Here is a 127226-nt window from a genome sequence, read left to right as displayed (position 1 = left end):
CGGTTAGAAAAATTAAGACTCTTTAATAACATACTATTTAGAAGTAATCAGCTATCACTTTTTTCATCATTTGGCTATTTGTTTAAGATGGAAAAAGCCTCTTATCACTTTAACATGTGGCCAGAGACACCATTATGTCAGCGATAGAGGGATCCAATATGATGTCACCTATTGGTTTGAGGACTGGCATTTTGATACTGTCATTTTAGGATTTTGGCTGCAAAGACTTTTTTGTTTAAGCCAGCTAATGCTTACACGCTTGGTTGTGAAACTCCATTGATTGTATTTTTACATTGCTAATTAGTAACAATTTAGTACAATTTCACTCTACAGTACAAAATTGGGGCACAAACCTGTGCGTATTAGTAGAAATATTAATGGTACTTGCCAAAGAAATGCAGAAAAATTTAGCTTTTATTGACATTTCAGAACATGCTAAGAATAGTTTCAGTGTCTCCCTTCCTATCTTTTTGTCTTCCTTTGCTTCCTCTTTCCCCTTCCTCCCTCTAGCCTTTCCATGCCTGTCAGCTAGCTTTACCACGTAAGTTAGCCAAAGCTATCAATGTTCCCTTTTCTTTTCGGCATTGTTCAAACTAAATGGAAACAAGGTAATTAGCTTGTTACAATTAAAGCGAGACGAGCGGATGAATTGTAATCACCCGCAATGGAGTTCCTGCTTTCTCCCCTGCAGCCTCCAACAGGCCAGCTGAGCTATCCTCATTTGCATAATTAAAATATACAAATGATAATGGATTTTGTAGTCAATGTCCAGAGGCTGCAGAGGCAGGGATGAGAAGAAAATATGAAATCACAATAACAACCACACTGGTGTTTGCCTAGAGGGGAGGAACGGGGGGTAGGAAAAGAAGGAGATGGGAAGAAATGGAGAATACGAGACTACTGGAAAAGATGGAAAGAGAAAGGAGGATGTGAAGATAATGGGGGACAAATGAGTGAGAGAAAAGTCAGCCTGAACGTCACAGAGAGCAGAATAAAGGTGAACCAATTACATTTGCAAATAGCACATGCCTGGCCCTGGCCTGCGATGCCCTCCCTCTGGGGAAGCCTTTCGCCTGATTACATGAAATTGGGATAGAATTAAACATCTAAGAGTTGTCCTAAGACAAACCAAAATGAAATTAGAACCCGACTTCTTTTTTACCTTGGAGCGCCACAGAGCCGCACGACAGGGAGGGAAAGAGAGACAGAGGGATTTTGCAATTAGGCGAGGGACAATGTCGGTGAAATTAGGCCTTAGAGCTGAGTTCTCTCTTTGCTTTTTTTCTCCCCCACCCCTTCCTGGCTTTTTATCTAGTTTTCTCTCTTTTCACCATCAGAAAGTTCAGAGGCAAAACAGCTGTGATCCCAAGATGCTGATGTGGCAGTAGACTTCACACATTGACAACGCCCAAGTACATTTACATACACTCGTGCTCTGGTTATTTGGCCTGTATAGCAGCTTGGTGCACGACATTAGAGTGTGCCGTAAGCGCTGGGCAAGGCCTCAAAACAAGTGAATAGCTCTCCAGCCACCAAGCAAACTTCTTTTTCCTCTACAGTAAATGTTTGAGGCAGGGGGTTGTTATGCAGAGAGGGCTCCTCTTTAAAACATGAGTGTTACTTTTATTGTCAAAAAAAAGGGGGGGGGGGGGGGGGGGGCAGCTTAGGATTTGACTAAATTCCTCTCTGCATCGCTCTCACTTTTCTTTTGTTTTTGCATTCTCTCTGCCGTCTCCACCTTGAATAAATGTAAAACAAAAATATATAAATAAAATAAAAGTCAGACCTTTTACTCAGGAGATCATCAAATTACAGCAAGACGCATTGTTATTATTATACAAATAATACAATAAAATGTGCACATATTGTCTCTTCTCTTCCACTCCATTTACCAACCAATTCTGCTTTCCCACAGGGATCAAATGTAGTTCATTTAAATTGTAATCTGATCAAATCTAATCTGATCTAAAATGAACATGCATGCGATGCACTTCTCCTTCTCATTTTATTACCAACAACCTCTCTAAACATAATGATAAAACACAGTGTTCTTCACTGCCTTCCAGTCCAAATGAGCAGCATCTGTTCCAGATGCCATTATTCTTTCAAAAACCCACATGAGCACTGAGGAAAAGAAAAATTAAGAAAAAAGATTTTTCTTAGGAGCTCATTTTGGACTTTAGAAATTGTAATCTGGCAAAAACTTCACTCACATATAGAGCGGCTCACGGAGCTCTTCTGTACAAATAATGCAGTTCTTTCTCTGGTGTCTTGTCTATGGTTAAGTGATGGGGGATTTTATGTGCCTAAGTTACAAACGTCATAGTTGGGAATTATTATTATCGGGAAACAGGATGGCAGTGCTAATCTATCAGATTCCCCGCTGCTGGTTTAGCAATCAGTTTCCCAGTGACTGCCAGCAACCACTTGCAACCAGACGAGGAATACTAATCTCTTCCTAGCGACCACTGGTTGCCAGCAGCATCTAGGCCTGTTTGACTAGGGCCTAACTGAGGAATGACTTTTCAGTTTTTAAGCAGAATGCTCTTTTTCAGATTATTTTTAGTTTTCAGTCACAGTTTTAACATGAAGGAACTTTGTTTTCCTCCTTTTTTGTTTGTTCTCTTGTCCTCGTTTTCCATCTTTTGCATTTCCCTGCATAATAACATCCTCTTCATTGTCTCTATTATGTTTTAACTGCCTCTTCCTGTGTTTGATGCTATTCTCCCAAAAAACTGCATTAGCAGTGTGTATGCAATGAAATTAAATGCTTATTACAGTGTTGAAGGCTCTCTTTGTCCATTTGTGTAACTCTGCATCATTTATTCTATTCTTTCATCCTTTTGTTTTTAGTCTCTCACCTTATTTTCATTGGCACGCATGTCTTTTGACTCTTTTCTCACCTTCTTTTTTCCTTCTCTGCAGCCTTTTTGTCTTTGTGCACATTGCCTTTCCTCTGAACTTTACTTTTCTCTCACTATGTCTCTTCACACCATGTCATTTAACTCTTCATTACTTTCTCTTTGTGCTTTCATTAAGTGCAGCTCCCTCAGTCTTTACATGTGTTTTCATATAATTCTGTCTGTGTGGTTCCCTGTTTACATCGCCGCCCCCCCCCTCGCCTCATCTTTCAGTATGTGTGTGAGAGCGAAAGCAATAACAGCGGCAGAGCTGTAAGTAAATAATGAGGAGTAATCAAAGTTAATGGAACCCAATGGGAGCCACAGCTTCTGTATGTGGCAATAATCTCATTTAGAGAGAGAGGCAGATTTAGTGGATAATTGGGGCCTAAGTACTCACCGAGTCCCTTGCTAACTAACTAACTAACTAACTGAGCTGCTGATGCTCGTTTTGTTCACGGCAACACAGATGGAGCACAAACAATGAAGAGACGTTTGATGTACTCTTTCATATTGGCCAGTCTTCTTCCATCTCTGCTTTCTTTTCCTTTTTTGTTTTTACGTTATCCTCTGTCCTATTGATTATCTTCCCCTATTTTCGTAATTTTTTCCATTTTTCTTTTTTCCTCCTTTCTTTTATTTGGTCTTAGCTCATCACTTTGTCTTACATCTTTCCATCATCTCCTTTCCTCCTTTCTTTCTTTCCATTATACATTTTCCCTTCTTTTCACCCTTTCCTTTCAACTACTTTATTTTCATTTCCTTATGTATTTTTCTCATTTTGGCTTTTCTCTGTCGCAGCTTCCTGCTTTCTCACTTTCTGTTCTTACTTTTCCATACTTCTTTGCTTCACCCCTTGTATCTGGTGTATTCATTTCAGTTTTTTCCTCTAATCCAATTTTTCTTGTTACCATTATTGCCTTCTTCCCTTCCCTCTCATCCTTATACAGTCCTCTTTTCTCTCAAATGAATTTCTTCTCCTCTAACATTTTTATCTTGGCCCGTCTACTAATTCTCCTTCTTTCTTCTCCTCACCCTTTCCCCTTCCTATAAATGCGTCTATGACATAAAGAAGGATGGGCATGTACAAAGTGTGTGATGGAGTTAATGAAGGATGCTGTCAGTTTCACAGCAGGGTTGTACTTGCTCTTGGGAAAGCTCAGCATGCTTTGATCCAGGTATGTGTGTGGTTCTGTGTGTCTGTGTTCATTTTTTTGTGTAAAGGTTTCTGAATCTGAATTGTCTAAATGTCATTACCGAACAGCAATCTGTGCGTGCTGCTTTCCTCTATGGCTACCAGTCTTTAACCCTCAATTTGATAAGCAACTCAAACCATTTACCCAGCATGATGACTGGACCACTGCCAAAATCGCCCTGTATCCTGTTTTTCTCCTCTGCATCTACCTAATTAATCTTTCTCTCTTTCTCATTGTTTTCTCTCAACTCATCACACTTCTTGAGTCCGTTCCATCCTTTATTGGCAGGAATCTCAAATGAACAGTATTAACCAAGGATCTAAATACAAAAGAAAATTAACGAGAGAAATAATTAACAAACAGATAAAACACAAACCATGTGATTTCCCCACCGTCTCTTTCATCTGTTTACCCATTTCTATAATTTTGTATTTGCTTCTTAACGTCTTATCTCCATTTTTTTTATTTAAAGACTGTGAGTAATTTACAACGATTGCTTCTAGTTTAGATGATTCAAAACAACAAACACTAAGCCTAAGAATTTTATGACGTGATCTTGAGCAATAGTTGAAGTCTAAGTCTACACTTAACACACAACCTGGAAAAGAAAAGGTTTCAGATGTATCTTTAGGCGTCAGTTGCAAATGTACATAGTTTGTTCCCATCACAGAATGACAAATATTACATAATACCAAAGCTACTATTAATCAAAAACTTGGCAAATCTCAGCATGCTTAAAAAATACTGAGGAAACTGGACAAAGTGAACAAAAGAAGAACTGGCAGGCTTAAACAAATGAATTTAAAATCAGTGGAAACAGTTCTTACAGAGTGAGAACTTAATAAGGAAGTTTTGGTATGTCAAGAGAGACGTACAACAGTGAGTTTGCTTGGGAGGCTCTGTAATAGTTTGGGGCTGAATGTCAGCCATCGGTGGTCAGGATCTTGACATAATAGACAGAATTATGAGTGCAAAGAAGTACTGTCATGATCCATCATGCAGTACCACCTGGAAAGCATTTGATTAGTAACAGCTTCATTTTGTATGACAAGAATCTCAAACAAACCACCAATGCAGTAAAAGTATACCTGGACAGAAAGAAAAAACACACAAACGCACAGTGGACCTCTATCACACATGGATTGAGCCCAGACCTCAATAATATTGAAAAAGCATGGATCCTCTTGACTGAGAAGGGAATTAAAGGCAGATAACATCCAAATTAGAGCTTTAAATGTCCTGTAAGAAGCCTGGAGAGCTATTCCCAAAGACAACTTTAGACGACTTGAGATATTAAAAAAGAAGCTTGCCTAAGAGAGTTCAGGCTGTACTGAAGAATAAACGTGATCAAAATTACCAAATTGACTTTCCAGATTGTACAAACTCTGTTTTTGGTTTTTATACAGTATTTCCATGTATGTTGGCAAATTTCAATAAATTGCTGGACCCATTTTAAATTTTCCTAGAAAAACATAAAAACGGGAGAGGTGACTCAAGGCTTTTGCACACTGTTCTGTATATTAAGTAAGAGTCAAACTCCTCATCTTGTGGGTAATTAAATCTGCAACTCTCAAAATAGTAGTCCTTTGCTTTTGGCCAAAACCACAGAGAGTCATTACTGTAACAGGTTCGCCCTGTTTTTAGTTTGATCATTTGATGCTGTCACATTCTCATCAAGCAGAGTAATTTTTTCAGGGTGCCAAAAGGACTGTCAGGTCAGGTCACATATTTAAAAGTGCAATTTATAAAGGCTTCTGACTACATTTAATATTTTTAAGTATGGTATTTCCACAGTGGTTATGGGGGGTATGCACTCGGTGTGTGTGAATTCATGGCCACGTTGGTGTGTATATGTGGACAGCTTAAAGCACCACAACAGGATAAAGCCAGACTGTAAAAGATGTATTTAATCTGAAGATATTTGACTCAGGTTATTTTTACTTACTATCACTCGGTATTAAAAAGCACAGTTACAGTTATTGTATGGTCAGCAGGGGTGGCGGGGGACCCAGGGAAGGCAGGAAGTAGATTACAACAGCTGTTTAATCTAGGAGTGCAGACACACACAGTCATATAGAGTGGTGACTGCAAAGTCACTTGTATGCCAGGTAGATACACATTGTACAGGTACACATTTAGATACCATTACACATGTTGTGCAAATGTACCCCTAGAAATGGGTCATCACTCAGAGGTATAGGCAGGATTGTTCGAATATATCTCAGGCCTCCAGAAGCAAACCCAGGGCTTTAGTCCACCATTATATAAATGAGCAGGATAAGACGCTTAGAAATTATTTACACACATGGCAAGAGAGGATTAGGATCAACCCCTGCCCACCCCTTATCCTTTTTGTTTCACCGTGCTTTGCTTCTTTCCTATACACCATTTTCTTCTCTTCTTCTAATTTTCAGCAAACCAAAACCATGACGTAACTGTAAAAACAAAACAATCAAAAAAACGTTTAGTTTAAAAAGGCAATTCATCTCATTTTTAAGAATAAAACAGTATCAATTTGATAAATGCAAGCCTCCAAACAGTGCAAACAGTATCACTCTGTGAGTCGGAGAGTAAATCGACCTCTGCGTCTGAGTACTAACTAGAGCAACAAGTCATGCTGTCAGAGGTCCTTATTGGCTCATTTAAATACCGCTCAGGTGTAATTGGCTGGCAAATTAAACTGTCATTATTGGACAGGCAAAGAGGGAAAAAAAAGCATGGAGGAGTGACAGGACAAAATGGCTGCCATTCTCCCATGGGAAAACATTGAGAAATAGGGGAGACAGACATACATACGCACACACAGTAACACACATAGACTTCACTCTCAACTGTGGCGCATGAATTCTGTCAGAAGTGCAAAGTGATAGTCATGGGAAAAGTTACAATTTTGACTATACGCTCATTTTATCTCGTTCTTTATTGAAGACTATGTACAATGCATGTGTTGCTCCAGAAATATTTTACATATGGTCCATGTGCGGGGGAAGCAAAGCTCAGTTCTCTCTTAAATGCAATAAATGCCCTTGGGGAGAAAATGAGAAACATGTTACTGTAATCACAATACAGTTTTCAGCAGCACAGTAATGTAACATGTTACTGCACTAAATTCAGTAATCACTAATTTGATATTTCTTCAGTGGTCTTCAGTTATCTGCATGCCGGGTGGATGGAAAGAAAAAGCAAATCAAACAGTCCTTTTTTCTTCCTGTGTAATTGTGCAACAGTCAGCTAATTACAGCTCATGTGTAGAAGAAAGGGAAATGCTTTATTGCACAAAAGGACATGAACATGCTGTAAAGTGCAACACACGTCCAATAATAAAGCTGAGTGAATGCTGAACCCGCCCAGCTGCCAGAACTGGAACTTTTACAAGTAACAAATGAGCAATCTTGAAGCCTCTGCTTCTTACTATTCAATCACTGTGGTGATTGCTTTGAAATCTCTTTAGGCTGGGTTTCATCTTTGCTTTGTGTTGTCAACTTTGTGTTCATATGTGTCCTCATTAGGTCGTTGGTGTGTGGGACTGAAGCCCAAGGTTTATACTGTTAACTGGTAATTATGTTTCAGAATATTTTACAGAGTAATGAGAAGAGTAGTGTAACAAATTCCAGTAATTAAGTAACGCAGAATAAGAATGATGTGTAATACATTACTTTTTTTGAGTAATGACCCAAACACTGACAGGCAGCAACTTCAGAGACTGAAAAATGAAGCTAACACAGAATTCTGAGGCTGCCTCCAAAAAGGAGTTAGTCCTCATGGATGATCTTTGATCAAATACTCAACTTCACAGAAGGAGAAAGCATGTTTACTGCCTTAAAAAACCACGAACAAATGAATGAACGAATAATTTATTGAATAAAAAAACAAATATAGCTGCTTTGGTGTTATGTGTTCAAACTGGACCTTTGTGTGGTTAATTGTACTAACAGAATGCCAAGATGTCTATGCAGGGAAATCCTAGTATTCTGTTAGTATAGTCAGTATAGTATAGTATGTACACACACCTTCCACTTCATTAGACCCATCTACTCAACTTCTCATCAACACCACTATCTAATCAACCAGTCACATACCAGCAACTCAGTAAAACATGGTCAAGAGGACCTGTAGACGTTGTATCATATAAACTGTGTATCAGTTTGAATTTTTACAGGCTCGCCAAAAATGGACAATAGAAGATGAAAAATGCTGTCTGGTGTGACGAATTTTGATTTCTACTGTGACAGTGGTAGGTTCAGAATTTGGCAAAAGAAAACATAATGAATAAATTCTGTGGTTCCAATAGTGGTGCTGCTACTGGTGGTGTAATTGTTGTGTGGAGTTTTTTTTTTTGGCACACTGAACTATGTCGCTGACCATTGTCCCGTTCTAACTACAGTGTACCCATCTTATGATGACTGCTTACAGCAGCAAACCACAGCATGTCACAAAGCTCAAATCATCTCAAACTGTTCTTTTGATCATGACAGTAACCTCACTGTCATGAACTGCCCTCCACAGTCACCAGATCTCAATCCAATAGAGCACCGTTTGGATGTGGCTGAATAGGAGGTTCACATCATGGATGTGCTGCTGATATTTCTGCAGCAACTGTTTGATGCTACCATGCCAATATTCACCAAAATCTCGGAGGAATGTACAGTAACTTTTACATATGTATGCCATGAAAGACTTCAGATAGCTCTTAAGGCTAAAGGGGGCCCAACCCTGTACTAGCAAAGTGTGCCTAAGAAAGAGTCTGGTGAATATAAATGTTAGCACACATTAGCAGGTATTTGTGCCTGTGTAATCCAACCATATAACTACAAATTCACCTTGTGATCCAAGCTAGCTAGTGTCAGATCACAGCTTAGTACTCCACTGTCCATTGGCCATTCAAGGTTCAAAAAACAAACAAACAAGATGCAAACAGTCACAGTGACCACACTTTTCATACAGTTATTTATACAATAGATCATTTTCACTAGCTGAGCTAGTGTGGGCTGTACCACTGAGAGAGAGAGAGAAACAAAACAATAAAATCAGTTCATACCCTGCATATCATTTTTTGTCTCTGTAATAAAACTGATGGATGGACAGTGACCAGAGCTTCTGCAGGTGAACCTTGACCTCAGGGAGTATATATGAATGTGTGTTTATGTGAGCATGTCTTTGTGACTCTGGCCCATCTGTGTGTCCTGTTAAGAGCCCCTTTCTGTTTTTGCCCTCTTATTCTGACCCACATCCTCAGCGGTCAACACAGAGAGCACTCAGGCCCTGGGGAGGAGCGTGTCTCTATTTCGTTGTGTGTGTGTGTTTATGAGTGTCAGTACATGAAGGAGTGAGTCTTAGGAGGGCAGCTACACACATACACACACACACAGACAAAAAACATACACAGTTTTTCATGATCTCATCAATGGATTGTGAATACAGTATTAACGATGGCTGGGCAGCCCCTGGCCACTACTTACTGAATCAGATATGTGACATCTGATATGGCTTCAATTTGAAATCCATTTGTAATGCAATATAGCGGTGTACTTGATGCGAGGGTCAGGACCCAAAGTTGGGTCACTGAAAGATCATAATAAGTGGATGGCCTCAAATAACGATTCACTCTTATTTTTTTTTCATTTGAAAGCACATACGTGAGTGCTATACTTCTAATTCTGCATTTGCCTAAATACTAAAGCTTGTTTGTTGAGGTTTCATTTGTTCTTTTTTTGTCAACCAACTCATTAATTGGTAACGCTTTGTCAGCTCTAAACTGCAAGCAATACTATTATAATATTGTTCTTTAATATCACCACTATCACAACATAATCGCAAATATAAGCTGGGTGCCCAACTTTTCCTGAGACGGTGTCCCAATCAACTCTTGCAGTCATAATTCATATATCACAGATTTAAAGTCATGATAACAATCGACTATGTTTTCTAAAAGTCTTAATTTTACTCATAAATTGTCTTCTCATGTAAAGTCCAGGCCATTGTTTTGCAGCATCAGGGATACGCTTCCAATGACTCTGGCACCCTCAGCTCACAGTGGAACAACTGTGGTGATCACTGCTCAAGGCAGCTCCTGTTCATGGTTACTGTTGTGGAAATTGACATAATTTCTTCTTCAATTTTCCCTAAAGAGATTTTCCCAGTCACAAATCTGACTAACGGCGCTCTAGGCTACAGTTCAATACAATGTCATTATTATTTGCAAACAAATACAAAATTGAAGGTTCATGTAGGGCGTTAAAAATGTGCCTGACTGTTGTGTAGTAATTACATGACTTGTAGTTTTGTGCCTGATGTGTCTGGATGACGCATGTAGAGGTGTCAGCAGGGAGCACAGAATGTTTTGCCTCACGCTATCTTACTATTAATGTAATATATGACATATTGCCAACTGTATTCTGCTAATGACATGGTCCGGTGAACCATCTGTCTGGGGAATGAAAGGACAACAGACATTAGAACGGCTGTCAGAGGTGATGCACACACTAATAGAGATAGTGTACATGTGCGCAGACACACATAAAATCAGACACAAGCACACAGGGTGCCATTAAATGCTATTTAGGATAGAAAGGGTAGGCTGGTGTGTGTTTTGGTGCGCAAAGCTCAAACAAATGGATTCAATCCCTTGACGAACTGTGTATTCGTGTGTGCGTGTGTCTCTGTGTGCGAGTTTCAAAGCCCCATGCCCCTGTTGTGACATCATCTATGAATGTCATAATTGAGGGTCGGTAAATTGCCGTTTTTCCCTGCTCAGCGTCGCCCCATGTGTCAATACCGAGGTTCAAGGTGACGGAGCGGATCAATACTCAGAGACAGGAGCCATCCGCTGAATTTACAGCCCAGTAACAAGAGAGCCATGAAACGACGCTGCTGTAGCCTTCAGCAAGCTGCTGGATGAGACTGCAGCGCTGCCAGCGAGCATTTGTCAAACATGCACACCAGTGATTCTCGGAGGACTTTTGTGTTCTTGTTGTTTTGGGAAATAATTTTAGTTTGAGTTTTGCATCAGTCATAGCTATGGGCAGTGTTCTGGTTGTGTTTGTTGTGAAAGTGTTTTCATCTGAATGAATAAAAGGCCATTTCAAAAGGAGATATTCTGATTTATCATAGAGGGAAGAGCACAGGTGAACTAATAACATTACGTATGGCTCTGTTCCATTTAGTTGTCTTAGTGAGTCATGTCTGTGAGCCAGCACAACACAACACAATAGCAGTATATATATGTATATATGTATATATACTTGTTGACACATATAAACACAAATATATGTATATGTACGTGTGTGTAGCCTAAATTAATAATAATCTCTTTAATGAAAAAGTTAAATATTGTACTATACTTCGACTATAGTGAAGCACATCATATTTTTTGATTTTGTTGGTAAATGACAGTTTTTACTGGCATTCCTTCCTGAACAGAAAAATGAGTTTGAGTGGTTTAATTTTTGTCCTCTCAAAGAGGTTTACTAAAAATGTGTCTACTGAATTCAGTGAATTCAGTAAGTTTTCAATTTAAACAAGTTTTAACAGGATTTTTAAAAAAAAATTGTTTTCTTGTTTTTATGACAGGTACTCTAATAAATCTGTACACTGTAATTAAGAGTTACTTTGAAGTTTACAATTTCCAGTAACCTTTAAAACTAAAATAAAGCTAAATTAAACCCAATCATATCCCTTCCTCAAAAGTTTTAATATATTAATTGCATGTAACATAAGGTTCAAAGATACTTACTTTTGCTATAATTTTCCTTAAAAGCAAGAGCTTAATGTTTGTTGTTAAAATTGCAAACTATTGCCAAAATAGTCTCTGAGGTTAAAAAGTCATAAAAGCCTATTTATCTGTCTACCCATTGATGCAATATTTACACATTAACTGCAGCATTTTCTCAAGAGACTATACGTTAAATAAGAGTTGTTTTGTGTGTGTCTGTGTGCATGTGTACCCACTACAAATTCAAGTTTATTATTTTCTTTAAGTTGCTTAAAATAAAAGCAACGGAAGCCACAGTATTTCTGTGAGCATCAACCAAAAAAGTCGGTATTGTTAACAGCACTTTCACAAATTCAGATGCATGTGTGGGTGTATATGCAGACACTTGTCTATTTATGAATTTATCACAGCAGCTACAGTGTCCAGCAGGCATGTCACAGTGATAGTAGGTGAGCTGTGAAGGTGACGAAGCCTGCTGTGTGTGTATGCGTTCCAAGTGATGGATTAGGTTCATTTCCAATGTAAGCCGTCTGTTGTGAAAGTGAGTGAAAGTGTGTATGCTTGAACATAAGCAGCAGGAGGGAGTGTGTAAGTGATGTGTGTGTCTCCTGGACAGAGAGAGCATGCGTTTCTGTTGCCTTGACTCTATTTATATGTGCCTTTACGTTCACGTGCATGTCTCTGACTGTGTGTTTCTGTGTGACAGTAGCTGAGGGATGGGTCCAGCATAGCGTGTAGTATAGCAGACAGACGCAGGGTTTCTCTGGCCAGGGGCAACAGCGAGGTGTGTATACAATCAAACATGTGTTGACAGGTACGATGGACATCACACTTTTATGATGACCTCAACGTGATTCAGTTGACACTGCACAACCAGGCAGCGCACACACAAACCGAACAAATGTCCCAGTTTTTAATTTACTATAGAAAAGCACAGAAAAATTCTACCTAAAGATTAGTGTGGTAACATAAAAGAGTGCCCAAAAAAGAGCAAATGTATACACCCTACACCTTCACCCTTTAAAAAAATACAATAAAATGTAGTAACAGCCAGGTTATTAAATACATACACTCTGGACCTTTTTGGAGATTTTGTGCATCACTGAATTCACTGAATTCAAAACTGAATTCATCAAATAAGTACTAAGATCTGTGCACAGTCCATCATCACTACAACTAAGCTTGAATGGGCAACAAACCAATTAGTCATTTTATTGCAGCACCACATTATTTTTAAGGCAGAACTGTACATTAGCATACAATATCTGAGATGTTGGTAATTGCCTAAACTAAAATTGAACCAGCGAGTTTTGCTATTTGCAAACTATGAAGAACTTTTCATGTCATGGGCAACGCTTGATGCAGTCAGCCCAAGAGCTCTTTACACATGTGACCTGGGAACAATATTTACTGGAGTGATTTGGTCACCATGTTTGAATGCAAATGAGCAGTTAACTTATAAAGTGGCTGATTTTTTAACAGTTTGGTTTGGGTAACAACTTGATTGTTACCCAGTATGTTTGCCCAACTTAGGCTTTGTTTTAAACAAACTTTTCCTTCTTGTGCCTTTAAGAACAACCAGTTCACTGAGTGCTCAAAACACAACTGCGAGCTGTAGAGTTGATGGGCTTTCATTTATGGTTGTGCTAGTTTATCTCCTCTCCCGTGTTCTCTGTTTCACCGCTCTGTTTCAAACATATGTCACTGTTTGTCATCTCTTTTCAAATAAAGATAGTATCGTTAAAGTAAATCTATCTGGAAGATGCAGTAAAATATATGCTATTTATGTAAACTGATTCAAAGGAGTCAAACGGACTCAAAAAAAAGAATTCCCATCATGTCTGTTTGTGTGCATATGTTGGTGTATGTGTGTGGACATGTTTATATGTGTTCTGTGTGCCTCTGCATGTTTTCTGCATCTTTTTTGTTGTCCCCTTGTGAGTCCAAAACAAGGTAAACATGTAATAATAACATCTTCAGAATATATCTCCCCGTCTTTCTCCCTTGAGCAAACCAACCCACACCATACACACCTACTCCACACCTCCTCCCTGCCTCCTCCCCGTGGCAGTGCAAGGAGCGTCCGGGTGTGAAATGTAAAAGGGAGAACGCTGTCGTTCAAACTGTCCCAACCACCAGTGTCTCCTGCTCTCGTCCTCCCTCACGCTCTTGCTTTCTCCTATGGCGACTCTGCCTCATGTTTGTTTCTTACTCTCTTTCTCTGTCGCCATCTATCTTTCTCCTCCCCTCTTTCCTCTCTCTCTCAGGTGGGCTTGCTGCTGTAGGTTGCAGGTGCGTGGGACCCCTCAGCCAATGAAAAATGAGTGCCTTTGCTCACTGTGACTTTGATGAACCTCACCGTACGTCAGCCTATCACTCTTCTCCATTTGGCTTCCCCCGAAAAAAACTGCCCTGCGACACACATATACGCAGTATGCACACACAAAAGTGGCGAACGCGCTTGACCAAATATTTGTCTTGTTGAAGGAAGAGGCTGTGCTCAGCTAAATGTGTGGTCAAGAGTGCCTTTTTGTCTGTGTGTGCACCTGTGTGTGTGTTTGTAGACAGATCTATTAAAGCATGATTTGACTTTGAAACTGAAAAGTCTACTGAAGGTAAGTAAAGTTATCTTCCACTGTGAAAAACAAAGTTTGGAATGATTCATTCCTTTGTTGAGCTTTGTAGTTCATAAAAACTGAATTGCATAGTTACAGCTATTATGGCATTTAACTCCCCCGACATTTCTAATTTTCAGCAAATCTGGATGGGTGACTATAGGCAGGACTTTCACTACTAATGCGAGCAAATGCACAAACGCCTGCATATGCCCCATTTTTCCTCCTGCAGAAACCAATTCTAGATTTGCACATCTTTTGTGGAGATCAGTCCTCACATTTGTGTATGCGAGTCACAGATGTGTCTGTGATAACTGTTATGTGAGCAGCTATTAGAGTCAGGGGGCTAATCCCTCCCAGTTGGTCTCTAATCCTGTTCTAATCCCTTTAAAACTGTCTATCAGCCTCTTAGGACCTCTTCTGAGTTAAATCTTGTCAAGTTACACAACTGGAAAACACACACACACACAAACACCTGTACTACAGGAGTTTTAACAAGCCACATTTTCTTTGTGAAACGATGAAATGAGATACCCTCCATTTGTTACATGAAATCATATCACTGTTTTCTCACAGCAGGTTATAGGTTTCATTTCTCCCTTATTTCTTCTTCTTTTCACTTGTCATTGTTGTTTGTATTTTCTATAAAATATAACTAGGTATGTTAACCCCCGTTTTTAAAGAGGTAGATATTTATACAATTAGATAACAAATGTCAAATATGTTGTGCTTCCAGAGGGATGTGGATAAATGCTTGAATGAATTAACTACGCACCAGACCAGAGGTCATCACTGTTGAACTGAGAGGTGATCTGAAAACCCATTAGCAGACTTCATCTAAGGAAAGAATGAAAAAGAGATTTGTGTGTGTCTCTGTGCGTGTGTGCATGTGCAAGTTTCTCTTTTGGGACGTCTTTAGTTCATTAAGCTCAGAAAAATGTGTTTAAATCATCCTGCATTTTTAAAAATTTGTCTCTATAAAGGGGATTGGTTTCACAAGTCAATCAAATGTCAGTGCATAAGAATTTTAAAGTCATGCGTAGCCATGGTGCACTACTATTTTTTTGTGCCACACATAGCACCACATTGTTGATTTTTGTACATTTTTTTTGCAAATAATTGTTATTATGCATAAAGAAAGTACCCACTTTCATTATTGAAACGTGCACACACGCGCACGCACACACACACACGCACACACACACACACACACACACAAACTCCCTTTAATCCTCTTGTTTCCCCACAGCCCTCTTGCACTGCTTCCCACACAAACACATTACACAAATGAAAAACAAGTGACAGGCTGGAAGAGATGCAGGGAGGGGGAGGAAGAGGGAGGGTGAGTGAGTGAGATTTTATTTAAGTGTTCTTGTAAGCCATCTAAGATATTAATGTTGCAAAGCTACTTATCAATATTTAAGAACATAAAAGGAGTGTGAGAGCGGGGTGTGGAGCTCTCTGTGTAGGGAGGGCAAATCAGCAGGGACCTGCACTATTGAGATGTGTGTGTGTGTGTTTGCTAGAACCACAGAACAACAATCAGAGACAGGATAAAGTCTATCCGATAGTCAGAGAAGAGGAATTGCTCAGTTTCTGGTTCACTAAAAGCTTTCACACACACACAGACACACAAAGTGACTTCTGTTAAGTGATGGTAAATACAACTGCTAATGCCCCATAACCACAGCAAACTTATTTTATGTTGTGGTTAAAATGCACTGATTTATCTTTATGTGTGGATTCATGCATTCATGAATATACATGTAAATGCATCTGCATGTTTTATGTCTATTCTGTCAGCACTTTTTAAAGTCAGGCATGTCTTTACTACATATGTGTGCACATCAATGTTTTTTTTTAATTTCCTTCACAAAATAGGAAAAGTTAAAAAATGAAACATTATTTATTTATGAAGAATCTCCATCTTATAATTGTATTTATTGTTGTCACGCATTTTCCTTATTGCAGTAGAATTTAAAGTTGCATTAATGAATAAAGGTTAACAAAAAAAGTCTGTAAAGCTAACTCTGTGGTTATACTGTCAATCCACAAAGCATATTTTGTTTCATTAAAGAAAAATCATTTTATACATCTTATATTTAAACAAGGATAATACTTCAAACACTAAAATCCTTGCCCTTATAACCAAAATAGTTATATTTCAGTACGGTTTCGCCATGTATTACTTCTTGAGGTGAAAGGTAAACAAAAATATTTTACTAGCTATATGTATCTATATACTAGCTATATAGATAGCACTCTGATGCTACTAGTTGATGGATAAGCATCTAAAAATTGAAAATACATCAGAATCTTACATCACAAGTCACTGCAAAAGATGAATAAGCTAATATTTACATAACTTTAAAGCCCATATGAAGCCTGGTTAGACTCACTGTTCTCTGCATTTCTTGTTATCTTTTTTGGCCAGTTCCCACAATAACTTAATCCAGGTAGCAAATGTCTAACCAGAGAAAACTGAAAGATGTTTGTGAGAGTATTATACAGTGACATTTAAAAATAGCATGATACAAAAAATTTCTCAAAAAATCTGGCATATGTGGTGCAAAGCAGGTAGAAAAAGGATATTTTAGTTCAGCTGCGTTTAAGAGGTTAGATAGTTTCAACCTGAAATGCCCAAAAAAATCTAACATTGAAAAAAATCAATGTGCTGTGGAACATGAAAAAAAACCCTTCTTAGGTTGCCACTCATCAAATAAAAATAAATACATAAATAGACAACAGCCTCATTTGTCTAAAAAAACTTAGTACTTTTTGACAAATACGTTAGGAAGTGAGCAGCACTCCGCAGGTGTTTGCTGCTTCTGTAGCTGGACTACATTAGAGTGATACACACACACTGACATACACACACATCCACAGTGACCTCTGGACAGTGTTCTGTCATTCTGTGTCTTTTCATGTCATCCCTTGTGTTACACATCCAAAACAGACTCTGAACACAAACCAGTAAATGATTGCTGCGGGGTGGAAGTGGAAGTGTGTGCGTTTCTAAGAGTGACACATAAAACGGAAAAGGGAAAAAGATGTTTGTGGGTGTGTGAATGAGGGAACAGTGTGTAAGTGCATGTGTGTATGATGACCCAAGGCAGAGCTAGATGGATGAGTGTTCTGACCTCCCTACAGGGGTGCAGGTACGCTTATTTACACAAAGCACCCTTAGGTGTGTAGATGTGTGTGTGTGTGGGTGGGTTTGTGAGATACAAACCTCTGAACTTAGTCTTACAAAGAGCAACAGCCTTAAATACTAAATGGCTTTTTTCTTCTTTTTTGTTTTTGTTTTTTTGTTTTTTCCCTGACTGATCTTTTTGGTGATTTTTTTTCAGTGACTTTAATAGCACCACATCAGTATTACAAACTGTATGGTCACACATTTGAATCAACAAGACCCTCTAAGACAGTTAAAAAATAATGAATGATGAAACCTCTATGAAGGTACAATAAGGTACAATAAGGCAGCTGTGAATTTTTAGTCACAGCCCCCCCTTTTCAGGGTCTCAGAAGTAACTGGAAATGAATTTAAAATCCTTCTCCTCACATACAAGAGCTTGAATAATCAGGCTTCATCTTATCTTAAAGACCCCATAGTACCGTATCCCCCAATAGAGCACTTCACTCTCAGACTGCGGGTTTATTTGAGGTTCCTCTGGTATTTAAAAGTGAAATGAGAGGCAGAGCCATCAGCTTTTCAGGACCCTCTGCTGTGGGCTTCCCATGAGTGTTTCTTCTTCATTCACCTCTTCACTCTCCATGTGTTTATACACCACTGTTACTCAACTGGTCGCAGCCAATGGCTGCACCTCCCCAAACCTAAGTTCTACCAGAGGTTTTTTCCAGTTAAAAGGCTTTTTCCTGTTGCCAGGTGCATGCTCATAAGGCACTTCTGATTGTTGGCATTTTGTCTGTATTATTGGTTCTTTTGAAGGCCTTAAACACAACCAAGAATCTCCACAAACTGAGATTCATAAAGAAATCTGGTGTGCAGCAATCCAGATCCTCCACCCTATCCTGTCACTGATTAGTTTTCTGTATTTGTGAAAACTCCCTTTTCCCTTTTAGCCTTTTTAGATTTAGCTTCAGTGTTATTGCAACACAACTTCTAAAAAACTTTTAGGAAACACTTTGACCTTCTGTGTGGTGACAGTGCTCACCACTGGGTGTGATAGATAGTGACTCTATTGCAGAGTTTTAAATAAAACTTCCAACAAAAATTGTTCTTAAAGCAGTCGATGCACTTATATTACATGAAAACGCCTCTGAAATGTGAGAACACTTTTCCTAAATGGAAACGCAAACCCACACAAGTAATATCTAAAATGACGGCCTTATGTTTTAAACATAGTAAATATGGAATTTTTGGTCTCATTAAGTCTAACTGAACGTTTCGTTACAGATTTATATTTACTTCCGCAGCGCTGTAAATAAATCTGCCGCACTGACAATATCTTTCACAATCCAGCAGCAGCTTTCCTCCAGTTTTAAAGTATGTTTGAATAACAATCCTGTCCAATTTTTATACTGCAGGTGAGAGAAATGTGTTCTGCAGTCATAGAATCACATTGATTTGCCTCTGAAAGGTGAATAAATTGCTCATGTATTTTATGGAAACAGAAAAATCCATGCCTCTGTTTACAATGCTTGCTGCTCCTGTAAATCAGAAGATGATCATATTGACTGATCCATTCCCTGGTTGTGAATATATACTACAGAATGTGTGTGTGTGTGTGTGTGTGTGTGTGTGTGTGTGTGTGTGTGTGTGTGTGTGTGCGTAGTGTGTAGTTGTGTATGGGAACATGTGTGCATTTGTAATATACTTGTTTGCATGTTTGCACAGCATTCTTCTTATTCTCTTGAGTTTGCGTGAACTTGTTCCTTCATTTTATGTTAAATGTGTTCATGCAGGTATGCTTTGCCCCTGTTTGTATTTGTGCACAAGTGTTTACGTGCGTGTGCCTTTTCCAGCCCTCAAGCGGGGTCATTTCTGTATTGACAACCTGCTTGTCCCTGTCATAGAGAGAACATGAGTAGAAAGGCCATTCTCATTTAGCCTGATAAAGCGCCCGTAACGTCATAATGACCTCTAGCCATTTATAAATCATACTTTAACATGAGGGAGATGGACCTCTAAGCGCTGACTGATTAAAGAATTGATCAGAATTACTCATTCATGAGTCAGAGAACCGGGTTTGCAGGATGCCAAGCACTTGCAAAACATTTTAAAGGTGAAGCATTCACATGGGAAATAAAACAGAGGTTATGATATGATAAATATTGTACTTTGGTTGTTCTTTTGCTTCATGTTGTTCTGACTTTATCTAGTGCATAACTTGTGTGCCTTTTTAGATCATTTTTTAAAATTCTTCTTTTCATCAATCTTTTATCCCTTCTTTCCTTTTATCACTGAGTCTAGCTCTCATTTTTCTTCCATCAGCCACCTCATATTAATCTGCATAGGAACAATCAGCAGCTCATGTTTACTGATTCGCTCAATCAGCTATCAGTTATCCCTTGAGGTTCACGGTCCCCATCGACATCCCAGAAATGTGTGTGTGCGTTAATGTGGACAAAGGAAGAAAATCCCAGGGAGAGCCAAGCTGAACGTGTTGATCGATCCTCAGCAATTACCAGCCAATCGAAATGTGATTTATTTCCCAAGGAATCATTTCAATATCAAGATTGCTAGCAAGCGGATGGGAGGGTGCGTATCTGTATCTGTGTGTGTGTGCCTGTGTGTGTTTGAAGGGAGATCCTTGTCAATAAACTACCACTTACTCCATTCTCCTTCCTGTATCCCTCTCTCAGCCCATCCATCTATTTAGTCTCCACACTCTTCCTTTGCTTTTTGCTCACTTCTTCTCACTCCCTCACTGCATCCCTCCTATCCATTCATACTTCCTTGCCTTCATCCTTAACTATGTCTGTCTTCTCCAGCTCCCCCTTTTATGCATCTTTCCACACTATTCTCATTCTGCTTTTCGCTCTCTTCCTACATGCAACCATTAACGGGCCACACTTTTCCCAGTGTTATCTTCCTGGTTCTCTCTAATATCGCTCCCGTTCTTTTAGCCTGTTCCCTTTCCCTCCATCCTTCTCCCTGAATGCAGCTGTCTCCAGTCCTCTTTCTCTCTGACTGCTCCCCTGTGAGGCTATCATTCTGAGGCCTTGTCAATACAATCAGTCAACCAAACAAAAAGACCAACTGACCAATTGAGGTATTTTGAGTCTTAATCCCCCACCTCACCCCTCCTTACTGCCTTCCTTCGGTCACTTTCACTATCGCCTCCACCCCTCTTCTCTTCTTTTCCCCTTTTTTGCACTTAATTAAGTCACCAAGTGGCTGTCAGGAATAATTTTTTTGCTGCAGCATGGGGCCGAGGGCCGCTGTAGTCTTGACATTTGATAATATTGCGTCTCCACGTTGATTGAAATTGATTTTGGGGGGAAGAGAGGCCCCCTGCTCGCCACTGCCGTGATCGTTTGACAACTCTCAGCCAATCAGCCCCAAGGACAGCCCATGGACCCCCCCCCTTATCTTGGCAACTCATATTCCAACGAATGATGGCTGAGAGCCGGCTTGTGTGTGAGCGAGAGTGTGTGCGTCGGGATACCAGGGGTCAGACATCGAGTACCGTCGCAGGGTCATGGAACTGGCAGTCACATTTCCCATAAATCAGCTGGGCAGCGCAGAGGGAAAAGTGTAGAAGTCCGTTCCCTTATATTAAGTTGGCAAAACTGTTTGGTGCAGGCAGCTACATTTGTGTATGTCCACAAATAACTCACACAGAAATTTAACTTCAGGTTTGTTTTTTTTCCAGCAACCTCTGCCCCCTTCAGCTACGTTTTTCCTTTGCAAGCTAATAGAGGGTATAATGTTAGATGCAAATGACTGTTTTAATTGTTGCCTTATTAGTGGGGAGTGAGGGTATTAACTAAAGAACATCATGATGAAATGCCACTCAAAAGCAAGCTGCAGTCAGAATCAATCAAGGTAATTAATTACAAACGTGAACACCACCATCAGTGTTTCTATAATGTTTACAATCCAACTTGCAGCGCTCTCGCTTCACTTCCCTCTCAGACTGCAGGCCCAGACCGGGAACAAGTGGTGGGTTTCCAACATGTTTTCTGCTATCTTTTTATGAGTTGTTGTCCCAGGGCAAAACATAATAATTATTTTTGTAGTTTTCAAAGATAAAGTATTTTGGAACACCCTGCCTAAGGAACATAGACCAGCAAAACAGCATTTTAAATTACTTGAAATGCTGATTTAATTAGTTTTGACCATTTTTTCCCCATTTCGCTCAATGTACTAGATACAATTTTTAGTTTTCAATTATAAATATATCTAAGAGTGTCTCTTTTACTGTTTATCTTACTGGCATTTATTGTAATTTTAACATGCTTTGTAGCTTTAATGAAAAATTCAAAACAGATAAAGCAGAGTCATTAAGTTCTTAATATGATTTTTCTATTGAATAAAAAGTTTGACTAGTGTAAAACAAGTATAAACATGATAAATATATAATATAATCCTTATTATTAAAAGTATTATTAAAAGTATGTTTAAACCAAAATAAATTTAAGACCTTAAAGCCAAAACTACAAATAGATTAGATTTCTGCTTTGGGAAATTTCATAGATGACAAGATAGTGGCAGCCCTTGAGCAAGGTACTTAACTACCACAGTTTTCCACACCAGGGCACTATTTTATACACCACGGTGAAGCAGGCTTTGAATCTTTAGTAACTTCTTTTGGCTTTGAGGACCCAACCTGCAAACACTGTGGATTTATTTGTAAGGTTTCTAGCCATTCTCCGTTCAGTTCTCATGTGCTCCTGTTAAACTGGGTTACGGGTATCATTTGGTGTGTCTCTGTCTCAGAGAGCCGTTCCATATTTCCATCTTTTAACCCCCTTTTTCAGGCGTCCTAATCGCCTCTCGCTGCTCCAGGCAAAAGGAAAACTGTACCAGATGAACACAGAGGGAAAACTGCTGTTGTTTTGGAGCAGACTTCTCCAAATTAATTGTGATTTTTTTTTTTTTTTGCCTTAACTTCTCCAGCAGTCAACTACAATGTTAACTCTGGCCTAGAAAAACTGCTTTCAACAACAGAATGGGAGGAGCACAAGTCCATTTGCAAATAAAGGTTTTAAAAGACCTTTTGAGTGTGGATTTTTGTGTATAGTGGAATCACTGCAAGTGTGTGATTCAGAAATTTAGAACTCCCAGTAGTTTTAATACTGGTTCCTCTCTTCTTTATAATCTTTCTTGATCATCCTTCTACTTTTCTCAGTCCTCTCTCGTCATGCCATCTACATAATATCCCCATTTTTATTCTTTTTTCTCCTGTCTTTTCGCTCCTTTTGATTTTAGTCCTCTAAACCTCCTGCTCTCGTCTGCTGTGCCGTCCTCTTCCTCCCTGTCCTGCTTATCCCCCCTGCGTTCTCAACCTTCTTGTCCGACAAGCTCGCTATTAACCTCTGGCCTTGTGTCTCTCCTCCCATCACAGCTGTGGTAATTAGGAGGTCAATCCAACCCTCTGTTATCATTTACACATGGACACACTTTACTGACATCTCTGATGGCAAAACTGTGACATATTCATTGGATTACACTGAAAAATAAATAAATAAAATTAGCAGCTTGACACATATTTTTATATTTTAAAAAATAAGCAACAAATTACCAGATGAGAACAAAATATATCAATAAATCATTGAATTTCCCCAATACAATAAACCTATAATAAACATTTGTGACTTTGCACAGGAGATTCATTTAACTGCTTTGCTCTGAGATGAATAAAAATGCTTCTTCCAAATTGGAAGTTTGAATATTAAAACGTATAAAATTTTAGTGTTCTCTAAAAACAAATCAGTCCAAAGGATTATAAAATCTGCAATATGTGTGCTCCGTGAAAATTACTGCGGGTTGCTGTAAAGATTCGATCCCGTCTTATCTCTTCTGACCCAATCTTTGAAAAACAAACAAACAAACAAATAAGTAAATAGATAAGAGTTCCACATTGTAATAATAGAGCCATAATTATCAAGACAAGCAATTCTGTCTTCACTGCCCTATTAGTAATTACATGTCATTTCACCAAATTGCAGGATTGTTAAATATTAATAAATGAATGAAAGCTTATACACAAACACACTCAATATGGTAATTTGATGCATAATTTCAGTGTGTATTGTGTATCGTATCTCTAATCAAGCATTTTAGAACATGTTCATCTCCATACTATAAGTACACACACATGCACACACACAGCAGGGTTGACAGCACTGGGCAATGAGCTGTCAGCGCAGTTTCTCTTCATCACACAGGTCATTGGCTGATCCCTGTCTGTCTTTCTCTCTGCCTGTCTCTTTCTCCATCCTCCTTTCCTCTCTTTCTCCCTCACCCCTCCTCCTCGCCTCTCTGCATCTCATTAACACAACGTACAATTAAAGCGTGTGTATGTGTATCGGCGTCGGACCCTTACTATTAGCACCGCAGTATAAACGGCACTTGGCAGAGAGCTGAATCAGAGCTTCCTCCTCCCATCCAAGCAATCAGAGGCTACAACGAGGTTGACATAGTAGAGAACAATACAGCTGCAGTCTTTGTATGTGGACTGACACCATTTAGCTCTTGTCACTTACGATGGTAGTTAAACAGTTTTTTTTCCATCACACTTTTACTTATTTTATGTATTTCTTAGGACATAAGATTAGGATAGATCTGGATTAGGTGATGAAGACTACCTTGATATACAATGTAATGACATTTGATGGTATGGAAGAAAATGAAATTATTATTATTGGTTAAAAAAGTATTTTAAGGATCATTCTCCTGAACATCCTTCGAAACCTGGTTGTGAGGGACAATTTTTCACTTTTATTATTTTGCACTACTACTGTTTCAAATTCTCATGAGCAGTGTTTAATCTATTTTTACTATCTGTAACTTAATTTAAAACGGATGTGTTTTTTTTCTGTTTGTTTTTTCTTAATGGAGAACCAAGGGATGCCGATCTAATTGTGTTGCTTCTCCTCGGAAGTACAATGATAATAAAGTCTTCTTGAATCTTGAATCACAGCAGGTTTGCACAGGCCATCACACACAGCGGCTTCAGGAGACTTTACTTGCTCAGTGATAGCAATGCTTGCTGTCCCTACATGCAACTAATTGTACTAAATGCACGCTCTCATTCAAAGGCACCAGGAGGACATGTTCCCTGTTCTTTTTCCAGAGATGCTTTTAGGGTGTTTTAATTGTTTTTGTACTTTGTTTCGTTTTGTTTTCAGTTGCCATTTGGTTCAGTTTATGAACTACATCTTTAGGTTTAAGAAAAAAAAGTTTCCTGGTTCATTATTTAGACCCATGGTTGCCCAAAATTGTACATCAGCTAAAAAGAGAAAAAAAAGTCTTGTAGACAGCCTGAGTTCAAAGACTCCCATCATGTAAAGAGCCCATCATCATTGCATCGTGTGATTATTTCATACCTGGGTTAAGTGGATCTATCCAATACTTGTGCTATAGCAGGTTTCAAAATTCTTTTTTTATTTTTTTAATTAGGTAAAAGAAATAAAGGCAACAATAAAATGTAAAATGTACTACAGACTTTGGCAATGATTTATCTTTAAGCACAACCGCAAAACCAATTTTACAAGCATGAACTGAACGGATGACAGTTTAACAGACACAATTCATGGCTGACTGCAGTAACTCTCACACACACAAACACACCGGTTTAAACGCATACACACGTACCACACCCTCTCTCACACTGCAGCAGTAAATATCTGAGATCTAAATCCTCTTCACAGCATTGCCTAATTACTCCAAACAACATGGTAGCTGATTAACTTGTAATTGCTGCTCTGAACGCAGCCTGTCCCTCTCTCCTCGTTAGGGTTATTACTGACTATAATTACCGCTAATGTGCAGAGAGCAACACACACATCCTCACACGTACACAAACATCCATGCAGGTGAATGGTAGTACCTAAGCACCTGAACACACATATCCTCACACAAACACATGGACACACCTCACCAGGAGGATACTTAGTTTCTTGGAAACTGTGACTGGAGCACAAAGCAATAACCGTGAAATTTAGGCAACTAAATTCATTTTCAGTATGTTACCTCATTTAACCATTGCAATTCACAGCAGCCAAACTCCTGTAATGGTATTCATATGTCACTTTGTGTCTCACTGGTGTCCTCTAAAGCTCATCACATCCCCACATCTAACATTTTGGCCCCTGGATCATGTGAGTGATGTCTATGGCATGTTTAAGACCTACTGCTGTTTCCCCTGAACATTTGTAATTCTGAAAGTACATTATTTTAATTTTACCTGATTGTGATGATACAAGCACACAAATGGAAGCTTTCCAACAAAAAGCACACAGAAAAAGGTGAAATACGCAAACCTAGGTCAGGTTTTTGAGGCCTTTCACAGCATAAAAAAAATCTAATTTCCAGAAATAATCATCTAAAACAGCAAACAGATAATTATAAAATTGTATTTTCCACATTTTAAAATGATGCTTTCAGTATATCCTGTCACCACACAGATCATATGCCAAATTGTTTTGATATCGTGCAGGAAATCAGATAAGTAGAAACATATGTTTAGCATTTCCATAAAAGCAACATTTGTAGAATTAACTATCTGCTTGTAAAACCCAAACAAGGAATTTAGCAATGTTAATCTGTTTAGAAACTTATGAATCCTCACTGTGCTCCTGTGAACTTCAAAAGGAGAAAATAAAGAATAAAAATACAATAAAATTCATATTATTATTTTTTTATAAAGTAATTTTTGCTCAGCGTGAAGCAAATTTCAGCGCTTGATTGTGATTTATGAAAATGAATCCTTTTTGAAATGATAAAAAAGAAGCTGTTTGTTTGTCTTTCTGCACTCTGCGGTACAGGGGGTTCTCTTCTCTCCTTCTGCCTCCTGTGTGTAAAAAGGCATTTGTGTGGATCTAAATCCGGCTTAATCGTAATTTTCCAACTAAACTTGCTGTGGAGAAAGCTATGAGCGCAAAGCTCCTTTTAAGTTCATAATCACTTTCTCCTTTAGCCAGGGATAATGGCACTACTTGTGGGAGATTTAGCCTACGTCTGTCTCTCTCTCCCCTCCCTGCCCTACCTCTCTGTCTTTTTCTGTTTCCCCCAAACACGCTATCTCTCTTTCTTCGGACCATTAGTGATATTGCCGGGCCGCAGACCTCTGTGTTAAGTCACTTAATCAAAAGCAATGGGTTGAAAATCTTGTTTGGCCTCTTATGTCTGATTCATTCCTGCAGACAAGAGCAGCGGAGAGACAGAGAGAGGGCCTGGGGGAAATAAATGGAGAGCGAGACAGATACGTAGAGGGCAAGGAGAGAAAGTGAGCAAGCCGGCGTTGATAGTAAAGTGAGATGGTAGAGAAAGTGTGAGAGAAAAGAGAAAGGACATTAGGTGGTGGTACTATGTGTTATCACCTAAGCAGCAGCAGAAAAGGCTATCATTGGCTTTTTCACCCTCTGGGCGATGAGGAGGCCACTGTTCCTCTAACCACTTCTGACTACCTCTCATCCACACAAGCACACACGCGCGTGCAGACACACAAATTCTCCTTTTTGCTACTTTGTCTCTACCGTGCTCCTCGCTGGGCTTCTTCATTGGTATAATTCATAGATTTCTACAAATACTTTTCGGATCCTAGCCTCTCACACAACACATAGAGGCTGAGTAAAATCTTCAAAATCAACAGAAAAATGTCATATTCCTCCTGAACTTCTAATGAAAACCTTTCTGTGATCTGAATCCTCTTCAGTTAAAAACGTTGTTAGCGGTACCTCTTGTCACTAGTGGTTTCTGATTTGACACCATTATCAGTAGATTTAGGCACAATTTTAATCATAGAAAAATCACTGCATTTTTTTCATGACTAAAATATGACTGCTTTGAATAGGTTGCTGAGATTACAACAAGATAACAACATTAACTTTTAATGGTTATAAGAAATGGGAACCTTTTAGAAACCAGTCCGTTTGCCTCGTATAAAAATCACTCTTGAAAAACTCATTTTGGTCTTCACTTTTTAAAAAATCAGAAAAAAGAAATGTTTCATACCTACAACTCAGTGCTGTTTACAAAAATAAATAAATAAAGATAACAGTTTACCCACTATACTAACTTACCTAACCAGATGTCACTGAACAGAAAACTTAGGATGGTGCCCCGTGGAAACATTTTTAAAAGGTAGGATGCTGTGAATGGCCCAAACATAATGCCATCTACGGTCCTCACAAGTATAGAAGCAGAAACATACAGGCATTGTGTGTGTAAAGGAGATGATGGGTGATGGAGGGGCTCTATGCTCCATAGGGGGGCAAATGGAACATACGGAGCGCCAGACCTCTCCCACTGTTGTACTACACACACAGAGCGAGAGGCATTTTATTTTCATTTATTAATTCAAAAGAAAGAAAAGAAAAGTTTTCTGCGACTGACAGGCTAAATAATCAACCGTCTGTCTTGTGGAGGATGTGCGACAGAAGAAGGAAGAAACACAAAAGGAAATAGTCCTTGTGTGAATGGATTAATCAATATAGAGCTATCAGGTTTTTAGTAACACATGCTGCTTATCTCACAGAATCAGAAAATGGCAATCTGTAAAAATTAATATACACAGTATGTCAAAACCTGTACTTTTGAGACCCAGAACCCTTTGCGTTTATGGTTTCCATTCATTTGTTCGTCGGGAAAAGGAGATGAACAACTGAATGGAAATGCATCACTTTGATTCCCCCGTGATCAACATTATACCATTAATGCACTCTCAAACATCTATAAAGCTTTTAACATTAATACACTCTAGGACTTTATCTTAGTTGTAGAAGTTAATACGAGCTTTTTTTTTTACTTCAAAAGTGGAAAACTGCACAAATCTGAAGATCGATAAGATGGTTTAAAAGTCGTAAGTGAATTGAATTTTCTTAATTATGGTAAAAGTCATAAAGTGGGGATTTTGTTGTGAATTACCCTATGATGCACATCGGGGTCAGAGAGTAATCTCTCACCTCTTAAGACGATCGCAGTTTTCATTTCCTAATTGAGAGAGAGAGATGGCTTGAGGGATAGATGGAAAGCAGAGATGGTGGAGGGAAATGGCGCAACTCTGTTATCCCTCGTCTTTCTGTTTTAATAGCCTTTTATTTCATGTTCTTTTCTTTGCCCATCATTCCTCCCTGGCCCATATGTATGATAGTCTCTTGGATTTGGGACATGCACAGTTAGCAGCACAACTTAGTGAAAGCTAAATAAAATCCCTATTACACCAAGGCACCTTTCTTTTGAAAATGCTCAGTTGAAGAAACTGGAGAGCAAGAAAAAAAAAGTAAGTGTAAGCTGGTTTTCTTCATATGTGAATCGAGTGAGAGATTAAAAAAAAGATAGAAAGCAGAGTGAAAATCCTAGATGTGCTTAGAAAATAGATGGTGACAATATCTTCAGCAATAAAACGCTGCACAATGTGTGATTGTTATTGCATGTTGGCAGTCAAATTGTTCAAATCACACCATTAACCAACGAAAAGAGAAACCTAGATAATCAAATGTTGAGTACCTTTAATTGAGAAAAAAAAAGTTCTAGAAATAATTCATAATTTCTCTAAAAACCTTCATTTTACCACTAGTTTTACTGTTGTTTGTCTCAGAAAACCAAATGAAAATGATCCTCTTTTCACCCCTTCTTCCCTCATGTGCGTGTGATAAAACATGTGTTGCTGAGGTTCAGCTACTTCACATCAAACGCACTCCCAGCACCTGTACACACAATCAGCCTCTTCGCGCTGTCACAGGTGTATGGTACGAACGCACTCTGTTATGCACACCTCTCAGACATTGAGAAGACGCAATTCAATTAACAGGCAGACACATGCACACATTTATATGCACTCAGACCCATCCATCCAACCACCAACCAATCACCTAATACAAAAATTATGGCACAGACACACACACATGCACACTTAAAGTTGATATTCAGCCCTGTTGCGGACGCTTCTCAATTCAATTAAGATACACTGGAATATATCTTTTGATCTCAGTATTGGCTATCAGGAACACACACCTGATGCTAGCAGCAATAGTGGCCTCATTGTCTGCCACACAATGCTGCTAAAAGCTCACATCATCTGGCTAGCGGTAACAACAGTTTTCAGGCAATAGTGCCATTTTCAAAAGTACAACAGGAGAGCATACCGCGAATTCAATTATGTTGCATTGTGTTTCATGTTTGTGTGCTTCGATGAAGTTATGTTGAGCCGCATTTTTACATTTACACATTAAGCGTCCGTGGTGCCTCAATGCAGACAAATGCCATTTCCATTTGATAATGAGCTTTCTCCATATTTCAGGATCAGAAACCAAATTGTAATGATGTGCCTAACGTAACATAAACTTGTGTTTCATTTGAGTAATTAGGTGATCGAATTAGGTGATGGGAAACTGCAAAACAATTTCTTTAAAGAAATAAAAAAATAACCTAACCAGACTATGTCTGTGTGTACATGGCCATGCTGCACAGCACCTTCCTGATAAAAAAACAAAAAACAAAAAACAAAAAAATTGTGGTATGGTCATTCAGCACAGAAACAGACGGCTGTTACGAGATTGAATTAGAAAGTAATGAATGTAGCTTCTGGTTTTCTTTTGAAATTTTAGATCACAGAAGAGGGGAATAATTATAATACAGTCACCAGCCACTGTTCAACTGGTCATTAATGCAAATATGTATTCAGCCAAAAAGTTCAAACTGTTCAAGTTCAAACTGAGTATCAGAATGGGGAAGAGAGGTGATTTCAGTGACAAACTGCTGATCTACTGCCCAGTGTACCCTTCTTCTGGTGGCAGGATAACACATCATGTCAAAAACCACAAATCGTCTCAAAATGGTTTCTTGAACATGAAAATGAGTTTACAGTACTGAAATAGAACACCTTTGGGATGCGGTGTAATAGGACATCAAATCATGGATGTGCAGCCGACAAATCTGCAGGTATCACGCCAACAATCTATTAATCTCTGCCATGAAGTATTAAGGCATGGGGCTTCAGTTAAAACCATTATGACATTTGTAGATTCTCAACTTTGGGATCAGAACCCCTCTAGATATTTAGGTAATATGTCCAAGGAACTGAAACAAATTTCAGAATATCAAAATTTACAAAGATTAATACGATTCAACTGAAGTTTTCCATTTTAATACTGGTGAGGAAACTCTGCGTCACTAGGTATGAGAGCATTCTGTCCTCAGCATAAGAGTCTCAGCCATCACAGTGGCAGGGAAATGACATTTTTGATTGTAGTGCCTGTTTTGTGTCTCTCTGCATGAATACACAGCTCCGGATTTTGCATATGTAAGGTTAAAGTGGCGAAGCTCATCCCGCTGTATTCAATCCTTAAAAAAGACATTTCCTCTTTCCCCCCGAGGCTGTGGGGGTTGAGGTAATAAATGGGGGGGCATAATGGCATCTGTGCATGCATACGTGCACATTTGAGTATATGCATGCAAAATCATTTGTGCGCATATGCGTGTGCGTTATTCCCTGTTCATCTGAATGGGGATTCATTGGGCAGCCATTTCAAAATTAAATGCTTTTGCTCTGGCAGATTGCTTTACGTCTCTGTCATGTTGTTGTGAATGGGATGCAGCCTTTGATGGATATAAGGACTGACAGGAGAGCCCTCTGCACACACACAAACACACACACCACTTTATTCATTTTCACCCTCATTCTTTCCATCACACCATCACCGAGCTTCACTCGCTTACCTCGTGTCTTTTGGTCCCTTCATATAATATCTACCTCTGTTTTTGAAGATCATTTCAGTACACGTCCTAGTTTGATAACATTTAAAAACCATAAAACCAAAAATAATTTCAAACTTGCGGTGTAAACATTTCTGTTTTCATCTTTTCTGTTTCAACAACTTTGCCAACTTTTTGTTACTTTCAATCAAGTTTCCACAAAGTTCCAGTTTTGTGTCTCCTTTGAGGCACGAGTTTTGCACATACAGACATATACACTGCAGTCAGGAACTACTAGCACTAATAAGAGATCTACAGATGGTCCTCTCAGATATCCGGCACACATTTCCTTTTGCAAAACCAACTTGTACAGAATTGGTTTAAGAACAATATGCAAAACTTCCAGACCTCCATAAGTGTTTGTTCCTGCGCGTGTATGTCAGTCATGACTAAACACAATCAGTCCTGTCTGAATTTCCTGCTCTGTGACAGTCTGCATCTGCCTTCCTAGTACACGTCATCTGTCTGCCACATGCACACAAACTCCTTCATTTCCTACAAGAAATATCATTCTTAACTGAGGGAATAAATATCCCAGTTACTTTTAGGACATTACTTCATTATCTGATGATGCATAAAGTTTCAGTGTGCTGCTACTTTGATGAAGACAATTAAGTCAGCTGCTTCATGTGCTGCTAAACTCAAACGTAGTTTCTCTCATTAGTTAACTACTGTGCTTTGTTCTTTTTCTTGGGTATTTTGAAGTCATTCTGCAGAAGAACCAAGATCAGGTACTCAGATCTCTCCACCACTTTTTATTCTTTTACTTGACTTTTAAAGATAGATTATCAACTAATTTTTATTTGTTTTCCTTTATAAGAGGATGGTCATTATTTCTATTTAACGCTATTTGTCCATGAACACTGAATGTAGCCTTGTTTTTTTACAAAGACAATGAATCTGTCAGAGTGAACCCGTAAGGTTGTAATGGTGGTAAAATGCCCTTAATACCGATTAAATATACAAAGGTGACTGTGGTCTAAGACAGAAATGCTATTTAATTGAGCAGCAAAGTTTGATGAACATGATCAGGAGTAGGAAAATATCTGCTTTTAGGCTGCACTCACCAGCACAACAAGCTGCGAGTGCTATTCTATTTTGTGATAAAAGCTATTTGTATTCCTGCCTCACACATGAACACACACACACACACACATACACACTTGGCTCTATACTTTTGTATAGAGCCAAGTTGTACATTTGCCTATGTGTGTGTCTGTGTGTGCATTTGTCTGCGTGCGTGTTTATGCATGTTGGATTGTGTCTCATTCACCTCAGATGCTAGTTTTTTTCGCCTATGAGCAGATGAAAGCCACTGAGAGGTAATGGAACCTCTGTTGAGATGAGCCAGCCAATCTGCAGCTTGCACAAATACATCTCACACACACACGCACAGACATACACACACACACACACACACGCGTGCGCCTACCCAATACATTTGCATCTCAAGTGCCAAAGCAGCTAGCTAGCTAGTGAGACAATTCGAGTTACCATTCAAATGAAGGCAGTGTTTGCGTGAGCCCCGGAGAGTGAAAAAAGCAGAGAATGGTTTTTTAGGAATATGCAAATTCTGCTCTGCATGGGAAATCTTTCTTGAAATGAGCTTTCTATTTGGGGAGCTTAAATCAACAATCACTTTGCTTCACTGATGTGAATTGAATAAGTTTTGCTTCTGCTGATGTTTACATTTAAACCGGGGCCAGAGGGGCTTAAAGAAACACTAAAAAAAAAACCTAAGGAAAACTAGAGTAAAAAACAAGAAAGAAACAAATCTTAGCTGAACCATCAGACTGAAAGTAAGAGAGAACCGCTTGCTGGTATAGGCAGCTGTGCTATGGCTTTTATTTCACACTAGGGGTGTACATTTGGGTGCAGAAATATTTAGACAATGAGACAATGTTTGTAATTTTCCCCCTGTACACGACCATAGCAGATTTTAAATCAAACAATTAAAATGTGACTAAAGTGCAGACTTTCAGCCTTAAATCGATGAATTACAGCGGCTTTTATAAGCAGTCCTCTTTTTTATAAACAGGCTCAAAATTATTAGACAAACTAAGATACATTTGAATACAAGGATTGCTTTTAATACGTTCATGGAAATCCTTCGGAGTCAATGACAACCTGAAGGCTAGAACCCATGGACCTCACCAAATGCTGCATTTCCTCCCTTGAGATGCTCTGCCAGGCCTTTACCACAGTCACCTTCAGTTGCTGCTTGTTTGTGGGTCTGTCTGCCTTCAGTTACCGAAAAACATGCTCTATTGAGATCAGGTAACTGACTTGGTCACTTAAAATGTTTTTGATTTTTTTTATTATTAAAACTCTTGGGTTGTTCTTGCAGTTTGCACTGGGTCATTATCCATTTGCACTGTGAAGCATCCTCTGATCGCTTTAGCAGCATTTGACTGAATATGAGCAGAGAGTATAGTACACTGCACAGTTCATCCTGCTGCTTCCATCAGCAGTCACATCATCAAAAAAAAAATTCATTCTCCAGACTTTTCTCTTCCCGACATAGTTTTGAAAGTTAATCTTGGTTTTATCTGTCCAAACATTTTTTCCTCGGAACTGTGCAGGATCTTTCAGACATTTTGTGCCAAAATGCCATGAAGTACTTCATGAAGGCATCGCTTGATTGCAGACCTTGACAAAGAAATGCCTACCTCGTCAAGACATCTCTTGACTTGGCTGGATGTTGTGAAGGATTTCTCTTAAACAAGAATTTTCTAGATTGTTCACTTGGCTACTCCTGAACTTTTCTCTCTCTCTCTCTATAATGGATTCATCCCAAGTTTACATTTGGAATCAACTACAGATTTTTAATCTGCTTAACTTAAAAAACAAGGGAACAGACCTCACCTGGCTGTGAAAGAGTTTGTTAGCAAACTCTGCAATTTTTATCTGACTTAAATCAACTGTGGTGTTGTAAACAGGCAAAATTACAAAAACGTATTACTTGTTTAAATGCTTATGGACCTAACAGTATATACAGAACATACTTGGAAAAGCCCAGTCAAATATGTCCACTGTATTTCACTGCTTTTTAAAAAATACAAACCGACAGACTAGAAGTTAACTAACTTTTAAAAAATAGTATCTTTGATGCACCCAGCTGCTTGTGGTTTTCTCCACACTGTGTTTATGTTTTGTCTCCCTGAGTCTCTCAGAATGTTGCAGTCTTAACTACAATAGCTCACTCATATATGACACTAGCTTCCAAACCTTATTTAAAACAGATATCAGTTAACTATTCAATAGTCAGAAGAAGGAGAGTGGGGTTGGTGAGGCTGCTGACTGCAAACATTTCTTCACATTAGTTTTTCACTTTACACATCACAACAACAGTGCCTTTATACATCTGTAGCAACATTTAAGCCCCAGACTGTGAGTCAGATGGATGATGAGCGACTTGGGAGTGATGCGCCGTCTTGCTCTAAACAACCTCATCAACATGAATTTAAAACATAGTTAAAATGTCATCTGCAATATGAAATATTTTAAAATCTCCACTGTAAAGCTCATTCTGAATCAACATAATACTTAGCACTATAATTCTGTCATGCAGCTCTGTTTCCCTAAGAGAAAGTTATTACAATGATTTGTTCAAGGCAGGGCTGCCATATTACCAGTGTGCATAGGTGTGTGTCTGTGTGTGTATCTGAGATATTAGTGTATCTCCGTGCTTGTAGTCTTGCATGGATTTGAATGTGCATACATCTGTGGAAGTACATACAGGACCTAGCATGAATTTATTCATGTACTGTGGTGTGTCTCAAGCCAGAGCGAGGGTGTGTTTGTCTTCGTTTTGTACTACAGTATATGGGTCATAAAGCACACCTAAAGCTGAGATGGTCGATGGAAAGCGGCTACAGCCTACTGTGTAAAACTTACAGCTATCAGACAAACTAGCAGAGAGAAGTGAAAATTGGAGAAAACACACTGCAGTAGATAACATGCCGATGTCCTCACTCATGCAGTGTGACACCACTCTATCCCTCAAATCCCTCATCATAAAAGTTACTTATGGCTGTTTTTTTTAACTCTTCACAGTGCAGAAACACTCTGGCAGGCTGTTCACTAACTAACAGGTTAAAATATCAGGCCAGAGTTAAGCCTGAGCTCAAGCAGTTGTTTAAAGATGAGACTTCACAGCACAACTGTAAAAAACCTACAGACCGAGTGTAATATACTCTATAGAAAAAAGACAAAAACAAAAAAAGTGCTTCCAAAAACTGAAGCACCGTGTTGACCTTGAGCTCTCAAGTATGTAGCTACAATAAAGTTTGTGTAAAACAGGCTTGAAGCCAAAGGCTTAAATAAAACACTGTTAAAGGCCAATTATGTAAAGCACAGATGTACATAATAAAACTGAAAATGCTTGGCATTGTGCCTGCTAGTTCACTTTTTGGTAGCACCTGTGGCTTTTCCACTACAAGTCAAATTATCTGACAATAACCAGCAACAAATACTGATCATCTAGTGATTTTATGTGGAATTTTTGTGTATGTAATAGTGCATATATTCCTTAAATATAAGTTGCCTTTGTCTGAGGATCGACTACTGAACCAACAAGGTAAACGTGGCAAGTTGTCAACTAAAAGAAAACACTCACCGAGTAAAAGCATGAAAATACTGGAAAACTCACTTCCTATTTAGATGATAAAAATTCAGTCCCCTCACCTTTAACATCTCTTTACCCCCTCCATTCTTGCTCTATCCATCCATCGCACCCCCTACCACCACCACCTTACAATCTTACCCCTTTCAGTGGTGAAGCAATCTCGCAGCAGTCACAGCCTTCTCTCCCTGCAAAATTAATTTGACAGGTTTGCATTAAGGCACCTGATCAATACCCACTTAGAGCTGTGAGGGCTAAAGCCAAGAAAAATAACACACCGGCCTTCCCTCCTCTCCCTCTGTACCAGATGAGAAAAAATGAATCTTGGCCACTTTTTCCTTCTACCCCCCCGCCAATCCCCCAAATCGCTTGGCAGTCCTAAGCCCCGCTCTCTATCACACACATACAGACACACCCTCAAATAAACACACACACATGAGAGCACACAAATGAAAGGAGACCAATATACAGACACACACATCCACTTTCAAGCATCTCTATCACCAGGCTGACCCCTTGCCATTGATCGGCAGCCGTTAAGTTGACAAAGGGCCTAGGAGGTGTGTGTGTGTCTGCTTTGTGATTTTCACTAGGCACTTAAAAGGGGAACAACCAACTATACAACCTTGATAGAGTCAAGACTGTGCGTATGTGATAGAGAGCCCCAAAAAAGCATAATTTGAATCCAGCTGAAATAAAATATAGAGTCCAAGTTTGGCAGGACTTCACATGCAATCTGAAAAAGACACATAAGAAGTAAATGGAAGTAAATTGATATATTGGAAATAATACACACAATAATGTGAGTTTATTTGATTTTTAGATTTCTTTATTTAATCCCTGAGACAGTCTGTTACACTTGTTTTTAATTCAGGGCTAATAAGACAGTTAGCAAGTTACTAATTGGTTCCAATAGAAGAAAAACAAACATAAATTTAACACCCATTCGGTCTTCTGGCTAATGCTTATACTGGGAGCAAAGGATCAAGCAAACTTAAAAGTATGTCCCTCAGCAAACATTTCTACAAACCTTTTGTATTGGAACAAGAAGTAACTCCTGCACTTATCCCTTTCTTTCCTCCTCATCCATCCGTCACTGAGTCTTCGAGGGCTATCCCATCTCATCCAGGCAGAAATCAATATCTGGCCCCTGAGACAGGTCCTTGATAAACAGCAGGGAGAGAAACATGGGCCAACCTGCAGAGCTAAAGCTCCCTGCTCACTTCCCGCACAATTCAAAGTAAATTAACTCACCACTTTTCATCCAACTTCATCCAACCAGCAGCAGAGGCCTCCATCCAGTGTTTCAGGCCTCAAGGTCACAGTGATGCTTCGATCCCAGCCATCATTCATTCAAATGCACTTTCACACTCACTTAAGAGTTTGCAATCTAACATGTGCATCTATAGATGAGTGCATGTGCATCAGAGGTGTATGCAGTATACCCTCAACTCCAGCCAGAGAGATTTTACTGTATACTGAATCAAAAAATAGAGCAATATTTATGATAATAAGCAGTATTTGACTCTTGTGCAAGCGTTAGGAAATAAATATCCATTCTCTTGGCTTTGCATAATCTGTGAGATGTAGAAAGTAACAGTGCTACCATATACATTTTGTATACTGAAAAGATCAGCAGAATATGCATATATAACATATATAATATACATCTTGATTAAGAAACACTGACTGTTACACCAGATTTTAGGATAAATGAGCTGGTATATGGTACCTTTCTACTCAATTTGAGAACTCAAAGCACTTTCTACTACAAGTTATATTCACCCAGTCACACGCACATTCATATAGTGCTTTTATGTAACACACACACACACACACACACACACACACACACACACACACACACTTGTGGCTGCATCAGAGGCCCAACGAATCAGTATCTTGCCCAAGGAAGAACCAGGGATCGAATCACCAACCATAGCGATGGGTGGACGACCCACTCCACCAGCTGAGGCACAGGCACCCCTTTTTATCTTTTTCATCACCAGCAAGTTATCCGTAAAACCTGTTAAATGTAGTTCATTATTCATTATCGCTAAAAATGAGTATTAGGCAGCATGAACATATGAAGAAATTAGACACAGGTCAAATGTTTTTGGTTCTTTGTCTTGTTCCTCACCCTGCACAGTTTTTCTGAGTGTTGCAGCAACTGCTGTTGGGTTTTGTTATAAGGGCGAGTGCTCGGTCTTGTATTGTATTATTATCAGTGTAATCCACGTTGATTGCAAATGATTTTAATATTGTAAACAATCAGTGAAACTGTCAATCGCATATAATATTTATATATATTCTGTTGAAGTGTCATAGTTACAAGTTACAGTGTAGGTAAACGTTTCACATCTTTACCTTTGTGAACTCAACAATAAATTGCAATGTTTTACCACTTAGAAGTAAAAAGTATTCAATCACTCCACCACTTCCCCACCAAACACTTTACAACTGAACCCTTATCATTGGGACACTGGGAGACTAAATGCCTCAAAACAGCTTTGCAATAAATCAGACTTGTATATTTCCCAATCCGTTAACTCTAGGGAAAGAGAGTTATAAGAAACTGCTTTTTTTGCCACTGAACTTTACAAAGATTCTTGAACTGCTTGCCAAGGATTTTACCCAATATCTTCTTACTTACTTGGCTAGGTACCTTATCAGAATGTTCATGTGAGTATATGTGTTTCTCCTCTTCCCTGCTTGATAGTTTGCTCATTGGCGAATTACTGTATATGTGCCTGCACACGGTTTTCTCATTTTTCTTCTCCTATGGGTGAAAGTAGGAATTGAAAAAGAACAGACAGCGGTGGGATTTTACTTGTGAGAACAGTGGCCCATACACGCTGAGCTGCCACGATGCAATTTCATTGCAGTGTTGCCACTTCCAGCCCTATTCATCCCTCCCTGCTGAGCCCCATTAGAGAAGATGGGCAGGTGAACAAGTGCACATAGAAAACAAGTTCCTCTAGGCGCTGTAGAAGTACCGGCAATCCCCCCCGAATTCTTCTTCTCCACCCACACACATAGCACAGTCCTCTTTAGTCAGATGTAGATTGGAACAGACATCAATAAATAATTTAAAGGTCTTGAGACTCTTAAGTAGGAATCTATGCAGTGTGAAACACTGTTTAATCGAGTAACTTCTGACGCCATATCAATCAAAGCGCGTTAAAACCTGCTAACGTTGGCACAAAAAACAGAAGCTGGATTCTTCTCCTTTTATTCATCAAACGTCTTCTCTCTATGACTTTTTTGTCTGGTTAATGGAACATTAAGTGGCATTTGTATTCATCAGTTGAGTTAGATTCAGTGGGTTGACAAAAAAGGAAAGTCAGCACTCTGAATCAGGGCAGCTCAGGCTAATAACATAAAAAAGAGGCAGATCAGACGGCTCTGGATTCTGAAACAAACTGTTTCAAGGTTAATTTCAAATACAGTACTTGGTTTAACCTGCCAGACACTTGAACAAACCAATTTTTGATAAAAGGAAGAAACTGTAATGAAATAAAAGAGGACACTATAACAGCTAACTGTCACTGGCACAAGGATATACTGAAATAATAAAATAACAAAGAGGCCTGTATACAAAATGGGTCATATCAAAATTGGGCACAGACGGAGTGATTTAAACAACACTTCCTTCTCACATATTGTTTCTTCATTTTATGACTCACAAATTGAAATGCTTTACATTTTGATAGCAATAACTCCCTTGATAGATCAGATCGTGCAAGAGAAAAAAGGATTTATATTATGTGTCTATATTTTTATCATTTGTTTTACCACAGCTGAACAATTTGCCGGCAAAAACATAGCTGTCAAATTATAATAATATTGGAACTTTACAAACACGAGGAAGTTTCAAAAAGGCGCATGCAGGGACACACAGGAAGAGAAAAAAATAAAGGTGTGTATGTCAGACACACACACACACACAATGCTCAATCCTCTAGTGTCATCAGCAGATGTGTACATACCCTCGTCTCAATACAATACAGATGAGCTAATAGCCTTGGAGGCTCCCAGCTTGCCACTGATCTCCATAATGCCTCTAACCACACACACCCACACACACACACACACACACACACACACGCACGCACGCACGCAGTCATAGAGAGTTTACCTCCACAAATCCCATAATACTGCTACACCTGCCTGTCTGTGGGGAATCTGATAGACCTGATTTACATTCAACAACATTCACAAGACAAATATGATCAGTTAGAGAAACACTGAGAAACACACACATGTGTATGGCCCGGGTACACACACGGCTACATGGATTGCATACACACAGGTAATATAATTTCAGGTAATATCATTTCAGATCCAGCTGTTTTAGAGGTATTACATGTTTAGGGGCTCATATGACAAAACACACAGCTACATTTGCTAGTATTACAGTGCAGCACATCACTATATTGTGAATTGCGTACACATAAAATGAAAATAACTTGTGTGATCTGTTTAAATGAACTGACGGGAGTGCTTTCCCACCTAAAGATAAGGGCTCTTTTAGAGGTACCAGGTGACTTTATCAAAGCAGCAATGCAAAACAACAACAGCACAAAAGGTTTAATATGAATATAAATCCATTCATTCTCTTCCACTCATCCTTATCAGCTGGGTCACTGGAAACTATTCCAGCTGCCATGGAGCAATACACAGGGTACACCTCTAAACTGGACAGGTTGCCAATCTGACACAGGGCTAATACAGAGAGACAGACAACCATTTGCAGTCACATTTACACTTCTGGGCCAATTAAGAATCACCAAGTAACCTAACCCCACTAATTGCATGTCTTTGGACTGTGGGAGGAAGCCGGAGAACACACGCAAACCACGGGAAAGAACATGCATCTGTGCTAACCACTGTACCACCATGCTGCATGATATCTATATGTAATACAGGAATGATTAACAACAAAACATTTAAAATAAAAATAAAGTTTTAAATAAAATATAGCAGCAAAGCTTTCCTGATGGTCGTGAAAAACATCTTCAGCTTTACTGGACTGAATGGTCATCTGTTAAGCTATATATATCTGAGATTTTTAAGGACTTTATTTGCAATTCTGGAATAAAATTCCTCAACAGATGCAAATTTTGATGACATTTTTTGTCTACAAATGACATGTGTTGAATGTCACGCGTAAAACAAATGCAAACAGAGAAAGTAACATCACATTCACACGGGGATAACGAAATATATGAATATGAAAATAATTTGTATTTATAATAAATCTTTATATATAAATGTTAATAACTGCTGTGTGTGTTACTGTGTGCCTGCAAGTCTTTGCTCAGACTGGCCCACCCATTAAAGAGGCGATGAGGTACACACAGACATTTATAAAAAATAACACTACGATCATCCTAGAAAGACTTGAGATGCCAATATAACACTTTTTTTTGTATGTGTGTGTGTACATGTGTGTGTAAGGTTCCTTTATATTGCTAGTGTCAGGCCTTCCATAGCCAGTAAATAAAAAGAACAGTAAATTCCACTTCAGTCTGAGGCTTTCAGAGGATCTGAGGGGATCTGATAATGACTACAGGGATTTGTGTGTGTGTGTCTGCGTGTGTGTGTAGTGTACCGTTTGATCTCCAGTTGTGAGAAGAGGCACCACAGGGATATTTCAAACAGAGGCCCTTAATAACACCTAATTTCACAACACACACACACATACACAAACAGAAATTGTTGTAGACATTTAAACATGCAGACCAACGCACAGGTGACACACACACACAAAGAAAACTGCTATTGCTATTGCTCAGTAATAATTGTGTAATTTCCTAGAAATATAAAGAGCTGATTTTTTTTAAATCAACAGTGAATATGAAGCCTTCCGTTATTGTGCAACAACAAGGACAATTTATCAAGGTAAAAACACTATTGGGACAAAGTAATGACCCAAATATTAAATAAATAGGTATTGAAAATCACATTTAACCTAGAATGTACAAAAATAAACAAGCTGACACTCAGAATACATAAGTGGAACTAAATTACAATTCATCTTCATTTACATTTCTCAAAGCTTAGACCCATTCGCAGCGGTCTTTGGAGACCAGTTGGAAATATTAATATTTCACACCGGTGGTACATTTTCTTGTGACACAGTCAATATTAAGCAGATTAAGGGTAAAACGAGGCAAAAACTAGTTCATCTCACAGGTGAAGTAAACAAAGAAACCCACATATGAAAGACAAAAACTAGGAAAAAAGGAATGAACGATCATTATGAGAACAGATGTAAGAATAGGTAGCTGACAGTTATAACTAGGCCAATCAATACACGGTTCCTTTACTTCCCTCTGGCTGCTGTGTCAAAGCCAACATCTGTCAATTAACAAACACACACACACACACACACACACACACACACACACACACAAGCATATACCATATCTATACACAGTCTGTATCCACATACACACGCACACACAGTTTTACCAGCCAAAGGGCAATAACCTCCTCTGAAGCATTGTGGTTTGGATCAACAGTATTGACAGCTTTCATATTAGATCTATTGAAATGCATTGTTGTTGCTGTGACAACATGCACACGCGCACGCAGACGCGCACGAATACTGCGAATCTCAGGCATGCACCACCAATCAATCTAACTGCACAATCGCATTCTTTACGCCTGCTTAAACGGAGAAAAACAGTCAGGAGGGTCTTTCGACTCTTCAGTGTCACTAATTTGACCCAAAGCCTTGACCTTTGACCTTTAGCGATCGTGGTCAAAGGTTCACGAGAAGGGTGGAGAGGGTGACAGGGAGAGAGATGAGGTGGATCGATAGATATGTTCTGACAATCAACCATTTCAGCGGAATGAAAGGCATTAAAGATCACTTGGGTCAGATATCTATTTAGTTACATTTTAATTTGTTTGCTCTCTGATATACTTTTACTTCCATATCTTTATGTCTTCTTCCTTTTTGGTCTAACTTTAACAGTTATATGTTGATGTAATATGAATATTTCAGCATTATTTTTTTTAAATACAAGTAAAGTGCAGATAAACACTAATCCGTCTTTACTGCTGGCTGTCAGTCATTTAGATGCACCTCTTCCCACCCCAACCACAGGATCACTGTGTTAACCATCATAACACCACCCCATATACACAAATCTAATATCATGGATAGAATATAGCATAAAAACACTGATATTACTTAAATTAAGATCATTGCAAAATGACTGCTCAGTGTAAATGCTATTTTATAGGCTAGTATTCTCTAAAGTCACTTAAAAGACATTTTAACCAGATACATATATATATATGAAGGCATCAATGAGAGGTGTCTTAGGCCACAATAAAAACATCCAGCTCACAAGCCCATGCCTTTCTTTTATTGTACTGTATTATATCCAGTTCCCAGAGGACCATGGGGTAGGATCCCTCTCTCACACATCCTCCACTGGCAGCTCTGCACATCGCTTCGTGTATGTGTGTGTCATGTTGTCAGAAGGGTAAACGGGGAGTTAAACAGATATATCCAAGCGTAAAATCTAAAAAGGCTCCCCAGTGGGTGCCGGAGGGGGTTTCTGGAAATCAAGCACATATCAATTGAGAAGCAAAAGGGAAACCAAGTACTGGTAAAAAGAGGGCAAAACAAATGGAGACAGAATCCTGCATACGTTCACACTGCATTACAGGACCGAAAAGGTCCTGAAAAAGGTCTGTTTTACAGACCTTTTTGCCTTCGTTTTTCATTTCCCTACTGCTCTTCTTTCTCCTTCACTTTCCAAACATTTTTGATTTCTTTACATTTTTACTCTTAAATCCCATTTCTCCCTCTCCCATTTAATCTGCTGTGCCCGTAAAAATCTTTCAACTTTTATCAAGTTGACACAGAAACCAAATGAACTGCACTTTGCGCGTAAAAAAAAAGTAATAGGACATGTAGCTAAGATGCACACATACACCCACAGCTAGCCCTGTGTTGTGCAGTGTAATGCTCTACTTGATTATCTCATTGTTGTCTGTAACTACAAGCCTAGATTGAATCAGCCTGCGCTCCATTGTCTCTCTGACGCTGCTGTGTTTGTGTGTACGTGTAGGGTTAGTAATGAATGGGCAATCTAGTCTATCTAGAGAAAACCTTCTCATCACAGCGCCCCCATAATTACTAGCTCTCTGTGAAAACCATGCACTGCTTTATTACTTTGCAACGCAGTCAAGGCTCGGGTTTGAAGAAATGAGATAAACACACGAAGTGCTCTTCACGCAAAGATGTTTATTTCTTTCTTTTAGCTTTTCTATTTTGTCACACATTACATAACTTATTTCTTCTAAACTGTAAGAGATGCCAATACAAAATTCTGGTTACATAAATCATTCAATAATACTTAATGAAGTTTTTACTTTTATATTTATTTTCATGTAGATACATTGGTAGCACATGTTACTGTTGACTAAAATGAAGAAAAGTGTAATATAGATTAAAAATGAACAAAGCAAAATCTCATTTTTGAATATGTTTAGTATTCATGCTGACAGACATGCTGCTATTGAATAGATTTACTTCATCTTATTTATTGATTTTGTATATTTTCTGCACAGCATTTAATGGTAATTTTGTTTGTGTACTCAACTACACTTTATGTATCTATCGCATACAGGAAGCTCAGAGTGCTTTACTATATAAATAAACACCAAAAGTGAAACAGAAGCAAAAGAAAAAAACACACCAAAAAAGTGGTTGATTTTGGAATAGGAGCATTTGAATGTTATCTATTTAATCTAGAGAAATCATGTAGCGCTACCATTATATTTGGTAGCACTCTGTTTGTTCCCAGTAGTCTTACACCCTGAGTCGACGCCTCCTGCCGGGAGCCATCAGACTGAGCGATCAACCTCGGGCATTTGGAAGTGATGAAAGAAATGGAGAGGTTGAATGGAGGAAGATGAAGAAGAGTAGACAGAGTGGGCTGAGGACACATAAAGAAACAGAAGTGAACAAGTTTCCATGTTACACTGAGGGAAAAGGAAGTGATAAAAACTTGGAAGACAGAGCTCCCAGTATGCTCTGCAGTTACTTTATGCCCACTCCACCATCCTCATGTTTGCTGTAATCCTGTTTTCCAAAGTAAATGTTCATGTGGTTTTTCTATTATACAAGGATATAAAAATGGGCAACTGATGTCATCATAAAATATACAAATTTTTGAACATTGTTTAATGTGTATTTCTGCACTGCATTTTTATTATGTGTTATTACTTATTACAACAGACAGACACAATTACACAGAACAGTTATCCTCACATAAAAATGTTACTTTTGTCATTATCTCTGAAAAACAATGTTTGTTGTGAGCTCTAAAAAAGCCCTGTTAACACATGCTTGCTGTGTATGAACATAACTTTCAAATGTAGAACCAATAGGATCATAAGAAAAGGCTGGACTGATGAACTATCACTGGAATGGGATAAATCACAAATCAAGAGCAATCTACTTTTTAATAACAGATTTTCTAAGGAATTTCAAAGCATATCTTAAAATGAATCCCTCAAAGGGCTTTTGGAGCTTTGGGTAAATTAATTACATAATTCATTGATAAGTAAACTAAAGAAACAAAGAAACAATGAAGCCATTAGGGACCGCTTAAGTGTACTAAAATGTAATAGTAGTGACATGCTCAGCCAGAGGATGACAAATAGCACCTGAGACAGAGCACATGATCAGAAACATTTCTATGGGCAAAGACTGTATCAGTGGATGATGCCTGGAGCACAGTCAGAGCTGGCTCGTAATTAGACCCTGATGCCATTAGTTGCATTTCCTAGTGGGCATGTCACAATAAATGTGCCAGAGTTGTTAAAAAGGGACACTTTGACAATTGACATTTTGAATTTGTGCCAGTTGTTTACACTCTGCATGCTGCCATCATGGAGTAAAGCCTTTAGAATATTAAGTGAAGGAACAAAGGCTCCTTAGACATGACTGATTTTCTTGTGCTAAACAGTGTATTTTAGCAATTGGCTCTATGTGTTTGTGCTCACTAGTCACTTCCCTTTTAGATAGATGTGTCCATAAAATGTTTGATTAGCCTGGGATGTTATACGTGCAGCACTGCACAGGTAACTGCATTTGAGGTCTCATTGTGTTGGTGTAAGCTGAGGTAATTACTAAGAAAGGTTACACTATGTGAAGGTAAGGTAACAGAGTGGAAAGTAATAGTGTGTACCAAAGGTGGCTCAGATGATGCGCTTGCTGGTGTCTGTTTCCACTGTCTGGCCATGTAGCTAAGATGCAAATGTGCAGGTGAAAGTCAGTCTCTCTCTCTCTCTCTCTCTCGCTCTGTGTGTGTGTGTCTCTGTGTAGGAGGGTGGGGTGGGGGATTTGTGAGAGTTATGAGAGCTTTCCAAATAGGAAGGCTACAGGTAGGAGTGCGTGTAGCAGTGATAGCCATTATTATGGACGAGAACAGGGAGAAAAGGCTGAGAAATGCCAAATTACACAAGAAGTGGATTAAAAATCAGTGGCAAAGGTTCAACGGAGTGGTGAATCCAAATTTGAAATTACTGGTTCAGGTCATCATCAAGAGTGAGGAGAGAGGCATAACAATGAGTGTCTACAGACATCAGTAAAAAAGGGGGAGGGTCTGTCATGGTTTGGACCTGCATTTCAGCCAGTGGGGTTGGGGATCGTGACAAAATTGATGGAATTACGAAGGCAGGAAAGCAGCTATAGATTTTGATTCACCATTGAAAACATACCACCGTCAGTCATGTATTGGCCTCTCCAGAGCCCTGACCTCAATATTATTGAAGGCCTGTAGGATCGTCTTGATAGAGAATGGAACAAAAGGCCGCCAACATTCAAAAAAGAGCTTTGCATGTCTTCAAGAAGCCTGGAGAACTATTCCTTCAAGAAATTACTCAAAGAAATTACAAGCACACTTACCTACGAGAGTTCAGACTGTGTTGAAGAATAAAGGTGCCAAATAATGATTTCTAAGCTTGTTAGAACAAGCATAAAAATCTCTGGTTTTGTCTTATATAACATAATTACATGTAGATTTGCAGATGTTTAAGTTAATCAGTACACCTACTCCCATTTTCATAGCAAAATATAAATACACGAAGGCTGACCTACGACTTCTGCACAGTCCTGTAAATAAGTAAAAAAGAATATACTGTAGCTGTTATTGTTTACGGTTTACTGATTTTGGTAGCCATATTGCAGGTACAGCTTGCTGAATTTAAATTCTTTTGTGTCATTTGTACAAACATGCTCTATAAAGTAACCTGGATCACCTTATTATAAAATTAAAGGTCTTGTAATTTTGTGCAACTATCGGTGTGAATGCAATTATACAAATTTATGAAACTGAATCCAAGATATTAGGGGCACAAAATTAATGGGACCCAGTAGATAAATTCCATGAATGCCATTGTTGTATGTCATTTTATTTACCCAATGAGAGCCAACTGGGTGATTATCTCCCAATCCTGATGTTCAGTTGATAATTTGGCACATCTCTATAATTAACAGTGGTTTTAGCAGAATTACAGGTGACATTACAACAAGAACTCTAGAAGTACTGTAGCACCGCATCTATCGCAGAAGCCGGATTGTGTGTAGTAAAGTGATACTGCGGGAAAGGTGGTGGTGTTGTAGTTTCGTCTCTCACTCTTACACACCCACACGCACACCCACACACACAGAGGAAGTACCCTCATTACCCTTGTGAGTCTAGCTGCTGAATTAACGAGTCATGGTACACAGGTCTAGTGAGGCTGAGATCATGTTGCCAGTCAAGTTGTAACACAGTCAGGTCAAACGGGTCAAATAGCTGTTCAAATAACACAGCGTGACCTGTTATTTTACCTCAGCTTGCCGACACTCGCTACCTGCTGTATCTGATCTGAAAGCCTTTTGTTTATCAGTAAACGATAAACATGGCATCAAATACTCCAAAAAGTTGTGTTACAGTTTTACACTCCTACCCTTTAGTGGCCTGACAGCACAGAACAAATCGCACACTTTATTATTCCACCAGAAGTTAAACTGCACTGAACACCAGCAGGCAAACTTGTAGCACACCAATAAAAACACATTATCATAGCTCTGAATCAGGCTGATCACCTAATAAGTGACATTTGGTGAGGTCACCACCACTAATTCAAAAATGATTTTTGTTCTTCAAGTCTTTTATTCTTTTAGGTGAAGGCAAATTAAGTCAATTTAATAAATTACTGAATAGTCTGGGTCACACACACAGACTTTAATCGAAGTAGGTGGTACCAAAGCTGAATACCAATATTAATATGAAAATATGTTATTTAATTATTAACATTATGATAATCTGATATGTTACATTAGGTTAACCAGATTTAAGTCATAAAAGAAAAACAAACAAAGACAAATACAAGTTTGCTTTTTTTGGGAGTTTAGAAAAGAGGCGGCACACATAATATTCAAGTAGTAGACAGCTTTGTTCACTGCAGCTGCGATTCAATTTACATGGTGAGAGTACCAAAGTCTTCTAAAGAGTGTTGCATTATTGTTTGTTCTAAGTGCTTAAGTAGAAAGCAGGTAGACTTCTCAAGCCCAGTTGCCGTCTACTTAAGCACTTTGTATTACCATGACCTGGATGACTAAGAATCTTCAAATGCATTATTGTTCTTTATGATTTCTTTAGCCTTTGGTAGACTTTATGATAAACCAATATTTAATGAGGGGCTGTCTCTTAATCATCCTAGTTTTACATCTGTGCTAATACAATGCTCTATCCTTGGTACAGAGGTTTTATACCATACATGTTATATATTTATAACAAAAAGCAAACAACAGTTCTGAAGCTGGCACATTTTACACCAAAAAGTTTTTTTTCCTACTTGATTTAACTGCTATGTAAGATAAATCTTTGGCTAAAGTAAATAAATAATAAACTATCTTATTTGGTTTATTATTTTAGTGCCAGTGTTACTTTCCATGCCAGTAAGGTGAGTACTCACACTATGGACTGTCTTTTACCGTGCTCAAGCCTTACTGCCCTCCATCAATGTCCTTAAAGATCAGGAAATGAGTGTGCTTTAATTTGTCTGTGCATCTGAACTCCTCTCTCATGAATGCTCTTTGTGTCATGTAACTCATAATCTTGAAAACAATTTTTGCTGAGCACAGCAGGGTTTATGCATTTTGTGGCTTAATAGAGAAGCAGTGACACACTGTTTTCTCCTGTATTTGTTGATTATTGAGAAATGGGATTGGCTGTGGTAGCCATAACACTGCATGTGTATCAAGTCAGATCTGGGCACATGTTTCACTTAATCATACCCTGGTAGTGCAAATTGTTCATGACAGTCAAATCGGCTGAACTTTGGAGGCCAAATGCACTGAGGCACAATAAGGACAGAATACTGTGAATAAGCCCTAAATGACTTTTAACTTGTTACTTTGTTCCCACACCAGAACTGAGCCTACGACTAAAAACTATGTTTATTCACCAGGACATTCGACTTTAAGGACAGTTCAGAAGTGTGAGAATTAAATTAGAACTAAAGACAGTTGAAGGCAATTAAAGAAAATATATTTGTGAGGATCAATTTTGAAAAAATAATTACATCACTGGTCAAGTCGCACACTTTTTTGGCCTTAGAAAGCAAGAAACTTGGAATACAGTCAAGATCGTAAGCGTGGATGTGTGTAACCTCTCTAGCTCAATGACAAATACATGCAGGGTAATTAATTTGGTGGCTTCTTATTGCCAGGGTTGCTTACTGGTTGCAGAAGCCAGATCAGAGGTGTCACCTGCCAGATTGACTCCACGAGGTTCACATACAGTCACGCACAACACACAAAAAGCAGTTAACACTCCTATCTTTTACAGAGAAAAGCGGGAGCTGCAAAACAGAGAGAAGGGAGGAAAGAAGTTAAGATAGAAATAGAAATAAGAAATAGAAAGAAATCAGAAGAAAGCAAAACAAAGGGGAAAAAAGGACAAAATGTCCCCTTGCCCACTCAGTTGCTCTCTAAGTCACACACACACACACAAACTGATACACGATGAGTGACAGGGCCTTATTGCAAGCTTAAATTGAGGCTGTGAGGACTGTGTGCTGTTCATTAAAGACGAGTGAATCTCTATTGGTTTTCATTAAGGGGTCTGACCACACCGACTAGATGGTTAATCTAGACAGCTACGCTCCTCAGCTCAACCTATCTCTGTTTCTCTCTCAAACACAAGCACATACAAATGAATGCACTCAAATAAACCTTAAACCTCTCATCCCCCACAAAGACAAAACCAGATTCTTATTTATTAAGCAGAGGTGACAGGTACTGAATAAGTTGTTTTCAGGTACAGTGTGTATGTGTGTATGTGAGTGTTTATTGAGCCTGTGTGTGCCTGTTTTTGTACAATAATACCTGTGTGTGCATTTACATGCTGTTTTGTGTGCCCCATCTATCTTGAATTCATAGTTTCCTCCATAGGATGTGTTTGTGTGGACCTATATTTGTGAGTATGTGTGCTAGAGGAAGACAATCGGCGCCTGTGGTTATGAGTTAAGTCTAATTTCCAGGAGACCTGTCCTGAGTAAACAGAGCTGACACGGTGCTGCTCCAACCAGTTATCTGTCACTGGGAATTAGAAACTAACACACACTGTGAGAGATAAGCTGGGGCACATACACACACCCACATAAACTCAAGTTTCTCTCTTTGCGTAATATATGTGCACATATAAACATGACCAAATGTATGTGGACAACACATACATATAAACACACATACACACACACACACACTTAACAGTACAGGACTGCTTTTTAAAACAGTGTCTGGGTAGTTTTCGCACAACACTTTTGAACTTTTCTGCAGGAATTTTCAGCCACAAGGGCGTTACTGAGTTCAGCCATCAATGTTATGTGGCAAGATCTGGCATACAGTTGGTGTTCATTTGCAAGATCTTTAACATTATACTGGGAAACTAACTTCTTCATAAGCTTTGCTTTGTGCACAGAAGGTATGTTAAAAATTTCTGTTGCTAAGAGATAGAAACATACTGGGGTGTAACAGTATTCTATCTCTTAGCAATAGATTAAAAGTTAATTGAAAAATTATAAACTATATCACATCCAACCCACATAGCAAAACTGGTATGGCCCGGATCTGGCCCACACAATGTGCTTACACATGGCCCACATACCGCAAAGAATGACGGCCCTTTGGTGGCCCAGATCTGGTTTGCCAGAGGTGGCCCACACATGGGCCAGCACAAGGCCAGTTGCAGACACACTGCTGGCCCTGTGCTGGCCCAGAACAGTTTCAGCTCTGGCCCCAGATGTCACCCTAATGTGTACCTTAATCAAGCCATGTAACAACATATGCCGGAACATAATAGTGCAAAAGTAACATGACGAAACTCTGTTCAGACAGTGAATGGACTGATTCATATATAGCACTTTTCTAGTCTCCCCAATTACTCAAAGTGCTCTATACAACACAACACATTCACCCAATCACACACTTTCTCTAAACTGAGTGCTTCTTAACTACATTCATATACATTCTTGACATGCAGACTGGAGGAGCCACGGATCAAACCACTAACCTTCCAATCAGTAGGTGACCTGCTCTACCTCCTGAGCTACAGCCACCCAGTGGCAAACATGAGTAAACCCTCACTAGGTTTTGGATAAAGTGGACACTCACAAATCTGTCAAACCTGCATTTGAAACGTTGGCTACCATAGCAGTATAGTATTGCAACATGGCATTTGGGTCTTCTAACTAAAACAGGAAAACAGGAATATAAACAGTGCCATCACTGCCAGACCTGGCCCACATCTGGTTGACATACACCCCGCCATGACACCAGTCAGTCAGAAGTGCCAGCTTGATGCTGGATCCGGGCCAGACCTGTTTTCTATGAGCGTGGGCCACATAACCCAAACCACAATCGGGCCAGATGTGGCATGCCATCACATAAACAGTGCCATCTACACCAGGCCTGTCCCATATCTGAATGACATACCACTTACCATGCCAGTAGTCAGCCAGCAGTGCCAGCTTGACACCAGATGCGAGTCAGACCTGTCTGCTATGTGGGAATATGTAAAAACCTCAGTATCACAAGATGCACGTTATCTTTTCCAGTTAGGCTACTGCATGTCGACCTAAATGTCTGGATCCAATGTTGTGAAGCTGCTGTGCTTCATAGCAGAGATGTCATTCCACGTCATGGGCCACATACAGCACATTTTGATGTCAAGTGCACCAGACCAGTGAAATTCGCCTTTCTGTCAGTGTAAAGAAGCCCTGAGATTATTTAATATAAGAAAAAGAAGTGCAATTTCAACCATGAGTCTTAGTTTTTCTACATGATAAAGAAATGTCGCTGTAGTAATTGAAAGAAATCAACTCTTTGGGCTTAAATTGTAAGAAATGAATGTGTAAAATTATAGAAAGCTCATCCTAAGCAATGGTAGCTCATTGCTCAGATTGTCTGGTAATAACAAATGATAAAGTTTTTGATAATTCACAGAAAATGTCCTATTTTTTTGGCTGCTGATCTAATAAAAAAAAATCTATAGGAGATCAAAAAAACCCTTTTCTGTCATTTAATTGCGCAGTGTAAATAAACATTTAGATGACTGATTAGCTGCCCTTATGTAATTTGCCTCAGAACTACCATCTTTAAAATACAGCCTAGCACTGAGTAAAAGACGAGAGATCATTTTTTGGGGAAAAACTGTTGGTATTTTAACATGATGGAAAGTATTTTTGCCAGAGCCTTACTGACTTAAGATAGATACAATATTCTGCCCCCCACCACCACCCCTCACACACACACACACACACACACACAGTCACCAAAGATATACCTGCAGTATAGCAGAGCAAAGGAACAATGCAGACAGGATGCCCTAAATCCATCTTTATACCGAACCACACACATGCATGCACACACACTATTTACTATGTGTGAGGAGGAAATGTGCGTGAACTGTTGAGTGTTTACAAGTGTCCAGTAACCCAGTAGTAGGATACCAGGAAATACAGCTTGTCTTTTTATCTTTCCATCTCATTATTCCATCTCTTTCGCTTTCTCACTCAAACAGGGGACCTTTTAACAAGTGTGTAAGAAAGGTGGTTTATAGAGTGTTCAGAAGTATCTGGCATAGCAGATGGGATCAGGGTAACAGCGTCTGATCTTGGTCTCCCATTATTCCGGTTCATACACTCTACCTTTTCAAGTGGTCTTGCTGCACTTTTAGCCAAGCCTCACTCCAATCTGCTGCGTGCTCTGAGGGGCCATCCTGTCACTCTTTCTCTAGCTTTGAACACTCTAGCACTAATGGAGAATATAAAATTACACCTGGAGGAGTCTCTGTTGCATGCTTTAGACAGACTGTGATCTAAGAACGCAAAACTGTCAAGTTTCCAAAACAATATTAAAAAAGTATTAGATGTTTGCTGCCAGGTTCTTCTAATTGAGATTACAGAAACAGCAAGTAAAAAGGTACCATATGGAACAATATGGGATTTCTATTTTGTTGTCTTGTGAGGCGGTTTAACCTTCATCAACTAAGTAGATGATATAAAGCCACTTGATTCCACAGCTTTTATCTCCAGCTGTACTCGAACCAGAGGGTCTTCTACATTTTGCACAGATGCAGGTAGATGGACAGACTGACATTTGGTTTAATTTACTTTGGCAATAACATTTAAAAGTTAGAAATCTGATTCATCCAAAGTGTCAGCTTTGAGGTTTGGAAATCGTTTTAATCACTGTTATCAAATGTTTTAGTAGGTTTAACATATTTTTTGGGTCATGTTCATAACAATGGCACTACTGGACACTTTATTAGGTGCACATGTTCAGCTGATTGTTATCATAAATCTCTAGTCAGCCAGCCACATGACAGGAACTCAATGCATTTAGGCATGTAGATATGTTCAAGAAAGCCTAAGCATAAGAACTGGTAAGAAAGGTGATTTAAGTGACTTTCTACACTGCATGCTTATTTGGTTTCAGACAGGCTGGTTTCAGGACTTCAGAAACTGCTGTTCCACTGCGATTTTCACACACAACTGTCTCTAGGAATTAGAGAGTATAGTCTGGAAAAGGGAAAATAGCCAGTGTCCAGAAGTTGTTGAGGCCAGGGGTCAAAAGAGAATAGCCAGACAGCTTCAAGCTGAAGGGAAGGCAACAGTAATTCAAATCATTAATTACAACAAAGGTACGCAGTATTTCTGAATGTACATGTCAAACCTTGAACTTTGGACTACAGCAACATTAGACCATATCAGGTATCTCTCCTGTCAGCTAGGAACAGGAAACTGAGACTACAATTGGCACAGTCTGACCAAAACTAGACAACATAAGATTGCTTGGTCTGATAAATCAAAATTTTTTGAGGTGCCAGAATTTAGCTCTAACAAATTAGGGTCAACCTGATACTAAGTGTGCTGTACCAAACAAAGTGGACGGTGATTTTGTGGTCCTCATTGTACATTAATAAAGTTCTGAATCACAAAATCTTTATAATTATAGGCTCAAACAGAGCATTTGATTCAGGAACCAAACACTACCAGCTTCTGAGAAATATACATAATAGCCATAAAAAATATTATTCTGTTAGTCTTTAGTAAAAAACGAAATAATGGAAAATCATGCTGTTTGTGGATGTAACCATGCACACTAGCTGTGTGCTATCTATCTTAACTATATGTGGCCACCTCTATAGTTACACAAACATCATTTACCAAACAAACGTTTGATTCCTGAAAGATTTTGAACTCTAGATAAGAACATAAAATGTGGAAGTGCTTTATTTAGTGTTTTTGCAAAGTTGAGGTAGAATAGATATTGTAACACAATACAACAGTCTATTCATGGAGGTATTGCACACATTCTCATTTAAAAATACTGCTTTTGTATCAAAGTACCACGTAAGAGAGAGATTGTATTGGGCTGCTGGTACTTGGAAAGAGGGATTTAGGAATGCGTGCGTGTGTGTGAGCGTGTGTGTGTCTTATTTGTGTGTGCGTGTGTGTGTGTGCGTGTGTGTCTGTGTGTCTGTGTGTGTGTGCGTGCGTGCACTCAAGTGTGTATTCCCAGGGCTTGGACAAGCTATCAAGCATCTATCCATCCTTTGTAAGAATCAATATTTATAAACCCCCGAGGACCTGTGGTATAAAGCATATAAACAAGCAATGGAGTAGAGCAAGACAGACCACCAAAAAAGACACGCACATACACACATAAAAGTAAGAATGTATTAAAGTGCATCTGAAATCAAACACATTAACAGAAGACAGAAAGCAAGACAGAAAGATATCTAGAAAAAAGCAGTGGTTCAGCAGATAGTCAATATTTTTCAGAAGTGTTCATAATCACATAAGGAATATTGTAAATAGGGTCTCAGAATACGTCCCTGTGCGATTTGCTTTATGTGAAATCACCTGAAACCAGGAGTATTGATTGTCAATGCCATTCAGCATCTTATTACTGTCACACTGATACTGTCAAATAAAAAAAAATAAAAAAATCTGGAGTTGTTTGCACATGATTACCTACACAATATTGCCAAAAGTATTCACTTATCTGCCTTCACACTCATATGAATTTGAGTGACATCACATTCTTAATCCATAGGATTTAATATGATGTTTGTGGCCATAATACACTGAAAAAAAGGCCATGTTGGATTTACTTGATTCAATAGTGGACATTGGTTGCACACAAATGTTTTGCTTTGGCAGAAACTTAAACAACTGATTTAAATCAACACAACTTTTTCATATTCAATAAACCTGTGCATTTTGTGTTCATAAAACGCGACTGAAACATGTTCAGATGAAGTAAGTTGAGCTCTTGGAATATTTTAATCTTTCACAATTTTGTCATTTTATTTCAACACTATTCAATAACTTTTACCCCAATACTACTTGGTCACTTATATACTACATGTTGTCTTCATATTATATAATGTTCAACAAAGTCTAGATCCTGGTTACCATAAAAATTGAATGGGTCTACAACAACCATCCTCCTATCTTTATCCTGGTTGCAGGGGGGCTGGGAAATAACCCTGAAGTGATAGGTTACGAGGCAGGGTACACCCTGGACAGCTCACCAGTCTATCACATAGAAACAAACAACCATTTGCACTTACATTCACGGGTAATTTAGAATCACTAGTTAACCCTAACTCTAATAACTGCATGACGTTTAACTGTGGGAGGAAACCAGAATACCCAGAGAGAAACCAGTACAAACTAGCCAGAATGTGGATTTGAACCCAAGACCTGCTTACTGTGAAGCAACAGCACTAACCACCATGCCAACAATCTAGGAAATACAGGAAAGCTATGATTTCCTGTATTTGATGCAGAATTTTTTTGTTTTTGTCCTAGACAGGTTAATCCACAATAAATAGCAATAGCATGCACGTGGTGTGTGTGTAGTTGTCTGCCTCTTATAACTCCAGTGATTTTCCTGCAGTTTGAAATCTTGTGCGATCTTGTGAATGAGTTCAGCAACTAACCACTCTTACTAGATTGTATCATGTCATCTCAACAAGAACAAATTAAGTTGTTGAATTTCATACAGATCCTTCATGATTTAATTACGTTCACAGAAACACGAAATTATTGTGTTCAAATTACAAGTTAGACTTTTTTAATGTAACAACCACCCAATTTACTTTTTCGGTATACCAAAAAAAGTAGAAGTGGCTGCTCGACTTGACTGAGATGGATGCCTTCCTCAAACCACGATCCAAAGAGCGCGAGACTGAAACCCGTGCGGTGTCGCGGGATTTAACACTGCTATATTATTAACTTACTTCACTTGAACATATGAAAAATTTAATCTACCCTCTCTGCATATCATGTAGTTTCTACAAAATATAGTTACACTTAACTTTAAAGCATGAGGCAATTGTGTTAAATACACGCAAGATGCTTAAGTAAATCCAAGAGCTGGCCAATCCCTTTTTTTCAGTGTAGCTTCAACTCTTCTGGGAAGGCTTTCCACAAGGTTTAGGAGTTAAGGAGGTTTACAGTAGGAGTGTGCATTTGTGAGGTCACACACTGATGTTGGATGAGCAGCCCTGGCTCGCAGCTGCTATAATTCATCCCAAAGGTGTTCTACTGGGTTGATGTCAGGACTCTATGCAGGCCAGTCAAGTTCTTCCACACCAAACTTGCTCATTCACGTCTTTATGGAGCTTGCTTTGTGCACTGGTGCACAGTTATGTTGGAAAGGGGGCTGTTCCCAAACAAATTTCGGAGCATCAAACTGTCCAAAATGCAAAATTACATATTTATTTGAAGATGTATTTTTATTTATTTTATTATTTATTTATTATTTGTTTGTGTGTGTGTGTGTGTGCTTGTGTGTGTCTGTGTCTGTAACATACAGATAAAATACAGTCAGTTTTCCATGCATGTCATAATTATTGTGTCAAGCATCACTTGGCTGCAGGTAAACACAGCTACAATAGTTAGGTTACTTCTAGCTGTCTTCTAGCTGAATTTAAACAAGCACAGGCATCCTGTTCTTATCCTGGCATGTCTAAAGTTTCGCTTGAATTCACAAGGGTCCCATACCAACACAACGTCCAAGACACTGTGTGTGCAGGACATCTTTTAATGTGCGTGTTGTGTCATCAAAGCAGGTGGAAACAGTGTGTAATTAACATGTCATAATCAATGTGGGGGAGTTTGACACCTTGTAATCACTGCACTGAGGAACCCTAGCCCCAGGACATACACGTGCACACACACACATACACACCAATGGAGAAAGACATTTTCAGCCTGTCCACACAAGAACAAACAGCCAAACAAAGACACACACACACACGCACGCACACAAACACGGCAGCCTTCACAAACATTCATGCACACGCACCTGCATGCTCAGCTGCTCAGGCTTGAATACACACTGGAAACACACACATATTCACACGCAGAGGGCCTGTTTAATATCATTTACATAATGAGAGAGCAGCCACAGTAATAGCTTTTCCTTTCTCTTATTATCATAATTTCACCCTGGGCACCAAATGACAGAAAAGGAGAGTGAGGGAGAAAGAAAGAGAGAAAACACAGTAGAAGTGTCTTGTCCTTGTTATCATGAAACAATTCTCCCTCAAAGTCAAGGCCAGTTATCCCTTCTAGCCTCTGTTTCTGCCCCTGTTCCTTTTGTGCTGTTCTTCGTGTGCCTAATTTCTCTTATACTATATATCTACAAATTCAAGATTCTATTTTTTTAATATTTATACATTTAAATTTACATTCATTTATTAGTTATATTGGACAGTCCAATGGTCAGCAAATGCACCAAAATTTTGTTCTTACGCACACTAACTGGTGTGTGCTCTGAATGACAATAAAGTAGCTATGCTATTCTATTCTGTAATATTATTTTCTTCTATTTTAATATTTTGCTTTTTTGTGCATTTGCTAATAATCAAGCTATTCACTTGGATACTCGTAAATATTATATATTTAACTGTGTGTTTCTGATTAGCTAAAAAATATGCTGTAATAACCTTTTATTTTGGACATATAAAAACAAAGCAATACATACACATACACACACGTGCTCCAACACATTTTTAAAAAAAAATCTCAGTGACATGAAATAACCACTCAATCACTGAATGGAGTAAGAAGACATCTATCTATATGCCTGTGTAAGAAATCAAACCTCTTTAGTATTGTTACGCACTTCCAGTTGCAGTGTAATTAATGTACATCATTTATGTAATAATAGTTAATAAAATAGTTAATAGTTAAAAAGTTTGAATCTCTTACAAACTGATATTAAAGCAGCTGTTGTAAACGGTTGTAAATTGTAGTTTTTAAAAAAAATAAAGGATTCATGTGAGTCAAAAAAAGTTTTTTTTGTTTTTGTTTTTTCCAGCTATGAAAATTCTGTTCATTTGGCTTTAGGGCTTTTTATGTTTCTTAAGCAACTGCACACCATAAAACCACAATTTCAAAATGCAGGTACATCTTTAAAATCAATGTGGAAATGTCTGTGAACATCTATAAAGCCCCAAGAGGAAAGTGGGTTCATGTTCTACTGAAATCTAAAGAGTAAAAGACATATCGGACTCCTGTGTCTGAGTGTGCCTGCAGAATGTCATTGATTTCGGACAAAAATAAGATAAAAAAGACCGTGTTTCATCCATAAAAGAGGGATCAAGTGTTGGACACAGAAAGAAGGAAAAGCAGAGGGAAGAAGTGGATGCACTGGTATGTTTTAATTGCTTCTCTCTTTTTGTTTTTTTAACAGCATTTTCTTCTCTTCCTTATCAATCTCCTTGTCTTTTCCTACCTTCCACTATGACTTCCTCTCTTTACCTGCGTTCCTTTTCTCCCTTTGTCCAGTTTTTTCTGCATCTTCCTCATCCACTATCTTTTCCTCCAAGTTTTCTTTTTACACTAATACCACTAATACCTTCCCTTTACTCTCCACTTGTCTCTCTCTAGCTTCTCTTCTTTCCTTACATGGTCCCATCCTTTCACTCCTCCTCTTCTTTCCCTCTTCTCCTCCTCAGTATCGACAGAGGAGGTATGCATTTTGCTAAAACACTGGCTGATGAATCATTGATGTTGGTGTTGAGGTTTCAGTGGCTCGGGGGCAGCCGGATGTAAATAAGTGAGGACTAGGCATGGAGTATAGCTAGCTGATATTCAGCCCTCGATCTGAAACATTGATGAGATATGCATGGGAGTGCGTCTATGTGTGTGTCTGTGTGTGTGCACACTCTGGACCTTCTGTGAATGCTATTTAAGAAGGCCAGATATGACAGTTGTTTACAATTTGGTCCAGACACTGAAGAAGTAAGGAAGGAACATGGGGATAGAGAGGATGACAGATGGATGTGGGTAAGGAAGAAGAGGGAGAAGGCAGCAAGGATGTAAGGGAGGTAGAAAGAAAAAAAATTGAAAAGAAAGGAGAATGAAGAGGGGGAGTTAATGATGATGTTACTTGTATAAGTAATGAATATTAGATTACATAGAGTACAAAAACATGAATCAGGCAGACATGTCATGATGACTGACATCCTCTCAGACATGGATCACAAAAGGGGCCGTGCCCCTATATTTCCCACTTTAGACACTCCCCCTCAAGATTGAAGAGTGCAAGTGTAACTGTTAGAAAGAAAGGGAATACCTTCTGTCAGTCTGCATAGAACTTTACAGGAATTTGAAGACAAGCATCAACCTAAACTAGCAGTAAGTCTGCATACAAATCTGCTTAGCAAGAATGCTGTGATTGCACAAAACATAATGGCACTAGATAAGACTTAACTGTGGAAAATAGTTACGCTTGTTGAGTAAGACTCTCATTTGATCTTTCCCAGCAAAAGTCAAAAGTTTTGATTGTGATTACAGCATTGAGTAACTGTCACTTTTATGGCACGTTTTCTTATTTTATATATATAGATCCTGATTGGACTGAATTTTCCTATGTTTTAAAGTTCACACATATCCAATAAACACTTCTGTTTGTTTTTAAATGGCCACCAGCTTTTTGGGAAATTGGCTATGTGGTCTCCCACATATGCAAAATTTATTTGTGATGGGATAACATAGGTTAGGATACTTGCCAACTTGCTGATGTTAGCACACAGTACACATCACTCAACATTATCATATAAAAATTGTTTGGACCACAGATATGTTTTCATATTTTGTATCAACTACACCAATGAAAAGTTAACAAAAGACACACAGATGCACACACACACACACACACACACACACACACACACACACACACACACACCTATGTAACATACAAAGTATTATTCATATAATCGCTTGCCTAACAGAGTTACCACTTTTATAATCAAATCCATGATAGTTTGGTGGAAGCCATAAGTAGAAGCTATCAGTACACTGGAAAGATTTACCCTTTTCTCATATTTGTGGGAGACTATGCTGAGTAATGGATGGTGTTCTTGAGAAATACCAATGGCTGTATTGATGCACTGCATCACATTTATAGCAACACAGTGTTGCAATGGTTATCATTGTTGCCTAACAGAATGAAGGTTCTGGGTTTGACTCTACAGCCGGGTGGGTACTGTCAGTGTGGGTTTTTTGCATGTTCTCCCTCCTTACGTGGGTTCTCTCTGGACACTCCCACAGTCTGAAAACATTTATGTTAGGTTGATTAATGAAATGTTTAGACAGGCATTCAGCATCCTGCAGGAAAACACCTTCTGAGGAAGAGAAAAAAAAGATTTAAGAATCCTTGAAAATTGTCCTTAAATGTGATGGATTTCCTAATCTATCTAACCATTAGCTCCCAAAAAGTCATGCACACACACACACACACACCTATCGCAGCCAATCACCATTCCACACCTTCACTTAAAGCACTTTTCGGGCCTCTTAGTGCCTCCCTCCCTGCACTGAGCACCATTAATACAGTCACTTAGTCCACTAATACATCAGCGTGGTCAGTGCTGTTACATTATGCATCGTTTGGGGTCAGCGCACAGTGAACTGTACTGGTCTTGACTCTAACCACACATTGTAAAGGCATTATCTATTTCCCACAGAAAACAACACTGACAATGTGATGAGTGATTTAAGAAGACATGCACTGATGTGCCAGCAAATACGCTACACATACAGACATTCACACTCAAAGTTTTATGTCCGTATGCTACATGTACGCTACAGAAAGGTATTATTATAAAGAGAAAAACAGCTTTGATTAATAAAATGAAATAAGAAGGTACTGTACAGCCATTTGCAACAATGATACAGGCAATCACACCTTAAAGAGCCAAATTAGCTATGTCAATCAAGACATCATAGTTATGAGTTGGATAATAGTTCCAACATTCACAGGACATGCAACAGGCCTGCAGACTTTACATCACCTCACAAATGCTCTGAAACAAAAACAAAAAATTCTGTTACCTGTGGAAATAGACAGATTATTTACTATTTGCTTATCAAACTATTCTGCATTTTGGCTGAGCAAATATGAATTAAAAAATAAATAAATAAAAAAACATCAAAAATGACAATGAAAGGAAGCATTTTTACATGATTGCCAGGAAAGGTTTATTGTACAATGTAACAGTTATAAAATAATGGCACCATAACTGTTGAGACTGTTATAAGTCTTGCGGTTACAGTGCTGGTTGCAAAATATCCCCAGGATAAACGTAAGCCCCAACTGTAACCAAATCAAGAAGACAGATGCTACTTTTGTCTGCTCATTTATTCGCAAAGAGTCCCCAGATCAGGTACATGCTTGATTTCACCGAACATTTTTTTTATACCACAGACTCTTTGTGACACAACTGTCAAACGGATTTGTGCCTCCTTCCAGGATCAAGCCGAGGATCTTTTGCTTGTTAGACAAATGTGTAAACCACTACACTACCATCAGGACTGTTACTTTTGTGTTCCTCAATAACGATGCACACTTCTTCTGGTAGCTAAAATGGCAGATGGTGGAACAACTGGAGTGACTGTCGAAACGCTAAGTTGCATGCTTAAGCAGGGAGAAGAGATAGTTTTCCACAACAGCTAGTCTGTATTGGATTTGAGCATATAGAGCAGTTATTTTCCATTTCACATGCACCCATAAACATGAAATCCATTCTGCTTATTTCTCGTAAAAAGAGGCTGCACCATTTCCCAAAATGCTTCTCAAGAAATCACACACGAAGTAACAACTCTAATTCCTTTCCTGTTTGTCTCCTATTTTAATTCCATAATAAAAAAAACAACCCACAGGATTATGCTTGAAATAACACCTCACAAATGCACAGCACTTCCAACTTAGCATGAGTAAACTGTAAATTTTTAATTTTTACAGTACAAATGAAATCACTGGTGGGGACTATTCTCTTAGCACAGGAATACATGCATAAACACACACACAAACACAAGTGCAGCTCTTAACCACACAGTAAAACCCCCATTATCTTTTAACCACAGAAAACAACAGCGCCTTAAGGTTAAAAAACCAAACTCTCTGAAGCCCATTAGCTATTCACCGCAGGGCAGAGCACTTTAGACTGGTGGTGTATACAGTTAACCACAGTATCTGAAGCACATTACCTACTTACTTACCACAGCTCGTGTGTACGTGTATATGCGCATGCTTGTGTGTCTCTTGTACAGTATGTATACCAGGCTCAGGTTAGCTTATGTGTATGCACATTTTAACGTTTGTGAGTTACTGAGCATGCGAGCGTATCTTATCGTTTCCTGGCTGTTTGTCTGTGTGTACACATGTAACACGACACTTTAATGAAAGGAAGAGAAAGACAAGGGTGGAAGAGGCAACAGCAAAACGGGAAGAAAGATGACAGAGAAGAATATTGAACGACATAAGTCGCAAAAAATGCAAGCTATAGGGAGACACAAAAAGCAACACATGTGGACATCGATAATGCCAAGCCACAAAGTCACTTTGCATACAGCAATGTAGAAAGAAAGACAGAAAGAAAAAGAGTTACTTCTGAAACCTGCTTAAGAAAGTAAATTTAAGGACATTTTTAACAAAAAAAGCATGGAAATAGAGGGAAGAAGACAAAGAGAGAAAGAGAGAAGCGCAAGAGTGACTTAACTGTGAAATTCAGAGAGAGAAACTGCGATGAGGAGGCAGCAGTACATCTTGATCAACAGATGACTGATCATATCAGTGCTGGCCATCTTTCACCAGCCGCCGTTTGACGACATAACATGACCCCCTGTACACACACATGCACACAGCTGCGCACACACACAAGCAAACACGAGCACACTCCCACATACACGCACATCCATTTCCCCCGACATACCCTGAGGCAGGAGCATCAATAACGAATGGCCTGGCCAGGGGCTTCCACTCACTCTCACTCTCACTCTCACACACACACACACACACACACACACACACACACACTCATTCACTCACACATGCACACAAGCATGTGCACAAATACACCCCCATATGTGTCTCTCTTTCACATATTCATGCATTCATTCAAACACACATGATGGTCAGGCTACAGGAGAACAACAGAGGAATAAATTGGACACACAGACACACACATTAACCCCACAATATGGTTCTGTGCCCTCAGGCCTAAGGTCTTACCCCCTACTCAGGACCCTGTGTCCTCCTGATGCCCTGCTGCAGCTCCTCTCTGTGTAGTTATAGGCAAAAAGAAGAAGAAATGAGAGATTATTAATAAACTGTAAATACTGCTAGACCTAGAAACCTACATTTGAAGTGAACAAACGATGTGTGGAAAACAGTAAAAGCCAACAAGGGTAACACAAGAAGGGATACCAATAAAGAGGAATTAGAAAGTAAGAAATTCACAAAAAAATGTGACTCAAAGAATTCATGAACTAAAAATGAACAACTAAATGCACATACAAATTCAGTCTATCAGTACTGTTTCAACTGTAAGTGTAAATAAGCAGTATTTCATTCTTTTAAGATGCCTCACATCACCCAGAGAATGGCTAAGAATGTATTTATTTAGGTTAATTATGTTATAAAGCACAACAAAAATCTAATTCATGGAGATTTCTATAAGGTGGAGTTAATTTTCCCCTCCACAGTGTCATTTTGACAATAATAATAAAGTTCAGCTTTAACTAACAGAATTTAGTTCAGACAACTTGTAGTTAATGCTGAATTTCAATCAGTGTTGAAAACTGAACTGAAGATAGACTGTGAGGTAATAGCAGAAAGGGGTTTTAAAAAGACAAAGAAGGTTAATAAAAGGTGGTTGGGTGGTGGAAAGATGGTGGTGTTGTGTCGCCAGTCTTATTCTAAGTGTAATGGGAGTGTACTTTAACACCTGAGTCCACCAAAAGCAAGCGCACACATTTTCATATGAGATCCTTCACTTTCCATTCTGTCTTTCATCTTATATTCATCTTATATTATAGTCTTTCTGTTTCTTTTGTTTGGCTCTCCTTTTTTCTTTTCTTCTGACTTTATTAAACAAACACACCTGGTGTCTAGTTACTTGAGGCCACACGTGGCTTCTGTTCACTCATCTAACACAAGAGCAGTACTAGATTAATTCTTCAAAGTACATATCCAATCTCTGTCTTCTTACCATGATGGACGTCTCAGTCTTAAGACTTAGTCCAAGCCCACTTCAGTGGCATTGTAGTTACAAATACTAAAGTCCAGAATGATGGCTGAAGGCCAGTCCACAAATGGTCCAATCAATGTTATTTAACTTATAAAAAAACCCCCAAAAAATCATTTTAGAGAGGAGAGGAAATATTTTTATCTAAGGAGGACTCAAACTATGATTTACTGCATATAATTAAAACACTCTACAGTACTCTGGACTCTAAGTACTGTCCAGAGGTCTTAAGTAACCCCTCATTTATCTATATTTCTTTATACTGGACAAGTGGACTTCAACAGCAGACGAACAGTATACAAAAGTCACGTCCTTAAGAAACAGGAAAAAAATCCAGCAAAGACCTGAACGAGATCTAAGAGATGCATCTGCCCCTTTAGTTGATCCAATTACCAAAGCCTCATCAGAAATGGTCTCAGTGGAAGAGTGGCTGTCAAGACGCTATTCTTAACCTCCTAGGACCTGCCGTCCACATATATGGACATCACATTTTGGGTTATTTAGACCAAAATACTCAATTTTGCTCTACAAGGGCCTGATATCCATTTACGTGGACATTATACTGCTACTGTTCTATCAAAATTTTAAACGAATATCCTCATATGTGGCTCTGATTTTTCATAAAAACAAAAATAAGGTAAAAAAAAAAATCTGGTAATTCTTTGTTTTTACATTCATTGGGCCCCAATAGGACCAAATATCAAAGAGAAATTAAAAATGCATGCCGTGGAAGAGTTCGGGTCTTAGGAGGTTAAAGAGAGAAAAGTCTGAGGTATGCCAGATTACACAATAAGTGGTCTGAAAATCGGTGGGAACAGGCTTTTGATGATGGCATGATGAATTCAAATGTGAAATTTCTTGTCCCCCTGTCCCACATTTTGAAACAACACCCTGTATTTTGACTGGTTCTGTTGGACATGCACTTATCAAAAGTACCCCAATGAATACAATGGTGGCTGTTTTTTATACTCAGACTGTTAGCCTGTGTGAGGCCATAGTTATCTTGGAAAGTTACAAATCAAACATGCATCTAAACTTACAATTAAAGATTAAAAACTGCCTCCAGACAGAAGAGCGGCTGAAATAAAAGTGAAACAAAAGAGAATAAAGTAGTATACAAAGAGTATCTCATTAGACCATAAAATTTAAATTTAAAAAAACTTAAGCTTCATTTTATACTTACTGTATGTACTTAGCAAGTAGTTGGAAATATAATACATTTGGCCTGTACATGGTAAATGAAAATCTGGTAACATTCACAATTTATTGTATTTTCATTTTGTAAGTTTCACACTACCTCTCAGCATTGTTGAGGTGATGTCTCTCACAAACCCAGAGCCGAGACCATCGTGGGATCAACTTGACAGAAAAAGCAGTCAAGATCCGAAGAAGAGCTTTGAAATGTCTATAAATTAGCCTGGAGAACTATTCCTGAAGACTCCTTAAAGAAATTACAAGAAAGCTTGCCTCAGACTTCAGACTATGTTGAAGAATTAAGGCGGTCAGACGAAATATCGCCTTTCAAGTTTGTTAGAATAGTTCAGACTCTGTTTTTGTCTCTGTTTACATTTATCTTTTTACATGTTTCAATAAACCGCCTATTTCTAATTTTGCTAGCAAAATATAAAGGAATGACTGATGGCTGAAGACTTTTGCACTGTACTGCATTTCTAATTCAAGTTCAAATGCACCTATTTAACTTACTAGAGGCAATGTAAGCTGTGAGTTAGACACGAGGATCTGCAACCTATAGTCTAAGCTGATGTTTCATTATCACAAATACTGTTTTGTCAAGCATTGTAAATAAAAGAGCAGAACGTGACATATTGTATAGACAAAACCTCCCCTGTGACACAGGTAGTCAATTATCTCGGAACATAAATGTACCTGAAAGTTGACACTTTAGCGATTTGCTAAATATCAAAACCACGGTGCAGTCAAGTGTAGAGGCAATCGTTATTTGTGTAGGTTGACCCTGCACCTCAAAAGCCGACCGTGTGGCATTTAGTGCTGATACACAAACACAGCTGATCTGCAGCAATAGCGGTCCAGCCTCCTATGGGAAGTGTGGCCTACCCCTGACTATTTAATAACAGAGGGAGAAAAAAAAATCGCTGCACATAAAGCTGTCTTTGCTTCTTAATTGCACTCTTTAGTTATTCCAGTTAATGTTAAATACTGACAGAGAGGGTTTAGAGACACATTAACACACACACGCAGATTAACACTTACACACCTTAAGGTTGTGGGTGAACTATACATGACACATACACACACAAAAAGAAAAAAAAATGCTTTAGGTGAGCCACCAAAAACACACTGAGGATAATTATTACATTCATATGCAAACGTCTGCAGTGCCTGCCTGGCAGCCTGCGTTTCTTAAAGTGTGTGCTTTTCTTATTTAATTAATTAAAACAATTGTCAATGAACTTTAAATTAGTCCAGCATAAAATAATCATTTCCAGTGTGTGTGTGTGTGTGTGTGTGTGTGTGCGTGTGTGTGTGTGTGTGTGTGTTAATAATTAGCAGGCAGTAAAGCGGCTGTGTTAATTGCATTTAGGATCCTGCCTGGGGAGAGAGAGGGGAAGAAGTGAGCAAGAGAGAGAGAGACACAAAATGAGGGAAAGAGAGGAAGAGAAACAGCAAGCAAGCGAGAGCGTGCATGCAAGAGAGAGAGAAAAGGACCGTGTCTCATCTCTTGTTCCTGAAATAGAGAATTCCCATGTATTTTGAGATATAAAATGGAGCATGGAGCCCCCAGGAGCAGGAAAACACACATATACCGTCCATCTCACACACACTTTTTTTTTATTCACTCACACCCTCATACATACACAGCCCCTGGGAGCATAGCGCTAACCTTAATTAGCCTAACACTGTGGTGAAATTGATTGAAATGCAGAACATCAATTATTAAGCCTAACTGTTTTCATAACCCCACACACACCCCGCCATGTAGCACATGTAGGGGGAGGCGGAGAATATTAGGGAGGTGGAGATGTGTGTGATAAGATAGGAAAAGTGCGAGCACAGACACGTGCGTGTTTGTTTGTGTGCACGGCCTTCAGTAGCTCATTGCTTTAAAAAGTAATGTGAGATTATGTGAAAATACACAGTGTACACAGCTGCACACTTAATACACAGAATTAACACACAAACATGCATAAGTATGATCTGCTTTGCAACAAATAGGGAAGAATATTAGCTGATATTATTACATACAATGTATTGACATTGGGAGGAAAGACAACTAAGAGAAAAAGGTAAGAAGATCAGCGAAGGAGACAAAAGCAGCTTACAGGGCAGACCCAGAACTGCAAAAGTGACAGTAAAAAATAAGCTTTGCTTTAGTTTGTTTTACTATCATTAACCTAAACAAAGAACAACTAGTGCTTTATATTTTGTTCATTCAACCAAAGTGAAAAGGTTAGAAGAGACAGAATGTCTTCTCCCCCTCCGCACAAACAGTGCATAGCCTCCATCAGTGTAAAAACAACCCCACAAACAGCTCATTTACAGGTGCTGCTGTATGCTCCATTCTGCCACTCACCGAATAGAGTGGATACTGAGACAGGTTTGCCTGTGGTGGGAGAGCAAGACCTCACGCTCACAGGGCACTAAACTTATCATTGGGCAATTTTTTTAAGGAAAAGTCGCTGTAAAGACATGAAAACTTGCTAAAGCTTTAAGATGGCAAAAATGAGGTGAAGTATAAGGCATGGTTGAGATGGTGTGTGTTTCAGCACCTAAAAAAATCACCTAAAAGTCAATTATAATCTCAAAATTTGAGGCCACATACCCATCCCCAAAAAACATTTATATGCATAGTTGAATATCTGTGCACAGTTCTAAATTTCATGTTTCCAATTTGTGCTATTAAGTAGTTGTACAAGAAGAAGCAATCAGCCTTTTGTGTTGTCACTGGACATTTCAACGCGATGAACCATCTAACATCAGTTACACTTGTATTTTAAAGAAAACATAGAAGAAAAACCTTGAAAGTATATTTAGATTTTACAAGAGATATTCAGTATTCTCAGCTAAGCGTAATATTTCCCATCCACATAATGAGCTGATCTTAATTACAAATGAACCACAATACAATCACCTGTAAAAAAACAAAACAAAAAAAACCTTAATGACCATTTCTGTTACAGAGTAACCTTTTGAACTCAGTTGCAGGTGATGAGCGATGATATAATGACGTCACAAACACTCTTAGAGTTCATAACAGCTCATAATTGGAGGGATCATTTTGGGTTAAAGTAGAACTCACAGGTGGCCAATAAGAACAAACACATTTGAAATAGAGTGCCTGAGTTGATTTCTGCGACACGGATTGCTTTCATATTACAAGACTATTTCAAGGGTAACTTTGCCATCAGTTTCATCCATTTGGAAGACAAGTGGTTTCTAGGCGCTTAGCTGTCTATGATTCATCTATTTCTCATAGTGAATCAGTTAAATGGAAATTGAAGGATATCTGGTTGTTAAGTAAGCAAGACAGTTGATACAATATCAGGTTAAGCAGCATGTGCAATGCTGCAGGAATGCATTCCATTTTGAAAGAAAAATAAACTGGAGAGACAATTTGGCAATTTCTTTTTCTTTGTTTACATGAAATAAGTCATCTATTATGATTAATTACTGTCAATATCGCATTATTCCTCCAACATAGAATGCATCCTTTTTGCAAGTCTCCTGCCTCAACACAGTTAGACTTCCAGCTGACCATGATTTACACACTTATGGCGCAAATAGGCAGCAGAAAGCATGGCTTTTGCTTCTGTTTTGGGACTTTAAAATTTGGATAGATTACAGATATATAATTATCACTCATCCCATTAGAATAAGTTGAACTGTCGATAATATGTGAAACTCTGTGGGTGGACATAGGAATGGACTTTCAGTTGAGACATTAAGTTGTGCATTCCCCCACATTAAAAAAAATGTTCATATTCAGATGTAAGATCTGATTTTTTTTTTAGAACCATAAAGAAACAGGGAAAAATAGTCTCAGTCTCCCCTAAAGAACCTTGACCAAAGGAGGTCTACCGCCTGCCACACTGCACTCATATCTTCATGTGACCACACCATGCCCCATCCCCAAACTCGATGACTCCCTGACCTCCAGCCTATCTTTGTCCCAGCGCTGCCACGACCCACTGAGTCAGTGGAAAACTCATTTAGGCCTAATTACATGGACTAGCCGTCTACACCCCCTTACTTTCTTTCCCCTCTTCGGTGAAAGAAAGTAAGAGAGGGGTAGATGGCTCTTTTCTTCTTTGCTCTCTCGCTGTCCTTTTCTCTTTGCTCTCTCGTTTCTTCTCTCATCGTGCTCCAGTTACCAGGTCAGAGTAGCCCTCCGCTACCAGCCAGCCAAAACACACACATGCATGGACACACACCGGCACACAGGATATCCAACACTCTAGTGTGGCCAAGAGGCCACAGGTAAGCAGGTACAAAGGCTTTTAGATGGTGCATTGTTATTTCCTCGGGGTCAGCCATAGGTTAGGGCCCAGTCTTAATTAGTTAACATAACTTATACATGATCAACCTTCTTCAGGTCCTATGGTACCCAAATACACACAAAGTGCCTTTCTAAGATGTAAAGCCAAGAGGTAAGAAGGGTTCATCTACACATGTATCGCCTGTTCCCAAGGAACCATCTACTTAACCCTGTCCAGGAAAGACACACATCATTCGTGTGTACACACACACACACACACACACACACACACACACACACACGGATGGATCAAGCAGCACGTATAAGGTTTAGAATCAAGGGGTCAGGTAAGTGAAATGTAAGGAACCCATGAAAGGAATCTTACACTGGGACGTCAAATGGCACAAACACAACGTCAGAAACAAAAAGTCATATTAATGATAGATGTCAGTCTGGGGTCAGCACGCAGGTTGTATGTCAGGACCTACGCTGCAACATCACCAGGTTTTAAAAAATACCTGACAGGTAGATTTAATTGTATTCTTAAAAATCCTCCCACCTTTGTCAGATAGATTATTTTTCACCACAGATGCACAGACATAAACAAAGACAGAGACGTGGACAGCAATAGATAAACAAATTACAAGTCAGTCATATTTATAGCTGTGCTGAAATGTATGATGAGGAGTCAAGCTAGTAAGTCCAGCTGAGAGAAAATGGAGAGAGCCTTGTCGGTACGCATTACGTAGATTAGCCATACTGTTAAGAGCAGCAGTCATAAAACCAATGAAATGTCATAACTACACTCAAATAAACTATTTTTTAAAAGCACTAAAATATTGATAGAAAATTTCATGCTCACATGAAATCCATAATACACTACACATACTAACAGCCTGGAGTAAGATCACAGTTGCAAAATACTATTTTTGCTGCTGACTGTAATTTACCAAGCCGAATTACTCTCATAGTTACTGGGAATCATATTTTGCATTTGCAACCTCTGCATGAAAAGCCAGCACATCCGATCAATATCTAGTCCATAAAGCAGACGCCACAGTCACAACAATTAACGTTCTTGCGTCTATTAACCAATCGGAAATATAAACTGAAATCTGTTCTGCCACCGCAACTGAAAAAAACATGACTGCCACCATTAATAGTCTATATTACACTTCCAGAAAGTTTAGGCACACTCAGGATATGGTATTAATTTGTTTGGGAAATGCTTACTGCTCTGTACTCTAAGAGGACTCAGGGGACTGGATGAGATCCAAGGCCAAACCATAAGGAAGGAGAGTAAGCATCAACAACAACACCCTAATGATGCTCTGATAATGGAGCACAAGTGGGTCACTTAGAAAAACTACTCATTCGGGCAGGCAAAAAAGATGGTAATAGGTGCACTGGCATAAATTTAACTAGGAAGACCAAAATGCTATGTATTTACACAAAACAGGTAAAATGTGCTAAAAATATTTTACAGCTTTTTTTTAAAAATCAAAACACCAATTATCTAAAACTAACAACAACAGTACATACTATAAAACATATAAAAGATACTCCACTCTCTAGACTGTTTACTCCACCCAGCCTTTTAACTGCAAAGGTTTTTAATGTGTTTTAATGTGTCTGGGACGTTTAACTGTAAAACCAACATATCACTAAGTAGACTATTTCACTACAAGGGAGGGGGTTAAAAGAAGGTTTCACTCACTGACAGTAAACAAATATAAATAATTCAGGGAGGGAGAGATTACCATTTTATTTATGTTACAGGTCAGTTACTGTTTCAGGGTTGTGATCCAGTGTCTGTATATATGCTATATATGCTTGTGAGTGTGAAGATAAAGAAGAAAACATTCATAATCAAACTGGTTTGGTCAATTTTTTAAAGACATATACAAACTACTTAAATCTTCATTATAATGCTAAGTAACTGTCAGTGTCAAAACTGAACATTTTCCTTGTAGACAGGTAGCGTACCTGTGTCAAAGTCGGGCTTTCCTTAAAACACATTTCCAAATTAACACGTGCACAGATTAATAATACTCATGTGAATTGGGAGTAAAATAATGCAAATATACATAAATAAACACAAAAATAAAATTTACATTTAAAAATAGGTTTTGAGCTTCGTTATTGCGCCTCACACCCCTGGGGCGCTTCATTAGTTTGCTTCTACCTCCCCCTACCGGCAATGAAAGCATAAGACATCTAGCACCAGTAACCCAAGCTCCTACAACCTAGGCTCCTAGGTCAGTGATTTTGCTTACATTTTTTATAGTAATGCCATCCTTTTTAGTATTTGAACTAATCCACGAAAGTCGTTCAGTTTACATGCAATACACTGTATAAACCACATAAGCCTAGCTAAATACACTTTAGCGAAGTAGCTTTAAAATAGGATATCTAAAAGCAAACACAAGCTAAAAGACTTCTAACAGACAGTCTAAATCAAGCTAACTTCAATAGACGTCTGTGCATCAACTTATTGATTTTAATAATTTTATTATACTTATTTCTCCCGAGAGTTACAGGATGGACATTAGCCAAAGACAGTACCTGGACCTCCGAAACGCAAATTCTTCAAGTGTTACTGTTTAATTTAATCCATCGAAGAACTCAGTTTTTAGCTAATTAGCTGGAAGAGCCCGTCATTGTCGTAGCTGTGGTTGAGATGATACTTTTTCCAGCTAAGTCTTGCAGCTAATCCATTTTAAAAGTGTCTTCACGGTGTTCTTGCTGGCCTAAGCTAATCAATCATCTAATACACTAATATTTAACAGTTTTGCTTCTGTTTTTCATCTTTATGGGGAGAGCAAATAAACGTGTCTGATTATACAAAAGAAACTAAGACTTTTTTATGTGCACATAAAATACGTGCAGCAACTCAGTGAAGTTCAAATTGAGCATCTGCGTGGGGGAAAAAGATGACTGATGTGACTTGGTATGTGACATGGGTGTTGGTCTGAGTATTTTAGAAACTGCTGCAATCTGCTGTCATTCTCCTGCACAACTATCTCTAGGCTTGGTCTGAAAAGAGAAAATAGCCAGTGAGGGGGCAAAAATACCTTGTTGTGACAGAGTTCAGAGCAGAGCGCTTCAAGCTGATAGAAGGGGAACAATGGCCCAAATAAACAGTCATTACAACTGAGGTATGTAGAAGAATATCTCTAAATGCACAATATGTGTCTTAAAGCAGATTAGCTACAGTAGACTCACTAAGTACCACTCCTGTCAGCTAATAATAGAAAACTTAGTCTATACACAGGCTCACCAAAACTGGTTAACAGAACACACAGAGAACCATTGTCTTGATATCTGCTGTGACATTCAGAGGGCAGGGTCAGAATTTGACATAATATGAAAGCATGGATCATGTCTAGCTTCTATTAACTCTCCAGGCTGTTGGTTCTGATGGTGTAGTCATGTGGGGGATTTTTTCTTGACACACTTTAGGCCTCTTTATATCATATGAGCATTGTTCAAACACCACAGTCTCCCTGAGTATTGTTGCTGACCATGTCTAACCCTTTAAAACCACAGTGTGCCCATCTTCTGATGGCTCCTTTCAGCATAACCCACCATGTCACAAAGCGCAAATGGCCTCCACAATCACAAATTTCAATCCAGCAGAGCACCTGAGATATGTGGTATGAGTTTTGGATGTGCAGCCGTCAAGTCTGCATGTGAGGACTGTTTCCTTGTTTTATCTATGCCAAGAAAAATTAAGGCAACTCTTAAGGTAAAAGAACCAGCCTGGTACTAGCAAAGGGTACCTAACAAAGTGTGTTGAGTTTATGTCAAGAGAAAAAAATACCATAAAGGACAGTATTTTAAATTTAAATCCAGGTAAATTGTCTGTTTTAATTGCTGACTACACCAACATGAGCTTTATTTATTTATGTACAACGCTCAGCCTAACAAAGGCTAGAACTATTTGGAATACAACACAAGACACTATTTTCAGTTGAATTAAAACAGCTTTATTAGTGTACACTGTAAGAAGTTGTATATGCAGGGTAGTTGGAAAGCCTATGAAGTTAAGTGTTTGAAAAGACAGAAATTCTAAGAGACTGTCTAAGTGAATATGCTCCATTGACAGCAAGCAAAAGGAACAGCATGTATGATAAAAACAAAAAAGTACAACTATATAACATCACATCACTAGTGACATGTAGAAACTTCACTTTCTCCAAAAAACCACCTTCTTGACGATTCACCTGAAAGAGGCTTATTTGAAGATACACAATTGTCATCACAATCAGGAAACAAAAAGAAATAATAATAACAACAATAATAATAATAACAATACAACACGTGATCCTTAAATAGGAATGTGGACCTTCAGAATGTGTTGAAGTAGCCTTCATGAAACCTTATTTGGTTTCATCTTCCCTCTGAGAGCTGGTAATTTGTAGGGTAGGCTAAAGTCTTAGGTGGCACTTAAAAACAAACAATAGAAGCGAAGGCTTTTGCTGGATCCCGGCAATATGCACAAAACAGTATGTCTAGCCATCAGAAAAAAACGAAAAGAAAAGAAAAAAAACCTTATCAATGTTTCTTGACGATTCGATGTTACTGCATAGAACAAACATGTGGGTTAGCAATAATACACCATGACATTGTCACTTTAACATTTGGAAAGTCTGGCTAGAACTTCCAGTCAACATTTTCCCTAATAAATAAAAAAAGAAAATATAAGACAGTTTGACAGATAAATAACAAAAGATAAACAACATTTACCACATTGAGCTGGTTTTAGTCTGGTTACAGATGAGCATTAGTTAGGTGAAGAAGTATAGGTCAACATTTGCCTGGATCAAACCAGTACAAAGACAGGCAGGACTCTAAAGTAAAAATAAAAATAAAGGCAATCAAGTACATTGCCTAATGGGAGACGTCATTGATCAAGTGTGCGCTCTAAAACCCACCTACTGAATTTTGACTTTTTTGAATATGCAATAATGTATCATGTACCAGGATTTCTGGACTTCATGTCTTGGCCCTCATTATGTGAGAAGCTAAATCTTCATTAACCTTTCATTTTGGTGTCCTTACTTAAAAAATAACATAAAATAATAGCAATAATAATATGCCACATCCACATCACTGATCAAGTAGAAAATGGGAATGTGTTTACGTGCACACCAACAACAGCTCTTTTATTTAGAGAACGTAAAATGAGGATACCAGGAATGTGACAGCAAGAGCCACAATAGTGAGGCAAGTGAGTCCCATTATTATATATTTACATGTCCCACTTAAAATCCCAAGTAAAGAATTCACTTACAGTACAGAGACTTCAACTTAGTATCCCGTGTGCAAGTAAACACACTCATTGTTAATTAATGTGCATGCGTTGAGTTACGGAAGTCAATCGGCTTTTGATGCAGTTTGTTCACTGCACAGTCATCTCAACTCCACAAATACACCTTTCAGCAGCAGAGCTATATTAATTAATACCATCTGCCGTATACTCCATTGCGAGGCGGCTAGATTATACATCAATATCCAAAAAGTCAGTTATTTAGTAATCGAAACACCTTCATTTTTCTAATAGCTGTGGTACGTAACCATAAAATGCTCATCTTTATTTGTGGAGTGAAGACTAAAGACTAAGCGGATCTTTGGTCAGACTCTCTGAGATGAAATACTGGTATCACTAAGATGACATCTGTAAGAGCCTAAAGATTGTGAACGTCTCCAAATTTCAGATGTTGAAGAAAGAAAGGTATCAATTAGGACAATGTCAGTCATTGAGCGCAATGATAACTTAATGTGCTTTAAGTGGTAAATTCAATGATAATGGTATATCCTATGCTACACACACACGCACACACAAATCCTCATCAAGCTGTAATAATTTTCAAACTGAAGGTATGTTCTAAAAAAAATAAATTCTAATAAAAAGGAAGAAAGCTTTAAAGATTTTAAATATATTTATATGTAAAAAATACTCGGAAAATACAAAATGTAGCTAAAGGAAACAAGTAAAGAAAATAACTAGAGTAACTAGCTTGTGGAGTACTTAAAGCTTGAATACTTAAACGCTTTCAAATGCCAGTGTCAGTACCAGCTGGCTTTCGGATAGGAAATTTTATTTATTTATTCTTTAATTAACTCAAATGAACACCAATTCATGCAATGTAAGGGCCCAAATCTTTACAGTAAATAGTCTAAAATATTAATCTTCTTCTGTGATTATCTTGAATCGAGTGAGCTTTTCAACACTTCTATATTTTCAATTTAAAAGCACCTTGCTATATTTTACATGAAAGGCAACCGTTTTTTTAGGTGGGTAATTTAAGATAGTGCAAGTGCGGAATAGAGGATGCTTTGCTAATTACAGTCCAACACTGCAGGACTTCACTTACTGATAAAATGTCAATAGTGATATACTATGCAGAGATTTATGCCTCTTCCACAAATATGAAACATGGGGAATAGGGGTTTATCTTTTCCTCTTGTTAGACATAAGCAACAGTGAAGCCTTGTGTTTAATCTTAAGCCTGTGCATCTCAAAGTCTATACAGAGCTCCTCTTCACAAACAAACTGATGTAACTGTGGAATAAAATAAGGAGAATGTAAGAGAGGGTGCATGGGAGCATGCATGGGAGGAACAAAGTTTGGCCTAGGGTGACATATTGTAGACACTTGCTTTTAGTAATGCTCAACTTTAATTCCAATCATCTACACTAGGCGGTTAGTGATGACGTTATTTAATGGAAACTCTTCACCAACCAATCCACGCTTCGTATAAAGAGGAGACACTTTATCATTATGAAAACAAAAGAAAAGAAAAGCGCATATGGTTTGTGTGCATGAGAAAATGCGAAGATGGGGTTTTTGAGTAATTAAACCCCTTTAAGAGCAGAAAACTTTGCATTCCAACATAGTGAGGTCAGTGATAACAACAGCACATGACTGACTGGGAGAGGAGAGGAGCATCCCAAATCAAATGGAATGGATGTTTGGTTGCCAGAAAATGAAGATGTGAAGTTGGCTTTGGTCGATTGTGAGCCTGGGGTGGCAGTAGTACTGTTAGTCAGCGTCGTGTAAACAGAAATACTGACATGGAATCAAAGTTGTGCTGTGGTAAATAGGTAGTGAAGATGCGATCTGAATGAGTAGTTGGACAGACTGTCCAGCAAGTAGAAGGTCACATGCTCGATCCCCGAAGCAGTTGTTGCTGTGTCAGTGAGGAGGATAATAAAGCTCTGTCCTGCTGTGGGTTTCCGGATCAGAGCACAAATGTAGGCTGGCCCAATAGGACATCACTCTCTTGTCATTTTGATATTGCAAGGTGATCTCACTTGATGAGAACTAGAATGTGTCAGTTGTTCCAACAGAGTCAAAGGGTCCGCTGTGGCATCACTTAATAAACCACTATTGTCAATTAGTGATGTCAAGCTCTTGTCCTCAGGGTCCAATGTGTGTGTGTTTTTTTTTTCTTCTTGTTTTTGTTTTGTTGTTTGTACATCATTTAAGACTGCATGGTGCTCTCCTTTAGGATACACTGTTCAAACACTGAAATGTCTGACTCTGCATCTGCAAAAGCAGGACACTGTTTAGGACATACTAGAGCAGCGCACTGAGGGTGAACCCATTTGGGTCAACACCTTATCCAACCACTGGAGGGGGCCGTTGAGATGCAATTCAATCCAACAAGGGGTGCTGGTGACTGTCTGACGCCTGCAAGGATAAAAATACAGCAGAAGGGTATGAGACAAAAGTGGCTAAAAGTAGCATTTCATGTGATTTGTTATTGATAATAAGCAGCATTTATAGATAGATTTCATATCAATATAAATTTTTTTAAAGCACAAAAAAGAGAGTATGTTAAACATTATGAGATTTCTTACGTGTGATTAAAAATACTAAAATGTGCATCTGAGTTTGCAGTGCATCCAAAACCAAAACTGTTACGTTGTGTGTTTTAAGCCAGGATGCTTTTACTGCACTCACAGTCTGTTTGGGACATGCCAACCAATTACTATCCTGTTTAAATACCTTCCAATGACCACTGGGGAGCAGTAAGGCAAAAAGAACTCCTCATCCCCTGCTAATGATGTTCCATGCATTTAGCTCCTAAAATCTTGTCATAGTTTGTGTGCGCACATAAAATGTTGACTTAAAATTTCACACAAGCTGCTTCTCTACAACCTGCATGTGAGATATACTGCTGACACCACAATAGAGAGTGAGAGTGTATCTAGATTTGAATTTCAAGTCCTTCATCACTTTCTCAAGTTAGGTTGCTGATTCACAATTTCTCCTTAAGACCAATTTACTGAGGTTCAGTCCATTAACTTGAGGGTATACAAGCCTATGAGTCAGTGTTAAGGGAAACTACAGTCTTTTTATGCACATTATCAGCTGATTGGCTTCATACAAACAGTCCAATAGCTTCAGAAAACTCCCCTTAGAACATCTTGAGAACTAATTTGATTTCAGAGAACTAATACAACTTCTATTACTGACTATTTAACCATCACATCATTACAAGCGAAACGTGCAGAAGTGAAGGGAACCACAAGCTTTGTCACAACTATTTGCAACACTTATGTGGCCTCTACCCACAAGCTGATTTTAGTGAATAAAGAACTTAGATGGAGACTGATGTGTACAACAAAATTACAACCAAAAGTCTTTTTTGTTTTTTTAAAAGGGGAGGTGGACCCAAGCCTTTCAGTTCATACAACCAGAAAAATATTGTTAGCAATCAGAGTCATGCCAGCATTTGCAACATTAACAGCTTACAGAGAAAAATAAATGAATTAAACAGCTCAGAAATTGCAAACACTATATTCCTGAGCAATCCAAAGAGAGAGACAACACTACTGAGTTTTACTGAGCAACTCTCTGGTCTGATGGGGACCATAAAACCCTCCATTAGTAATGGATGGCAGTGTAAGAGAACAATGTGCTTCAGAGACAAATTCACCTGTACTCTGCTCCCCAGCCCTTGACAAAGCTCATTCTGATGGTGCACATCCTGGTTAGTTGGTATACAGCCTCAAACCCTTGATTTACTGACTGGGCCAGCAATGCAGCAAACTCCTGGTTGTTAAAAATCTTCAGATTACAGCCTATCAAAACAGAAAAAAAATACATTAGAAAAAGGAAACAAACAAAACAATGCGTGGGACTAATAATCCCCACCAGGAAAGATTTAATTCAGTTAATGCAAATACTCCGAGGACATTTAATTTTTCACATTTGTGCACATGTAACACTTTAGAAAAATAAAGCCAAATTAACAACAAATTAAATCAATGTGCATTTCCAAAATTGGTAAGTTGAATATTATAATTAGCAAGATCACAGTTGTGATATATTTGTAGGTACCAAGCTGAACCATTGCGAGGAGTGGGTATGTTGCATGTTAGGAATTATTTTACACAAGCCTTACAAGTCTGACCCCTGAATTTCCAAAAGATCTTTGTGGTGCATTTCAGTACCACTGTGTGCTTCAGTAATGATACCGTTCACACTGCTCTTTTGGCCAGGGATGAAATGTTCAAAGTTACATGGGGACAGATGAGTCATTGTGTGGGTGAGTGTCTGAAAAGACACAGTGTATTCCCTTTCCTCAAGCTCCATTTCATTAATATCAAGGGGGAAAAGCCATAATCTACATATCAGTTACAGCTATTTTCATTAAAGAAAAAAAAAAAAAAAAAGCGACATCCCGCACCATCATTTTCTAAATGTTTGTTTGGTGATACTTGCTTCCTAAATTGTCCAATCTGCAAAACACAAGTCAAAGCTCCAGACCTTGACGGCAAATTTTTCAGCTCTTCCATTGGAAGATGACCAACACTAAGGGTTTTTTTTTTCCCCTCAAGAAAGGCATGAGCAGGTTCTATCCCCTAAGAAGGCAGAGATCCTTCAACGTGTACAGCAAAACACCAGGGATTTTCTATCAGTCGGACACCAACAGACTAAATAAACCAATCTGGAAGGCCACCTCTGTGATAGAAACTGGACACGTTAGACGTTGTGGTGGGGTGGAGGTTAATACAACTGCCCTCTGAACCACTTATTGTACAGGCAGCAGGGCACTTTTTACCACGAGTGATTCAGCTCCAGACTGATTAAATTGAAATTGTGGTTCATGCCATACTGTGTTCAAATTAACACATCTGCCTAGCAGAGAATCATCTCTTAATAGTTAATCTCAACCCTGCAGTGTCACAGCACTTAACACTAACACTGATTTACTTCACTGTACTGCACTGTCTGCTACTGAGAAACTTTAATGCCATCTGATATTTGCTATGCTGTGTCTACTACACTAGGTAAGTCACTTTTTTAAACTTTTTTTTACTGTATTGTATGCTACTACTTCATATTGTTAGCTAAATATTTACTTATTTAACATTTTTTATACTTTATACTTTTATATTTTTTATATTTTGATTCCAGATGAGTTTTTACCTTTCTGAGACATTTGCAAAATTCACATCTTTAGGATAAATAAAGTATATCTTCTATACTGTATCTTGTAAGCAAACCAGGCAGGAAATTTTTTAAACTGTGGGAATCATTCGGCTTTATTTAAAAAATAAAATAAAACATGTACAAACCTGGTGGTATCTTGCAGACTGTGGCAGGGTGCCAGCCATATCGCTGATTGCAGTTAGGACTCTGGACAAAAATGGCACTGTCGCTGAGGCACTCGGCAAACACCTCCCCTCCGATATAATACAATCTCACGCCACGACCTGCAGAATGTATCACAGAAAAATTAATGTGAAGCTAAAGAAAAGAAAGAAAAAGACAGAAAAAAATTCACAAAGGATTACTGGAGCATTGCTGGAGCAAAGCTTGAACTTGAGTGAAATATCAGTGGATGTAGGGCTATGGAAGGTCTTAAATCATTGGGTTTTCTAAGTGTCACACCTATTCAGTAACATGTCTTTATCAGATAGATTTTTAAAAGCCATCATTGAAAGAACGGCTGTATTTCTCATAGCACCTTTAAATTCAAATCTCTGTAAAGGCACATTTACAGCTCAAGGATGTCAGTGTAATGAATCTGAGAATCATAGTGCAGGTATTGTTAAAGTGCCGCAACACTCTAAAAATCCTTAAAAAGAGCTTTTCCCATGCATAGTAGCTGCTACCCCGTGTTATTTTTGCGTGTGTGGTAGTGTATGCCGTACCTATATGTCTCCTTGTCATTTCAACAGTAGCATTTCTGTTAACATTGCTGAGAAGCCCTAAACAGAAGCGTTCAGAGTTGGAGGGATCGGTGAAGCCATCAACGGTCAGGGATGGCTGTGAGGCATGGAACGTCTCTCCAACCCGCTGGTTTAGCTCATAGTAAGCTATAGAGCACCAGAATGCTGGTTCACTATAGGTGACTGGCTGAAGGTCTGAAAGACAGAAATCAAGGTGGTAATGTTTAAAGTTTTTATTGAAACTAAAGATAACCGAGAAATAAATAAATAATAAATCGCTCTTACCCAGGCCGTGACTGACAGGAGACAGGGTGCTCGGTGACATTTCTGCTGGTGAGCCTGATGACAAAAAACATACAACACATTACATCTTGTTGTACTCTGTTTTGCATTTAAAACACTGCCTGTGTAAACCACGCTGCTTCAAGTATTTGTTTCCACTGCTGTAATGACGTCCACGTGTGAGAAAAAAAAAGTTCATGTTTGAGTGTAATCTTAAGGATTTTTCCAAGTGCTAAACTCAACTAATCTACCTGATTCCATACTTTGATTCATCTGCTGGTCGCTGGTTTCGCCATCTTCACTCATATAGCCAGGTGGAGGAGTGTCTGTAAAAAAGGAACATTAAATAAGTTGTCTACTGTTAACAGCAACCATTGTTTAAAACCCAAACAAAGCCAAGAGGTTTTTATACTAAACCAAAGCTCGAGAGTTATCACAGAAAGGTCAGTTGTTACTTTAAACAAATGAGTGAAAATACTGAAATATGAAGGAAAACATACATACCTGGTATATAGTTATTAGGAGGATCTATGCCTGCAGGGAAGTTGGTGTTTTCAGGAATGGAGTTTGTAAAGTCGTCTAGAGGCGGAAGCTCTGTCAGAATCTCTGTGTGACGTGGGACCAACACCGGCGGCAGCACTAAAGAGAAAAGAAGTGTTATTGATAAGTACAGATGGAATTTGTTATACCAATTAATATTATGTAATTATATCAATTTTTTCCACTAAATATAATCTTGTAAAAAGACAAATGAAAATAAAATATAAACACATTTAGATTGATTTTAACAGCACAAACTGGACAGAGACTAGGAGATCTAAAACAATGATTTTGCTATGACTACCATGCTCATAGGGTTGTTCAAGGACATCTTGAACACCACAACCAAAAGTACTTGAAGTAAGAGGACACACAATTCTCAAGGACCCTTACCAGGTGTCTCCACTCTCTGATAATGGTAGGGATTGACACACACTTCATCCTTCTTAAGGTTGAATGCATACTGGCAGGTGTCAATGGCCCTCAGCTCATGGTGGCTGTGAAGGTCAGGCCATCTCCACAGGCGGCAGTAGATGACGTGTGGCAGGCCCTTACGATGAGACACCTGAAGACGGCCATCCAGTGACCTAAGAGAATTGGGAAAGAGAGAAGATGAAAAGCAGCTCAAAATGCACCAAGATCTTCACAAGAAACTGTCAGAAACTCTTAAAGGTGATTGTGTCATGTTGGGTTTCTGGTTTGAAAGTGCTTACTAATATTTATTTTTTAAAACGTCACTGGACATGTTGCATGGCTAAACCTTATTTTAAAAGCCTACCTGCGAGTTATAGATCCATAGAGTGGTGTTTGAAATGGAACACATTGATTATTTAAAAAGCTATAAAGAAAGGTTCTCAGTGGAAATGGCCAGCTACATTATTTCCTCATTGTCTAAATAAACATAAACGCCAACTTGTAGCACAAGTTGTGATTACATCTGGTTTAAAAAACAAGAACAAAACAAACAACAGAAATAGCCCTAACATTAAGGAATCAATGGGCATTATTTTCATGCACAACTTTTGCAATAATGAAGACATATGTAGTAAATCTGTTGGATCACTGATTTTTCGTGCATGTGAGTATATTCACCTGCTGTGGTCAGGGTATCCGTACATGCCTGCTGAGTCCCACTGCTCTATCATGTGGCCTGAGCCTAGACCCCAAAGGTCTGAGCAATTGCTACAGACACAGAAACACACAGGCACGCACACCAAAGACATGCATACACATACACACGCACACAAGTGGAAAAAGAATAAAAAATACAAAATGAAAGCAAAGAGATGGTAAACATGAGGCGTTTCATTCCAAATTAGTACGATGAAATCACAGATATGTACAGTTGGTAACTCAATGGCATGAAGGAAGGAAGAAGCTCCACCTTCAGTTTCCCAGTAAGAGACCAACGAGATGACAGATGACTGCAAGACAAATCCAAATCAGACCATAGTGATGTGGTGCAATCAGGTGACAGAGAATGCCTCCGTAAGATAATACAATTCCATGCATGCATCCAATTGTCATTTACTTGACTTAGGCGGCTAATAAGCCGCTAAAATGCACAACTGCAAAGAACACACAAAAAAAGGTAAAATAAAATAAAACCACACATTTCGGCATGTTTTTTTCAAAAACATATGACAAGTGTGATGTGAAGAAATATATTAATCTAAACATGAATGATATGTGAATGAGGACATTAAAAGAAAAAAAAAAACTTCACTAAACACTTTGTGTGTCAAGACGTGAGAAAAGGAAAACAGATATAACACTAATGTGTATCTGCACATAGGAAGTTTGTGTGAGAGATACTGTTGTCTGATTAGAGCAAAATGATTGTCATGCCTGTCTGTGCAAGATTCTCTATCTCGAAGCTTATCACCCTACTTGCATAGTTTTACAACTACAGGAATCACAAATAGCACTTTGCCTTCTTCCTTTCTTACTTACTTAAAAGGTCAAAAGTACAATGTCTCTTGAGTCCATCGTCAAAAAGCCCCCTGTCTGGGAACCCTTGATCTTCATCTATTCACCTATTGATCACTGGAGATAAACGACATAAAGCTAGAAGTGTATTTTAAAGGCATCTCCTTGCAAGTTTAACCAAAGTATGTGCAAAACATAAGGATGTTATCATTTAAAATTTCCATCACCACCAACTACTATCTCCAGAAATAGCAGAGCTGTTACACTGTTTCCTACCTTGAGTCAGAAAGAAACCTACAAACACCTTGCAACAATCCAGACACCTTTTTCACATCCTTCACTCCACCCACAAAAAGACCAAAAGAAAAAAAATTATCTTAGACTTTATCATCACTTTCTTGAGGTTAAAGGAAAATAGGGGCGGTGTGACGTACTATGCAGCTAAAAGAATCCTAGCTGTGTATTTACAACTCTTAAGACACACCGTCTAAACAGCAAGGTACATTTAAACAAATGTCTTTCGGTAACTACCATGATTTTATCAGTTCTATATCAAAAACTACAATCTAACCTACATTCCTCAATGAGAAGAAAATGTCAGACACTTGGCATCATGCAAGTCTCGTCTTTTTCATTTACGGGACATGGATGACAACATATGACGATCCATTCACCCATCATCTTAGTGAAAGAGTGGCTGTTAAGAAGCCATTGTTAATGAAAACAAAAGGCTGAAGTATGAAAAATTACACATGATTTGGATTTTTTAAATTAATTAATTCATAAGAGGGTTTACAGGGTTATGAATCCAAATTAAAAATCTTTTGTTCAAATTGTCATCAAAATGTACTGAGAAGGTCAGAAGAGAGGTACAACCGCGAGTGTCTATGGCCATCTGTAAAGCATGGTGTAGTTCCTATGAGGGCTTAGGCTGCATTTCAGCCCATGGTGTTCAGGATCTTGTAAGAACTGATTGAATCATGAATACAGAAAAGTATCATTAGATTTTGATCCACCATCTACCATCTGGAAAGCATTTGATGGGCTGCAATTTTCATTTTGGCAATGATCCCAAACACATTGGACTGGAAAACTGTCAGTGTCAGTCATTGATTGGTCTCCCCTGAGCCTGGACCTCATTATCATTATTATTATTATTAAAGTGGTATGGGATCATCTTGACAGAGAAGAAAACAAAAGACAGCAGACACCCAAAGAAGAACTTTGAATGTCCTTCAAGAGAACGATTCCTGAAGACTACTTAAAGAAAGCTTGCCCAAGTTAGTTCAGGCTTAGTTCAAGTCTACCACAATTATACAAACCCTGTTTTTGCCTTTTATGCTGTATTTACATTTAGGTTTTTACATGTTTGATTATATCACTTAACATTTTTCTACATTTTCGTAGCAAAATATAAAGAAATGATGGGTACCTTAAAAGTTTTGCAAAGTACCATATATGTTACATTCCACTTTTTGCAAGGTAATGTTGGATAAATATGTTACCTTCAACTACTAATTTGAGTTTTACATGTAATTCTAGTGATTCTCTGCTTTACACTACAGTACCACTGTATGGGCGCTACGAACACTGAGCTCAGTTCTGTAACTTTAATAATAACATATCTATTAGCTCATCCATTCAAAGAGTACATCTACACAAATGCATTAAAGAATGCAATGTAATTATGTCTGTCTGACCTCAGCCAGAAATCTGACCAGAGTGCACTGCTGAGAAACTATCTGCCCACCAAGGACATCATCTAATATTCCTTAATACAGAAGGTGAACCTGTCTCTGCTACAAGGCCAAAAAAGAAATACAGCGTAAACTCCATCACATTAGCTGCATTTACATTTCTAGTCACCGTACAAAGCCGTCAATGGTTTCGCAAACTAAGCTACAAAAAATGGAAGGAAAGCACCAGTCTGCCAAACCAGACACATGCTAGTTTCACCCAGATTACATTATAGGTCAATCTGACCAGCATTACCTGCGGCTATATGGGTTTCTAGCCCAATATTCCAGCTTCCTCCCACAGTCAAAAGACAAGCTTGTTATGTTAATTGGCCATGGTTGAGAGGTAGATAAAGTGCTTTTAGTGTACAGAATAAGACACTTGAATAAATGTATGGTTAAATGTGACCTGTAGTCGAAAGCAGATAAGTAGGACTAGAAAAATGTTATTGAAATACTAATTGCTTTAAACACCTGATGTAAATTTGATCTGAATTTTCATTTCTTTTTTTTCCTCCATATCTGTCAAAAATTACCAATAGAAAGCAATGGGTTGAGTGATCCACCATAGCACCCATCCATTCAGTGACAGGCCAGTCTGAGTGTGCTGATTTATGGTCAGCATAAGTACGTAGTGTGGTACTAAAAAAATACCAAATCATTTGTAATTCATGTGAAGCTAAGAAAAGACAGAAAGAAGAGAAAGACTACATTGCATAAAACACTTGAGAAGGGAAGCTTCTAATAATCCAGTTCTCAGTGAATTAATGAAAGGTGATCATGTGTACTTTGTTGGGTTTCCATGACTTTTTTGTCTCACCTCATCTGGAGACTTCAACACCTTCTCATGTGACAATCAGAAACATACTGAAGCCAGATTGTAAGACATGTAACCAGTAACTATCTGAACTAGGTATTATGGTGAACAAAGGTTTCAGAATGAAAAAAAAATAGATGCATTTTCTTTTGTTTTTTTTTTTTCTTCACTTGTTTGCAAAAACTGTAACATGTTAAGAGAATATTCTTCACTATAACAAAGTTATGCATCCTGCGCACCACATTTTTAATAGCATTTTATCAACTTTTTAAATCATATAATGTTCATCTTATTTCAAACAGTTTCTTAACTGGTGCAGAATGGTCTACATACCAACGGTGTTCTTAAGTTTTTGGACCTTGCTTCAACAGCTATTCATATTTGCTTGACTCTTACTTTATTGCTTGAGAGGTGTAATAACATGATTTCTATAAAACTTACTGGACTTAAAGTGCTTCATGAAGTAAAGTGGCCGGTGCAAAGTGCTAATTAAAAAAGCAGCTATTTAATTAGTAACTCATTCTGTTATCTGAAAGTACTTAAAAGTGTGCTACCAGTTGAACACAGCAACATTTTGCTCCAACCTTTGAAGCCAGAGACATTCATTTTTCAAATAACATTTAAATCTTGGATTTAAGATAAACTTTATAGAGTTAGGAGACGAGATGGTGCAAACTATTAGCGCAAGATACAAAACTATTTCTGAATAGATTTTTTTTTAAAATTCTAGAACAGGCGCGTTAATCGTTTCACCGTTTTCAAATTCATCTGAATTGTAAGTTATTGGCATAATGTTCTCAAAGGAAACACTGAAATCAGCTCAGGCAGTTCATATTCTTAAGGTGCAGAAGACCACAAGGCTGATGCAATCAAAGATTATCAGAGAAAAATCGATATAGAGCAAACTCTGCAGACGGTGTAAATGCACCCCCGAGTTCTGCATATAGGTTAGTGAGTTCTAATGAAAGCAAGCACAAGATGGTTTTGGTTGGCAATGCATGCAGGACATCTGTTTCCTCCAACCTGGTTTCACTTCTGCTGCCTTGCTAACCTATGGCACAAAGTATTGGGGAAGTGGACCCACTGTTGCACAACGGAGACTTCTTTCTGCAAACGTGTGGGTGCCTGTCACTCTTTTTCTTACTTTCATGTGTGTTGATATACCTCACTGCACTCACTAATTTGCGGTATTGTGGCACACCATTGCATGCTGCCAACAGATTTGTTTTTGTGTGGAAGTGTGACAGTGCTGAAAGAAGCAACTGCTTTGTTCATTGTTGTAGTCTTCATTTTTAACCATTCAGTGGAAAGGAAAGTAAATTTACATGTGCTTCATATAAATGTATTAATGCACACAGCTGTTGTGAATAAGCGTCTACAGTTCAGAGATAAAAAAAAAAATATAGAAATACAGGATCTTTGGGTCCCCCTCTCACCTGGGTATGGTGACACACTTTGTGTTGCTGTTCTGTGTACTGATCGCTTTCTCTAGCTCGTCCAATTGTCCCGTCTTCTTAAGCTTCTTTACCAAGCTTTTAACTGCTTTTTCACACCACTTCTCCTCCTGTCCACCTCCATTCTGCTCCCCAACGCCTCCGATTCCTCCTCCTGCTCCTCCGCTCCCTGCTGGAGTCTTCTTCCATCCCAAGAGTCGTTTCACAACAGGTGGGGTGAAGGGAAGGATGGAGGACATGGTAGCCTGTTGAATGTTCTAATGCCCCTCTTAATCGGTCTTGAGTTGGGAAAGAAGGGTTTGGGGGGAGTGATATAGTTGACTGGTCTGAACTCACTGTTAATATACCCAGTGTATGTATGTCTTTTACGAGTAATGTTTGATCAGAACTAAGGCATTGGTCTTCAGAAGTCAAACTAAGTATAGGGATTGAAGGGGAGTAAATCCAAAGAAACCTAGAAAACAGAGAGAAAACACACATTAACACTTGAACACAAGTAAGACACCTAAGAAAATATCAAGTGTGATGAACAATTGAATGCATTTCTTTTAAAATTAGTTTTTTTTAATCATTTTTATCACAGCTTTCCACTATCACCTCTCCCACTACACACAGTTTCTTATGCATTAACCACAACAGCAACAGCAGTCAAAGCACTACACACAAAGCACTAAAATTTGATGCATCCGTATTAGCAACCATCTCTCACCTCTCATATATTGTTTTTTTTTTTTTTTTTTTCTTCATTAAAGCCATTAACTCCTAACTTTTGCAAACACTTTAAAGGGAGACTTATTTTTAGGACTACAACACTCACTGGTCATCTCACTGGCTATCTAAAGATATATAGAAATGATGAACAGCATTTGTTGCCATGCTGCATTTGATTTGAAAATGTGAGTACTTCACTTACATAGCCTAAAAAACAAAATTAAAAAATGTCACCAATACACTCCATTTACAGAAACATGTTTCAAATACAGGCCACAGAGCAACACTTATTATACATATTTATCACACTCCTATATTACAAAGCAGTATTTGGGGCTTAGTGGAGGAACTTTAGGTTCAACCCAAGTTTTGAAACGCACTACCTACTTATTAACTTACTATAACTTTCACTTTTGTCATTTTCTGGCAACAACTAATAAGACATATCCTGTGGTTGCAAGCAGCTTTTAAGCAATTTTATATGTTGTTGTTTAGCCTTTAAAATAGTTATATAACACAAAAAGAAACCTAAGGCTTGTATAAAGCCTTGACCTTGTAAAAAAAAAAAAAAAAAAATGCAGTTCTACTTACCTGGCAGTTTAAATACTGCTTATATCTTTGTTTGTTACTTGCTCTCACACAGTCTAAAACCACCAGGGTTGCATCCATCTTACCAAGCTAATGCTCTTCCTGTGCCTTTATGACAGAGTTGTGGTGCTGAGAAGTCTACTAACTTACACATACAAACCTTACTTGCTGGTTTTCTACTGGGCTTTAAATAGATTTTTGTGTGTGCTGTTCCAGCCTAACCACACATTAATATACTTATTTATATCATTTACATACAGTGCCCACCAGACACACACAATGCTGCTTTGGTTGCAGTAAATGTGCTACTTTTAGCTTGACGTATGTCTTTGACCACTTCATATTTTCTATTATTGTAGTTTTCTCTTTTAAAGTAGAATAGGTCACCCTGCTACCAGTAAATGTATGAATGTTTGTGCCATTTATGGCCAACACCACCACTTGAATTCACCGTGTGAATGTGCTCATAGCTAGAGTTGAAAAGCCTAGCTTGACTTATCGAATTGATAGGAACCTTTGTGTGACCACTTAGCACGACTACCGATGTTAGAGTGAGTGAACTCAAATATCACAATTTCATCCTGGTATGCTGGATTAGTGTGTTAGTACAGCCCCCTTGCATTTCACTATTTACACCAAATTGTTTTGTCTCTGCTGTAGTTATTCAGCATCACATGCATGTTGTTCACACAAATGCAGCTCTGGACAAATCAATACTAAACTTTTGAAGGATCCCAACCCATATAAATCTGTTATTCCAAATGGTAAATGGTGCACTTGATCCTGTTCCCCATTATATAGTTGGCTTTGGAAACTAGTAAAGGGTATATAATTATGCTCAAGTATTGTTTTTACTTAACAGGGAAGAAGACCCGTCTTAGGTAGCAATCTATAGCATTTCTGTAACCAAAACCTGTTATTACCCTATCATAAGGAAACTGAACACTGGTCAGTAGCAGGTTCTTAGAGGGAATTTCAGATGAAACCTGCTGGCCCACCCACTCCTGATAAACTCTTAAGCTTCCAGGATCCTTTTCTTTAGACTTTCAATCTGATAAGTCCCCTTCACTACAACTGAGTGGAGCAATTCTGAACCTCAACCTCACCCTCAATTGGACTAGCAACTAAGCAGAAAACAGCTCATGAAATGTGGAAAACACACTAAACACCAAGTTCAGGACACTGATGTGAGCTTTGACTCGCAAGTGTAACCTCATCCTGTATTAGACCTGTCTTTTTTATTGCAAAGAGCCATTTTCTAGCCTATTGACGGAAGCACACATGCTCAGACTGTGCAATTCAAACAGGACCTCCAGAGACAACTCTAATTGAATTATTAAAGGAAATCTGAAAATGCATCTTCTTTGCGGACTCAGTCTTGCCAAGACATATACTCCATTGCTTTTGGATTAGACAGCTGCACTACAGATCAATGGACTCAAATAAATCCAGACAGAACTACTCGTAGATGCAGATTTCTCAAGTTAGCTGCCAGGAGGAAGGGATAAATATCCTTAGTGTGTTACTCTGAAAGTCCAAGCTCCTTCTAAGAATTATTTTCACTTAATGCTTAACCCTTGGACTCCTACAGTAAGAGCAGCTTCCAGAGAGAGACCTTTCCTTAAAATAATTAACTACAAGCTTAATTCTGTGTTTGTTTGATACTGTCCAAACAGCAAAGCACGCCAAGCAATATTTCTAGCTGCAGTACGTAAATAACAGCTACTGGATGAAAGCTTAATGGCTTTTTCAATACACGGATCGAGTTCAATGAAAAGCAATTATTTGGTCCACATGAATGATCACTTAAGCGTTGTTGTTAATATGCTGAAGAGTAACAATGGTTTTTCGAAATAACAAAATCCCAGGGACAAGCCGCTGGCGAGTGTGAGAGCCTTCAAAGTGAACACAAAGTCTCAATGCAAGTTAAGGAGTCTGAGAACAAAACGTGCCGATTAGGCCGTTTATTATTTGCTCCTCGGCCACGATTCGTGTCAACTCGAAATCCTGGCAGGGCTATCGGGATCTTATGAAGGGAATAAGCAACAATAATTTGTCTGCAACGATCTGTTTGGGTTACTTCTTCTCCGAGATCGCCTGCATAACACACGCGATTCGAAGAATAAGCTAACGCTACTTAATGGCAAGGGGATGTAGACTTCAACGAGCCACAAAAGGCGAGTTGGTCTCATTGCTGGCTGTCATTTGCCCTCAGCCACATATTGGTGAAGATATTAGGGTTTCTTTTGTCTCGGAATGACTGATAGTTCCCCCTTATCCTCTTCACCTCGCCCCCCCCCCTCTCTCAAAAAAAAAAAAAAAAAACAAGAGTGCGAAAAAATCTGCTAGCAACCTTGCTACTTTGTGTCACAGACAAACAGGTCTGTGGCATGTTTTGTCGCTTACAAATCAATTCTCTTTCATTATTTAAAAAACAAAACATGCTTACCCAGCACCGAGATAAACTGAAGCTTAACAGTCACTGGAGTACCTGTGAAAAAAGCCTTCTTGCTCATTTTGAATTCATCCGGAGATACTTTGAAATCTATTTTCCACCTCCGAGCCGCCGGGATGATGGCTCCTCATTCAAAGCTCAACCAAACATGTATTGCTTCATGCAAAACAAACGTAAGCAGACCTCACAATGCCCCGGCCCCCGACTGGTTCTATTGGTCACATCCGGGGATTTAGCCCCAAAGCCCTCGACTGTTTAGCCCGTAACCTGTTGCCAGACGCGTGCGCTATTGGTCTGAGGCAGTGTCTGTCACAGGGTGTTATGCATGGAGGTATGTCGGTGTTACCTTGATTATCCTTATAAAATTGCATTATGCACTTGTACACTGTATCTAACTGTATCTACACGCACGCAAACAAGCATACTCACACACACAATACACGAATATATATATATATATATATATATGTATATATATATATATGTAGTATTTGTATATGTATTTTGTGTACTTAAGTGAAACCTTAAACCACTAATCATTTATAATTTGCGGTTGGGTGGGTCCAGACAATCTGGCTACATCATGCAAATAGCCTCTACACCTGCAACGCATGCAAATAAAATCAATGCCTGAAATTTTGTGTTGGCAGGAGACAGTACACCAATCATGTGGATCCCTTTGTTCTTTTTTTCCCCTCGTTATGTTTAAGCGTCAAAGAGCCAAAGGAGCGCATGCTCAGTGCGCACAGGACTCACCTGGGACACGTTGCTCAGCTGCGGTTGAAAGTCCCCTACGCTAAAGGACCAAATGATGCACTACAATACAAACTGTGCTACACAGTTGAGGCTTCATAACCAGCTCATGACGAGGCTGGATGCTAAAACTAAAACAAGACGTGGACACCACAGGTGACTGTGCCTTTTTTCCCACTCGCCATAACCAACGAAAGTTCCCTCACTTGTAAGTACTTCTGTGTTTCCTCTTTCATCCATTGCCTAAACCTGTAAGAGTTTGACAGAGTTGTAGGAAACACATGTAGCAGTTCTAACGAGTGTATTTTGTAGACTAAAAGATGCAGATAAGTTTAGTCTACAATTATCCATCTTTGGAATTAGATAGATAGATAGATGTAGAATCAATAGGGCATTCTTTTCAAGTCAAATACAATATGGAAGCAGTAACTGATGAAAGAGGCAAATAATCCTCGTTGTTTCATAATACATTTTCCAAATTGTTCCTACAGGGGCTGAGTACCTGTCGACAGGTAGGTATTAGATGATGCTGTGAGTGTGAAGAGAAGAACAGATAATAAACCTCCCTGGACCATCACCAAGGAGACAAAAAAACCTCCCTTGAGTTGATTGCAGTGTTTGTTATAAAACCTCTTATGAGACTCGTTCTGTTGCATAAGTCTTTGTACAGTGAAAGCAATGCCATTCTTTCTTTCTCTGCTTTGCATTATTATCTTTAAAAAAATCCTCATGTTTTTCTGTGTGCAGGTGTGTGTCTGATTTGTATACCGCAGGCAATGGGAAAATGCTGCAAACGCAATGGGAGACTGCTGTGCTTGTGTCTGCTGCCTTGTATGATGACTGGCCATCTTTTAATTTATATTGGAGTCTCCATATTCATCACCATCTCCTACGCTCCGCCAAAAATAATTCTCCACTATATTGCTCCAGGGATTTCTGCTAATTCTTCAACTATGGCCTCCCATCCACTTGGGCCTTTCTGGAACCTTCGTTTGGAGGACAGTGCTCTGTGGAACCAGCTTCAGCATGCTTGGGACCGTGAGCACAATCCACTACTGAGAGGAAACACAACTCGCATACAGAGGAAGCCCAAAGCTAAGTTTTTATCAGAGATTAACAATGAATGTCTTTCTGACAACACTTCACACAAGTGTTCAGTCCCTCACATGCAAGATATAAACAGGCTGCCAGAACAGATTAGGGCATTTATCAGGTCAATGTACTACAGGGAGTACCCCCTTCTTATCAACCAACCTGGTATGTGTAGGAAAGACAACAGTAGCTTTGATCTGGACTCTCCCATGCTCCTCATGGCTATCAAATCTCAAGTGGGGAACTTTGAAAATAGGCAGGCAATCCGTGAAACGTGGGGACGCAGTGGTCTGGTGGAAGGGGAATCAAATAAAAAAGGTGGATTGGTGCGCACAGTCTTTCTTCTCGGAAGGCAGGATTCAAGTACGGGTCCACACCCAGACCTAAAAAATCTCCTGGAGCTAGAGAACCTGAAGTATGGGGATATTCTACTGTGGGACTTCAGAGATACTTTTTATAATTTGACCCTAAAGGACTTGCTGTTCTGGCGATGGTTCAAGCAGTACTGTCCCACTGCCATCTTTGTTTTCAAAGGGGACGATGACGTCTTTGTCAGAACAAATGCCCTTCTGGATTATCTCCACGAGAAGGAGGAGGAGCACAAACTACAGCTAGCTTTAAAAAGGAAAACTGAGATGAATATGTTCATTGGGGACGTGATTACTAATGCAATGCCAAATCGTGAACCGTCCACAAAATACTACATACCAGAAAATTTCTACAAAGGAGTGTACCCACCCTATGCTGGTGGAGGAGGGGTGGTGTATTCTGGATCACTTGCACTACGTTTGAAAGAGGTGTCTGAGAGGGTCCACCTTTTCCCTATTGATGATGTGTATCTTGGAATGTGCCTGCACAGACTCGGGCTTTCTCCAACCCATCACCCGGGGTTTTTAACATTTGACCTCCCAGCAGGAGAAAGGGAAAATCCTTGTGCATACAGATCTGTTGTGCTCGTTCACAAACGGAGTCCCAAGGAGATGGTTACTCTGTGGAAAAAGCTCCAGAACCTGCCTGGTCAATGCTGAGGCTCATTTGCCAACCAAATAGGACTCAGTGAGTACAGGATGACTGCTACAACCACACTCACTGGCTTCATCTTCATATCAATCAGGCATTGTCACGTTAAGTAAGGTCACATAATGGACATTTCCTGTGAGGACTTAAACACTGAATAGGAGACCAATCTACCTCAAAGAGGGTTTGTTAATAAGGCATCACAGATTAAGGGCACACTTTCTAGCCCCTTATTCACCATTTGTATGTATTCACTCTTCTTTAACTTAAAGGTTTTATTTTGGTAACTATAGAAAATATTTTACCACTGTATATGATTTAGATGTACTTGTAATACAGTGGCTGGTGAACATAGTTTTTTTCCCTTTTCTTAAATTTCTTGGCACTATTTTCTTCCCTTTAAGTCAGCAGTTCCTCTTAAAATGTTCACTTCACTTTCACTTCAAAACTGCAAACACAGCTTGATTAAATGTATAATTTTCATGTGATGCCTTCTGTACCTCAAAAAAAGCAATGCTTGACTTTGAATGGCGTATATCTGCACGGTTGTAATCCTTTAAAAAAAACAACTTTGTTTGCCTTTTTTTTAATGTTCTCTGCTGCCAGAAAAATATTTTTTTTAGCATCACTCTATGATGCTAAGTTCTTCTAAATTTCAGATTTTTATTCACTCATAAAGCATAAAACAACAACGTCTTTCAAGTCATGACAATCTGAAAATCACTGATAAAGTAAAATTATGCAGTTGTTATTCAAAACGCTATAAGTTGTCGTTTTAATTGCCTTAAACATGTACAATGTTCATGGGTATATAGATGTTGTAATACTGGAGTTTGGTTGTGAATAAAAAAAAGAACTTTAGCATTTCTCTAAAGATAAAATACTCAGTAGGAGTTTAAGTGCATTAATAGACACATTACAAATCAGCAGCATGGCACAAACAGCAAAGATCACATTTAAGTAAATATTTCCGCACTTGCAGTCTGAAATGTTTATGGATAACTCTAGTGTTTGGCGCGCTCGTCTCTTCTTTCTTCTTGATTATATTAGTAGCCCATTCTTGTCTGGTCTCAGTTATTGATCTTAGTACTAATAGGCAGACAGTGGCTTCAGAGTAATACAGTTGGAGGAGTCCATCCAAAGACCAGACAGGAAAGATTATTGAGATGATGAATACTAAACACAAAATACATATTTTTTAAAACACTGTATAAACACAACACTCTAGTTGTGTTTATACAGTGTATACATATACATTTATATGTATTTATATGTATACTTTTATTGAGATGATACTCAGATTAGATCTGACAATATTATCTAATGATAATCTGGACAGACATCTAATGTTGAACTAATGCAAATGAAGGCAAGTTCCTGAAAACACAGGAGTGATGATTTAATGTCAGTAAGCCTGAGTAACAGCCCCACCCAGTGAAGATCTGTGGTAGTGACCAGAAGGTTCCAGCTGAATTTTGACCTCTTTTACTTATAATATAAGAGGATAAACAGTCCTATTTTTGAGAAAGAAAGAATGACAGAAGGGATAAGTCAAGAGAATAGACACTTGAACATTGTTGCATCTCAACAATGCTGATAATTTATGATTCTGTGTGCTTTAGTATTTTTTTATCTGATGATGAATAAATATCATAAAAGCTAAAATGTGTGTTTTAAGTCATTTTGTTAAAAAAAAATGCCTTGCTGGAAGGCATAGAGGTGACATTCCAGTGAATACATCATCGTTAATATAATTCTGAAATGACAGATGTTTTTTTCTTGTTTTTCTTTTTTTGTGTTTTTTGACCGCAATGGAGAATACTTCTATATTTATATATTAGTATTATTTTTAGTAGTAGTATTTTTAGTGGAAATTGATCATGCAGAGAAAAAAAGGCACTAAGTTTCAGACAGTGCATCCTTGATTATATGTGTACATTGGTGACAGTATTTCAATAGGCATGTAATCTGGAGACTTTTATTAATGCAGCTTTCATGCAAAAACGTAGAATAAAAATATTAGTAAAACATAAATTTTGATGGAAGTGGAATAATAACGTACTTATCTAAAAAAATTTTGTCGAGATTATTTTAAATAAACTTTAAATAAAGTCAAATTGAGGAAAGGCTCTATACACCAAATAATTACCTGTATTAGAAAATCCAAACAAGATATTTAAAAATAAGTCTTTGATCCAACAGGAATACTCAAGTGAAGTATTCATGATGAACAGCTGCCCTAAGTGGACTTTTTGGGTATTGCAATTAAATGGTAATGCAAACCTATAATCTGAAGTCAAAGCTTATTACACATTTATATATTTTACATGTTTTTGTCACTGAGGCAGCCTATATGGATATTAGTAAAAACATGCGGAGGTAATCAAATAGTTTCACAGAAAAGAAGAAAGTCAGACATGATGGATGAGCAATTTACGAGTGATGTCATTAGTCTGGTCACCAGCTCCACCCAGTGGAGATCTGTGGCAAGGACCAGAACATTCCTGAAGACTCTGGACCTCCTCCACTTAGTATATATAAACTGGGACAGTCTCACTGCTGAGACAGAAAGCAAGACAAAGAAGAAAACAGACACCTGAAGAGTGTTTCATCTCACAAGAAGAGGACTCAACACTAAACACACTGAAGATGCTGTGCTCTCATGGAGTCCAGTCTGCACTCAGTCCATTCATGGACTTCTACTGGCCTGTACGCAGTCTGTGGCCAGAGATCAAGCCTCTGTTCTACCAGCAGGATCTCCTGCAGAGAAACCTACAGGAGCTGCGCAGCAGTCTGGAGCTGATGGATAAACTTCAACACAGGATCCTGGAGGAGACAGAGCCTTTCCAAAGCAGCATGGCTGTACAACCACTCTCCTGCCAGCTGGAAAAAGAGGGAGACAAGTTTGGTCTGACGCTGGACACTCGAGGCTTTTCCCCAGAGGAGCTGTCTGTCAGGCAGGTGGGCAGGAAGCTGAGAGTCAGTGGCAAGACAGAGAAGAAGCAGGAGGACGGGAAAGGCTCGTACTCTTACAGACTGCAGGAGTTCAGACAGGAGTTTGATCTGCCTGAAGGACTGAACCCCGAAGCCATCACCTGCCACCTGTCTCCAGATGGGAAGCTCCACATCCAGGCAGCCAAAGCTCTGTGTGTTGAAGAGGCTGAGAGAGAGCTGACTATCAAGAGGAACTCAGAGGACAAACCACAGCAGAGTGTGTGTTCACAGGCAGAAGACAGCAGAACAGAGACACACAGCAGCACACAGGACAAACCTGAAAACATGGACTGAGACATAAAATGATACCAATGTAAAATAAATGTTTCTGTACTAAAGTTCATTTATATTTATATGTGCAGTTGAATTTTTATATCTGATGATAAATAAGCACCATAAAAGCTGAACTATGTGTTTTGTGTTTCTTTCTAAGTCATACATTAAAAAGCTACGGTGAATACTATGACATAAATAGAATATGATAAATAATATGATGCAATTCATCCATTCATGTTCTCCAGCTCCCAGCTGCCATAGGTGGCATACAGAGAATGAATGTCACCAATGTTCATATTATTATACAACTTAGAATCAAGCATATGTTTGGACTGTGGAAAGAACATTGATTATCAAGAATGACACTTCAAAGTAACCATGATGGTGGTGCAGTAGTTAGCACGGTCACTGCACTGTGGCCTTTTTTATTAATATCCGTGTAGGCTGTGTCACTTAAAAAAACCCATGTAAAATGTATTACATAATTTACATGTAAAACATGTAAAATATACATTTAAACTTTGACTTCAGATTTTAACTTAGCATTTGTTTTTTATTGCAATACCCATAGATCTCAATTTGGAGAATCTTTTTATCAGGATTTCAGACTTCACTTCATTACTCCCAACGTACTAAAGTCTTTTTTTTAATGTTTTGTTCAGATTTTTTAATACAGGTAATTAATAGATGTATAGTATTTCCCTAATTTGAAGTAAAATAAATACATCTGGAAAATAAAAGATTACACAAAAGTGCTTTTTTATTCTTCTTTTATTCTGTGTTTGAATACTGTTTTAAGTTTTTAAGACCAATAACCTGAACTCAAAAATCATTTCTATTATATTAGTATTTTTTTATTGTTCCCTTTTACATGAATGCTGCAGTAATTAATTTATCCAACATGTATTGGTAAATTCAAAAGCAAGCTTGACCTTCTGTAAACTAATAGAATAGAATAGAATAGAATAGAATTCAACTTTATTGTCATTGCACATGCACAGGTACAGGGCAACGAAATGCAGTTTGCATCCATCCAGAAGTGCTTTAGTGATATAGATATATTACAATATATATTAGCAATAATATAGATATGCAAGTATATTACAGAAATGGGTCTATTGTGGTATGTTATAATGTACACGGTATGAAGTATGTTGTGAATATTCTATAACTATAGGTATGTACAGGCTGTAGTGAGTACAAGCTATGTACAGGATATGAACAGGATATAAATATGAAAAACTATACAGAATATGTAATAAATAACTTTACAGAAATATGAGATATACAGTTATACAGAAATGGGAACTATGCAAGTTGTAAACAGTTGTAAGGTTAAAAATTATTGTATGTACAGAATGATTATTTACACAGAGCTATACAGTAGTGCAGGTGAGGGTGTGGATAATTCATTCATAATTCATCATCACACAGTATCTGATTTTCTTGAACTGATGATGGTTCTTTAACGTCGATAAGCTTCATGTCATAAAAGATGAACAGTGTTAAATGAAATAGTATCAAAATTGAATGCAAATAATCCACCTGGCATTGATGAAAGCTTTGTGCTTTTTTCTCTGCATAATCAAATTTCATTTTTTGTGATTTCTCTAAAATTAAAATAATACCAATGTATCAATAAGAAAAACAGTGGAAAAAAACTATCATTTCAGAATCATATTAACGATTATTTATTCACTGGAATGTCCAGTCTATCCATTCAGGCAAGGCCTTTTTTTAAACATATGACTTAAGTAAAACACACAAGAAACATAGTTCAGCTTTAAAAAATGTTTTTATTCATCATTACATTAAAAAAAAACCCACATAGGACAATAAATTATGATTTGCATTGAAAATAAACTTCTATTTTAAGTTGGCGTCATTTTATGTCTCAGTCCATGTTTTCAGGTTTGTCCTGTGTGCTGCTGTGTGTCTCTGTCCTGCTGTCTTCTGCCTGTGAACACACACTCTGCTGTGGTTTGTCCTCTGAGCTCCTCTTGATAGTCAGCTCTCTCTCAGCCTCTTCAACACACGGAGCTTTGGCTGCCTGGATGTGGAGCTTCCCATCTGGAGACAGGTGGCAGGTGATGGCTTCAGGGTTCAGTCCTTCAGGCAGATCAAACTCCTGTCTGAACTCCTGCAGTCTGTAAGAGTACGAGCCTTTCCTGTCCTCCTGCTTCTTCTCTGTCTTGCCACTGACTCTCAGCTTCCTGCCCACCTGCCTGACAGACAGCTCCTCTGGGGAAAAGCCTCGAGTGTCCAGCGTCAGACCAAACTTGTCTCCCTCTTTCTCCAGCTGGTAGGAGAGTGGTTGTACAGCCATGCTGCTTTGGAAAGGCTCTGTCTCCTCCAGGATCCTGTGTTGAAGTTTATCCATCAGCTCCAGACTGCTGCGCAGCTCCTGTAGGTTTCTCTGCAGGAGGTCCTGCTGGTAGAACAGAGGCTTGATCTCTGGCCACAGACTGCGTACAGGCCAGTAGAAGTCCATGAATGGACTGAGTGCAGACTGGACTCCATGAGAGCACAGCATCTTCAGTGTGTTTAGTGTTGAGTCCTCTTCTTGTGAGATGAAACACTGTTCAGGTGTCTGTTTTCTTCTTGGTCTTGCTTGTCTTGCTTTCTGTCTCAGCAGTGAGACTGTCCCAGTTTATATATACTAAGTGGAGGAGGTCCAGAGTCTTCAGGAATGTTCTGGTCTTTGCCACAGATCTCCACTGGGTGGAGCTGTTTCACAGGAGTTATGATGTCACACGTAAATGCTACATATTTCAGATCTGACATCAAGTTTTTATTGTTTGCTTTGATTAAGTAAATATTCAGTTACATTATTTAAATTGTTTGTTCAAACGTTTTAGTTTTTTTTAAAAAAAAAACACAACCACACCTCCAAAATTCAAGAACCTCTAGAAAATCTTTCCTTGTAATTGCAGAACATAGTGCAGTTTGATGCATTTATCACATATATCCAATTCATGGGGCTGTTTCTCAAGAATACTGACTTCAGTTAATGTTCAATGTAGGATCAGAACTGTACATCTTTAACATACTTTATTAAATTGCTACAGTTGGCTGTTGATAATTATCAGATTTAAAGTATTTATTTATTTATTTTTTGTCATTCTCAGCTTAAATGAGCTGATTTGTAAAATGATTGCCTGTATTAGGCAATACTTATTTTGTTCTTCATGTTTCTTTGAATTCTGTAGCAATGCATTTGTAAAATAGACTGCTGGATATTCAAAAGCACGGCTCACATAGACCTTGTGGAAATTAAATGCACAGTTTTACTTTATTTTATTTTATTTTATTTTTAAACCTGAAGTGATGAATGTTTTCTTGTTCACTTTGACATGCAGAGCTGTCATTTGTTGGGAACCAACACAAAATTAAAACTACCCACATGGAGTTAAATATTAAGTGGGGTTTTTTTGGTCTGCACAATCAAATCCCATTTTTATTAATTTCTCCAGATTGACAGAAGCAATAAAACAATTAAATATTTCTGCTTTTTTCTTTAAAGAAACAACAATAATGTTTCTACAAGAATATGAATGTCAGACAAAGCCAAAATTAAAAGTAAAGAAAAAAATCAATTGAAATCATTTAATCTGTTCATTACTGTAAGAATGAATAAATATGTGTATCTTTAGATCTATCAGACAAAAGTATGTTTATCTTGAAGACCAAATGATAAATGAAATAATAATCATTTCTGATATATCCCCTTAATTTCATTAAGCATCATGAGTAAATACTCAGAATGAATTTGTTCATTTCCATTAAATTGCTAAAGTGAAGTTGAGATTATATATCCATCACACAGCTTTTGTGTCTGCCGACAGCATACTCCAGCAAAAGAAGGACTTGTTTGCCTGAAAAGATTTAAAGTCAGTCAAAGAGCCAACGCAGAGAAAGACAGAAGATCACTCAAGTACGCAGTCATACCTTTGTCAAATTTAGAATCACCAGTAAAGTTAACTTGCGTGTTGTTGTACTGCAGGAGGAAACAGCTGAACAGACCCGACACAGATTCAGTGAGAAGATGCAAACTCCACACATAAAGTCCCGAACCAGCCAGCTGTACATTCGCTGTTGCTGTGAGGCCACAGTGAAGAAACTGTGCTAACTACTGCACCGCCATCATGGAAACTTTGAAGTATCTTTCTTGGTAGTCAAGCTTCCTCCCACAGTCCAAACATATGCTTCATTATAGATTGCATAATGTGAACATGAATGACATTCATTCTCTCAGCATTAACCCTGTGAAAGTCTGGGAACTCGTCCAGGGTTTATACCACCTATAAACCTGTGGCAGCTGGGCGCTGGAGAGCATGAATGGATAAATTGCATCATATTATTTATCATATTTCATTTATGTCATAGTATTCACTGTAGCTTTTTAATGTATGACAGAAAGAAACACAAAACACATAGTTCAGCTTTTATGGTGTTTATTTATCATCAGATATAAAAATTCAACTGCACATATGAACATAAATGAACATTAGTACAGAAACATTTATTTTACATTGGTATCATTTTATGTCTCAGTCCATGTTTTCAGGTTTGTCCTGTGTGCTGCTGTGTGTCTCTGTCCTGCTGTCTTCTGCCTGTGAACACACACTCTGCTGTGGTTTGTCCTCTGAGCTCCTCTTGATAGTCAGCTCTCTCTCAGCCTCTTCAACACACGGAGCTTTGGCTGCCTGGATGTGGAGCTTCCCATCTGGAGACAGGTGGCAGGTGATGGCTTCGGGGTTCAGTCCTTCAGGCAGATCAAACTCCTGTCTGAACTCCTGCAGTCTGTAAGAGTACGAGCCTTTCCCGTCCTCCTGCTTCTTCTCTGTCTTGCCACTGACTCTCAGCTTCCTGCCCACCTGCCTGACAGACAGCTCCTCTGGGGAAAAGCCTCGAGTGTCCAGCATCAGACCAAACTTGTCTCCCTCTTTCTCCAGCTGGCAGGAGAGTGGTTGTACAGCCATGCTGCTTTGGAAAGGCTCTGTCTCCTCCAGGATCCTGTGTTGAAGTTTATCCATCAGCTCCAGACTGCTGCGCAGTTCCTGTAGGTTTCTCTGCAGGAGATCCTGCTGGTAGAACAGAGGCTTGATCTCTGGCCACAGACTGCGTACAGGCCAGTAGAAGTCCATGAATGGACTGAGTGCAGACTGGACTCCATGAGAGCACAGCATCTTCAGTGTGTTTAGTGTTGAGTCCTCTTCTTGTGAGATGAAACACTGTTCAGGTGTCTGTTTTCTTCTTGGTCTTGCTTGTCTTGCTTTCTGTCTCAGCAGTGAGACTGTCCCAGTTTATATATACTAAGTGGAGGAGGTCCAGAGTCTTCAGGAATGTTCTGGTCTTTGCCACAGATCTCCACTGGGTGGAGCTGTTTCACAGGAGTTATGATGTCACACGTAAATGCTACATATTTCAGATCTGACATCAAGTTTTTATTGTTTGCTTTGATTAAGTAAATATTCAGTTACATTATTCAAATTGTTTGTTCAAATGTTTTAGTTTTTTTAAAAAAAAAACACAACCACACCTCCAAAATTCAAGAACCTCTAGAAAATCTTTCCTTGTAATTGCAGAACATAGTGCAGTTTGATGCATTTATCACATATATCCAATTCGTGGGGCTGTTTCTCAAGAATACTGACTTCAGTTAATGTTCAATGTAGGATCAGAACTGTACATCTTTAACATACTTTATTAAATTGCTACAGTTGGCTGTTGATAATTATCAGATTTAAAGTATTTATTTATTTATTTTTTGTCATTCTCAGCTTAAATGAGCTGATTTGTAAAATGATTGCCTGTATTAGGCAATACTTATTTTGTTCTTCATGTTTCTTTGAATTCTGTAGCAATGCAGAACCTCATTTTTGCTGCTGAAAATAATTAAATCACCATACATAACTTGAAATATGTACTATTCTCCTCCCCCGATTTTCATTTGCTTTGACTGGGAAGAAAAATTATATCTACTAAACAAATATCTGATTCATGCTGAAGAAAGGCCAGCAGGAAAATGACCTCTTGTTCCTCAGCCGTCAACCTGCTCTGACCAAGACTGAAAAATACAAAAAATAAAAATAAAGAACAAAACTCTGCATTACTTGAGAAGTATTATATAATATAATATTTACTGGAATATCCATTCTAACCATATATGTAGTGAATTTGTTTTTAACAAGGCCATTTATTCAAATACAAATTGAAATGCAAATATTGGAGGTAAGTCTTAGATGTACACCATTTCCCCAGAAGGGGTCCAAAATCTTCAGGAATTTTCTGGTCTTTGCCACAGATCTCCACTGGGTGGAGCTGTTTCACAGAACTTCTGACGTCACTTGTGAACTGAATGCACTTCATGTCTGATGTGAAAAGCTGTTTGTCTACTGATCAACAAATGTTTGGGTTCATGCTGATATTTTTTAAAAAACTAGTTCAAATCAATTTTATAATCAAAAACATATTATTAAAATCAAATAACACAAACTCCAAATTCTAAGAATGTGTAGAAAAACAGGTGAACATGTTTCAATATATAGCCATTACCACATATATCCACTAGGATGGGTTGTTTCTCAAGAGTTCCGAGTTCACTTAATAATTGTTAATAAGAATTTGTTTTTGCAAATGTGTTTGGCTAACTTCAAATAGCATGATGTTAGTAATTACCACATGTGCAGTATATAATTGTTGTTAAACTATGTGGTGAAATACTCTGGCTTGTAAAATATTTGCTCAATATATCAATACTTGGTTTATTCTTCGTGTTTGTTTGAAGACTGTGACTTGAATTTGTTTAATAGATTACTGGAAATTGAAAAGCAACTCACACAGAGAACTTGTGGAAACTAATTGCACAGTATTTGATTTTTCTTACTTGTGAACTGAATGTTCTGTTGTTCACTTTGACATCGAGTGTTGTCACATTTTTGGAACAGACAATAAGATTGCATGAACTACTCTGAAACCACCTGGTCTATGAAGTGTTAACTCAGATAAATACAGGAGCTCATTCATCAAACCCAGATGGTGTTGAATTAAGCAACAGTTTTCAGTCTGAATGACCAATTCAATTTGTCCTCATTTGTTTCTATTATTAAAAGCCATAAAGTTTAGAATTTTAGAGCTGGAGAACTTGGATGCATGGATCATAGGACCTCAATAAAAATCATTCTATCCTCCACTGTTCTTTTTTTCTTTGTTTGTTTTTAATGTAGGACTTAGAAAGAAACACACAGAAAACATAGTTAAGCTTTGAATAAAAATTTATTTCTCAACACATGTAAACTGAATGAATATCAATACAAAAACATTTATTTTACATTGGTATCATTTTATGTCTCAGTCCATGTTTTCAGGTTTGTCCTGTGTGCTGCTGTGTGTCTCTGTCCTGCTGTCTTCTGCCTGTGAACACACACTCTGCTGTGGTTTGTCCTCTGAGTTCCTCTTGATAGTCAGCTCTCTCTCAGCCTCTTCAACACACGGAGCTTTGGCTGCCTGGATGTGGAGCTTCCCATCTGGAGACAGGTGGCAGGTGATGGCTTCGGGGTTCAGTCCTTCAGGCAGATCAAACTCCTGTCTGAACTCCTGCAGTCTGTAAGAGTACGAGCCTTTCCCGTCCTCCTGCTTCTTCTCTGTCTTGCCACTGACTCTCAGCTTCCTGCCCACCTGCCTGACAGACAGCTCCTCTGGGGAAAAGCCTCGAGTGTCCAGCATCAGACCAAACTTATCTCCCTCTTTCTCCAGCTGGCAGGAGAGTGGTTGTACAGCCATGCTGCTTTGGAAAGGCTCTGTCTCCTCCAGGATCCTGTGTTGAAGTTTATCCATCAGCTCCAGACTGCTGCGCAGCTCCTGTAGGTTTCTCTGCAGGAGATCCTGCTGGTAGAACAGAGGCTTGATCTCTGGCCACAGACTGCGTACAGGCCAGTAGAAGTCCATGAATGGACTGAGTGCAGACTGGACTCCATGAGAGCACAGCATCTTCAGTGTGTTTAGTGTTGAGTCCTCTTCTTGTGAGATGAAACACTGTTCAGGTGTCTGTTTTCTTCTTGGTCTTGCTTGTCTTGCTTTCTGTCTCAGCAGTGAGACTGTCCCACTTTATATATACTAAGTGGAGGAGGTCCAGAGTCTTCAGGAATGTTCTGGTCTTTGCCACAGATCTCCACTGGGTGGAGCTGTTTCACAGGAGTTATGATGTCACACGTAAATGCTACATATTTCAGATCTGACATCAAGTTTTTATTGTATGCTTTGATTAAGTAAATATTCAGTTACATTATTTAAATTGTTTGTTCAAATGTTTTAGTTTTTTTTTTTTTTTTAAAAACCACACCTCCAAAATTCAAGAACCTCTAGAAAATCTTTCATTGTAATTGCAGAACATAGTGCAGTTTGATGCATTTATCACATATATCCAATTCATGGGGCTGTTTCTCAAGAATACTGACTTCAGTTAATGTTCAATGTAGGATCAGAACTGTACATCTTTAATATACTTTATTAAATTGCTACAGTTGGCTGTTGAAAATTATCAGATTTAAAGTATTTATTTATTTGTTTTTTGTCATTCTCAGCTTAAATGAGCTGATTTGTAAAATGATTGCCTGTATTAGGCAATACTTATTTTGTTCTTCATGTTTCTTTGAATTCTGTAGCAATGCATTTGTAAAATAGACTGCTGGATATTCAAAAGCACGGCTCACATAGACCTTGTGGAAATTAAATGCACAGTTTTATTTTATTTTATTTTTAAACCTGAAGTGATGAATGTTTTCTTGTTCACTTTGACATGCAGAGCTGTCATTTGTTGGGAACCAACACAAAATTAAAACTACCCACATGGAGTTAAATATTAAGTGGGGTTTTTTTGGTCTGCTCAATCAAATCCCATTTTTATTAATTTCTCCAGATTGACAGAAGCAATAAAACAATTAAATATTTCTGCTTTTTTCTTTAAAGAAACAACAATAATGTTTCTACAAGAATATGAATGTCAGACAAAGCCAAAATTAAAAGTAAAGAAAAAAATCAATTGAAATCATTTAATCTGTTCATTACTGTAAGAATGAATAAATATGTGTATCTTTAGATCTATCAGACAAAAGTATGCTTATCTTGAAGACCAAATGATAAATGAAATAATAATCATTTCTGAAATATCCCCTTAATTTCATTAAGCATCATGAGTAAATACTCAGAATGAATTTGTTCATTTCCATTAAATTGCTAAAGTGACGTTGAGATTATATATCCATCACACAGCTTTTGTGTCTGCCGACAGCATACTCCAGCAAAAGGAGGACTTGTTTGCCTGAAAAGGTTTAAAGTCAGTCAAAGAGCCAACACAGAGAAAGGCAGAAGATCACTCAAGTACGCAGTCATACCTTTGTCAAATTTAGAATCACCAGTAAAGTTAACTTGCGTGTTGTTGTACTGCAGGAGGAAACAGCTGAACAGACCCGACACAGATTCAGTGAGAAGATGCAAACTCCACACATAAAGTCCCGAACCAGCCAGCTGTACATTCGCTGTTGCTGTGAGGCCACAGTGAAGAAACTGTGCTAACTACTGCACCGCCATCATGGAAACTTTGAAGTATCTTTCTTGGTAGTCAAGCTTCCTCCCACAGTCCAAACATATGCTTCATTATAGATTGCATAATGTGAACATGAATGACATTCATTCTCTCAGCATTAACCCTGTGAAAGTCTGGGAACTCGTCCAGGGTTTATACCACCTATAAACCTGTGGCAGCTGGGTGCTGGAGAGCATGAATGGATGAATTGCATCATATTATTCATCATATTTCATTTATGTCATAGTATTCACTGTAGCTTTTTAATGTATGACTTAGAAAGAAACACAAAACACATAGTTCAGCTTTTATGGTGTTTATTTATCATCAGATATAAAAATTCAACTGCACATATGAACATAAATGAACATTAGTACAGAAACATTTATTTTACATTGGTATCATTTTATGTCTCAGTCCATGTTTTCAGGTTTGTCCTGTGTGCTGCTGTGTGTCTCTGTCCTGCTGTCTTCTGCCTGTGAACACACACTCTGCTGTGGTTTGTCCTCTGAGCTCCTCTTGATAGTCAGCTCTCTCTCAGCCTCTTCAACACACAGAGCTTTGGCTGCCTGGATGTGGAGCTTCCCATCTGGAGACAGGTGGCAGGTGATGGCTTCGGGGTTCAGTCCTTCAGGCAGATCAAACTCCTGTCTGAACTCCTGCAGTCTGTAAGAGTACGAGCCTTTCCCGTCCTCCTGCTTCTTCTCTGTCTTGCCACTGACTCTCAGCTTCCTGCCCACCTGCCTGACAGACAGCTCCTCTGGGGAAAAGCCTCGAGTGTCCAGCGTCAGAGCAAACTGTCTCCCTCTTTCTCCAGCTGGCAGGAGAGTGGTTGTACAGCCATGCTGCTTTGGAAAGGCTCTGTCTCCTCCAGGATCCTGTGTTGAAGTTTATCCATCAGCTCCAGACTGCTGCGCAGCTCCTGTAGGTTTCTCTGCAGGAGATCCTGCTGGTAGAACAGAGGCTTGATCTCTGGCCACAGACTGCGTACAGGCCAGTAGAAGTCCATGAATGGACTGAGTGCAGACTGGACTCCATGAGAGCACAGCATCTTCAGTGTGTTTAGTGTTGAGTCCTCTTCTTGTGAGATGAAACACTCTTCAGGTGTCTGTTTTCTTCTTGGTCTTGCTTGTCTTGCTTTCTGTCTCAGCAGTGAGACTGTCCCAGTTTATATATACTAAGTGGAGGAGGTCCAGAGTCTTCAGGAATGTTCTGGTCTTTGCCACAGATCTCCACTGGGTGGAGCTGTTTCACAGGAACAGAACCTCATTTTTGCTGCTGAAAATAATTAAATCACCATACATAACTTGAAATATGTACTATTCCCTCCCCCCCCCCCCAGATTTTCATTTGCTTTGACTGGGAAGAAAAATTATATCTACTAAACAAATATCTGATTCATGCTGAAGAAAGGCCGGCAGGAAAAATGACCTCTTGTTCCTCAGCCGTCAACCTGCTCTCACCAAGACTGAAAAATACAAAAAATAAAAATAAAGAACAAAACTCTGCATTACTTGAGAAGTATTATATAATATAATATTTACTGGAATATCCATTCTAACCATATATGTAGTGAATTTGTTTTTAACAAGGCCATTTGTTCAAATACAAATTGAAATGCAAACGTTGGAGGTAAGTCTTAGATGTACACCATTTCCCCAGAAGGGGTCCAAAATCTTCAGGAATTTTCTGGTCTTTGCCACAGATCTCCACTGGGTGGAGCTGTTTCACAGAACTTCTGACGTCACTTGTGAACTGAATGCACTTCATGTCTGATGTGAAAAGCTGTTTGTCTACTGATCAACAAATGTTTGGGTTCATGCTGATATTTTTGAAAAAACTAGTTCAAATCAATTTTATAATCAAAAACATATTATTAAAATCAAATAACACAAACTCCAAATTCTAAGAATGTGTAGAAAAACAGGTGAACATGTTTCAATATATAGCCATTACCACATATATCCACTAGGATGGGTTGTTTCTCAAGAGTTCCGAGTTCACTTAATAATTGTTAATAAGAATTTGTTTTTGCAAATGTGTTTTGCTAACTTCAAATAGCATGATGTTAGTAATTACCACATGTGCAGTATATAATTGTTGTTAAACTATGTGGTGAAATAGTCTGGCTTGTAAAATATTTGCTCAATATATCAATACTTGGTTTATTCTTCGTGTTTGTTTGAAGACTGTGACTTGAATTTGTTTAATAGATTACTGGAAATTGAAAAGCAACTCACACAGAGAACTTGTGGAAACTAATTGCACAGTATTTGATTTTTCTTACTTGTGAACTGAATGTTCTGTTGTTCACTTTGACATCGAGTGTTGTCACATTTTGGAACAGACAATAAGATTGCATGAACTACTCTGAAACCACCTGGTCTATGAAGTGTTAACTCAGATAAATACAGGAGCTCATTCATCAAACCCAGATGGTGTTGAATTAAGCAACAGTTTTCAGTCTGAAAGACCAATTCAATTTGTCCTCATTTGTTTCTATTATTATAAGCCATAAAGTTTAGAATTTTAGAGCTGGAGAACTTGGATGCATGGATCACAGGACCTCAATAAAACTCATTCTATCCTCCTCTGTTCTTAGAAAGAAACACAGAAAACATAGTTAAGCTTTGAATAAAAATTTATTTCTCAACACATGTAAACTGAATGAATATCAATACAAAAACATTTATTTTACATTGGTATCATTTTATGTCTCAGTCCATGTTTTCAGGTTTGTCCTGTGTGCTGCTGTGTGTCTCTGTCCTGCTGTCTTCTGCCTGTGAACACACACTCTGCTGTGGTTTGTCCTCTGAGCTCCTCTTGATAGTCAGCTCTCTCTCAGCCTCTTCAACACACAGAGCTTTGGCTGCCTGGATGTGGAGCTTCCCATCTGGAGACAGGTGGCAGGTGATGGCTTCGGGGTTCAGTCCTTCAGGCAGATCAAACTCCTGTCTGAACTCCTGCAGTCTGTAAGAGTACGAGCCTTTCCCGTCCTCCTGCTTCTTCTCTGTCTTGCCACTGACTCTCAGCTTCCTGCCCACCTGCCTGACAGACAGCTCCTCTGGGGAAAAGCCTCGAGTGTCCAGCGTCAGAGCAAACTTGTCTCCCTCTTTCTCCAGCTGGCAGGAGAGTGGTTGTACAGCCATGCTGCTTTGGAAAGGCTCTGTCTCCTCCAGGATCCTGTGTTGAAATTTATCCATCAGCTCCAGACTGCTGCGCAGTTCCTGTAGGTTTCTCTGCAGGAGATCCTGCTGGTAGAACAGAGGCTTGATCTCTGGCCACAGACTGCGTACAGGCCAGTAGAAGTCCATGAATGGACTGAGTGCAGACTGGACTCCATGAGAGCACAGCATCTTCAGTGTGTTTAGTGTTGAGTCCTCTTCTTGTGAGATGAAACACTCTTCAGGTGTCTGTTTTCTTCTTGGTCTTGCTTGTCTTGCTTTCTGTCTCAGCAGTGAGACTGTCCCAGTTTATATATACTAAGTGGAGGAGGTCCAGAGTCTTCAGGAATGTTCTGGTCTTTGCCACAGATCTCCACTGGGTGGAGCTGTTTCACAGGAGTTATGATGTCACACGTAAATGCTACATATTTCAGATCTGACATCAAGTTTTTATTGTTTGCTTTGATTAAGTAAATATTCAGTTACATTATTTAAATTGTTTGTTCAAACGTTTTAGTTTTTTAAAAAAAAAACACAACCACACCTCCAAAATTCAAGAACCTCTAGAAAATCTTTCCTTGTAATTGCAGAACATAGTGCAGTTTGATGCATTTATCACATATATCCAATTCGTGGGGCTGTTTCTCAAGAATACTTACTTCAGTTAATGTTCAATGTAGGATCAGAACTGTACATCTTTAACATACTTTATTAAATTGCTACAGTTGGCTGTTGATAATTATCAGATTTAAAGTATTTATTTATTTATTTTTTGTCATTCTCAGCTTAAATGAGCTGATTTGTAAAATGATTGCCTGTATTAGGCAATACTTATTTTGTTCTTCATGTTTCTTTGAATTCTGTAGCAATGCATTTGTAAAATAGACTGCTGGATATTCAAAAGCACGGCTCACATAGACCTTGTGGAAATTAAATGCACAGTTTTATTTTATTTTATTTTTAAACCCGAAGTGATGAATGTTTTCTTGTTCACTTTGACATGCAGAGCTGTCATTTGTTGGGAACCAACACAAAATTAAAACTACCCACATGGAGTTAAATATTAAGTGGGGTTTTTTTTGGTCTGCTCAATCAAATCCCATTTTTATTAATTTCTCCAGATTGACAGAAGCAATAAAACAATGAAATATTTCTGCTTTTTTCTTTAAAGAAACAACAATAATGTTTCTACAAGAATATGAATGTCAGACAAAGCCAAAATTAAAAGTAAAGAAAAAAATCAATTGAAATCATTTAATCTGTTCATTACTGTAAGAATGAATAAATATGTGTATCTTTAGATCTATCAGACAAAAGTATGTTTATCTTGAAGACCAAATGATAAATGAAATAATAATCATTTCTGAAATATCCCCTTAATTTCATTAAGCATCATGAGTAAATACTCAGAATGAATTTGTTCATTTCCATTAAATTGCTAAAGTGAAGTTGAGATTATATATCCATCACACAGCTTTTGTGTCTGCCGACAGCATACTCCAGCAAAAGGAGGACTTGTTTGCCTGAAAAGGTTTAAAGTCAGTCAAAGAGCCAACGCAGAGAAAGACAGAAGATCACTCAAGTACGCAGTCATACCTTTGTCAAATTTAGAATCACCAGTAAAGTTAACTTGCGTGTTGTTGTACTGCAGGAGGAAACAGCTGAACAGACCCGACACAGATTCAGTGAGAAGATGCAAACTCCACACATAAAGTCCCGAACCAGCCAGCTGTACATTCGCTGTTGCTGTGAGGCCACAGTGAAGAAACTGTGCTAACTACTGCACCGCCATCATGGAAACTTTGAAGTATCTTTCTTGGTAGTCAAGCTTCCTCCCACAGTCCAAACATATGCTTCATTATAGATTGCATAATGTGAACATGAATGACATTCATTCTCTCAGCATTAACCCTGTGAAAGTCTGGGAACTCGTCCAGGGTTTATACCACCTATAAACCTGTGGCAGCTGGGCGCTGGAGAGCATGAATGGATGAATTGCATCATATTATTCATCATATTTCATTTATGTCATAGTATTCACTGTAGCTTTTTAATGTATGACTTAGAAAGAAACACAAAACACATAGTTCAGCTTTTATGGTGTTTATTTATCATCAGATATAAAAATTCAACTGCACATATGAACATAAATGAACATTAGTACAGAAACATTTATTTTACATTGGTATCATTTTATGTCTCAGTCCATGTTTTCAGGTTTGTCCTGTGTGCTGCTGTGTGTCTCTGTCCTGCTGTCTTCTGCCTGTGAACACACACTCTGCTGTGGTTTGTCCTCTGAGCTCCTCTTGATAGTCAGCTCTCTCTCAGCCTCTTCAACACACAGAGCTTTGGCTGCCTGGATGTGGAGCTTCCCATCTGGAGACAGGTGGCAGGTGATGGCTTCGGGGTTCAGTCCTTCAGGCAGATCAAACTCCTGTCTGAACTCCTGCAGTCTGTAAGAGTACGAGCCTTTCCCGTCCTCCTGCTTCTTCTCTGTCTTGCCACTGACTCTCAGCTTCCTGCCCACCTGCCTGACAGACAGCTCCTCTGGGGAAAAGCCTCGAGTGTCCAGCGTCAGAGCAAACTTGTCTCCCTCTTTCTCCAGCTGGCAGGAGAGTGGTTGTACAGCCATGCTGCTTTGGAAAGGCTCTGTCTCCTCCAGGATCCTGTGTTGAAGTTTATCCATCAGCTCCAGACTGCTGCGCAGCTCCTGTAGGTTTCTCTGCAGGAGATCCTGCTGGTAGAACAGAGGCTTGATCTCTGGCCACAGACTGCGTACAGGCCAGTAGAAGTCCATGAATGGACTGAGTGCAGACTGGACTCCATGAGAGCACAGCATCTTCAGTGTGTTTAGTGTTGAGTCCTCTTCTTGTGAGATGAAACACTCTTCAGGTGTCTGTTTTCTTCTTGGTCTTGCTTGTCTTGCTTTCTGTCTCAGCAGTGAGCCTGTCCCAGTTTATATATACTAAGTGGAGGAGGTCCAGAGTCTTCAGGAATGTTCTGGTCTTTGCCACAGATCTCCACTGGGTGGAGCTGTTTCACAGGACTCAATGACGTCATTCATATGATTTCTTCATTACGTTTCATTAAGTTTTTGCCAGTTATTATAACAGACTACAAGACTACTTTGAACTAGAATGTGAAAGTATCGATGCCAAGTTTAGATTTGAGGGAAGCAATTTCCAGTCATAGGTCGAAAGTTAAACTCTGTTTTTAGTAGAAATATTTCAGCAGTTAAAATACAAAAAATACAGACCAGACTTTTTTTCTTTTTTGAATTGACTACTTCTTAAGCGTGTACACAGAAAACATGAAACACTCCATTTTTTGTTCATCTATGTTCAGGGTCTTTTTATTATTCTTCGAACAGTAATTTGAGGTTTTATCCACTAGATGGCAGGATCTCCTTTCTCATACATGTACCAGTAAAACTTTTGAAATACCTCGGAAATATGTCTTCTATCATACCACATTTGTTAGTGACCCTATTAAATACTAACCATAAATAAATGAATAAATTAATTTTCCTTCTTCGTTTTCAAGTTTTTGCAGGCCTTTTTTGTGATTTCCTGCCTTTTAATTTGCATTTTCCTTTTGTTAAAATAATACTTTACTACTCTTGGTTTTACAGTGTTATGATTAGAAATGAATAACACAGCCATGTAACTGTAATATACTGACTCTAGAGTACACAATCTAAGATGTCCTCCATGTTTTTTCCAAAGGGTAATAACATTAAATCCCTCATCTGGATGTATACTTCTGTACATAGAAATAAATTAACAGTTATTTATGTGTCAAACTAAACAATCACAGCAACCGAAATATGCACAGATATATTTTTATTCAACTAATTATCTGCGTGCCTTGTAATATGTTGCATTGATCATTTACAGCACTGAATGTAATTTTTTTTTTAAAGATTTTCTAATAGCAGTTTATACCTCTCATCTATCCTTACTTATTTTACCTTTCCTGATAGTATAGAACAAAGACTGATATGATGATGATGCAGAGAAGTAGGGCAGAAACAGCATGGAGCCAGGTTTTAAACCCACAGTCTTTTCAACATCTACTGTGTCTCTCAAGAAAAGAAGACGGATGATGAAACCTCGACTGGCAAATACAGCATTTTGCTGCTCGGGGATATTGTGTCATGGTTGGTGTCAATATTTTTGACACATAAAGAGAATATATGAGTTTTTGGAGTGGGAAAGATACTTTTTCTTTTTTTTTGTCAAGCATTCACCTTTGGATGAACTCTCAAAAGTGGAGGCAGGATAGAAGTGAGGAGGAGGTGGAGAAGAATGAAAAGTAACAAAAATAGAGGAAGGATGAGGAGGAGGAAGAGGAGGAGAAAGCAAGGCTCCGCTCCAAGTAAATCATCTGCATTGTTCTCCTAATGCCTCTTATACGCACCGACACCCACATATCCTGGAAGTGTCGGGACAGCGCCGCACACACAAAGAGAATCCCAGGCGCAAATTCACACTTCCTTGTTACTGTCTTAGTTTGTCCCTCACGGAGATGGTTTATAATGCACCATAATCCCCCTCGTTCCCTTGAACACATAAAAGACATATCCTTCTATCTGTGTAAGTGGCTCTGACGGCCACCAGCTCATCATAAACACACATGCACACACAGACGCACACGGCCGCCAGCTCATCAACATGCAGTTATTCCTTTGGCGCGGGATCGCAGGCTGTTAATTGGCTGCCAAGCAGAATGTGTGTGTTTCTGTGTGTGTATGTGTGTTTGTGTCTGTACTGCAGAGCTGGGGTTGCTTAGAAATTCCCGTCACGTCCGGGAGCCTCGATTAAGACGTTGCTCCAGTTTCGAACAGACAGACATGTGGGGAGGAGGGGAAAGAGGTAGAGAGGGGGAGAGGATGCAGCAGGGGGGAGAAAGATGAGAGAACTCCAGAGGAGTGGGAAGAGAGAAAGAGAGGTGATGAGGCGGGACTCGGCAAAGAACAAAAAAAAGAAAAAAGAAAAAAAAAGAAGGAGAAGTGAGAGTGAGGGAGAAAAAGTGAAATGCTGCAGTGGTCCTGTGTGTGAGACCTAGAGCAGATAACATACACTCTACTGCCTGTCTTATCACTATGATAGAGTTGCAAAGTAGAAGGCAGTATTTTAGGTATGTGCTGTAGAGTTCCAGCAGTGGGAGTCCTGTTCATCTCCTGCAGATACATTGTTAGGTGAGTGGCTCACATAGAACTGACAGTCTCCTGGTTTAAACAGTAGAGCAACTGTGCTCCAAAAAGGGGAAAAATCTGTTTCCATGATGAAGAAGTGACACTTACAAGGACATAAGTCAAGCAAGACTGAAAAGGTTCATTTCAGTCAGAAAAAGTAATTCACTTAGTCTCTGTTAGCAAATGAAGTTGTGTTAAGTGCTCTTCACTGAGAGGAAGCTACAGATATCTGATAAAACATTTATCAGTTTAAATTAACTCGCTTTCAGAGTCCAGATCACTTCTGGATGATGATGACTCTATTACAAAATTGAACTCAACACGTTTTGCCTTACAGTTCTGTTTGAATGTCATTGTGGAGTGCAGAAACTCAAATGTGATTGTTCAATAGCTTTTATCAAAGCTAAGTCTGGTGACCATGGATAGAATATATATATACTCATGTACAGATGTGTTTATGAAGATTAGTACAACAGTGGTATCTTAATCATGATGTCAGGTCACAGTTCATCAGCTAAAGCAAAGCAACCAAAATATTGCTTCCAATGGCTTTCAAAATAAATACTTGATTATTTCTGTGTTATGCAGTCAAGTTTTAGGTATACATGTATCCTAACGGCTCCATTCTGCAGTCAAACTAACTAATGTTCATAACGTAGAATCCTTACGTTTTTCAGAAGAACCACGTGCTTCTGCATTGATGAACAGGCAGAAAAACAAAATCTGAAAGAAAGTCTGGAATTCAGAGTGCACGGAAACAGTTTCAGAGCCAAGTGAGTGACAGAGAGAGAAGATTAGGTGAGAAGTGAAATAAGAAAAAAAACAAATTACTAATTACCCGAGATTACTAAAAGACATGCTCAGATGCAGAAAGAAGAGAAAGAGCAGGCTGATGATCTGCCCGTTATAGATTATAAACTTTTACTGCATTCTAATAAATCCTTGAGAGACTGTTGGATGTATCTAGGTAACACATATGTACTGAGTCAGTCAGCACATACTGTAACAACACATACACAACACAAGATTTTACTAGACATCCCCTGTTATGTAATCATGCCAAAGAGAGAGAGTGAGAGAGAGAGACAGAAAGAGGCACTAATCAGACACCACATACTTCTCACAGCTGTCTGTCAGACGCTGACAGCGGCCATGTTGCTCTTTCCAAGCTGTGGCATCCAAATGGCTTGTTTTGTTTTTACGTTGACATGTTGCCATTCTTTATTATTCATGCAGTCAGATGGTGGCAGTAGACCACAGCGGCTCAGATGCTTCAAAACAGACAAAGCTTTATGTATGATGAGACTGAGCTGATGAAAAGTACACAAGATCAATTGCACAAGTTTCCAGTTCCAAAAGGACAGACAATAGCACTGACTCTTATTAAATGAACCCAGAGAAATCAAATTCTTCTTACTTAATTCATATTCAATTCTATCTTGCCAACTAGCCTCGCTGATTACCTTTTTAAAGATTTCCCCCCAACAGAGAACAGGGTTAAGGGCCGTTGTCTTTCTCTGCTCTGGTGACCTTGATCCTCTCATTTTTTTTCTATTTAAAAAAAATAAAATTGACTACTGCCCTCTCTCTGTGAGGGCGTGTATATGTGAAGAACTGCAGCCTAAGTGATCTTAAGGTGCTATCGTGTTTGTTTGATGGAGGATAATTAAATAGGCAATAGAACCCAGCCTGCTCTCATCACTATCGATTCATTTGCAGCACTCAGACACACAGAAACACACACACTTGGCCAATACCCCAAAGCCTCAGGTCTCTACGAGTAGATGTCTGATATTCCCACATCAGCTATCAGCAGCCTTTCATGTTTCAACGGGCTTATTTAACCTAATCCATATTAGCCTCCATCCACAGCCCTGTAGTGGGCCAAATCTATACATAACCCTTTAAGGAAAAAGGATTTGTCTGATGAACAAATGACCCTGCAAAAGAACCACGCTCACTCCTAAGCATTCTCCATTCTTAAAATCCACAAATTTAAAGCAAAACCAGACCCCAAAGACATGATCGACACAGAAGATGGGGAAGTTTTATTATTGATAAAATGCTCTCAAATTCCCATTCTCTCCCAGTCTGCTTGTGTGGCAGCAAACATTGTCATTGTTAATCTTACATCCCCAATTCTAGAATAGCTGGGATGTTTTGCAGTGTCAATAAAAACAGAAGAAAAAATGTCTCAAAAGGTTGGGACATGGTCATCTTATTTTAGCAACAGTCTGTAAACCTCTGGGAACTGAGGAAACCAGTTGCTAATGTTGTCCCATTCTTTTCTGATGGAGGACTCTAGCTGCTCAACAATCCTGGGTTGCCTTCATATAATAATTATTATTTTTGTTTCATTATGTGCCACCCGGAGTCTTCTGCTATGAAGCTATATTGTTGTAATAGATACAGTATGGATTTTGCCATCTGAATGGAATCCTATGTAGCTTTAAAAACTTAATATATATATCAGCACAGATTGTGTCTTTCCAGATGTGCATTAATGCACTAACGCATGCCCCATACCATCAGAAATACAGACTTTTGTACTTAGCATTGATTACAAGCTGCATGGTTTCCCCTCTTTAGTTCACAGGATGTGGTGTTTATGTTTTCCAAAACTTTTAAATATGCTTTGGCCCAGAGACGGTAGTGTTTCTGGATCATGTTCACATGTGGATTCTTCACATGATAGAGCTTCAACCTGCATTTGTGGAGAGCACAATGAACTGTGTACACAGACAGTGATTTCTGGAATTGCTACTGATTTCTGCAACTGATTCATGCCTGTTTTAATAGAAGATTATTGGCATCCTGTATTGATTTCTGATTGTCCCTTGTGCACAGATTTCTCCAGACACGTTTGACGATATTATCTTATTTAGAGGATGAGATATTGGGTCATTTCGGTTTTACAAAGAGGAACATTTTCCATAATTTGTAGACACTGCTTTTTGCAGCTTAATAAACTTCTGGCCATCTTTACTTCTGAGAAACTCTGCCTCTCCAAGATGCCGTTTTTTTTATTCCCAATCATATTATTAACCATCTGCAAAATGTTCCTCCAGCTACTTTATTTTAGTACCACTTACTTTTCCAGGCTTTTGTTGCCCCATCCCAATGCTTTTGAGACTTGATGCTGCCATCAAATTCAAATCAAATTCAAAATTAGCTAATCTTTCCCAGGAAATAAAGTATAATGTATCAGTTTAAACATATGATGTGTCTACTGATATGTTATGTTGTGAATAAAATATGGTTTTATGCAAATCATTTAAATTTTACACACCATTCCAAGTTTTAGGGAGTTGAGGTTGTAGAAGATATAACCAAAACTGTTTGCATGGAGTCACATCAGTCTAAATGATCACTTTCCTCCCAAATAATTGTTAATGATTATAACACATATGAACAGAACTGACTTTCAGTACCCCTACCCCCCAAAAAGGACAGCTTTCATACAGAAAAAATGAATTTCCTTTTTTTCATTTCTCTCTGATGATAAAGTGCCTGTTGTGTTTGCCTTTTCAAAGTGCATCATTTAATTTAACACGAGTGTCATAAACCACAACGTGGTTCTTTGCTCCATGCAAGCCTTTGTTCTCTACATGTGTGTGCCTTTGTTCTCCGTAATGTGTTTTGTTTGTCCGTATCTGTATGACAATGATTAGCGTTGATGGATGATAGTGACCTAATAATTGTGACAAGGACACAACATTAACATTGAAGCTGGGACAATGGTAGTGCAGCTGTGTGGCCACTGCATTATTCAGACAGGATGGCTAACGGAGAAAGAAGGGGAAGGGGAGAAAATGGGAAGTGGGAACAAGAGGAGACAGGAAGGAAGGATGAGAGGAGAAGGAGAAGGAGGGAATGGGAACAGGGCTAGGTGTGCAGCAATTTAGATATGAAAATAGACTGGTGGAAGGAAGGAGCATAGATACATATAGTATAGTAAAGAGAGGTGCTTGTGATGGGGCTAACAGATATTTAAGTCCTCAACCAACAAAAAGAAAGGAGATGAAATTGTCTCTGAAGATTGCCTATAGTGAAACATCCATCCATCCATTTTCTAACCCTTACCTAGGTCTTGGCCACATGGGAATGCAGTCTAAGCAGAGATGTCCAATGTCATGTGTACAATTTTATTCAACATACATCCATTTTTAAACTGCTTAACCAAAGTCACAGAGGAGCAGGAGCATTTCCCAGCCAATCACCAGTCCATTACTGGGCCAAGACAGAGAGACAGCCAACCATTCAATGTCACGGTCACAAAGGACAGTTTCCAAATGATGAGTGAGGCAACAATGCGAACCACTTCAACACCTCCCTTAGATACTAGATACCACTGCAAATATACCACCATTGCTAGGACCGACAATGAAACAAAATATAATAATAATGTTCATTGTGACCAAAACTCTATCAGTGCACACAAGCCCCCCCCCCAAGCCCCACCTACACACACAAACTCATTCCTCACAACCCCTCACCCTCTCTCTCATAACAACTAAAACCACAGGGACACCTAGATAAAGCCCCTCTTTGGCACAGTACTGATGGTATCACTGGTGTCTTTTAACAAGATATAAGACAAACAGGACCCAGAGGAATGGTTTATTGATCCTAACACAGTATCTGTTCACTCCATCTCCATCATAATTTAGAACAAATATAAAACATATCATCTGCTTCATCTCCATGTTGATCAAATTTGATTACCAGTTTAGTCTGTAACACATCAGGTTAGAAGGTGTTTGGTCACTGAGATCATGGGGTTCAGTATTGCAGTTCCTGTCTTTGGTCCTATCGTGGTCTATTTTGGGTTTTGCTATATGTTAAATTTTTTGGTCTGTCTTGCCTTTGGTGTCAGTGAGCTGATAAAATATGCATGGTTTGGACTTTTCACCTTTCCGATTTTTATTCCTTGTATAAATCAAAGGAAAATGGAGCCTTTTATGGCTGGAGCTCATCCATGTTTGATGTGCAGCCAGGAGGGAGACCTAGATAATAGAAGCTATCAGAGACATACAGCGCTCTGCGTGTGTGCGTGCATGGGCGTGTGCATGCATGGACGAGTGTCTATCCTCTTTCGGATTCTGTTTCATTCTGAGGCATTAATGGACTCGAACGCAAAGACTTCCAGATGTTCTGACATGGAGCTTAATTGGTTTTCATACACATGCACAAACATGCACACAATATGTGTTTTTAATAACTGTATTTCAAATATGACAGTAGTAACATTCAACAACGTGACGCGGAATCTGCCACGGCAGCAAATGAGGTCAAGCAGTCAGGAAGTTGGGATTCTCCTATTTCAGTTCAAGCTGTTAAACCTCACAAAGACATTTGAATTGTGTGCCCAGAAAGCCCCCCCATTAAAGCTTATAAATCACTCAGTCATTACTTATCTATTCATACAAATTCAGCCATTCAAAGTAATTCAAACAGTCATTGATTTTTCTGCCAGGAATACTACAAAATAAGAGGAAATTACCTTGAGCAAAGTGATCAAAGCAGCACAGCAATGAGCGATTCATCAGCAGCTGTGGATAATAACTAATCGTCTGCAGGGACTGTCCTCATAGAAACTTCACTCTTATCTCTGCTTCTGCATTTTGTCATTGCTCTTGGCTAGCGCTTGCTGTGTGAGAAAATCAATAGTCATTTTAGAAACATGACTTAATAATGACTTATTGCACACTGTAGTGAGCAGTAGTTGAATTAAGGTCAAAGACTGAACAAGCACTTCTTTTAGATTTATGCTCATATGTAACTTGTACTAGCCATTATTCTTGGAAACTGAAGAAAACCTTTGTTTCAAACATGCTCGCTGTTAACCTTTTCAAATTCTTTGGAAATTTGTTAAAAATATAGTTAAAGAAGATAAAGTAACTGGCTACGTTTAAGCACCTGGAATGGCAAAGTAGCTGAGACTGACTCCTGAATCCATGGTTGGAATGACTGGCTCTATGTCAGTCAAGATGAGCACAACAATGCAATATACACTCACCAGCCACTTCAGAGAAAGTGTGCCTTGTTGATGACCGAGATCAGAGGAGAATGTCTAGAATACTTCTAAAGTAACTACAGCAACAGTAACTCAAATAAACAGTTGTTACAATCAAGAGCATCTCTGAATGCAAAACCCAAGGAGGTCCAAACAATTATTAGCAAGATGTACCTAATAAAGTGTACAGTGAGTGTAAACAGTAAGCATGTGGCAGTAAAACCCATATGGAAAAGAAATAGTAAAAACTTATAAAAGACTTGTATAAGATGTGGCCTACTTCATACAGTAAATCATATAAGGCTTATATGATTTACTCATGAAAGTGGCCACTTTCTCATTACTTTCATATATTCTTTTAGTAAGTATCCAAAACATACAAGTTTCATTTATATAATTTTTCAAGGGTCAATGCCATCTTAAATTTTAAGATGAAATACAAACCTCTACCTAAGGTGGTGAGAGTGAAAGGCTGTGGATGGTTCAACTTATCTACTCATCCATTCTTTCATCCACTACAGTGTGCCACACTGCACTGCTGGTGTTATCTACATGTTTTTAACGGAAAATTTAATGGCAATTGAAGTGAATGTACCCCACCCATCAAATTCACTGTATGAGCATTAAAGAGACAAGACTGGAAAGAAAACCAATTCATTAGACATATATGATGCGTGGCGTGCAGAGCATGTCAAATTAACAGCTGTTGCCATACGGATAAGTATGGTGAGGGAAAAACTGTTCCAAACAGAAATGGGAGACACACACATGTGCACATACTTTTTATTGAAATACAATTTCCAGGTGATGCATTATAGTCATTAGTCTGTCTGTGCTGAGCATGGGGAATATTAAGACAGATGGGTTGTTTTTCACCCAAACTAAGGCATTCTCACACGCATTTACTCCAGTTTATACATATCCAAGAAAAATCACAAATTTCCATATCATGTACTATAAAAGGTTTTGGTGCAGTACAAGTTTGTTACTGTTGTTGTAGATTTTTCTGTTTTCTTCTTCTTTTTGGGGGGGATATATTAAATAAGAGTTCTGAATTTTGAACTCTAACTGAGCTTACCAAAAACGTCTGGAATAAAAATAATAGGGCACATTAGAGCAATCTGATTGTTTGCAATGACCAGATATCAACCTGGTCAATTAAAAAAAAGAACAACACTTTAATATACTTATTTAAAGTAAGAGACTGATACACAAATGTGCAATTATTGCACTTTATTGTTAATCTCTATATACAAAAATCATGCATGCCCTGATTACAACAGGAAGGAACTGCCTTACACTGTTTAGTGAAAATTCTCGTGACATTGCAATTAAACTGTGTTAGGCTAACTGTAGTCCCTAGATCAACTAATGAGGCAAGAGAAACTGCCAAAAATAATAACAGATCCATTCATCTCTTTAAGGTTTTTATTAAATCACTGCTTGCAAAATTGTGATGGATGCAGTTATACAGATCATCTAACTTAAATCTACTGTTATTACAGCAAAAAAGAAAGTGACTAAGGTCATTTGTAACATGTAACCCTAACACACACACGTTTTGTACTGAAGCACGGTATATGCCCATAAATTCATCCATGCATGCCCAGTATGATTATGGAAAATGTATGGCAAGCAGACGCTGTGGAGGATAATTCCCTTCCAGCTCTCAGCGGGTAATGTCAAAATAATTATCAGATGAGACAGCTCAGTAGGCAGGCAGCACCTCTTCATTATAGAGTAAGGTTGAGGAGGCTAACAACCTCCAAATGTAGTAGTATACACTATACAAGGTCCAACATGTAACTTTTTAAATCTTTTTCATTTTAATCCTCATTTTTAATGTTGTTTTTCTCTTATATGACCAACTCACCAAATAATGTGGACCACAATGGGATGAGGGTGAGAAAAAAGAAGAAGAGCAGATGGGAATGTACAGTCATGGTGAAAAGAAAGTACACCCTTGGTCAATTCTTGGGTCTTACATTAGAAAATAAAATAAATTTGGTCTGACATGAACAACAATGCATGGCATATTACACTCTGTATTTATATGTTTAACAAACCAAATAAAGTTTGGTATACAGAGGAGTTCATGTTTGACTCAATGACTGCAAGGTGCCCAGGTGACGGCAAAACAAGCCCAACTCATCACACCTCCATCACTGTGTTTGACAGTTGGTATGAGGTGTTTGTGCTGATATGTTGTGTTTGGTTTTCACCAAACATGACACTAAGTATTGTGATCAGTGATTTGGACCACGTTTGATTCAAAGGACAAATGAGAACTCTCGTGGTTGGGTCATATAAATTTTGCAAAGCTAGCCATGCTGTTGTGCTTTTTTAGAGAGAGGAGGCACACCTTTCCAACAAACCATACATGTTCAGTCTTCTTCTAATTGTACGGTTATGAACTTTATCATCTAACATCCCAACTGAGGCCTGTAGAATCTAAAACAAACAAACACGATCTGTCTTTGAGGTAAATTTTCTGGGATGGCCACTTTCAGAAGATGATCAACTGTCTTGAATGTTTTCAGCTTGTGAACAATCTTTCTTACTGCAGAATTTTGGACTTCAAACTGAAAATGGCCTTATTACCACACTACACCAACAATTACCTTTTTAAGGATCATTGCTGATGTCAAACCTCCTTTGCATTGGCTCCAGAACTGTCTTCTTTTATACATGTGCTCACATTTGCTGATGATCAGTTAAGGATGTGCTATTTACGCTCTTAATAGGAATCAGTAAGGGTGTACTTAATTTTTCACATACGGCTTCTGCATTTAAGCTTAATATTTGCTAAATAAATAACACAGTCACAGTAAAATATGTCATGTTTTGTTAGTTTTCTAAGGCTGTATTTAACCAACTGTAAGACAAGTTAAATATTTATTTGTATTGTACTTTTATGGTATAATGTACTGAGATATAAAACCTTGCAATTTAAAGAGGGTGTAATTTTTTTTTAAACCATGCTCCTGGTTAATACCAAAACTATAACCTGATAGAGGTTAATAACCAGATAAGATAATTTAACAAAAAATACAGATAAGTAGATATTTTTTTTATTATACAGTAGAGAACGGAAAGTATATTTCCGACAAAATAACCACATTGACACAAGCGCATGCCTTTTGGTTACATTATTGCAGTCAGTGTCATCATTTCCCCTAGATATGAATTTATGTGCTTTTAAGAGACTTGTCAATAAACTTTTTTTTAAAGATTCAGAAAGTGTGTGAGCAGTTAAATTGAGTTTGTTAGAGTTATGGACTTTATTATACCTGAAAAATGGCTTCTGCCTTTGTTGTGGCTGCTGTGTGTGTGTGTGGTATTGTAGTTGTTATTAATACATCACCTCCATGTGTCTTAGGTTAACAACACTTTCATATCATGTCCTTTACTGACCTTGCACACACACATGCATGGGTGAACATACACAAATTTGAGCACAGACAGTGCTCCAAAGGGAGCTCACATTAGGGACATTTCTGCTCATATGATTGACTGCTTTGAATAAGGGACCTTGGAAAAACATCTGGGTAAGTGACAAATATGCCCCCCTGGCTACCTTTGTATGAAGGAGACACACACTGTGTATGTGTGTGTGTGTGTTTGTGTGTGTGTGGGTGTGTGATGGAGCAAGAGAGAAAGAGAGAGAGAGGGAGAGAGAGAGAAAGAGATCAGTGTGTGTGTGTGTTGAATTATCTCCAGTGCTACACAAAGACTTGCCAGACGGCTACCACTGGCAAGGTTTTTGTGTGTGCTTGTGTAGGTGTGTGTGTGCATGTAAAATGTGTGTCCTTGCCAGCCACTTGACATCACACAGCCCTCTCGTGGCAGGCTTCTCGGATCAGTAGCAGAATGGATAAGGCTATTTACCAGCATCTTATTTGGTCAGGGTCAGACCTCCAGTAACAGTTTAATAGGTGTTGAGGGTGGCTGCTACATGGAGGAGAGAAGCTTTATCTGTCCACATATGTACGACACAGTGTGTTTTTATGTGCCTGGGAAGTGGTTTAAAAAAAGAAGTTTTAACCACCAAGAAATATATTGTACATATAATTCATTTTTGCATCCAACTGTATCTGTGCCCCTGTCAGTATGCTGTTTAATTCAATTCAATTCAATTTTATTTATAAAGAGCCAAATCACAATAACAGTTGCCCCGATTGTAAGGTAAAGACCCCACAATAAAAATGTTTACCAATACATAAATATTATTTGGAAATAAACATAAAATGAATATGTCAAAGTCTTTAACAAAGAAAAAACTTCAAGTAGTTAGGTTTCAGTTCCGAGGATTATACTGTTTGGGGAAAACCAGTGTACCCCATATCCAACACAGAAATAGACACAGATGTAGACCCTCTTACAGACTAAACAGAAATATATGCATATACCCTCAGACATGCCTACATTGCTACATACTTAGACACATAAATTCACAGACACATGCAATCACACCTACACTGACAGCTAAGGTTCTGCTGAAGGTCATTCATAATGATTAAAGAGGCATCTCTGCAATGATTTTTAAATGACCCTTGGGACACCTCGACCATTGACACCTCTTCAAGAGAAAATTACTTTATCGTGCCCTGGGACACCTGAATTTAGACTGACACGGTGACAGTCTAACAGACATATAAGCATTTAAGAGCAGACTGGAAGAAAAAACGTAAAGGCAAATGAAAACACAGGGAGAGTCACACAGAGTCGTGCATATAATGTCATGAATGATATGAAAACGTGTAGGGGTGTAGTGGTGGGTAAGCTTGAGCTGGTAAAAACACAGAGGGAGGACAGACGAACACAAGGGAAAGTATGTGGAGACATGCGTTCATACAGAGACGTAAGAGACAGCCTGGACTAGCCCAAAGCCAGAAA

General features: G+C 38.6%; 9 protein-coding genes and 1 long non-coding RNA gene across 14 annotated transcripts; 2 read left to right on the top strand and 8 right to left on the bottom strand.

Moving 5' to 3' along the window:
* Nucleotides 1–61731: 61731 nt before the first annotated feature.
* Nucleotides 61732–73594, bottom strand: LOC112841773 (uncharacterized). Its single transcript, XR_003221164.1, has 3 exons — nucleotides 73096–73594; nucleotides 64061–64109; nucleotides 61732–61853 (listed from the first exon to the last, which is right to left on the bottom strand). It is a non-coding gene; the product is annotated as an uncharacterized LOC112841773 (long non-coding RNA).
* Nucleotides 73595–74503: 909 nt separating this feature from the next.
* On the bottom strand, nucleotides 74504–92382 carry smad2 (SMAD family member 2). Of its 4 annotated transcripts, none has more exons than XM_003444367.5 (11): nucleotides 92230–92382; nucleotides 88464–88935; nucleotides 83638–83727; nucleotides 82939–83132; nucleotides 82510–82644; nucleotides 82257–82331; nucleotides 82009–82062; nucleotides 81706–81918; nucleotides 81127–81264; nucleotides 79482–79626; nucleotides 74504–78229 (listed from the first exon to the last, which is right to left on the bottom strand). In XM_003444367.5, the coding sequence occupies exons 2-11, from the start codon at nucleotides 88718–88720 to the stop codon at nucleotides 78106–78108; spliced, it is 1425 nt and encodes a 474-aa protein (XP_003444415.1). In that variant the 5' UTR covers nucleotides 88721–88935; nucleotides 92230–92382; the 3' UTR covers nucleotides 74504–78105. The 4 variants fall into 4 exon arrangements, with proteins under 4 accessions (XP_003444415.1, XP_005451480.1, XP_005451479.1 ...); XM_005451423.4 differs by having other exon boundaries at nucleotides 82269–82331; XM_005451422.4 differs by having other exon boundaries at nucleotides 92272–92378.
* Nucleotides 92383–92456: 74 nt separating this feature from the next.
* Nucleotides 92457–96370, top strand: LOC100692524 (N-acetyllactosaminide beta-1,3-N-acetylglucosaminyltransferase 2). Of its 2 annotated transcripts, XM_003444440.5 has the most exons (4): nucleotides 92457–92566; nucleotides 92946–93196; nucleotides 93480–93500; nucleotides 93736–96370. In XM_003444440.5, the coding sequence occupies exon 4, from the start codon at nucleotides 93765–93767 to the stop codon at nucleotides 95106–95108; it is 1344 nt and encodes a 447-aa protein (XP_003444488.2). In that variant the 5' UTR covers nucleotides 92457–92566; nucleotides 92946–93196; nucleotides 93480–93500; nucleotides 93736–93764; the 3' UTR covers nucleotides 95109–96370. The 2 variants fall into 2 exon arrangements, with proteins under 2 accessions (XP_003444488.2, XP_005451478.1); XM_005451421.4 differs by lacking the exon at nucleotides 93480–93500.
* Nucleotides 96371–97649: 1279 nt separating this feature from the next.
* Nucleotides 97650–98498, top strand: LOC109194430 (heat shock protein 30-like). Its single transcript, XM_019362045.2, has one exon. The coding sequence runs from the start codon at nucleotides 97747–97749 to the stop codon at nucleotides 98383–98385; it is 639 nt and encodes a 212-aa protein (XP_019217590.1). The 5' UTR covers nucleotides 97650–97746; the 3' UTR covers nucleotides 98386–98498.
* A 1645-nt stretch (nucleotides 98499–100143) lies between these two features.
* On the bottom strand, nucleotides 100144–101091 carry LOC100692254 (heat shock protein 30). Its single transcript, XM_019362053.2, has one exon. The coding sequence runs from the start codon at nucleotides 100898–100900 to the stop codon at nucleotides 100262–100264; it is 639 nt and encodes a 212-aa protein (XP_019217598.1). The 5' UTR covers nucleotides 100901–101091; the 3' UTR covers nucleotides 100144–100261.
* A 1713-nt stretch (nucleotides 101092–102804) lies between these two features.
* LOC109203009 (heat shock protein 30) lies at nucleotides 102805–103728 on the bottom strand. The gene has a single exon (XM_019362041.2). It carries the CDS (start codon nucleotides 103554–103556, stop codon nucleotides 102918–102920), a length of 639 nt encoding a protein of 212 aa, XP_019217586.1. The 5' UTR covers nucleotides 103557–103728; the 3' UTR covers nucleotides 102805–102917.
* Nucleotides 103729–105626: 1898 nt separating this feature from the next.
* LOC109203022 (heat shock protein 30-like) lies at nucleotides 105627–106472 on the bottom strand. Its single transcript, XM_019362051.2, has one exon. The coding sequence runs from the start codon at nucleotides 106357–106359 to the stop codon at nucleotides 105721–105723; it is 639 nt and encodes a 212-aa protein (XP_019217596.1). The 5' UTR covers nucleotides 106360–106472; the 3' UTR covers nucleotides 105627–105720.
* Nucleotides 106473–108253: 1781 nt separating this feature from the next.
* Nucleotides 108254–109194, bottom strand: LOC109203010 (heat shock protein 30-like). Its single transcript, XM_019362042.2, is given in 2 exon segments — nucleotides 108254–108752; nucleotides 108755–109194. Coding segments are annotated over 2 exon segments (636 nt in total). The 5' UTR covers nucleotides 109005–109194; the 3' UTR covers nucleotides 108254–108366.
* A 1382-nt stretch (nucleotides 109195–110576) lies between these two features.
* LOC109203007 (heat shock protein 30) lies at nucleotides 110577–111484 on the bottom strand. The gene has a single exon (XM_019362039.2). It carries the CDS (start codon nucleotides 111307–111309, stop codon nucleotides 110671–110673), a length of 639 nt encoding a protein of 212 aa, XP_019217584.1. The 5' UTR covers nucleotides 111310–111484; the 3' UTR covers nucleotides 110577–110670.
* A 1720-nt stretch (nucleotides 111485–113204) lies between these two features.
* LOC109203003 (heat shock protein 30) lies at nucleotides 113205–114124 on the bottom strand. Its single transcript, XM_025908600.1, has one exon. The coding sequence runs from the start codon at nucleotides 113954–113956 to the stop codon at nucleotides 113318–113320; it is 639 nt and encodes a 212-aa protein (XP_025764385.1). The 5' UTR covers nucleotides 113957–114124; the 3' UTR covers nucleotides 113205–113317.
* Nucleotides 114125–127226: the final 13102 nt, after the last annotated feature.

The sequence above is a fragment of the Oreochromis niloticus genome, linkage group LG7, assembly GCF_001858045.2.
Source record: "Oreochromis niloticus isolate F11D_XX linkage group LG7, O_niloticus_UMD_NMBU, whole genome shotgun sequence".
NCBI classification, from domain to species: domain Eukaryota; kingdom Metazoa; phylum Chordata; class Actinopteri; order Cichliformes; family Cichlidae; genus Oreochromis; species Oreochromis niloticus.
This window is presented reverse-complemented; position numbering and strand designations above follow the sequence as displayed.

Bases quoted from the DNA above. Each gene is read 5' to 3' on its own strand.
- LOC100692524 (XM_005451421.4), top strand. From the start codon at position 93,765: ATGGGAAAATGCTGCAAACGCAATGGGAGACTGCTGTGCTTGTGTCTG.
- LOC100692254 (XM_019362053.2), bottom strand. From the start codon at position 100,900: ATGCTGTGCTCTCATGGAGTCCAGTCTGCACTCAGTCCATTCATGGAC.
- LOC109194430 (XM_019362045.2), top strand. From the start codon at position 97,747: ATGCTGTGCTCTCATGGAGTCCAGTCTGCACTCAGTCCATTCATGGAC.
- LOC109203007 (XM_019362039.2), bottom strand. From the start codon at position 111,309: ATGCTGTGCTCTCATGGAGTCCAGTCTGCACTCAGTCCATTCATGGAC.
- LOC109203022 (XM_019362051.2), bottom strand. From the start codon at position 106,359: ATGCTGTGCTCTCATGGAGTCCAGTCTGCACTCAGTCCATTCATGGAC.
- smad2 (XM_003444367.5), bottom strand. From the start codon at position 88,720: ATGTCCTCCATCCTTCCCTTCACCCCACCTGTTGTGAAACGACTCTTG. The intron at 83,133-83,637 runs GTGAATATACTC...CAATTCTCTTAG, and splicing joins GGATACCCTGACCACAGCAG to GTCACTGGATGGCCGTCTTC. The intron at 81,265-81,705 runs GTACGGCATACA...TACATTCTGCAG, and splicing joins AATGACAAGGAGACATATAG to GTCGTGGCGTGAGATTGTAT.
- LOC109203009 (XM_019362041.2), bottom strand. From the start codon at position 103,556: ATGCTGTGCTCTCATGGAGTCCAGTCTGCACTCAGTCCATTCATGGAC.
- LOC109203003 (XM_025908600.1), bottom strand. From the start codon at position 113,956: ATGCTGTGCTCTCATGGAGTCCAGTCTGCACTCAGTCCATTCATGGAC.